Source organism: Camelus ferus, chromosome 17, assembly GCF_009834535.1.
Source record: "Camelus ferus isolate YT-003-E chromosome 17, BCGSAC_Cfer_1.0, whole genome shotgun sequence".
NCBI lineage: Eukaryota > Metazoa > Chordata > Mammalia > Artiodactyla > Camelidae > Camelus > Camelus ferus.
The window spans coordinates 31,652,170-31,759,229 of record NC_045712.1 but is presented as its reverse complement, the minus strand read 5'-3'; the positions used below and the strand labels follow the sequence as shown (position 1 = coordinate 31,759,229).

Sequence of the window (107,060 nt, the reverse complement as noted above, 5' to 3'; positions counted from 1 at the left end):
AACCCTAACCCTGAGTCTAACCCTAACCCTGAGTCTAACCCTAACCCTGAGTCTAACCCTGAGTCTAACCCTAACCCTGAGTCTAACCCTAACCCTGAGTCTAACCCTGAGTCTAACCCTGAGTCTAACCCTAACCCTAACCCTGAGTCTAACCCTGAGTCTAACCCTGAGTCTAACCCTAACCCTAGCCCTAGCCCTAACCCTGAGTCTAACCCTGAGTCTAACCCTAGCCCTAACCCTGAGTCTAACCCTGAGTCTAACCCTAACCCTGAGTCGAACCCTGAGTCTAACCCTAACCCTGAGTCGAACCCTGAGTCTAACCCTAACCCTGAGTCGAACCCTGAGTCTAACGCTGAGTCTAACCCTGAGTCTAACCCTGAGTCTAATCCTAACCCTGAGTCTAATCCTAACCCTGAGTCTAATCCTAACCCTGAGTCTAACCCTGAGTCTAAACCTAACCCTGAGTCTAACCCTAACCCTGTGTCTAACCCTGAGTCTAACCCTGAGTCTAACCCTTAAGCCTGATTCTAACCCTAAGTCTAACCCTGAATCTAACCCTGAGTCTATCCCTTAACCCTTAACCCTAACCCTAGCCCTTGCCCTAACTCTAACCCTGAGTCTAACCTTGAGTCTAACCCTAACCCTGTGTCTAACCCTGAGTCTAACCCTGAGTCTAACCCTAAGTCTAACCCTGAGTCTAACCCTGAGTCTTACTTTGAGTCTAACCCTAACCCTAACCCTGAGTCGAACCCTGAGTCTAACTCTGTGTCTAACACCTAACCCTGAGTTTAACTCTAACCCTCACCCTTACCCTAAATCCTGTGTCTAGCCCTGAGTTTAAACCCTAATCCCTAACCCTAAATCCTGTCTAACCCTGAGTCTAAACTCATTCCCCTAACCCTGAGTCTAACCCTGTCCTTTAGTCTAACCCTAACCCTCTAACACTTAACCTTGAGTCTAACCCTAATCCTTGCTCTGGTTCTAGCCCTAGCCCTAGCCCTATGCTGTTCCCTAATGCATAACCTAACTTGTACCCTTACCCATACCTTATGCATACCCTGAACTTAACCTGTTCCCTAACTCCTATCCTAACCTGTACTCTAGCCCTATTTCCTACCCTAATCCGCACGCTAACCCTTTCCCTAACTCTCACCGGTACCCTCACACTGACCCTATCCCTAACCCATTTCCATACCTTACCCCTAATTTTGACCCTGATCCTAATCCTTAATCCTATTTTCTTGTAACAACCTAGCACTCTCCTGATGGTCAAATCCCACGAAGACATAACAAAAACACATCAACTAGCCTATGAACTAGAATCCTCCACTTCCCTGTATATTACTACTTACCTGAAATTAACAGCACAATAGAAATGAGTATCCACCTCCTGCAAATGCCTCCAAAGCAGATAATCCAGTTTTAACATTGTAAACCAAGCAATGTCATAAATTATTACATAAAGCTAAGCAATCTGATAAACAACAATTGTACAATACAGAAAAATCACGTCATCCCATCCACTTGATTCACCACAAGCTTTAAACAAATTCCACTCCTACTTCATGGAATAAACACTCATGAAAATAGGACTAGGAACAAATTATTCAGTATGATACAAAGCAGTATAAAAAACACACGGTCAATGTCAATCATCTGGAACAAGGCCCAGAGAGTTCCTTTCACCTCTGTTACTCACTATTGTACAGGAAATTCCAGGCAAATCCAGGATGAAAGAGTATAAAGATAAAATCGTTATATATAAAAGGATGTCCATTCACAGACACAGTTGACATCAGTTTACATATACATCTTGAAAGCACACACAATTCATTGACTAGCTGAATTTTTAAACTGTGAGCAACTCAAATACTTCAGCAAGTAGACAATACAAAGTATCAATGAATCAAAACTTGTCTACATGGACACATTAACAATGAATAATCTCAAGAATTTAACAGACTTGTATTTCACATGATGTCAATATTACTAAAATAGTTAAGAGTCAATTTAATCAAGGTACAAGACTAGTAAATTAAAATGGAAATGACACCATTAAAAGAAGTGAAATAAACTCTTTAAAAAAAAAAAAAAAGAAGAAGACATCGCATGTTGGTAACAAAACTAAATATGGCGTGAGTGCCCAAAGCGATCTAGGGAGACAACGTAATTTCTATGACAATTTTGGAACAAACACAGAAGTTGATTTTAACATTCGTATATGATTTTACGAACCCCAAAAAGACGAAACAAACTTGAAAAGGGAAAACCAAAGATAGAGCTTCATATTTTCAAATTTCATGTCAATACAAAGCAATATAAAAAATATGATATTGCCATAAAAATATAAATATAGATAAATAGCAGTACATAAGAAGCCCGAACATAATCCCATTCACTTAGGATCAATACATTTTTTACAAGCGTGAATATTTAGGGTTTTTTTTTTTTACCACTCTTTCTCACAAATGGTGCTGGGTAACTGGCTATCCACATGCAGGGAAATACACCACATATACAATTAACTCAAACTACATACATTGGGATATGGCCAATGGTTTTATATTACTGATTGTACTTTAAAAAAATTTAAATCACCAAGAATGAAAGAGACACCTCCTAAATACATGGAGGACGTGGCTAGGTCGGCAGAGGCTCCTACGTGGCCAGATTGCCAGCTAGAGGTGGACGTACACATGGTTCAACAAGTGCTGGCACCCGCTTCTACTTTTTATGATATGAGTAGGAGTAAGAATGGCGGGAGAAATTGTGAGAAGCTGCTATCATTCAGTCAGAGCAATGTGTTGAATGACCCAATTATCAGTGGGACAAGTCAGTTTCTGGGTCCCCCAATTGTCCTTAGTATAACTAAAAAACACATGCACCGGATATGCATACTACACATGCATACGCTGTTATGACAACATCATAGATTTGGTCATCTCTGAGGAGCGCTCCAGGTCTCTCTGTCTCAGCGGGGATTAATGACTTTACAGCAGTGCCTACTATTCCAGTTCAAACAATAATATGGTGATATAAAATGCCAATCTTTGTGACTTGTTGAAAATTGTCAACAAGTTGGTTTGTGAACTTAGGTGGAAGTGGTTGGTTGAGCAAGCCTTAGACTGTAAATCTAGAGGTAGAGGTTTGGCCCCTTTTGGGTCAAGCTCTGTGGTGAATCAACATACTGAAATGCAAATTCTAAAAAAAAAAAAAAAAAAAAAAAAAAAAGCAGCTTCAATTTTGCTAGGGCTTCTCCTGCAAATGTTTTCCAGATGGCTGGAGAAATAACTAGAAGCCAATTTTACCAGAAGATTTCCTGTTAACTAAAAAGTGCTGTGGTGGAAGCCCACCAATCTACCAAGTCTTTACCTTAATTAACGTGTTTGATTTGCATTCAACTGATGTAGTACAGTACAATCTCTTGCAATCCATATTTTCAGAAGTTAAATTGTACCTCCTTGAACATTTGAAAGCCCTTGGTGTATATTAACCTAAATTCCTACTCCAGCACTGATAGAATGAGCATTAACGGCAGTAATAGTGTGACTATTAGGATTAGTAATCATCGGATGGTTGTTGTCTATGCTTAAAATCTCATTTTTTTAATTTATTCATAAAAGTAGAAGAAGTGATATGCAGAATTTTAGCCAGATGTACAAATATATGTTGAACAGTGCTGTGAGGACTGTTAGTGCTGGTAGGTTGCTGTTACTGGTTTCTGTTATATCTCAAATGATTACTCATTTGAGGAAAAACCCTGATCCTGGTGGGAGGCCTCCTAATAAAATATGATGCTGGGGATGAGGATCGTCACTGGAAGTGTTTTATTTCACTTGTGTGATAACGACAGAGTTGTGGTCCATGAGCAGAGCATGAATAGCAAGATGACAGTGTGGAATGATATAAGTTAGTACATTCAGGGTCGTCATGGTTGGATTACACACTATAATAGCTGTCATCCATCCTCTATGGACAACTGACAAGCAGGCTATAAATGTGGTAGTGGAGTTTTGTTAGTCTGCCTCGGCTGCTGACGATCATTCATAACACACCTGTGAATAACAGTATGCTTCGGGGGACGGGTGTCGAGATTTGCTGTAACACTTGGGGGTGCACATTCATCATGTTAATGGCATTGGCCCTGCTGTGTGGGGGATGCCCTGTGTAGCTTCAGTCACTCAGAAAAGAAACGTGAGAAGTCCAACTTTGTGACTAGGGCTGTTGTTTAAATGGTGGATCCTGTTGGATAAAAAAATTTTGTACTTGTCCATGGCTGGAGGATATTAGATTAAAAGTAAAATCCCACATAAATAGTATGGATGTGGTGGGTTGTGTTAGAGAACAGTTGTTGGGTGCTTCTATAACTTGTGCATTCAATTTTCTTATTAGAATGGAAATACTTGTACAATGTCAGCTTGCTAATAAAATCATGGAATGGTCAGAAGAATGATAGTAAAAATAGGGTTTCTTAGCATAGTAAGGATATCAAACAACACTGATAGCTCACTTGGGGGACCATCCATCACCAAAGAATGTGGTGTAACGTGGCAGCATGAATACTTTTAAGTTCTTGAGGGAACGATCAATTCCTGTGATTCTAGGAATAAGAGTTCTTAGACCTCTTTTATTTACTTTTCAGATAACTCTTTTGTCAAACATAATGTTTCGGTGGGATGCCCGATGCACTGATGGGTAGTGAAACATACACAGGGCTACTGTTAGTGTTAAATTTTTTTTTCATAGGAGATGTATAAGTTGATCATCTCAAGATTGTGGGTAGGATATTCAAAGTCCAAGGAAGGAGATTGTTAGGAGGAGTGTTTGAATGACAACATTGGCTGTGTGTAATTTGTCTGTATATAATTCTGTTATCTAGGGATTTGCAATGCTCCTAAAAATAGATTATGAAAATATTTATTATCATGATATGGACCTAACCTGCTATGAAGGCCAGAGAAAATAGACCTGCTACATACTCTACATTGAAGCTAGATACAACTTTTGAGTCTCCTTCTGTTAAGTCCAGTGGAGCTCTGTTGATTTCTGCTACAGTAGAGGTAAATAAAAATCTCACTAGGAGTTGGGAGGGGGAAATTAATCAGATATTCTTGTGTAATAACTGAGAGTATAAACGATCTATTTATCAGTAGGAATGATAAACCAATAACTGCTAGTTTACTTCACATGAGATTGTCTGTGCTGCTGCCCACAGAGCTCTGGTGAGTGTGTGTTTTTAACATGAAGGTAATGCAGATCAGGGGATGGAATACATGTCTAGGCTTCATACAGCCAGTATGAGAAGTATGCCTAGGTTCACATGAGCAGACAGTGGATAAGGAATGGGAAGAGGAGCTCCTAATGTGGATGTCATGGTTAAGGCCAGCATGGGTGCAACTATATGTATATAATGTACATTGATGTATTATATATAATTTAACACTATGTATATAATGTAATATATATAATATATATATATTATAAACCTATTCTTAGGAAGAGGACTTAGGCTTCAGGAAATAAAGGTTTTGGTTTGATGCAATTGCTGAGATCTGCTACCCTAACAAACCATGTTCTACTGTAGAGTATCTGAAAATTATTTAAATTGTATTGTATCACCAATTAATTTGAAGGTGCTTTTGTAAAGCGGCCCTTAACTCTCCTGTCCTCTCATACTGGGACAAATGTATAAAAGATAGAAACCAATCAAGATTACTCCAGTCTGAACTCACATCTCACAGAACTTTAATCATTGAATAAACCATTTACAGCTGTTGCAACATTGGGATATTCTGATCCAGTTCTGAGGCTATAAACCCTATTGTTGAAATGAACTCTAAATTTGGATTGAACAGTTATCCCTAGAGCACCGCGTTCTGTTAATCAATGTATTAGATCAATACATGCCACAGCATTTTGAATAGCTGGTCTAAATGTTAATCACTTGCAGTTTGGAGTTTGTTTTATTCACCGGGGCCACCACAACCAAATATTTTAAGCCATTAAAAGCTATGTTATCCTTTAATATTCACTTATTTACTTTATAGGTTAAATGCTTAAAGCACCATAGCATCTTCTCATTTTATATGGCTCCCATCTCTTATTGGGAAGGTCAATTTCACTGATGAAAAGAGATACTAAAACCTTGTGGGGCCATCCTCCCAACTCCTTATGTGCAAAACAAATGATCATGCTACTTTGGCAGGGTCTGGGAACCACGGCCATTAAACATGTCCATGATCAGGCAGTGCCTCTAAGGCCAGAAGTGCTAGAGGAAATCTTGTTGGTAAACAGGCAGGACTTGTGATCACCACGTTCCTTTTACTTTTTTTTTTTTTTAATCTTTCCTAGAAATTCATACCTGTGTTAGATTAAGAATTGTTTTTATAAATAATTAAATATTGATTAGGGTTTATTTTACAGTAAACTATCAGTAACTTATTCACTCTGATGTAAGTGTATGCAAGGAGAAGTATTTCCTGCTGCCTATATGAAGAGTATTGCTTCTACTAGTTAATAGATTAGTCCAGTATTAAATTATGAGGGGTTTTTTTTATATTGGAATTGTGATGAATGTGTTCTTGACCTTGAATACTTGCCATTTTTAGAGGGGAGTGGCAAATAGGTTCATTTGTTTCTTTAATGGAGGTCCTGGGGATTTAACCCAGGACCTTGTGCATGCCTTGCACACACTACCACTGAGCTATACCTTCCCCAACCTTGAATACTTTCTTAATGGGTGGCTGTTTTTAAGCCAACTGCAACATTGTTTATGTTGGTTCTCTAGAGTTTTTATCCTGTAACTAAAAACCTGTCCCTTTTTAAAAACACTAAAAATTATATTAGAAGTTATATTCTTAATTAATAATTAAAACTGAACTAAAAGTCTTTTCTGAACAACCTGCTGTCAGCAGCCTTGTTAGGTTTACTACCTCTACTCATAGATCTTCCATTTTACATATAGATGAGTCTGTCCCACTAAACTGTTCCTAAGTACCTCATCTGGGTTCAAGGTACTTAACTTATTTCGTCATTCCCTTATGGTACTTTATGCTACCAGATTTAAATGTCTATCTTCTATACTTTAGATGTTAAATGAATGTTTATTTCATTTATGACAGTTAGATTTGGTGGGAAGCCTCGGCTAGTTTTAGTTCAAATTTTTCATGAAGTATGGAATCGGCTGGGTGTAAATCAGGTGCTTTTCTTTAAACTACACTGTGATGTATCCAACCACACTCTCCAGTGTGCACACCTTGTAAGAACTCCTCTCCTTTTTAATGTCTATTACTTGTTAACGGGTTATGAAAATTTATCGCTATTTGAGGAGGGTGATGGGCTGAGTGTGACTGCTTCATGGCCTGATTATATTGGGCACTCTTAATTTATAACTAAGTTCTCCTTTGGTATTTCATAACAATTTTGTATATATCATTTTGTACTCAAGGTAGAAAATGAAACCCTTATCTTCTCACCCCATAGGTTACACTTAGAACTAACGTTTTATATCTGATCATTATGATCACTGTTGCTCCTTTTGGGGGGTTGCTGAAGATGCTGGTACACAGACATAATAGACTGTGTTCATGAGAGTGGTGAGGTTTATCATGTTTTATGGATTATAAACACCATAGGAAGCAGCATGAATCCTTTTAGTTTTTTGGATTATGCTAGTATTCATTTGGCCAATAACTTTGTTATAATCATTTTATTTTAATTTAAAGATAAGTATAGTTGGGTATCTACCCCCATACTAACACATGGACACTACTCTGAATCTTTACTGACCTGTAATAAGGAATGTTAAAGTCATTTTAGTAGCTCATTTTCACTTTAGCTATGGCTTTGCACACCGTAGCTAGGACTTAACTTTATTTTGTGATACTCTTTAGCACACATCACACTGACTTTCTATTATCTGAGGTTCACGTTATGACAGTGGTGCGTGGTGTGAAAACTTACCAACCCTAATTAGTCATGATAACCTAGTCAAAATTTCATTTATGGCTTAATTTTTATCACTGCCATTTCCCATAGGGGCACGGTTCAGCGAGGCATTGAAAGATACATCCAGGGTGCTTGATATCTGCTGATTTTACTCTTTTAAAATATGTAGAGGCCATTCTCACAGGAATGCAGAAACTTGCATGTGTAATTTTATTACAAGTTCTTCGAAAGGCTGGAATGAAATCTGTATGTTTATGGAGTTAGTAAACTGGTCCAGGCATTTTCACTGCCTTGCTTTAATTATTAAAGCTACATCGACACGCTGAGTAGGATTTTCGACATATGAGATTTATGTATTTAACTGATATCTTGGTATTTGTTCTACCACATTGTGTTAAAAATTAGTATTAAAATACATAATGTTTCTTTTGGAGACTGTTACCGTGTACTGTATTTTTAATTTTGTTCAAAGTAAGTAGCAGATACATGGGTATGCCTATCGATATAAGCCTTATATATCTAAGCAGCTGATGGATAGAGTTAAAAGGCCATTTTGTAGTTATAGTAACTCGGTGGGTGCAGTAAGGGCAGTATGTTTGTTAGATGAGTCAGTTAAATCTTACATAGTTACATCCTTTGCCTTGTTTGGTGGGGTTTGGCAAGGTGATAAGGACAAAGTATGAGATTAAGCAGAGGGTTGATAAAGCAAGCTATTTACTGATTTGCATGTGGACGTGGATGTATAATTTCTGAATGTCCTGTGACCACTGACCAAATAACACATTATGATGGTCGATGACGTTGGTAAATACTATTCAATTTAATCTGAGCTACAGGTTACTTGACTGTGTTAAGGTCTCTGATGACCATAACTGAGTCACAGCATTCTCCCAAAAACTATCACTTGGTTCAGCAACTTCCCTCATATATATGCATATACGGCCAAAAAAATCTAAAACAGGTGTCCAAACAAAAAATGCTACACTACACTAATAGTCATGGCAGCATGATTTGAAACAGCTCAAAGGTAGAAACTATTCAAATGTCCATCAGTGGATGAAAGGATATGCAAACTACAGTGCATCAATAAACTGTCATATAATTCTGCCATTGAAAGAAATACAGTAAAATGGTGCAGCCACTGTGGAAAACAGTATGGCAGTTCCTCAAAAACTTAAGCAGAGTTCATGAATCATCTATTGATTCAACTTCAGGGTATAAACCCAAAAGGTTTAAAAGCAGGGGCTGAAAAGCACATTTCTACAGCCATGTCCATACCAGCCCTATTCACACTGGCCAACAGACGTAAGCAGCCCAAGTGTCCACGGATGGATGATTCCATACACAAAATGTAGTATACACACATTGAAATAGGATTCAGCCTTTAAAACAAAGGTAATTCTGACACATGCTACAACGTGGATGAACCTTGCAGTCATTCAAGGGAAACAAACCAAATCAAGCCAAAAAAGGACAAACGTTCTATGATTCTAAGATGAGGTATCCGTAAAAGTCTAATTCAATAACAAAACATACAATGTACTTGCCAGGAGATTAGGAATTCATGTCTAATGGATACAGTTTCACTTGGGGAAACTGAAAAAGTAGTGGAGATGAGTGCTGAGAATATTTCTACAATGTAAACGTAGTTAATATCCAAAAACTATATGACGTAAATGTAATGAAACTGTATACTTACAGCAGTTTAAATGGCAAATGTCATATGGAATAGATTTAATCACAATGAAAAACATGAAGTGCTGATACTTGTTACAACAGGGAGGAACAACGAAAACATCCTAAGGAAAAGAAGCCACCCAGATCACACTCATCCTGTGCCCCTTAATTCAATCAAAGTTGGGGAAATAAGGGAAAGTCTCGAGAACAGTTCCAGGAAACAAAAAAACACTGGATCGGATTGGGAAAACCCATTGCCGTACAGCTGGAGCAGGTGCCAACAGTGGAACTGAGCCTGTGGACTGCGTTATGAAGTGAGAACCATAATGAATCCTCATTTGGGTGATATGTGGTGACACAGAGAGAGTGTCTCTACTCAAGGTTAGAACACACTAGAGATTGTCATGAGAAGTGGCATACGTGCTACATCAGTGATGAGGGAGAAACCTGAGCTTACAGATAAAGAGTACACTGTACTACTTCTGCACATTTTCTGTACATTTAACATTATCGGAAAGTAAATAATTTTCTAAATCAACCATGTCAAAATCAGTACAGGAAAGCAGAGAAAACATCAAACTTCACTGTAGAGCCCAAGCCTTCTCCAGTTCCAGTAGATCCAAAATGGTTAAGCTGATCACCCTTGCAGGAATCTACATATTATTGAGAGACACCATAAGATAATATCATAACCCACTGTGTCTTGGTTGTTGTGAACGACTTGGATGTGATTTTTTTAAAAAAAGCGGCAATTTTGAATTCTACTTTTCCACATCAAAATACCAAAAAAAAACTGTTAAAAAATAATAAATAACTTTAGTAAAGCTACATGATATAATATCTATACACAAAAATTAATTGACTTTCTATACACTAATACAGAAGTTTCAAAAAGAGAAATTAATATAGTAATCCCATTTAACAATTGCACCAAGAGAAGAAAAAAACCTAGGAATAAAATGAACCAAGGATGTGAAAGGCCTGCACGTGGAAAGTTAGAAAACACTGATAAAGAAATTGAAGAGGACACACACACAAAATAAAGCTGTGCTCGTGCACTATAAGAACATTACTGTAACACTCACGAAGCCTAAGCAGTGCACACATCAACTGCAAACTCTACCAAACTCAAGTGGCATTTTTTTCACAGAAACAGAAAACAAGAAATCCTACCATTTGTGTGGAACAAAAAAGAGCCTGGAATAGCCTGAGCAACCTTGAGAAGGGAGAACACAGTTGGAGGCGTCTCCCTCCCTGGCTTCACACGACATTAGGAAGCCACAGTCCCCAGCAGAGATACAGTAAGATATTGGCACAAAAACAGGCACATGGACCAGAGGAGCAGAACAGGGAGCACAGGAATAAACCCGTCTTTATGTTGTCAGTTGGTCCATGGCAAAAGAGCCCAGAACACAAAATGGGAAAAGGACAGTCCCCTCAATAAACAGTGCCAAGAACATGGGACACCATACCCCCCAAAATTACACTAGACACTGTCAACACTGAACACAAAATCAAGTAAATCTGAAAATTTTCCACATCAAGCCCCTGCTGGATCCTCTGACAATGGACCTCCTCAGTTGCAGTCACACACAGGAGGCCTCCCCCCACTTTTTCCTCACCTTTTACTCCCACAGTGACGCCTCCTGGTGATTCTTGAAGATGTCTGGCTCCTGTCTTGGTGGACTTGGTTGGTTGAGTGTTGTCCTTAAGCTGAAGCCACAGTGGGTCCTGAGGAGACCCAGCCTCCACCAGCCCCGCAAGGAGCCAAGTTCCCACAGGAGCCAAACCCCCCAGTGAGACACGTGCACCTTGAGGGTCAGAGAACAGTGCCACCCGCTCACCAGCTGGGAACTGCAGGCCACAACCACTCAGTTTTTACCACTTACACCAAAATGTACTCTAAATTGTCCACAGACAATTATATAATGCACATCTGGAATTATTCTAAAAGAAAACATGTAAGAAAATCTACATAACCTTGTCTAGGCGATGAACTTTTACAAAAATCCCCAAGTCTATCCACAGAAGTAAAATTTATATCATGGAATTTTTTTAAAATTTAAAACTTAAACTCTGTTAATGACCTTATTCAAAAAACCTAAAGACAAGACACATACTGAGAAGCATTAATTTACAAAACACATAACTGATTATGGATTTGGACTAAAATTACACCAAGAACTTTACAACAAACAACCCCAATAAAAATAGGTAAAGATTTTAACAAACACCTCTCCAAAGAAAACGCACAGATAGTAAATACGCATATTAAAATGTTCTCAAAAATCATACACCAGTAGGAAGTTGCAAATTAAAACAACGATGATATAACACTGCACACTCATTAGAACCACTAAACTCCAAAAAAATGACATTACTTGTGATTTATGGAAGATGAAAAAAGACAGGAACTCTCCCTCACTGCAGGTGGAATACATGTGTGGCTACTTTGAAAGACAGTTTGGCAGTTTTTTCCAAAGCTAGCCAAGGCTCATGTGAGAATACAACACTGCACCTCTAGTATTTAGACAATTGCTTTGAAAAACAATTTTTGTCCAAACAAAAACTAGCATGCAATTATGCACAGCAACCCTACTCATAATGGCTTAAAACTTTAAAATATGAGGATGTCCTTCCATGCATGAATACGTAAGCAAGTTGGGGTACACCCATGGAAAGAGGGCAAATGACACCCTAAAATATCTCTTTTTGGCATGAAGATTACAATGGGCAGATTTCTTAAAAAAAAAAAAAAGACACATGAGACTTTATGAAACCCAAGTCAAGGCTGCCTTTTGTGAGGCAAATTTACATTATAAGGGAAATCTCCATTTGAAAAGTAATCTCCCTTTCTGTACCAGGAATAAAAGAAAGACTAAATCTCAGAAAACTTATCAATAGAGAAGGCTAGGATTTAAATCTATATAATGAACATACCCTTCCGTTCTTTTGCTGTTAGAGGAAGATGGCATTTCGGGTGATGTCGTGGGCCGTCTCAGGGAACTACTCAACTTCCTGGGCACCTCCCAGGCTCAAAGCAGGCACCCAAGTCCTCGAACTTGTTTGTACAACTACGTGAAGGAAGCTCACACCACAGAAATGTGTGCTTGAAATGATTTCAGTTAAAAGTGTCGTATGCATTTTTAATCACAGTGAAAATCATGTAGGGATGTAGAACTGATACAACTTACACCATTAACAAACACTGAAAAGATCCCTAGTGAAAAGAGCCATAAAGAAAAGTTCTCATGATCACATGGTCATCGTGTGTGCTTCACATCCATCAAGGCTGTCACAGTAAGAGTCTCAGTAACAAACCCAGAAACAGAGAACCAGCAGCTGGACCAAGTGGTGACAGCTGAAGGGGCCGGCGGGTCACACAGTGATGCGGACGCCACACGGCTTCTTCACTGGTGGCTATGTGACGGCTCCTCAGGAGACCACCCCTGTTTGGGGTAAAACACCCTACGGTATTTTGTATAAAGTGGCAATTCTGAGTAGTGTTTACCATCATAGAAATTACTGGAAAGTCCATCACTTTTCAAAACAACCATATCAATACCACAGCAGAGAAGCTGATAAGACAGACTTCAAACCTTGCTATAGAAGCCAAGACTCACCCAGACCAAGGTCAGCCAGAGTTGTGATGCTCATCGCATTTGTAGGAGTCCACTTGTTATTAAGAGGCACTGTGGGAGGAGTACACCAGTAGCCAGCAAATCTTGGATCCTGTGCATGACCTGGGATGCAGGAGAAACAGTGAGATTTTAAAATTACAATTTTCCACAACACTTAACAAACAGTTGATAAAATAAATAAATTCAGTAAAGTTCAATATGAAACCAATGTACAAAAATCAGTTGCATTCCTATACAGTAATAATAACCTATCAGAAGGAAAATTCAAGGAAACAATCACATTTATGATTGTATCAAAAAGAACAAAATATCCAGGAACAAATTTAACCAAGGATGTGAAAGACCTGTACTCAAAAAAATTTATAGCATTGAAAAAGAAGTTAAAGAAGACACAAATAAACAGGAAAATATTCTGTACTCATGGATTGGAAGAATTACTGGTATTAAATTATTGCTTCTACCCAAAGCTATCAACAAATTCACTGCAACATCAATATAATGTTCAATGATATGCTTCATTGAAATAGAAAGAACAACCCTACTATTATTATAGAACAACTAAGGACCCTGAACAGCCAGAGAAGTTCTGAGAAAGGAGGACACAACCAGAGGCATCTCCCTCCCTAGCATCAAACTGTATCACGGAGCTGTACTAACCACAACAGTGAGGAGCTGGCACAAACACAGACACACGGACCAGAGTAACAGCATAAAGAGCCCAGAGATAAACCCGCATGGCTGTGGTCAGTTAATTCATGAAATTAGGACTAAGGAAATACAAAAGGGGAGGAGCACTCCCCACAATAAACATCGCCAGGAAAATGGGGCACCACGCACCAAAGAACGTCACTGATCTCCATCTCCAATGCACACAAAACTAACTAAAACCCCACAGTTTTCCACATCAACCTCTTTCTGAGGTTCGTCTGAAGACAGAACTCCCCTGAACAGTCAGCTGCACACAGGAAGCTTCTCCCTACTAAGTCTTTTTTTCCTCTTATGGCGCCTTTTCACAGCGATGCCCAAGAAAACTCAGCCCATGTCAGCATGGACACAGCCCCACTGTCTAGAGACAAAGCCCTGACAGTCCTGAAGAGACCAAGCCCCTGTCGGCTGTGCAAGGGGCCAAGTCCATGGGCAAAATGCACCTGTGCCCTGTGGGTCAGAGGTGGATCTGGCGCCCCCTGTGGACCATAAGAAAAGTTCCGGGGACGCTGAGTTCACAAAGCCCAGGGACCTCATCCTGAATGCAGTTCTGCTCTACGAAGTGCCTTTGGAAATCCAAAATGAAAAACAGCCAAATAGCTCACTATGCTGTCTCAAAAACTGGCTAAGGATCAATTAACTAAAAAACGTATAGAATGAAGAGAATATAGACACAAATTTGCAACTGATAGCCAAGTTCACTCAAGATTGCCCATAGACAAATTTAAATGACAAAACTATAAAAATCTTAAAAGGAAAAGGGAGAAAATCTGTAAGACCTTGGGTCTGGTGATGAGTTTTAACTCACAACAACAAATGCCTATCTACAGATCAACACAAAATTAATGACGTGGACTTTATAGAACTATAGAGTCTACTCTGTGAAAGGTCTTATTCATAAAAGCAAAAGAGAAATCACAAACTAGGAGAAAGTATTTGAAAAATGCGCATCTGATAAAGGATTTGTACTCAAGTTATACCAATAAAATCTAGAACAAACAACCCCATTAAAAGTGGGTAAAGATAGAAACAAACATCTGGCTAAAGAAGGTGTACAGATAGAAAATAACCATACAAAACTATATTCAAGATCCTAGGGGAAGACAGGTGCGGCCAACTTTGGAAGACAGTGTGGCAGTTTCTTCCAAAGCCAAACAGTCTCAACTTAGAATCCAAAACAAAATCATCTCTTGAATTTAGACAACCTCTTTGAAAAACTGTTCAAACAAAAACTAACATCAAGTAATGCACAGTAGGTCTATTCATAATGGCTTAGAAACTCAGGTGATCAGTATGTCCTGAATTATTTGAGGCCAAGAGTGCAATAAGTAGATAAGTTTCTGGCAGATAGACAAGTTTCTGGCAGATGTTCTGGGTGGCTTCATCAGGTCAAAACTCAGGATTTGATTCAGGCTGAGAAGTGATAAGGTAGGTCACAATTTCTGAATGGACTCCTGGCTCCATTGGACAGAGCTCTCTTCTCAATACCAACTCCACATTGATTTTCCTTTGACAAGTGAAAGAATCAGTCTGGAGAGGCTACATATGCACTATGTGACCCAATTTATATGAAATTCGGGGAAAGGGAAAACTAAGAGGTGGTAAACAGCTCATGGGGGGGTGAAATATTCCATACAATACTTAGTGATGGACATTTGCCATTATGCATTTGCCTAAACCCATAGGTTTTTATGACCCAACAAGTCAGTTAAGTGATCGAGTAAGCGGTAGTGTCACAGGATGGAATGCAGGATGTAACACAGGCTCTGTGTTAGAAATGTATGAAAACACTCACTGCTACTGCTGGACCTGAAGGGACCGGCCTCAGTAACTGCGGGAATGAACAGACTGTGTAGCCTAAAGGGGAAACATCCTGCACGTAAACAGTGGGATCTGTAAGATCCATCCCACAGGGGCAGGAGCTAAGAACGCTGAAACCACTCATCTGGAGCAGAATCAGAAATGAATTGAATGGGTGGAAGCTGGTGGGAACCAGGATTCTACTGTCTGACTAGGAGTTACAGATAAGTGGGGCGGGGGGTACACTGTCCATACAATAATGGATCAAGTTGGAGGCATCAGTATAAACCCGTCTTCTGGTTCATATGAATACAGACATTTCCACATAGAAATCCTTATAATTAGGAGTGTATACTATTGGGGAGGGGGAAATTTCACTCTCTCTCCCTCTTGACTTCTTGTGGCTGGACTAATAATAAAACTAACATAAGACAGCGCCACAGGAGGAAAAGAAATTTTAATCCCTACACAAAAAAGTCTCATAGAAATGGGAAGTAAGAGGTAGTGAAGACAGGCTGATTTTATACATCTAGAAAACTATAAATATGTTAGGAATTGACAGCCCAAGGAAATGTAGCTTCTGGGTACTCAATGAAGAATCTAAACAGAGTCTGGGCTTGGGGTGGTAAATTAAAGAAGCTACAACTTACATTTATATGTCCCTCTGAACCTTTCATGTGAGACATTTCCTGCTTTTAGGGCGATAGAGCGGGGGTCAGAGTGTCCCTCTTGCTTTGGCCATTTCTAAGTAACTTTAATTTAAAACACTATGTGGTTGTGGCAGATGGATGGGGGATGGTGGTCCCTGAGCAACAACAATACACTGAGGCGGGAACACATGCCCACATTTCCTTGCATTGTCAGCTGAGAACATTTTCCTTCCATATGTAAGTTTTTAATACCATTCTCTAATTAAAGGAATCAGGACTCTTTGAAGAAATGGCTTATACTAGGACTGAGACAGTCAATATATGAGCCAGGATCATCTTGAATCTTGTACCAGAAAGTATGGAAGTACCAGGGTGGAAAAAAACCCAAAATATGGAATGATCTCAAAGGAAACAGGAGCCAATGAGAGAGTTCTCAGTAGCCAAAGGAGGAATAAACTGAGCAACCAAACCTGTAGTGCTGGATTATAACCAAAAGATTAAAATAACTATCCAGATGTCCACAATGGTGAAGTTAAATGATGACTTTTTTTCAAATTTTAATAAATGGGATTGAATAGAAATCTATGCAGAAGAATTCCTAATAATCCATGACATCCATCAAGGAGGTGGAGCTAAAGCCCCCTCCCCTGAAGTGTAGGTTCCACATAGTGACCTCCTTCTGTTTAGGTCAGAAGTAAGAAAAGTCTGAGATCCCACTGCTGGGCATGTATCCAGAGCAACACTCTGATGTGAAAAGACACATGCACCAACTGATTTTTTTTTTTTTTTTTACCACAGTGGGCAACATTTAATTGGGGGGAAAAATTTGTTTTCAACAAGTGGTGCCAGGCAATTGTCTATCCAGTGAATTTTTTTCATTTCCAAGAGAAATGAAATTGGACCCTTCCTTCATACCACTTGCAAAATTAACTCAAGATACAGAAAGAGCTTAAATTTAAAGAGTGGTAAAGTGACAATCAGCCCTCATCTGCTGATTCCACATTTGCAGAATCAGTCACCTTCAGATTAAAAAAATAATAATAATTTGAGAAATTTCCATAAAGAAAAACTTGAATTTGTGGCATGCCAGAAACTATTTAAATAACATTACATTTTCTTCACAATTATTTACATATCATTTACATTGTATTATTTATTATAAGTGATCTAGAGATGATTTTAAGTATACAGGAAGCTGTGCTTAGATTATTTGCAAATACTACACCATGTTATATAATGGACTTGAGCACCGACAGATATTTAGTATCCATGGGGCATCCTGGAACCAATACCTCACAGACAGGGAGGGAAGCTGCATAAACTCTCAAAGAAATAATGGGGATAAGTCACCACGACCTTGGATTTAGCAATTTCTTTAGATCTGATAGCAAACACAAGCAAGGAAAGAAAAAAATAAATTGCCTTTCCTCAAAATTAAAGACTTTGTACATCAAAGATGCTATCCAGAAACTGAAACAACAGCACACAAAATCAAATAAAACATTTGCACATTATATACTTGAAAAAATTTATCAAGAATATATCAAGAACTTTCACAACTCATAAAAAGACAAAACAAATCCATTTTTTAACATGGTAAAGGGACTTAAATGGACCCTTCTCTATATGTAAACAAAAAAAAGTACAGTATATTGTATATATGTATTTACATGCAATATAATTTATATGTGCAGTCAAACAGTAATAATTCTACCTAATAAAATGAAAAAGAAAAACACCAATAAATTTAAAAATTAAATACATTTTTTAAATAGACCCTTCTCCAGACAAGACAAATAGTCGACAAGCACATGAAAAGATGTTAAAAATCAGTCGTGATGGAAATGTAAATGAATACCATAATGCTGTCCCTCCCAAGCACACTGGAAGCCCTACAGTCAGGAAAACTAAAACAACAAATATTGGCAAAAATGTAGAGAAATTGAAACTTTTAAGAATTACTTGAAAAATTGGAAAATGGTGCAGCCCATGTTTCCAGTTTGTCATTTCCTCAAAAAGATAAAAACATACAGTTACCTTATGATTCAACAACTCCACTCCTAGATATAGACCCCAAAACTTAAAAAACAGGTGTTCAAACAAAAAAAGGCACACAAATATTCACAGCAGCACTATGAGCAATGGCCCCAAAGGCAGAACAATTGAAATGTCCATCAAAGGCTAAACAGATAAACAAATACGGTGTATCCATAAACTGCCATGTTATTCTCCCATATAAAGGACTAAAATGGTGCAGCCATGGTGGAGAACCAGACAGGAGTTCCTCAAAACCTTACACATGGGGTTGACGTGTGATCCATCAATGCCACTTCAGGATATATGTTCAAAATTGTTGAAAGCAGGAACTGGAATAGAAATGGGTACACCCATATCCATGGCAGCACTAATCACAACAGCAAAAGGTGGAAACAACTCACCTGTCCATCAGCAGGTGAATGGATAAACTACATGTGGTGCACACACAGTGGGATACTGCACAGCCTTAAAAACTAAGGAAATTATGACACATGCTGCAACGTGAATAAATCTTGACATCACTATGCTAAGTGAAATAAGCCAGACACAGAAGGACAAACATTACAGGATTCCCCTTGTATAAGGCATCCAGAGAAGTCAAATGCGGAGATACAAAGAGTGTCACTGCCAGGGGCTGAGGGGAGTTCGTGTTTACTGGACACAGGGCTTCACTTGGGGAAAATGAGTAAGTTCTGGAGATGGACGGTGAGGCATCTGTACAACAATATGGATTTAGTTAATACATAGAACTGCATAGTTAAATGGTTTAAATGGTAAACGTTATCTTCTGTATTTTTAATGACAATGAAAAATGTGAATGAATCACGAATGATTCAACTTGGATAAAGATTGAAAACATTCGAAGTGAAAGGAGACACACAGAAGAGGCCGCTCGGATCGTACTCATCTTGTGCACTTTAAATCCATTAAGGGATGAAAAAGAGGGAAACTCTCAGTAATAGTTTCAGAAAAAGAAAACTGGCACAGAATGGAAAAAGGATTCCTATAAGTTGGGGCAAAGGGGAAGGCTGAAGTGGGTCTATGGCTGGGGTTACAAGGTGAACCATACAATCTCTTCACTTGGGGTTTATGTGCTGGTTCCCTGGGGGAGTATCCCAGAGTTAGGTAAAACCCACTGGAGTGTTCCATGTGAGGGGGCAAATGTGAGTACTGTGTAATGCTATTTAAAGTATTTTATATGCAACTTTATAACAAAACTTTATAAGAAACTTTGTTAGAAACTGTATTACTTTTGAAAACAACCATGTCAACACCACACCAAAAAAGCAGAGAAGACATCAGATTTCCCTATAGAGGCCCACCCTTAACGTGATCCAGTTCACCCAAAGTGCTGATGCTCGTCGCCCTTGCAGGAGTCCACACGTAACTTAGAGGCACTGTGGGAAGATTAGGAGCCGCTGTGTCTCAGGTGCTGTGGATGACCTGGATGGAGTACAAACAGGGTGACTTCTGATTTCTAGTTTTCCACATCAAACTATTAAAAAAAACTCTTAGAACTAATGAATCATTTCAGTAAAGCTACAAGGTACAAAATCAATACACAAAAATCAGTTGCCTTTCTATACATTAATAATGAAACATCAGAAAGAGACTTTTTTAAAATCCCATTTACAATTGCATCCCAAAAAATACCTAGCAATAAACTAAATCAAGGATGTGAAAGACCTGCACACTGAAAATTCTAAGACACTGAGGAAAGAAACTGAACAGACACAAATAAAGGGAAGGATACCCTCTGCTCATGGACAGAAAGAATTAATGTTGCTAAAATGTCCATTCTACCCACAGCAGTGCTCCAACTCAAAGCAAGCCTCGTCAAATCACTGTGCCCTCCACCAGAAAACAACAGAACGCTGTGAACTGACTACACTTCAATAAAATAAAATGAACTTCAGTGGCATTTTTTCACAGAAACAGAACAAACATTCCTAACCTTCACGTGGAAACACAAAGGACCCTGAACAGCCAAAGAGATTCTACAAAAGGGGAATAGGCTGGAGGCATCTCCCTCCCTGACTTCACAGTTACAAAATTACAAAAGCACAGTCACCAAAACTTTGTGGAATTGGCACAACAGGGACATGGACCAGAGAGAGTCTGCAAACAAACCTACGGGGATGTGGTCAGTCAATTCACAAGAAAGGAGCCAGGAACCTGCACCGGGGGAATGACAGTCCCCTCGATGAATGATGCTGGGAAAACTGGACACCACAAGGCAAAGGGCACAGCACATTGTCTGCACAACACACAGAATCTGTAAAACCCACAGCTTCCCACATCCAGCCATTCCTCCCCCGGGGCCTCTGAGGAGGGCTTCCCCTCAGCCGTCAGCCCCTCACGGGAAGCTTCTCCTCACTTTCCCTCACTTTTCCTTCCTCCTCACCTTCCCTCAGTGCAGCACCTCCTGGTGGGTCCTGAGGAGACTGGGCTCCTGTCAGCGGGGACCTAACCCCCTGTTGTCCCGAAGCCCTGGCAGGTCCAGAGGAGATGCAGCCCCAGGCAGCTGCGCAGGACGCCAGATCCTCGGGCAGAGCGCACGCCCGGTCCCGCCGCAGGTGGGGGAGGCGGGCTCCGGGCCCGGCCAGCCAATGGGGAAGCGCGGGCCCAGCCGCCCTCACTGCCAGTGGAGGCCCCGCCCTGACAGCGGCTCTGCTCAGTCCTTTAAACTGGAAATTCAAACTGAAATAGAGCCAAATATCCGTAAATTCCCCCAGATACTTAGAAACAATCAATTGGAAGCCATATGGAATGAAGTGAATGGGGACACAAACTTTAAACCTTACACTCTTGTTTACTGAGCTTTCATGGTAACCTGCCATAAATGACTTCCTCCCTCCCCGAGGACTCGCTTTTGTTTTTAGCTGAAGGTGTATTTAAGGTGATGCTTCTGGCCATTTCAGGGAGAGACTCAGTTTTCCTGGGTGTCTCCCCTGTATACAGGAGTATGCAAGTTATTAAACCTGTTTGTTCTTCTCCTGGTAATCTGTCTTATTAGGGGCTGGGAGGTTGCATCCCAGAACCTAGAAGGATAGAGGGAAAGCTGGTTTTCCTCCCATAGACACGCAATGGAATTCTTCTCAGCAATAGATATTACACCATCAGCCCAGGGAAAGACACGGGTAAGTCTTACTAGTGATGCAGGACAACAGGTGTGGGGCATGAGGAGGGCCGTGTCCCAGGTCTCACTTGAGCCCCTGGGACATCTCCTGCCAAGTGTGGGTCCTTGGCTTCGCGCAGGAAAGAGTTCAAGAGTGAGCCACAGTTGAGCGAAGGTACATTTATTCAGAGAGATACATTGAAAGGCAAGAGAAAGGCCATGAGGTGTGGGGCTTTGGTGCTCAGATTAAAATAGGTACACATTCCATAGACAGAATGAGGGCCCTCTCCGAAGAGAGAGAGGGGGGGGGTAGCCGCAAGGTGCCATGTTGCTGGTTTTTATGGGCTTGGTGGCTTCATATGCTAACCAGTGGAAGGACCAGTCTAAGGGGAAGGGGCTGGGATTCCCAGGAAGTTGGCCATTTCCCACCCTTTGACCTTTTGTGGCTAGCCTTGGGACGGCCATGGTGCCTGTGGGTGTGTTAATATATTACAATGGGCGTATCATGAAGCTCAGGATCTGTTGGAAGTTAAATCTCTCATCATCCTGAGCCTCAAGGCCTCCTGGGGGTTGAGTCTTCCACCGTGTTGACGTTAACTGCTGTGGCCTTCCTGGAGAGGCTGTGCCCGCCCCTCCCTGTCCCACTTGCATGTTACTAAGGGAAAGAATCCAGTCCGAGGAGGCTGCACACGGTAGGACCCTATTTACGACAATTATGGAAAAGGCAAAACTACGCACGTGAGCAGATCATGGGGTGGGGTCGGGGGGTGAAGTGTTCCATGTGAAACTTCAGCTGGTGTCACTATAAGTATGTCTAAGCCCACACCTTTGCACAGCCCAAAGGTCAATCGTAATCTATTCAAATTTAGCTGTTTAGGGTGTAGCAGCATCACAGGATGGAACATACAGGGTGACAGAATCTAACTGTATTAGAAATGGGTGTAAAAACTCAGTCGGTAGTGGGGCAAAGGGTGCTGACCTAAGTGAACTTTGGAAATGTACAGAATCATTCTGCAAAGGCAGAATGGACCAGTGTTAACCTGTGGGCTTTGTATCATAGAGTTCTTTCCGGGGTGTAGTGGCTAACGATTCTGAAACCACTATGAATGGAACCTGGAAAAGAGAAATGAGTTGATAAAGGGCAGGTGGTGGGAGCCAGGCTCCTCGCTGTGGGAATGGCAAGTCAGAGATGAGCAAGGGGAGGGCCTTGGCCCTCATACTCCTGGATCTGAGTTTCCTAGGTGGATGGCGTGGGGAGTGGACTGGCCAGGGGAAGGCACAGCTCTTTGCCCTGGGAAGGCCCTGCAGATGTAGGAACCTCACACCCCTTTCTTCCCCCCATACCTGCTGGAAACACCCAGACCTGTGAAATCAGCCAATGCAGCTTTTCAGACATCCTCACCCAGAGGCAGCTAAGGGGACATGAGGGTCTTGCATCACCGCCAAGCTGTCCCAGAATCCAGGCCCTGGAGGGTGGAGCCAGGACGGGGTACCTTGATCTGTGACCAGCAGGTCAGAGCAAGGAAGAAGACCAGTTCTGAGGGCAAGGGTCTCCTGAAGACTGTGAGCCCAGTGCCCTGATGGGTCCATTCCCTATGGGAACCTGGGCGGGGCCTACAGTGGTTCTGTTTTCCACCTGAGCCCCTTGGATGAAGCCAGGGCAGAACTGGACTCAGGGACTTCCTGGTGGTGTTTCAAACTCTGACAAAGTGGCTTTATAAAGGAATAGGAGATTGAAGCTGATCACCTGACAGCCAATCCTCTCTGGTCTGAGCTGCTTCCATCAGGACCACAGTCCCCTGCATGGAGTCTGCTGTAACCCACCAGCCCCCACCTGGGCTCTCCCCTTCCTCCCTGGACCCCTCTCCCAGCCCAGATGCACCTGTCTAGGCACTGCATCCCCCTCTCACCTTGGGGATAACATGTCTGCTGTAACCCACCAGCCCCAACCTGGCCTCTCCTCTTCTTCCCTGGACCCCTCTCCCAGCCCAGATACATCTGTCTAGCCACTTTATCCCCCTCTCACCTTGAGGCTGACAGGCCCCTCACAGGGCTGTGATCCTGCCACTCCCCACACCCCAGGAGGCAGCCCCGCCTTCCCTGGTTGCTGAGCTGAGACACCAGGGGCTTCCCAGTCCCCCACTTTCCTTGTGCCCTGGTGACTGTCAGCTTTTCCTCCCAAAATCCCAGGTGGTGTTTTGCAGAAATTGACAACCAATCTAAAATTCATGTGGAAAAGGCAAGGAGCTCAGAATAGACCAAGGAATCCTGAAAAAGAAGAACAAATTTGGAGGTATGGAAAACCAGGCAGAATCCCATAGTTGGCATAAAGCCACTTTAAGCTGAAGACACCTGAGATTTAATAGATGCAGAAGAAAGCCTTCTTGGCACTCCCCTTATCTGAATAAAAGCAGAAACTTCTGAGGAATGACTACAGCTATCAGTTACCTCATCAGAGCGGCTTCTGTTCCCAGGAGAGAGACCAAGAGCCAACCTACCATAAATGCCTTTGGTGGGATGTTCTAGGACCCGGAAGAAGAAGCATAGATCACTCATCCATGCACAGACACAGATTTTGTGTGCAGACATAATAACATGGGTACAGGTCCATGTAGACAACAGATTATGCTGCCATCAAGCCATCAGTCACTGCAGCAGGCCCCTCCCAAAGGTGCGCCCTGAGGGGATTTTAGGATAAAACAAACAAACAAACAAACAAAAACAAAACAGGATACTGACCCTAGACTGTTAAAGTGCATATCAAAGGAATAATTTCAGTGAGCCCAGATTCTTGAATCTTCCCATACACAGAAAAACACTAAAATTCTTAACCTGAGATGTATGTTTTTCATTATTAGCAATAGTGTTTTGATGTTTGAATACTTTTTTTTTTTTTCAGCGAATCTCTTACATCACCTGGCTCCTCCCTTACCTCTTTGGAACAGTTCCTCAGAGCTACACGAGGAGCTGTTTCCAGGCTATCGTCCTCAGCCATATCCCCAAATAAAACATAATTCCCAACTTCTAGGTTGTGCTTTCTTTCATTAGACACCTACAAACATGAGAATATCGAACGGGGCCTGGGGCTCCTTTCCAACACTTCCCAAACATGGTTCCACAGAGCACACAAGTGGAGAAGTATCGCCATCTGGACCATAATCAGCTTTCATTAACAATAAGAAGTGAGCCTCTCGCGCCTTTCCAGAGCTACGTCTTCCTCAGCCAGCATCCCGGCCCCTACCTTACTTCTGTATTGCCCTGTCCCTTGTGCTCACATTCCAGAGCTAGCACAAGACAGAAAAAGACAGCAGTACTGAGTCACTCACACTTTTCTTAAATTGAAATATAGTCCATCTACAATGTTTTGTCACTCTTGGGGCACAGCGTAATAGTTCAGTCATACATATACACACATATATTCCTTTTCATATTCTTTCCCATGATAGGTGACTGCAGGATATTGAATACAGCTCCCTGTGCTCTACAGTAGAACCTTGTTTTTTCATATATAATAGTTAGTATCTGCAAATCTCGAACTCCCAATTTATCCCTTTCCACCCCCTTTCCCCCACTTCATTTCTGTAAGTTTGTCTTCTATGTCTGTGTCTGTTTTTGTTTTGTAAGTAAGTTCATTTGTCTTTTTAAAAAATATTCCACATATAAGTGATATCATGTGGAATTTTTCTTTCTCTTTCTGACCCACTTCACTTACAATGATAATCTCCAGCTCCATCCCTGTTGCTGCAAATGGCATTATTGTATTTTGTTTGTGGCTGAGTAGTATCTCATTGTATAAATGTACCACAACTTCTTTAACAGCCGTCTGTTGATGGACATTTAGGTTGTTTCCATGTCTTGGCTATTGTAAATAGTGCTGTTAAGAACGCTGGTGTGCAGGTGTCTTTTCAAGTTAAAGTTGTCTCTGGATATGTGCCCAGGAGTCATTCACACTTATTGGTGCCTGTAATGCCTGGGCCTGTGTTAGGCAATGGGCAGCCAGAGTCAAATTTTAGATAATTTGTACAATAAAGGGGCAGGTAGTTTATATGATAAAGTAGACTATTGCTGCTACTTAACATTGTCTTCCCAAATCTAAGGTGACTCAAAGGTAAATAAGGAAACAAGTGGATGCTTTGGGAATGGAAGCAGAGAGCAAAGTGATATCTTTCTGTTGCTGTCTCTTCTTTCAAGTCAATAATTTCACTTTATAGGTGAGGAAATTGAAGCCAGAGAGAAGAAAATCTGCATGTAAGGTCCAAATCAGTGCGTTGAGATCTGATTTGGACCTGAGACTAGCCCATTGCCATCAGCAACTAGAAAGACGACCAAACATATGAAGCAAATGTTCTCAGAAACTGCACAGCAGGCAGAAAGGACTGTGACCCTTGAGGGGAGAGATATAAAATGGTCCTGCTGTGATGGTTTACATAGGCCCGCAAATTCCTTGATCATTTCTTCAAGAGGGAGAGCCTAATTCCTCTACCCTTGAGTGTGGGCTGCATTTGGAGTTTTGTATTTAGCAAACAAAAGCTCACATGACATAGCCAGAAATAGAAAGGAAAATGCTATATGATATCGCTTATATGTGGAATCTGGAAAAGGGGGGGGGGGAGGGACACAAATGAACTTAATGACAAAACAGAAACAGGCTCACAGACATACACACAGAACAAACTTATGGTTACCAGGGGGTAAACGGGGTGGGAAGGGATAAATCAGGAGTTCAAAATCTGCACTTCTTGGGGAGTGATGGAAATGTTAGCTATCTTGACTGTAGTGGTGGTTTCGTGGGTGTGCACATCTATCAAAATTCATCAGACTGTACATTTGAAATATGTGTAGTTTGCTGTACAGGAACCATAGCACAGTCAAGGTGTTAAAAACTAAAAATAAAATAAATATTAAAAAGCATGTGATGTTTGAACTTTGGAGAACAGGTCTAAGGCACAAGATATGCCTCCTTGCTGTCTCTCTCAGTTCACAGACTCTGGGGGATGCCTGGAGCCACACGCTGTGAGCACACTCAAGCAAACGCATGCAGGGAACCAGGAGGAACTGCCTTCCACCAGCAATAATGTACCAGGCAAAGGAGTAACACTCACCTTAGAGGCAGATCCTCCAGCACCAGATGATAATGATGACGATGACCTGGCTGCAACTTCATAAGAGGTCATGGGTCAGAATCACCCAGCTAACCCCCTCCTGGATACTGAACCCACAGAAACTGTGAGAGAACATAAGTGTTTGCTAAGTTGATAAACTGCATGGTAATTTGCTATGCAGCATTACATAATTCATACAAATTTTGGTACCCATAGCAGTGGGCTATTATAACTTAAAAACCTAAAATGTGAGAGTGGCTTTGATATCAGGCAGCGGGAGAAAGCGAAAAGGATTTCAGAAGCGTTAGTGAAAGCTTGACTTGGTGTGAACATACTATTAATAGAAGTCCATATTTTGAGGAGGCTGTTGTTGAGGACCTAAAGGAGAGTATCAAAAATTCTGACTACAAACTAGAGGAAAGAGGACCTTTGTTACGCAGTGTCAGAAAGTTTAGTAACACTGTTCCTACAGTAAGGTGGAAAGTTCAAAATGAGCCCAAGCATTGGGTGAACTAGCTAAGATTTCCAGAAAGTACTGAGTGTCTCCTAGTTGCTTCTTCCTTGCTGCTTAAACTAAATGGCAAAAAGGAGAGAGAGAGCTAAAAGAAGGACTATTGAACAAAGGGGGGGCCAGGGGATGTTTGGGGAATTCTCTGTCTCTCCAGATAACATAAAATGCTAAAAATTTAGAAATGGACTATAAGCACTTCTCTCCAAGAACCACCTTGTAGGGGAGCCCTCCTGGGAGCAAGATGAGTTCACAGGTTGACACCTCACTGCAGAGCTCGGGGTCAGCACTGGCTAAGCCCCGGGTGGTTGTGGCTCCTTACTCGTGTCGAAGCAATTTGTCCCTCTGATTATACGGAATCCTATGAGGGTGGTTGTGAGGATTGTCCCACTCTATATGAATATGCCCAGGAATTTTTGAATCATCTTACAAACCATTTCATAGATTTGGAAACTGAAACTGAATGGTTTGCACAGACAGTGAATGGCTGTGTTACAACAGATGATGCTTTGCAAGAACACGGGGAAGTCATGTATCAACAGGCCATGTCTGTCTCAAATCCTCTTACATGAGAGCTAGCAATTGGCAACATCCGGAGAGTGGCCGTTTCCACCAATTGCTACTTTAAAGATACCAGAATTAATATGAAGTTAAGGAACAAGCTGCAAAAAGAATGAGGTAACTCGACTGTACTCTTTTGTACTCTTCCTGGTAGAACTTTATCTTAACCTGGAGATCAAGGGAGCAAATGGACCAGGTTATGAGGCTGGTCTTCTTCAGGCTGCCTTCAGGGGTTGTTGGGTGTTCTTTTTTCTAACCCTCTGCACAACAACTTAAATTGTGCAGTGCTGTTACTGAAGTTGACAGGGTCAGTTTGGAAGATGCTGGAAGGAAAAAGGAAAGACTGGCATGCAAGAAACTGAAAATGCCATCCTAGATGCAAATGGCCAGAGAGAGAAATCAGACACTCATGAAGCTTGCAGAACGCTGGTCGGGTAACTGGGGTGGAGCCCATGCACCTCAGCAGAGAAGCGGCACCTGAAGGTGAGACTATGCTATGCGTGAAGCGATGTTCTGCACATCTGGTGGCTCTCCTTTCCCTGCAGTTCATCCAGCTTGTCGGGAGAAATACTGAGAATGACTTGAAAGAGAAGACTTTTTTCCAGATTATGAAGAAAATGGAACAGATTTATCAGGGGCTGGTGATCCACACTTGGGTGATACTGATGATGAGATGGACTCAGAGATCGAAGAAACTTATGAACAGCTTGGCTTGGCATCAGAGCACAAGCAAAAACAGTAAAGCTAAATTTCAGCATATCAGTTTCATAAAGCTATTTAGCTTGTGGTGACTTAACAGAACACAGGAAAGCAAGAACATGTGTTACTCTCATACCAAGTCAAGGATGTTGAGTTATGTTGCTAATGCACACAACTTTAATTTTGTTTAACAGTATCTCCCCAAATAACCTTTATTACCTCCCCCTGAAAAAAGAACTCTAAACAAAGATGAAATGCAGGGCATGGTCAGGAAAACGTTTGAGTGGAAAGTCCTTTGTTAAGACAGCATACATATCAGAGTGGTGCCTTACAAAACACAGTCAGACAGAAAGCTCCTTTCACATAAGGAGTCCTAAGTAGCTAGTGAATATTTGTAAAGACTGTAGACTGTCAAGTTGATTTTAAAAACACATGCAATTCTGATTTTTTTCACAGCTATATGACTTCAGGACTTTTCATACAACAGGAAAGGCACAGGGAACATCAAAATGTCAAAATACCAGACTCGGTTGCGCCACGTTCATACCCCTGCCCCTCCCTCGAGCGGAACCCAATTACTCTGATCTAAGTTTCAGGAGGAAGCTGCATTGAGAAAAACACAAAGACTGATTACAACCAACTAGGCCCAAGACTACAGAGGATCTGACTTCCAGGCGACCTTGAGCCTTATTACACGCTCACTGTGATATAATAGCATGCTAACTGACACACCCAGCAGCACCGGGACAGTTGACAATTGCCATGACAACAACCCAAAACCCACACAAGGAGTGAAAAGGAGTTGCATCAGTGTCGAGTCCAACCACATCCCTGTTAAGTTACAAATACTCCTCCCACTCTTTCCAATCTCCACCCACCCAACCCTGAACAGACCCCAAGCTGTGCCCCTTCGCTTCAACCCTCCTATATATATTTGGTGTCTGCAACCGAATTGGGCTGAGAAGCTGATCTGCGAGCTGGGTTACCACTTTGCCAGTCTCTGGCCACTGAGTAAAGCTTGTGCTGCTCCTGTCTCAGCACCTGTCTCATTATTGGCTGCATGAACCTGATCAGAGAAAGAACCTCCCCGGCTGAGGCAGGTCCTGGCCCCCACTAGGACCAAGGCACAGGTCCAGTCAACCAGTTCAGTAACAAACTGGAGGGAGAAGCAAGAGGGTGCCAGGCTGGAAAGGCCTTCCCACCCAGCAGAAGGGCTCTCAAGCCCTGGGGCTGGCAGGGAAGTCACAGAGGTTCAAAGATTAGGCTGGACAGAAACCTGGGGTTGAGACGCAAATGCCTCTGGCACCAGGTGGCCATCACTGACATGAGACCCCGGATGCCAGGGGAAAGGACTCAAGGCCCAACAGGAGCACACAGAGACAGTCTAGCCAGCAACTGGGGGAGTCCCCCAGCCTCAGTCTGCCCTGTGGAAACTGGGGACCGGCCCATGGCAAACGATTTGCCCAGACCACTGCAGGCCCGTGCTCCCACGTCCCGGTTTCCCACCTTCGAGGGAAAAAACGAGAGCAGGAAATGGTGGCGCCAGATTGGCCACCAACCAGGTAACAAACTACAGGCTCGGAAAAGACGCCTCCGCTACCAATGAACCAGGTTGGAATAGTGTGGTCCCTGGCTGCCTGGAAAACTCTGGGCATTGCAGTACAAGGCAGCGCTGAGGATTCTGGGTGCTATAGTCCAAGGATGGGGGCATGCCAAGGATTGTGGGTATGTAGCCCCCAGATGGGCGGGCACGCCGAGGATTCTGGGTACGTATTCCCTGGATGGGCGGGCATGCCAAGGATTCTGGATGCTGTAGTACCAGGAAAAGGGACGCTGAGGATTCTGGGTGCTGTAGTACCAGGAAAAGGGAGGCCGAGGATTCTGGGTGCTGTAGTTGAGGGGGGACACTGAGCATTCTGGGTGTGTAGTCCCTGGATGGGCGGGCACGCTGGGAATTCTGGGTCCTGTAGTCCCAGGAAGGGGGTGGGCGATACTGGGACTATACCAAGTGTCCTGCGTGCTGTAGTACCAGGATGGGCCACAGTGGGGAGCAGGTAACCTACCTAGACCTCTGGGTACTGCATCCCCAGGATGGGGCTGGGGCACCGAGGACTCTGGGTAGTGTAGTCCCAGGCCATGCATGGGATTCTGGGTGTTGCGCTCCCGGGCCCCTGGAAGCACTTTAGTCACCGGCCCTGTTTCCTGTCTGTTGCGCTGAGAAGCAGGACTCCTGACTCCTCTCTCCTGCGTGCTTTTCCTGCGGGGAAGGAGGGCTGTGCGAGGCTGACCCCGTGGCTGCGTGGGCGAGGCCTGGTGGGGTGGGAAGCGCTTGCAGGCCTCAGGCCCAGTATTTCTGCTGGGGCGGGGACAAGACGCCAAGAGCACACCAGGGAAAGGCGATGGGGTTGGCCACCACCGAGGGCCCCAGGTCAGAGGGCCACCCAGGCTCTATGTCCCCTGGCGGGGTGGAGGTGTGCAGCTGGGGAAGTCAGCGCTTGCGTTTTCTAGGACTGCTGAGGAACTGAGGCCCCTAGTGTGTTGCAGTAGCAGCTTCGCCTCAGGTGGGGGCGGAGGGTCCATTTGAAACCGGAAGTGGGCAGGGCACAGCCATTCAAGGAATGCCACAGCAATTAACATCAAAATGGCGCCTATCCCTCTTTGGAGACGGCCCACATTCTCTCTATGGAATGTGTACCTACTTTTAATCTGAGCACCCAACCCCCACACCTCATGGCCTTTCTCTTGCCTTTCAGTGTATCTCTCTGGATAAATCTACCTTCACTCAACTGTGGCTCGCTCTTGAATTCTTTCCTGCGTGAAGCCAAGGACCCACACTTGGCGGGGCACGTCCCAGGGGCTCAGCCGAAGCCTGGGACACAGCCCTTCTCATGCCCCACATCCCTTTTTCCTGCATCACATTGGCTACAGGTGGAGTGGACTAGGGCCAGAGCAATACCAGAGGGAGAGGGCGTTTACATCCCTGAGACCTGGGGACTGGATACGATTCAGCTTCCCTCTGGCTCTGAGGCTGCACATTTTGTTGTGGGACAAGGGGTTGTAACAGAGCAGGACACTACGGGGTGTTCTGGGGACAGATCCCCCCCCTCCCACACCCTCTGCTTTCCCTCCTCTCGGAAGTACCCAGATAATAGTGTCTGATGAACGTTCCTGAGTTATTTTAGAGATGCTGAAACCCCCAGGAAGTGGGAGAAGTAAACTACTTGATGACCATGAACATGTAGCCACCAGACCTACTGGCACCCAAAGAGTGATAATATTAACCCCTGTGACACAGCCCTGTTACCTGACCATCAACAAATCAGAATTGTGCACGAGCTGATCACAAACCCTGGGACTCCTCTCAAAAAAAAAAAAAAAGAGAGACAGCCCAATCAAAAAATGGGCAGAAGACCTAAATAGACATTTCTCTAAAGAAGACTTACAGATGGCCAACAGACACATGAAAAAATGCTCAATATCGCTAATACCAGAGAAACGCAAATCAAAACCACAATGAGGTATCACCTTACACCAGTCAGAATGGCCGTCATTCAAAAGTCCACAAACAATAATTGCTAGGGAGGATGTGCAGAAAAGGGAACTCTGCTACACTGCTGATGGGAAGGTAGTTTGGTGCAGCCACTGTGGAGGACTGTATGGAGGACCCTCAAAAAACTAAAAATAGATTTACCCTATGATCCAGCAATCCCACTCCTGGGCATATATCCAGAGGGAACTCTACTTAGAAAAGATACATGCACCCCAGTGTTCATAGCAGCACTATTTACAAGACATGGAAGCAACCTAAGTGTTCATTTACAGATGACTGGATAAAGAAGTTGTGGTATATTTATATAATGGAATACTACTCTGCCATAAATAAAAATGAAATAATGCCATTTGCTGCAACATGGATGGACCTAGAGATTATCATACTCAGTGAAGTCGGACAGAGAAAGACAAATATCATATGGTGTCACTTATATGTGGAACCAAAAAAAAAAATGATACAAACCAAAACCAAACTCATTTTCTTTACTGACATAGAAAACAAACTATGGTTACCAAAGGGGAAATGGCAGGGAGGGATAAATTAGGGGTTGGGGATTAACACACACACATTACTATATTTAAAATAGATAACAAGTTTCTACTGTACAGCACAGGGAACTATATTCAATTTCTTGCAATAGCACATAATGGAAAAGAATCTGAAAAGGAAATATATATATGTATGTATACAAAGAACTGAATCACTTTGCTGGACACCTGAAACTAACATTGTAAATCAACTACACATCAATGAAAGTTTTGATTTTTTTTTAATGTGACAATACTGTAGAATAAGAGAAACATACTGCATCAAACTGGAAACCCAGAGGAAATGGTGATTTCTCAGTAAGAGCACACATTAACACAATGGACCCTAAAATAACATTACGCAAGCAGGCCTATGTGCCACCCAGGGACCTCTCCCCTAAGGGTTCTCCTCTCAGAGTTCTGGGTGTCCCTTCCTGGGGGAAAGACACAGGGACAGGGCTGTTCCGCAGATCCCCTGAGGTCCAGCCCCACCTGGTGTCCTCCTGTTCCCCAGCCATTCTCGCCCAGTGAGGACGCCATGCCAGATGGAGTCTCGGACTCTGTGCACGCACTGTGGGTTCTTCAACAACCACTCTTCCCACCTCCACTCTGCCACCCAGCCTCCACACCCCACCACTCACTCAACACCGTTCAGCTGTGCCTCCTGTGTGCACGTGACCACCACTGTTGACAGACGATGTGTGCAAAGGACCAGCCTCTCATAGACACTCTTTCTGAACAATCCGACTCCCACGCTTCAGAAGCACGTTCTCTAACACGTTCACTCCGGCACACTCACGGTCTGCAATTAATACTCCGCAGACACGTGTTCTGCTCCATTCGACTTACAGTTCTCACTCACCGTCTCTGAGCTACTCAAACATCCTCCCAAGAAGATGGAACTGGGGCCTGGCTGGAAGTGGGGCAGATTCCGACCTCACCTGGGGTAGAGATGTGATCTGTGCCCAGCTGGCTTTCGTCTCAGCAGCTGTTTGCGGGAAGGCCCACGGTGGCCCACCCCTCGGCGTCTGCTGGGCTCGAATGACCCATGGAAGGCTGATACACGGAGACTGGGCTCCTCCTTAGACAGGCTTCATGGCAGCGGGGAGACAGGGAGTTTATTTCACGAGCGAAGGCACAAGCAGTACGATGGGTGGGGGCGAAGCGATGGCCCGACCGGGGCCTATCTCTGCATCCCCACGGTCTGCCCTTCCAGGCAGCTGGGCTGGCAGCTGCAGGCTAAGTGAAGAAATACAGCTGCTCCTCCTCCTCCTTGTCCATCAGCCCGTGCTCAGACTTCTCCGCACTTCTCAGGGCGGGTGGCCGGGAGCGGCTCACCAGTCTCCTGCCTCTCTGCCAAAGGCGAGCCCGGTGAGCCTGCGCTCTGCTCTGGACACCCTGCCCCGAGCGTGCTGGGAGGCCGGGACTGGTGCTGTGGGGCCCCGTGAACCATCCCAGCCTCTCTGGTCACTCCTGCTCAGGCCGGGGCTGGGGCCAGAGCTGCGGTGCAGTGCTGGGGCATGTGTCTGTCAGGCCCGTAGAGCCTGCTCCTGGGTGCTGGCCCTGCACGAGTGTGTGTGAGGCAGGGGTGGCGCCTGGGAACACAGAAGGGGAACGTCAGGGCCCATCTCTCACCGTGGGGGTTATGGGGAGGAACCTGCAGTGTCCTTATTTGTCCTCTGCGCCTGTGTTCAGGCTCAGGCCTGCCAGGGGCCAGCAGACAAGTTGTGGAGTGGAGGCTTCAGGACACAGCAGTCAGGGGTCCCCTAGTGAGGGCAGTGAGCTTGCCCTGGGGTCTGCCTGGAGTGTAGGTGGGACTCGGGGGGGTGGGCTGACCCGCTGGTGCCGGCTCTCTGAGCGGAGGGCTCACATCTTGGCAGGGCTGGGAGGGCCCCCGGAAGGAGTAGGTCCTCAGGAGCCAGTGGGGGTGGCAAGCCCAGGAATGGGAGACGCTGCCCTACCCTGGCCTTGCTCTGATGGCCCCACCGGTCCCCAGAACCTCAGTAGTAGCACCTGCAGAGGAGGTGAGCCAGGCTCGGCTGCAGGCTGCCAGCCCCTCCCATCCCCTGTGCCTCCTCAGGCCACCCTGCCCACCTTCTTCTTGACCTCGGCCTGGGCCCGGGCCTGTGCCCGCTGCAAACGCTCCTCCTGCAGCTGCTTCTGCAACTTGACCTTCTCTTCCCGGAGCCTGGGTGGCAGTGGTGACAAAAGACAGATTAAGGGCTGGAGGCCCAGCGAAGGCTACCAACTCCACGGCTCCTTCCCACACAGCCCTCAGGCCATGGCCCTCCCCGCTCCCCTGCCAGGTCAGGGCCTTGCTTCTGACCCTGTTCCTTGGGGGTCCTGGCTCTGGGCTCATACCCCCAGGAGGCCCAAGTTCCTAGACCCCCATCCCTGGTCACTTGCTCTGGCTCCCCCATCATCGCCCTTGAAGGCCCGGCCCCTCCAAGGTCAGTAGTCCTGTGTCCTTCCCGTCTGTACTTGCGGGGTCCGAGGACACAGAGGAAGAGCCCTTGTGCATGTGGGACAGACATGGCTGTTTGTAGATGACCATGTCTCGGGACTCCGCTCGGACTAATGAGCCAGGCGGCCAGGAACTCGCCTGGGCCGCACTGGGCCTGTGGGGCTCCCCAGGCCTCCCCTCAGAGCCAGACCCCCACTGCTGACCTCACCTCCCCTCAGCTGCTCCCTCCAGAGTGTGCACCTTCGCCCCCTCCCGGCCCTGGCAGTGCAGCCCCTCTCCCGCCCCACTCCAGCCGGGAGAGTGCCCGTTGCTGTCGCCTGTCCCAGGTGAGGCTGGCTCACTTTGGCTCCTGGGGTCCCTGGCACCACGTCAGGCCACACTCCAGAAGAGGGGCTTTCTCCACGGGGCTGAGTCTGGGCTCCCCAGTTGCCCCCAGACCCCTGGACTCTGCCTCTCATCATGGAGCACCAGGTTCCTGTCTCCAGTTGGGGAACTCTGAGGGCAGGACCACACTTGACCTCTGACCTCAGTGCCAGCCCAGAGCTGGGGCAGGGGTGTGGAGGGCACCTCACCCTCAGGGCCCTCCCACTGTGAGAAGCTGTGTGACCGGCAGGGCTGGCAGGGCCTCACCTCATACGCCGCTCCTTCTCCTTGGCCTTCTCTGCCTGCTCGATCCTGACCTGGGGCACTCGCTCCAGGCTCTCGAGCAGCTCATCCAGCTGGTGCTCAATGGTGGCCAGCATCTGCACGGTGCCCAGCCTGGACTCCTGCTGGCTGTCGACACAGTGCCGGTACACGTCCAGCACCTTGTGGTTCAGACTCTCCAGCAGCTTGTCCTGTGAGGCGGGCAGGCCTCCCTCCAGCAGGGCCGCGCAGGCCTGTGCCACCCCCACATCACAGCCTGCCGGAGCCCTCATGACAACTCGCCTGACCTCCCAGGGCCCTGCCCAGCACACAGTGGGCACTCGGAAAGTGTAGGGGAAATGACTCGGACACCTACACTCTTCTTGACCAGAGTGTCTGACCCCTGGCCCTCTCACAGCCAGCCAGATCCTGGGTTCCAGCAAACCCACCGAAGCCCAGTCCCCTATTCTTTGGAGCCTTCTTTGTCCTGCCCCTGCACTGACCTCAGCTCCCCACAGGACCACGTGCTGTGACTGCTTTCTGTGTGGCCCTGGGCCCTGGGAGCTCCCCTCCCTCAGCCTGCTGTGACATTCAGAAAATGCTTAACCCCACCTGTCCCACAGACTGGGCATGAGGATTACAAGACGAACGGCCGGCACAAAGGTTTGACAGGCACAGGGCACAGACAGTGCCCACTGACTTCTGCAGGAGGCAGGGGTGTGCTGGCCTGCTTTTAGGGCATCCCATGCACCTGGCCCTGTGCCCAGCACACAGCAGGTGCTCAGTAGGAATTTGAGTGAATTAGGAAGCTGGGTCCACCCCCTTGGCCCTCGGTGTGCTGCCCAGTCCTGGTCCTACTGCCCAGGACACATCCCCGGTCTCTGTGCCCTCAGAATTCTTTCACCTTCCAGCCTGGCTGAGGCTGTGCCTGCCTTCCTCCCGCCAGTCACTTCTGGACACACTGCGTGCGTTTAAGAAGCAGACGTGTTTGTTGAAGGGAGGGAGGAGGTGTGTCGGAGGGCTGCCTGTCCACAGAGCATGAATATATGGCTGGCTCTGTTTTGGGGCCAAGGGTCAGGCCCAGAGCCCGGACGGTGTTGAGGCACCATGTGCCTCGGGCCTCACTCTCCCACTGTCCGGGCTCTGTGCACTGGGGCTCCTCCTAGCAGGTGCCTGTGAGTGCCTCCCACCCTGCCCTGTGGCACCACATGCCCTCCACACCCACTGCCCACCAGCTACCATCCGCCTGTCTGTCTGGGGCCCTACCTCCTGATCGCCTTTGTACTCGCCAAAATGGAAGACACGGGCTTTGAGCTCCAGCTCGGCAGCTGTCTCCTCCTCCTTGGCGATGGCCGTCATCAGGGTGGTGATCCACTGCCTCAGCTGGTTGACCTCCCTGTCCCTGGATGGGGGACCAGCACTCTCTGAGCCTGCCGGCCCCAGCCGCATGCACGGGGGGGCAGAGGACTGGTGAGATGAGGCAGGACTGAAATGTAAGGTCTTTAACAATCCACACTAAAAAGAAAAACCCACTTTATCGAGGTGTATAATTCACCATAAAATTGTTTTAAAATGTACAATTCAGTCATTTTTAGTATATTCACCAGGTTGCACCATGATCTAACTACAGAACATTTTCATCACCTGGAGAGAAACTCAGACTGGTTACTGGTCGGTCCCACTCTTCCCTCTCTTGTGTGTCTCTTCTGGACACCCCATAAGCCCAGAGCTACATGACACTGGTCCTTTTGTGTCTGGCTCTTTCCTTCAGCATAATGTTTTCAGGTCTGTCCACGCTGAAGTATGTGTCAGAGCGTCCTTCCTTTCTACGACCACATGACAGTCCACTGTACGGAGAGACCCCCTCAGCTGATAGACTCAACCATCAATGGACATTTGGGTGGTTTCTACCTTTTGGCTCTTGGGAATAATGCGCTATGGACACTTAGAGGCCGGCTTTTGTGAGGACATTTTCAGTTCTCTTGGGTATATATTTAGGAATAGAATTGCAACAATCAATTTTTAAATGAAATAAAATATTAAAAGAATTTTTAAAAAATGTTTTCGCAATCATGGCAGACACTGACCATTGCATGTTGGGGCTTCCAGAGCAGGATTCCTGGCTCCTAGGGTTGGCATGGGTCCGTCCATGCGAGCAGCTGCATGCAAGCCCTGGCCAGAGTGAGCAGGGCATCGGCCACTCAGCTGGCAGTGCCTGGGAGGCCTCGAGGCGCCGGTCTCCCCAGCAGTGATTCTGGGGCTCTGCCCTTTGGCTGATGGAACCTACTGACATTTTCTCACTCTTAGGCATAGTGCCACAGGCTGCTGCTCCTTTGCCCACAGGGGCCCAGGGCCTGTCATATGCACTGCCACAGGGGTGCAGGCCTCAGCCCCACACCAGCTCCCCAGCGCAGGTCTCAGACTGTGGGGCCAAGGCTGGTCTGGCCAGCCCTCCTGAGCTCTCAGAGGTGGGTGGCCAGAGAGGCTACATGCTGCTCACAACCCCCTCACCCAGGCCTGGGCCTCTGGAGGGTGCATGCAGGTTGCCTGGACCAGTAACAGAGACCTGACCTCTCTCCAGCCCTGAGCACCCACCACAGGGGTGATGTGCTTGGGGTCAGCAGTGCATCTCCTAAGGGTAACAGGACTGAATTCAGCTCTCACTGAATTCCTCCATGACCAGTGCCTGGACTCGCCAGTGACCTTGTAGCTGACAGCTCGTTACCTGGACCAGGTTGGGGGGGGGGTTAGATCATTGTCCTATTTCTTCTTCAATAACTGCGATAAAAAGATCACTTTTTCCCCACTAGTTCTCTTTAAATGTCAAATTGTTGGGTCACAGACTTTTCTCCTCAACCAGATCTCACTGCCAACCTGCAGGGCATGAAGAACACACTGCCCAGCACTGGTGCTCAGACCAGGGTCCACACCACCTGCATGTTTGTCAGAAAGCAGAATTCAGGCCTCACCCAGGACCTGACCAGGTAGAGACTTCACTTAACAAAACCCCCGGGGGCCCAGTGCACAGCATCTGAGGGGCACCCTGCTGCCAGAAAAGTGACGACACAGGGAGAAAACCTACAGGTTGAACGGGATTTAAAGACACGACCGACTGCAGAGTGTGATCTTATTTCAATTCTAATTCAGACTAATGGTTTAAAAACTCTAACCATTTATGGAATATGGACATTCAACATTAAGAATTACTTTTTAATGTGATGATGGTATTATGGCTAAGTTAAAGAGCCCTATTCTTTTTAGAGACACCTATTGAAATAATTAAAGACTAAATGACACAGTGCCTGGACTTTGTTTCAGAATAATAGGAAGATGGGGGAGTGGGTGGGTCAAGGGGAAAGACTGGCCATGGGTTGGTCACTGGTGAAGCTGGTGACTTTACACCACCTTCTCTACTTTTGTTTATGTTTATGTGTTTGAAATTTTCTTAGAGTTACTAGGCTGAATTGGAGAAGTTATAAATAGTTTTTTAAAAGGTAACAAGAAAGAGGATCCCTTCCTAAATACCTGGAGACATATAATCAGAAAGTTTACTGGACTAGTATTAAAAAAAGAGAGAGAAAAGCAAGCACCACCAAATGTGAATAAATAAAGGTCATTCAAAGACCAAGCTAAAGAGAAAGAGTTACCATATTCCTGCAGAAATAGCAGCAAAAAGGACAAAAATAAAGTATTTTGAGATAGAGGAAAATGGTGTAGTAGGAAGCACCAGAAATCTGTCTCCACACCTAGAAAACAGTTGCACTGGCAGAATCTGTGACGGAACTATTCTGTAGCTCTGGAGTCTGCTAAGGTTGTTCACAACTTCTAGGGAAGGACCTGGACATCAAATTGTGTTCATTTCTTTCCACTCCAGCTCTGAGCACAGTAACAGCTACCCATCCCCCAACTCCATCCCCATGGCAGCACCTGTGCGTATGTTCCTGGAACACCTCGCACACAGCTCACAGGAACCAGGGTGGGCCAAAAGGACCCTGTTCTCCAAATACTGGGATCTACGCTCTGATGGTTGACTGCTGCTTCTGGTCACAGAGGTGCAAAGAGACAGAGGTCATTGCTTCACCTATCTCCTTTGCTATAAGCCCCGCCCATTCTGGTGGACTTCACTTCCAGCGTATTTAAAGGACCAGAGCTCTCCCACAACACTTAATTTTTAGTCTTTTCCCTTTTTGAGAGCTAGACATTAAAGACCATGGACTTTCAAAAACAACTGTGTATATGGGAAAAATTAGAAAGTGACCATACAAGCCAAAGAAAAGTCTCAGAAAAGACCTGAGAAGACCTTAATTTCACACCTCAGGTTGATTCTCAGCATAAAGACTGCCTACAACAATTAAAAATAAATAAATACATAAACAAAAGTAACAACAAACAGAAAACTGGGGAAGAGACAGAGTCTGATCTCCAAAGCTACCACATTATTAGCTTCAAATATTCCGTGTTCACCAAAAATGCACAAAGAACACACAGAAACAAGAAAGCATGGCCTATTTACAGGAAACACAAACTGTTCCTAAAAATTAATATGGCAAGTATAGCACAAAGATTTTTTTAAAAACTGTGTTTAAAGATGCTCAAAGGGTTAAAGGAAGATGTGGAGAAAGTCAAGAAAATACTGTGTGAACAAAATGGAGATATCCATAAAGAGACAGAAAACTTAAAAGGAAATCAAAAAAGAAAATCTGGAGCTAAAAAGCACAATAATTGAAATAAAAAATTCCCTGGAGGGATTCAAAGGCAAATTTGAGCAGGGAGGAAAAACAATCAGTGATCTTGAAGACAGGATGATGGAAACTATGGAGGCTGGGGAACAGAAAGAAAAAGACTGAAGAAAAGCAAACAAAGCCTAAAGAACTTGTGGGACAACAACCCAAAGGACCAACATACACATTGTGGGAGTCCCAGAAGAAGAGAAAGATGTAGAGAAGATATTCGAAGAAATAATGGCTGAAAACTTTGCAAACTGGATGAATATAAACATTCAAGAAGCTCAAGGTACTCCAAGTATGAGGAAATCAAAGAGAACTATACCAAGACATATTATAACAAACTACCACAGGATATTCAAAAGCCAAAGAATCTTGAAAGCAGCAAGAGGAAAGCAAATCACCACAAAAAAAGGATCTCCAATAAGATTTTCAGCAGATTTCCCAGAAATTTTGGAGGCCCGAAGACAGCAGGCCAATATATTCAAAGCGCTCAAAGGAAAAAAAAGAAAAAACTCAACCATGAATCCTACATCTGGCAAAAGTGTCCTTTAAAAGTGAGGGAGAAATCAAGACATTCCCAGATAAGCAAAAGCTGAGGGAGTTCATGACCACTAGACCTGTCTTGCAAGAAGGGCCCAGGGGAGACCTGCCAGGTGAAATGAAAGGACACTAGATAGTAACTTTAGCATATGGAGAAATAAAGATCTCAATAAAGGTAAATACATGGGCAAGAACAAAAGCCAGTATTATTGTTAACAGTGGCTTGTAGTTGTACTTTTTGTTATCTACATGATTTAACAGACTAATACACTTAAAGAAAAAAAAAATCATTAGCATAAAAGCTAGTATTACTGTAACTTTTGGTTTGTAACTCCAAATCTTGCTTTCTACATAATTTAAGAGATGAATGCATATAAAAGAATTATTAATTTATGTTTTGGGGCACACAATGCATGAAAACATCAGCGACCAGAAGGGGTAGGGATAGAGCTGGAAAGGAGCAGGTTTGTATGTTACCGAAGCTAGGCTGGTATAGATTCAAATTTGAGTGTTATACCTTTGGGATGTTAAATGTAATCCCCACGGTAACCACAAAAAATAGCTATAGAACATACACAAAATGAAATGAGAAAAATTTAAATATTTCACTACAAAAAAATCAACTAAACACAAAGAAGACAGCAATGCTGGAAATGAGACCCCAAAAAAGTGATAAGGCATACAGAACACAAATAGCATGATGACAGAAGTAAGCCTTTCCTTATCAGTCATTTCTTTAAATTTGAATGGATTAAACTCTCTAATCAGAAGACAGAGATTGGCAGAAGGGATAAAAACACATGACCCGCTTTTGCACAGCTAAGGATACCATCAACAAAAAGAAAAGACAACTTACAGAATGGGAGAAAGTATTTGCAAATGAGGTGACTGACAAGAGACTAATTTCCAAAATATACAAATAGCTCATACACCTTAATATCAAAGAAACAAGCAACCCAATCCAAAAATGGGCAGACGACCTAAACAAGCAATTCTCCAATGAAGACATACAAATGGCCAACAGGCACATGAAAAAATGCTCAGCACTGCTATTGTCAGAGAAATGCAGATCAAAACTACAATGAGGTATCACCTCACATCAGCCAGAATGGCCATCACTGAAAGTCTATAAATGATAGATGCTGGAGAGGGTGTGGAGAACAGGGAACCCTCCTACGCTGTTGGTGGGAATGTACATTGGTGCAGCCACTATGGAGGTTCCGCTAAAAAAGTGAAAATAGACTTACCGCACGATCCAGCAATCCCACTCCTGGGCATATATCCAGAGAAAAATAAAATTCAAAAAGACACGTGCTCCCCAACGTTCACAGCAGCACTATTTACGATAGCCAAGACATGGAAACAACCCAAATGTCCATCAACAGATGACTGGATAAAGAAAATGTGTTACATTTATGCAATGGAACACTACCCAGCCATAAAAAATAATAAAATAATGCCATTTGCAGCAATATGGATGGACCTGAAGACTGTCATTCAAAGTGAAGTGGGCCAGAAAGAGAAAGAAAAATGCCATCATTTATATGAAGAATCTAAAAAATGGTAACATTAATAATGACACAAATGAGCTAATTATTATTTTGATTTCTTGAATATGTGTAAGCACACTTGACTGTCCTTTATGATTGGATAACTGCATTCTGTTGATTATTTTGTAGTTGGCTTTATTCCTTTGATAACTATGCAAGTTTAAAAAGCCAAAGATCTAACCTGTTCTTAGAAACAATAATTAGTACATATATGAAAACTAAAAAAGTACAGTATACTGCTTATATGTATTTACATGCAATATAATGTGTATGTGCAGCTGAACTGTAATCATTCCACATAATAAAACTGGAAGAAAAAAAAAAAAAAACACGACCCAACCAGATGCTATCTACTAGAGACTCACTTGAGGTCCAAAGACACAAGCAGGTTGAAAGTGAAAGGATGAAAAAGATATTCCATGCAAATACAAACAAGAGAACAGGAGCAGCTATACTAATACCAGACAGACTTTAAATCAGAAATGGTTATGAGAGACAAAGAAGAACATTATATATTAATACAAGGTTCACTACAGCAAGGAGACATAACAATAATAAACACTTACTTCCCTAATGACAGTCAAAATATATGATGGAAAAAATGACGATACGGAAGGGAGAAACAGTTCTACAATAATCGTTGGAGACCTCAATACCTGCCTTGCAATAATTGCTGGAACAAGCAGACAGAAGATGAGTAAGGAAATAGAAGACTTAAGTAACACAAGAAACCAATAACACCTAACAGATATATACAGCAGAGGACACCTAATCAGAGTGGTGTGGGCAGGCCACACCGTGCATCCCCTCACCTGCTGCACAGGGTGTGTCCAGCCCTTGGCTGCTGTGCACAACTCTGCCGTGAATGCTCCTGAGTTCAGGGGCACTGTCTCTAATACAGCCCCTCTTGCTTCCAGTGTGGGAACAGACTGCTCATTTGCGATTGTATATATATATTTTAAATAGAGACTTCATATTTTAGAGAAGTTTTACGTTCACAGCAAAACTGAGTGGCAGGTACAGAGATTTCCCACACATCCTCTGCTCTCGGTCACCTCCCCCACTATGGACATTCTGTACCAGGGCGGTCCATTTGTCACAATGAACCTACACAGACACGTCATTGTCATCCAGAGTCCACAGTTTACACTGGGGTGCACTCTTGGTGCTGTACATCCTGAGGGTCTGGACAAGAGTATAATGACATGTATCCACCATCGGGGTATCAGAGAGAGTACTGTCACTGTCCCCAGATCATCTACTCCCCTAGTCCTCCCTCTCTCCTCCTAACTCCTGGCAACCACTCATCTTTTCACTGTCTCCATAGTTTTGCCTTTTCTAGAGTGTCATGTAACTAGAATCATATAGCCTTTTCAGACTGGCTTCTTTCACTCAACAACATGCATTTAAATTTCCTCCATGTCTTTTCCTGGCTCAATAGCTCATTTCTTTTTAGCACCAAATAATATTCCACTGTCTGGATGTATCTACTGAAGGTCATCTTGGTTGCCTTCAGGTTTTGAATACATTATGAATAAAGCTGCTATAAATATCCATATGCAGGCTTTTATGTAGACGTAAGGTTTTTACTCCTTTGGGTAAATACCAATGGGTGCAACTGCTGGTTCTGTGTTAAGCATATGATTAGTTTTGTGAGAAACTGCCCAGCTGTCTTCCAAAGTGGCTGCACCCTTCTGCGTTCCCACCAGTACTGATGAGAGTTCCTGTTGCGCCACATCCTCACCAGCACCAGGTGTTATCAGTGCTCTGGGTTTTGGCCATTATGACAGGTGTGCAGTGATATCTCTTTATTGTCTTAATTTGCATTTCCCTGAGGACGTATGAGGCTGAGCATCTTTCCATGTGCTTGTTTGTCTTCTGACTATTTTCTTTGAAGAAGTGTCTGTTTAGGTCGTTGGCCCATTTTTAAAATCAGGCTGTTCACTTCTTATTATTAAATTTTAAGAGTTCTTTATACATTCTGGATACCATCCTTTATCAGATATTTTGTAAATATCTTCTCCACTTCTGTGGCTTGTCATCTCATTCTCTTGACAGTGCCTTTCATAAAGCAGAATTTTAACATTTTTAAAAGTCCAGCTTATCAGCTCTTTCCTTCATGGATTGTTTCTTTGGTGTTGTGTCTAAAAAGTCATCACCATACCCAAAGTCTTGTAGGTTTCACCTATTTTTCTTCTACAAGTTTCATAGTTTTGTGTTTCAGATTTAGGTCTGTGATCCATTTTGAGTTAGTTTTTGTGAAGGGTTTAAAATCTACGTCTAAATTCTTTTTTTTCCTTTTTGCATCTGGATGTCCAGATGTTCCAGCACAATTTGTTGAAAAGACTGTCTCTGCTCCATCATATTCCCTTTGTCTCTTTGTTAATGGTCAGTTGTTCACATTTATGTGGGTTTGTTTCTGGGCTCTCTATTCTGTTCCATTGATCTATTTGTCGACTGTCTTGCCACTTGTCTTGAAGTCAGGCAGTGTCAGTCCTCCAACTTCGATCTTTTCCTTCAATAGTGAATCGGCTATTCCAGGGCTTTTGACTCCATATAAATTTTAGAATCAGTTTGCCAATATTCACAAAATAACTTGCTGGGGGCTTGATTGGGATTGCATTGAATCTCCAGATCAAGTTGGGAAGCACTGATATTTTGACAATATTGACTCTTCCTACCCATAAACATGGCATCTCTCTCTGTTTGGTTCTCTCATCTCTTTCATCAGAATTTTGAAGTTTTCCTGTCATGTAGATCTTGTACAGATTTTGTTTCGTTGTATTTTAACCTTCGTTGTATTTTAACCTTGTATTCTATAATCTTGATATAATGGTTTGCTAGTTCCAGGAGGTTTTGTTTGTTTGTTTGTTTTTAGGGGGCAGGTAATTAGGTTTACTTATTTAGTTTTAGAGGAGCTACTGGGGATTGAACCCAGGACCTTGTGTACACTAAGCATGTGCTCTACCACTTGAGCTACACCCTCCCACGTTCCAGGAGTTTTTTTGTTGATATTTTCTACATACGTGACCATCTGTTCTGCAACAAAGGTTTTTTCCTCCTTCCCAGCCTAACACCTTTTATTTCCTTCCCTTGTCGTACTGAATTAGCTAGGACTTCTAGTTTGATGTTGAAAAGAAGTGGTGACAGGAACTCCTTGCCCTGTTTCTGATCTTAGCAAGAAAGCTTTAAGTATGATGTTAGCCGTATGGTTTTGTTGGTGTCCTTTATCAAGTTCAAAAAGCTCCCCTCTATTCCTAGTTTGTTGGGAATTTTTATGAGTGGGTGTTAGATTTTATCAAATGATTTTTCTGCATCTGTTGATTTTTCTTCTTTAGCTTTGTTGATGTGACAGATTGCAGTAATTGATTCTCAAATGTTAAATGAGCCTTATATACCTGGGGAAAAACCCCGGTCATGGAATAACTGGTCGTGGTGTTTAATTCTTTTCATATATTGTTGAATTTAATTTGCTAATATTCTGTTGATGATTCTTACATCTATGGTCATGAGAGATACTGGTCTGCAGTTTTCATATAATGCCTTTGTCTGCTTTCGGTACTAGGCAGGTTAATGCTGGTCTTACAGAATGAGTTAGGAAGTGTTCCCTCTGTTTCTATCTGGAAGAGATTGTAGAGAATTTTATTTCTTCCTTATATGTTTGGTAGAATTCACCAGTGAACCCATCTGGGCCTGGTGTTTTCTGTTTGGAACATTAATAATAATATTCATTCAATCTCCTTAATAGATAGGCCTGTTCAAATTGTTTATCTGTTGTATTTTTTAAAGCCTTCCCCCGCCCCAAGAAAAAATGGTTGAGTTCATGGAACTTAAATGCACGTGGGCTGTGATTCCCCTGGAAATACACTGTTGGTGCTCTTGGGGGCGGCTCAGCTTCTGAAGTGGCTCAGCTGGCGAAAGACCAGCTTCCAGGCAGCACCCCAGGGTTCTGCTGTGAGGTGTGCAGGGGCGTGTGTACGTCCTCACCAGATTCTTGGAGTCTGGGAGGCTGCCTGCCTCTCCCCAGCTCCTCTCGCTTTGTGCCCACCACCTCCCAGGTTCCAGGAGACACCATCTTTCCTAAGAACTGATATTTTCATGTTATGCTGGAGACTCCCCGCAGGAAATTCTCCAAGGCAAGGCATAGGCCAACAGGACACGGGCACTCCAAGAACATGGGAACCAAGAACATGGTTCCGCTGGGACAGCAAAAGCAAAGCCTTGGGCTGGCTCCCACCTCAGGGCTTTTGCACTGCGTTCCCTCTGCCTGCAGCTCTCTTCCCCCAAATCTCCACGTGGCTACCCATTGCTCAGGAAGTACCTGGTTCAAAAGACACCTTGCGCTGGAAACCTCCCCTACCCGCTCCCATCAGCTGCCACCCTCCACTTCAGCCCCTTCTTGTATCACTCTTCATATTCCTCCGAGCATGTATTACTACCCACAAGTCAAACCTGTGGACCTCTAAGTCTGCCAGCTCACAAGGCAGGGCCTTGCTTTATCCCTGGAGGGCCTAGACCCTGGCCTGATCCAGAACAGCTGCTTGGTCAGTGTTTGGAAGCAAATGGAGGACTCTCTGCTCCTAACAGGCCTGACCTGTTGCCTCAGCCTGACTCTGCCCAGCCAAGCTCTGCAGGACCTGGTGTCAGCAAAAACCTCCTGGGCAGGAGGTCCTTGGAGATATCCCCCTCGGACTGCAGGCTGCTCCAGAGTGGGGAGGGGCCAGCCCCGCTTGAATCCACCCACCTGACCTACTCCCACCCCCAACCCCCTACCCAAGAGAACACACTCTCTCCCCAGAGCCAGGCCTTAAGTGTTCAAATGGAACTTTCCAGAAAACTGAAGCCAGGACAGGGGCAGGGTTATGATAAGGGGGGAGTGCACAGCCCATCTCCCAGTGACCGTGGAGGGTTCCAGCATGACCACCAGTGACAGAGCCCCTTCACCACCGAGGCACCTGTGCGAGACCTACATGCGAATCTGAGTGTTTTTCAGGGTGAAGTTCAGTTCCTCCAATGTCTCCTCCATCTCCTGGGTGTTCTGGACCAATGAGAGGTTCTGCTCCTCCAGCTTCATGAAGACATCCAGGAGTTGCTGGGGCTCTGTGAAGTACAGCTCCAGCTCCTGCAACCAGAGCCATGTGTGGGCACTGGGTAGTGAGGGCCTGGCTTCTGCAGCCCCTACCCAGAAGGGCACTGACCTCCCCATCACTGTCTGGGTCCTCCTGCACAGGGAGGGCAGAGCTGGACCTGCGGAGACAAGGGGTCAGGGCACACAGCTAACCTGGGGGCAGAGTCCTGAGGGCCATCTCACTCAGGCCAGTGCCTGGCGTGGCCAGGGCACCTCCCCATCCCCACTCGCACCCTTCAAAAGTTGCTGAGGTAGTGGTACCAGCCTCCTCTTGGCCCCCCAGCTGCCACACAGCAGGGGAGAGTTTCAAGATACAATTAGCTCATCTGACTCCAGTTAGAATAAAGCTTGGCCTCCTCCTGAGGGCCTGGGGTCCCACCACTGAAGGCTGCTCCTGCCCCACCAGCTCCTCCTGCTCTCCGGGTACCAATCTTACCTCAGCATCTTTGCACCTGCGGCTCCAGGTGCCAGGCTGCTCCTCCCCATTTACCATTCTTTTTCTAAGAGCCACTTCTGGGGCCTCTCCCACCCCACCTGTCAGATTCAGCCCTGGCACTTGTCCTTGATGGCCCCACTCACAACTTTTTGTGACACTCATGCTGCTTCCAACGGACCCTGACCCCCAACGGGGCAGGGACCACGCTGAGCTGTGAGGGCTGCAAGCACTGCATGGGGACTAGACTGACACCAAACCTGCCCCACTGACCTGCTCCAGCCTGGGCCCTGCCTGGATGAGCAGGTTCTGCTGGCCCAGGAGCCGTCAAGGCCAGCTTGCAGCTAGGGGAAGCTGAGCAGAGGCCCGAGAGACTCCAGGCCCTGATCTTCTTGAAGTGGAGACACGACAGCGCAGGGCCTGTGGGAGGACCCGTGCTGGCAGCTCACCCACTTGCCAAGCCTGTGCCCACCCTGTGTGCACACTGATGTCCACTCAGCAAGTGAGAAACATGCCGTTCAGAGAGCCAGTCACCTACCCAAGGTCACCTCCAGGGAACTGCTGGCCCAGAAGGTGCCTTTCTGAGAATCTGCCCTCCAGGTGGACATAGCAGGGGGGAGGGGCTGGACTTCACCCCTACCTGTCCTCTCCACTGAATGCCTTATGCAGCCCACAACCTGCCCAACTGTACTCAGCAGCCCTGGTCCCAAGGCTAGTAGACAGAGGACCTCTGTTCTCAGGGACTGTCCCCACATGAGCCTGATGGTAGGTGCTCCAGGGCTGAGCGAGGGCAAGCTAGGCAGAGGAAGCCTGCATACCTAACCTCCTGAACTGGAAATAACGGTGCCCCACCGGCAGGGGTTACAGGGACCAGAGTTAACCCCACTGCATGGACCTGGCATGTGCATTTTGAGGTATGTCAGTAACACTTCAATATCGGGGGAAGTAAAAGAAGACCGATGTCTGATCACTGGAACTTCCCAGCCTCTGCAGGCCCTGGACCTGAGGGTGGGTGCTGGGCCAAAGCCTGGGCTCCAGCTCCACCTGGCTGCTAGGTATCCCAGCTCCCTCCCCGACATGTGGGTGGCCCTCCAGGAGGGCTGGGGCTTGGGGTGCCTGAGCAAGAGCAGCAAGGGGGTGGGGAAGAGACAGTGGGGCAAGAGGTCTGTCCTGGGGTCACTTGTCACAGCTGGAGGACTGTGGGTATAGGCGGGTGTCAGGGCACTGTAGGAAGAGATCCAGGAGGTGTTTGAGAGGTGCTTGGTGGCCCTGGAGGTGGGTGTTAGAGGCGTACGGGGCAAGTCACTGGGGCTGGAACTTGTCCCCGGAAAGAGGCCTGGCCTTCAGCTGGAGCATAAGGGACTGATGGAGCTGTCAGACATTGAAACAGTTCTGCACGGCCTGCAGACCCACCCCTGAGCCCCCAGTGACAGTGGACTTTTTGTGTCACTTGGGGTAGGTCAAACATTATTCTAGATGTTTCTGGGCAGATGACCCCATGACCCTTCATTGGTGAGTGGGCCTCATCCAATCAGCCAAAGGCCTGGACAGAAGAGTGACCTCCCTGAAGAAGAGGGGACTGCCAGCTAAGCCTTGGACTCAAGCTGGAGTAGCAGCCCTTTCCTGGGCCTCCAGCCTGCTGTCCTGCCCTACACAGTGGCCTCCCTCCACTCGCAACAGCCAATCCATCGCCCTCACTTCTGCTGGGGCTCTTGCCCACCAGTCACCCGCCCTGCTCCCCCTACAGCTCTCCAGTTCCTTGTCCCTCTGGCCAAAGGGGTCCAGATGCCATATGACAGGACAGCACCTTGGCAGTGGCCCTGGTAGTGTGAAAGCAAACACCTGATGACCACCCAAGGCTGTGATCGGTGTCCCGCATGTCCACATACTGTGAATGTCACCCAGCCAGGTCAGTACCCTCGATAACCACATACTTTGAATGTCACCTGGCCAGCCCCAAGAGGTCACTGGACAGGCCACTGGGGGAAGCTGGAGCCCTGGCTGAGGACGCCACCTCTGGAAACACCCGACTGCAGTACTAACAGAGACAGAGAAGTGGGAAGGGTCGGCTCTCTACCGAGAAGGATACACAGAAGGAAACCACCCTTGCTTGTATTTACACTGAATCCTAAGGACATCCCAGGGCTCTCTGTATCCACAGAACAGCAACCTCAGGGATGGCTGGATGGAGGCTGTGCAGAGGGAGGCCAACAGCCAGGTGGGGAGGGGCTGGAAGGAGGTGAGCTCAGGGGAGCAGGGAATTCTCACACTTAGAGAGCTGTGGTTTCCTATCAAAGATTAAACATTTTTTTCAGTGAGAGGAGGAGTAACTAGGGGTGACCGGCAGCTCTGGTCTTGCAGATAGAGGCGTTTTTTAACAAAGTACGGGGACAGCTGTGCACTGACCCACGAATCTGTTTGTGGTTTCTGTCTGTCTCTTACTGTGTTTTTTAAAAGACTTGAAAATAACTGTCACACTTTAATTTGGGGAAATTTTATGTGAAAACCCACACTCCCAGCTTCTCTGAAAAGGCTCGAGGACTCTGTCCCTGCAGCCAGCACTCCTGCCACAGAGGGCATGAGCAGGTGTGTCCTGTCCCAAGTGCCCATATGGCTGCCTTATCCACGCACGTGTGACTGCTCCACCAGGGCCAAGTGGGCTACCACAGGCTCAAGTTCACCAAATCAAGACAGAAACAAACCTTTGCTAGGAAAACATCTTGATTTTCAGGCCTAAGTCCGACTCTAGAGCCTCCGGGCTGGGAACAGCCCCTCCTAATGCTCTCCCCTTGAGGGAGGCTGGGCCGGTCTGGGGGTCCCCTGGCCAGAGCCACTGGGGGCCACTCCCCAGCAGGCCGGCCACCTCTACAGCCCCTAAAGCCCACTCACCTTTTGGGGTCCAGGCTGCCAGACACGCTGGGCTGGTTGCCCTGCTGGAGGTTGACGGTATTGGACAGGACCTGCCTCAGCCGCACCACCTGCAGAAGCCTGGGGGGCTTCTTTGGGACTTGCCCCTCTGGAGGAAGCAGAGGAAGGGTGTCCTCCTGCCCAGCCAGGGACAGGGCCCCTCCAGCCGGGGGCAGCCACTTACCTCTGGAGTCCGTCTTGCCCTTAACCCCTAGTCCTACGGAAAGCAAGAGAGGGGTCCCAGATGGCTCAGGGGCACAGGGTTCCAAGACTCCCCACTGTCTCCCTTCAGCTGCAGGACGGTTTGCTTTGAGAGCCGACCCCCTCTCCTGGGAGTGAGTGTGGGGGCTGAGCCCGGGTGGCACAGGGTGGCCATGGCCAGGCTGGGACTCTGCAAGGAATGGAAGGGGCGGAGCCTGTGGCCCAGACGCCAGCTGGACGCAGGGCCTGGGGGGACCCGGGCATGCCCTCTTTCCTGCTACCTTTGTCCCTGAGCTTGGAGAATAGCAAGTTCTCCTTGAAGGCTGTGACCACCTCCTTGGCCTTTTTGAGAGCCGAGCGCTTCCTCTCCTGTTCTTCCAGCCACTCCTTGGGTGACAGCTTGTACAGGAAATCCTTGTAGACCTTGTAACGCTGCAGAGTGTCTTCAGATTTGGAGATTTCACTAAATCCGGGAGGGGTCAGTCAAGGTCAGGCTCTGCCCCTGGGGCCCCTCAGAAGGGAGGCCAGGCCCGGTGCTCCAGGTCCTCCTGGAGGACAGGCCCAGGTGCACTGGGTGCTAGAGAAGGAGGCCACCCTCCTGGGGACCAGTGTCTGAGACCCATAAAGCTGCAGCCACCCTCTCAGGGTGAGCTGGGGGCCTCAGAGCCACGCGAGCCCTGCCCCGGTGGTGTGGTTTCAAGAAGGTCACCTCATCTGAAAAATGGGCAGCAGCCCATGGGGCTTTGGATCCCTGAGACAGTCAGGACTCAGAGGTGTCTATGATCCAGAGCACCCTCCAGCTCTGGGAGACATGCCTGCAGGGGTGGCCCAGGTCCCAGTTTGCCCTCTGACCTCACCTTTTGATGTCCATAATCTGGGTGGTCAGGTCGCGGACCTGGACAATCTTCTCCATTTTTGCTTTGGACTCCTTCTCTGCCCTGGGGGTTGGGTGGGGAGGGAGCCAACGGCCAGGTAGTCAAGAGGGGCCTCCAGGCTGCCTGCAGTCGGGGCTGGAGGTGGGGGAGCTCCAGGGACAGGTCTGGTGGGGTTGGGGGTGGGTCCAGGGACGCCTATGGGTGGCTGGGCCTGGCGACTCACAGCCTCAGGGCCTGCACAGAGCCGTGGTCGTTCTCCCTGAGGAACTCGTCAAACAGAGCAGCGTCCTTCTCCAGGAGCCTCTCTGCCCGTTTCAGCTCGGCCTCCTCCCTGGTTGCCAGCCTCTCCAGCCGCTGGATCTCATTCCGCTTCACATCCAGGGCATACTGAGGGTGCGCGAGCGGGAGTCACGCACCTCACCGCACAAGGTGGCCCGGCCCGCGGGGCAGCCAGCCTACCTGGATGAGGAACATTTGCCGCTTCTGGTTTATGTAGCTGTTTATGTTTTCAGGCTCCGTCTTCCTTTCTGCAATGAGAGGCACAAAGCATGAGGGGGCGGGTGGGCAGTTGGAGAGAGATCCAAGTCTACTGCCCAGGATGGGCAAAGCCAGGCAGCATGGGGTCAGCTAACTGCTCTAGGAGCCACGCCCTGCTGTGAGGTCCAGATTACTACAGGGACTGCGGGAGATTGAGCTCTGTCTCCAGCAAAAGGAGAGCAGACTCTACCAATACAGTACTGTCTCCATGGGCAGGTGGGAAGTCCTTCAGTATGTCTGACTTGAGCCTCTCTTGCTGTAGGACCCCTCTCACCGGGAATGAGGCTCTGGACACCCCCGCACTGGAAGTTTGACCTGGCTGGACTTAACAATGAAAGGCCTATTGGCCAGGACCTGAAAAGGGGCGGTGAGAGAAAAATGGGGCAGCATGATGTCTACTTGGAGTACCCTAAGTCTCCAGGGCCTGATTTGGGCAGCAGCTAAGTCTACATCGGCCAACTGGGAGGAAATGAAGGTTGGGCATCAGGACCATCCTCCAGAATGCAGGCGGAGAGGCAGGGTAGCTGGGGCCAAGGCCCAGGGGGCTTCTTTCCATGCCCTTCTGGAGAGGAAGGCCTGAATGCTTCCCAGCTTTGGACAGACCCTGTGGCTCTCTGCCTTACCCTCAAATCCTTCCTTTCCAGAAGCACCTGGGGTGGTGCAGGAGTCCTGTTTTAAGTCTAGGTGCCTGGCAGAGAGCCTGGCTCAGCCTCAGCCTCTCTGAACTACTTCAGGGTAAGGCCTTGCCCTCAAGGAGACCCAGCTTCTCTCTGGAAGTCAAAGCTGGAGCCCCAATGAGTCTTGCGCCGAAACCTGCTGGGTCCAGCCCTCCCCATCCAGATGCCACCTGTTGCTCCCAGGTCTTAGAAATGGAGGGTGGAGGCAGAAACAACACACACAGTGCTGCTCCTCGGGTGCAGAGCTCCACACACAGAACGTCAACACAAGCTCAGGGCTTCCATCCAAGATAACAAGCCTCCAAGGTTCATTCTAGCGTCTCCAAGGGTGGAGACTTGGAGTCTGTTTACATTTTCATATTCAGGGTCCCTGCAGTCCCACTGGGTTCCAGGACTTTCTGCTCTCAACTGCTTCTAGTTTAGAGACTTATACTTCACTGGTAGAATATTGATGCATATTCAGTACTTCAGACTTCTACTAGGTCAAAAAAATAATAGCTCAGGTACACATAGCTCTTTCTCACTATGTGCAGTGTCTTAAGACGCTGAATCCCACGACGCACGAGGCTGGTACTGTCATCAGCTGGGAGAGGAAGTTGTGAGGCATAGCTGATTTGCCCAGGACCGACAAACTATTAAATGCTGAGCCTCAGTTCTGAACCCAGGAAATGGAGTTGCTCTTTACCAGAGACGCTGTTTACCAAGTTAAATGCCTGTATTTTACACATCGTAAAGCCTGCATTCACTGTGCACAGCCAGCATTTGGAATACATGCAGTATTGGAACTCAAAGGCTTTCAGATTAAAAGTCCATCTGGGAATGATTTTTGCGACGTGGGAGACAGAGGTCAGGCACAGAGAAGACCCCATCCCTCCCCAAGGCACCGCAGCACCGCATCTCCAAGCCCTTTTAAAGCACTGCTCATACAGTAAGGACAAAGACTTTACTTCGGGGACGGGGGCGGCACCTTGGGTCATGGAGAGCTTCCAGGCCGTGTGGTCGTGGAAGGTGCGCAGCTGCTCGGCACGCGCCTCCTGGTCCTCCGTCTCGTCCTCCAGCTGCAGCTGGCGCCACAAGCCGGTGTGCTTGGCCGACATTTTGGACGAGTAGGTCATTTTTTCGTGCACTCGCAGAGTCTTCTTCGGCTCCCGATCCTGCGGGGCGGGGTCAGGTGGGGTTGGGCGGGGCCAGCCCTCCCTCTGCCGGGGACGGGGTTGGGGGTGGGGGCTTCGCGGGGCCGCCCCCGCTCTCGGCCGCGGGCGAGGTGCACACGAGCGGCGCGGTGCGCAAAGACTGCGGGGCTGTGTGCCTGTGCGAAGCGCTCTGCGGTCCGGGGCACAACTGCCCAGGGGTTGTCAGCGAAGCTGGCAGGACGCGCCTCATGGGAACCGGGGCGCCAGATGCTGGTCAGATGTGCATTCCAGATCAACAGTGCAGGGTTCAGACTCAATAAAAGGTGACTCCTCATTTATCTGAAACTCAACCTTAAAGTGAGTGTCTTGTCATTTGCCACATCTGACAAACTAAAGTTCAGGGAAACTAGATCTTCGGGGTTTCCGAAAGAAACTGGAAATTCCGAGTTTGATCTGCAAGCTCCCTAGTCACTGTGGGCAGCCCCTCCCCACCTATTCTCCAGCCTCCCACCTGACGCCCCCTGGGCTGCATGCTGCCCCAGCCCTTCACTTTCCAGGACAGGGTGGGGATCCTCTTCCCTGAGGCCTATGCAGGAGTGCCCAGCCCCTTACTCGGTCCAGGCCCTGGGGGTTCTCCACATCCCTTGCAGACACGCCCTCACAGGGGCTCTTCACATGGCTCCTCCTGGTCAAAGTCTACTTCCTGCTGGCCCCATAGGGTGCAACACCACTTCCACCTCTAAAGAACCTGACATCTGTGCCAGGATCCAGCCTGAAGCCACTACTTTGCACACCCATGTATAACAAAGTCAGGAAAATGTCGCCTGCTAGAACCCCAGTGGCAGAAGGTCTGTGATTAGAAGACGCTGGGGTGACTGCTTGGGGTCAGCGTGAGGAGCCAGGAGCTCCGCTGCTGCGGGGAGGAGTGTGAGATCGGGGGTGAGGGCAGTCTGGAAGACAGGCAGAGGCTCCCGGAGCTGGGCCAGGCGGGGAGAGGAAAGCCCAGGCAGCTCCAGGGAAGGAAGGGGAAGCTGTGTGTGTGTTGCCGTGGGTGCTGCTCAGAGTGGCTGTGTCCCTCCTCCCACCGCCTAGAATCCTAGGCAGGTCTGGGGTGGAGCTGGAGGGCCTGCATGTCCCTGGGTGTCCTTGGCCCTGGGCAAGGTCACAGAAGGAGCCACTGCTCTAAGGACTCTCAGTTGCTGAGCCCTGAGTTGGGGTGACCAGAGTCATCCCAGGAGGGAGCCAGATTCTAGCCATGCCTGTGCCTCTGAGAGTGTCCCAGAAACAAGGCCCAGCTGGCCACTTCCTAGTGGAGATGCCCACTGGGCGAGTCCCCCAACCTGGCAGGGGTGCAGTCCAACCGTGCTGCAGGGGTAGTGGGTTATCTGGGCACAGGGGCTCTTGGGATGGTGATGCAAGAGAGACTACACAAGGGTACAGTCAGGGCTGACCCTGGGACTCCCAGGCGCTGCCGACGGGCATGCGTCTCTGTGCGTGTCTGGCCTCCAAGAATTCCAGTGAGAGGGGACTGTGCAAGGCTGGAGCAGGCAGGGGGGTTTCCTAGGGCCTTGAAGGAAGGGAGAGTCTCAGGAGCAGACAGCATCTCTGCAAAGGACAGCAGAAGCTAAGGCACATTAGCTGAGACCGTGGACCGTGGCCACAGCAGCTACAAAGAGCCCTCCCTGACAAAGGCCCAGGCACAGTGGAGATGAGCCTGGTAAGGCAGTGGGATAGGTCTCTGACCTGAGGGCCAGGCATTTTCAAGTTGATTTCATAGGAAATGGTGAGCCATCGACTATTCTAGAGTGAGTAACCTGAGGAAAGTGCAATCTGGCTGCTGCTGTGTGAGGGAGGGAAGAGCTGCAGGCAGCCTTCTCCTGGATACTCACTGAGAGAGACTTATTCCGCTCCTGATCTCTGAGCAAGAAGAAATCCACGTCCCCAGACATGTGGAAAGGGTTAGCCAAATGGTCAGGAACAATCACAGACACTGGGGAGGGAGACACCTTGTTGGAGAAAAGAGCCAGCTTTGCCAAAGCAGTGATCAGCACCTCTGGGGCTCCAATACCCTCCCAGCCCAGCAAGAGAGCTTCTGCAAAAGTATGAGTGAGTAGCAAATGTTCTTGGGGATCCAGCCATGCTTGAAGTCCACCCCTGGGCCTTCCAGCTCCATAAACTTAACTGTCTGGCTTAACCTACTTGACTTGGGCTTCTGTCCCTGGCATCTGAAAGAGACCTTATGAACATAGACCCTCCTGTATCTCAGACATCTGTTATGTCCCTGGCCTTCTGTCCTCTCTGATTTAAAGTCTCAGGAACCCCCACACTCCACAGAGGAGAGAAGCCCCGCCTGCCATTTCTAAGTGATGGAACTGGCTGACCCTGGAGCTGAGCACCTGTCTGCAGGGGACAGGAGGAATCCAGGTGAACATGCTTTGTCCTCAGGGGAAGGCTGGGTTTGGGAGCCGGTGATGGCAGAGTGCCTGAAGTCTGAGGAGGCAGGGCAGGGATTTGGGAGGCGGGGGCTGCCAAGGACCCGAATTCTGCTGCCCACCCCCCAGGAGTAAGGGAGAGGTTCCCACAGGGCAGCTCAGCAGATGTCAGAGAGGACAGAACCCAGAGGGCACCAAACTAAGGGCTTAAAAATATGTTTGCTTTCCCCTCTGCCCATGATTTAGAAGAAACAGAGTTCATTTTAAACAAACAAACAAACAAACAAAAACTTGAAAGTACAAGAGAATGTCGTATTTTAAAAGAGACCCCTGCATTTTAAACCAGTGCTGCTAACACATCTGGGGTTCTTCCCAGTACTTTTCAATAGACACTTTTAATAGTTCCGTATTTTCCTTGAAAAAACACTTTACCATCAGCAGTTCCCTGTAAAATTGCTGATTATTGAGAACCTCATAAGCAAATAATAAGGGCTGCGGCCACGTGCTGCTTCACCAGGCACACCCACCAAGGCGTCTGTGCGGTGTCCATGGCGCCACCTGGACACCCCGAGCCCATCACTGTGCTGGCACTGCCTGGCCCCTGGAAGTGATTTTCCCAAGGGAGACTAGAAGGCTGTGAGCAATTTCCAGGCTCTGGAGACTTATGCTGACCTGCCTTCCCAGGGGTCTGTCCAATTCTACACCCTCACCAGCAGAAAGAGGATGCCGTTAAAGGGATTTCAAGTTATGCTTTGATACTCTCAAAGTATCAAGGTGCACACAGGACACTTGTCAATTACCACGGGGAAAAGAGCTTACAACAGAGAAGCCTGCAGACTCCATGTTTGCATCCTTACCGCACGGTCCCCACACATCACCTTCCTGCCCCGATGCTTCATCTGCATCCCTCATGAGGAGGGCCAGAGAAGCCCAAGCATGGGCATGCTACAAAATCTTTTACTATTCCTTCAACTTTTCTGTATGGATTAGATCCTGTCAAAATAGATCTAAAAACTGAGTTGTGCTCAGAGCAAGCAAAATAGAAAAAATTGATCTGCTCCTTGCCCAGCCCATGGGAAGGACTCAGCAGGGGCTCTGTCAATTCCTAGCCTGGCTTCTGGTGGTGGGGGAGATGGCTCGCTACAGAGAGAGGGACATGGGCATGTGCCCCGAGGTCCAAGAGGGACCTGTGGACGTGAGGGAGCTGGGGGCAGGGGCTCAGGCAGGACCAGAGAGACAGGAGACTGTTACAGGGGCTCCTGCAGGTTTGGTTTGAAGGGTGGAGTCTTGCCTCACGCCTATTACGTGCTGACTCTGATTCTAACAGAGATTCCAGGAGAGATCGCCAGAGGACCTTCTGCCAGCCTCGGGGGACCAGGGAGAAGACGGAGAACTGGGCACGTGGCTACTCCCCCCCCAGGCCCATCCAACCCCCGGGAATGACATAACATAAATTTAGGAACCAGAAAAGCTGTGGAGGAGAAGGGCTGGCAGCTCTGGAAGGGAAGGAGCCAGGATGGGGTTTGGGGGGATCACAGCCCACACAGCTGCAGGAGGGCATGGCGGGAGCGGGGGGTGGACGCCTGGACAGGACTGCACAGCCAGTGCCCTCCCCACATCCACACCTCACTCTCTCGCTCCCTGCTCCTGGCCAGCCACCCAGGGCCACAGCATTACCCTAAATTCAGAAGAGCAAGGACAGAGCCTGGGCCAGGGAGGCGGGGGCAGTAAGAGTCTCTATGCTCCCAAACTGGCCCCCAGCGCCTGCAGGCGTCACATCCAGATTCCACGGCAAAGGCTAACTGTGGTAGCAGCAAGCACTGGGCACTGCTGGGGACTTCACTAGACTTAATGTGTAGAACAACCCTACGACGTGGGAACCACTGCAACGCCCAGTGAGGAGACAGAGGCACTGAGAGGGAAGGAGCCCCCAAGGCCACGCAGCTGTAGGTAACTATGCTGAGACCAGCTTCCAAAACAGAAATTGCATGTGCAGTCAGGTAAGAAGCAAATGCTCAGCATTAATGTGAGAGAGGAGAGAGGAGGGGAGAGAGAGGAGAGGAGAGAGAGCAGAGGTAATCAACATGCTAATGAGACAATGAGCCCACAACCCAGAATGGCAATCTTCTGAAGCAAAGTGTTCCAGAAACACAGTTGGTTTAACATTTATAAACCAAGCAATGTACTACACCCCGTTAACAGAAAGAAAGTTTTATGGTCATTTCAATAGATGCAGCCAAAGTATTTTATAAGATCCAAAACCTATTTTGAATAAAATTCTTAGCAACCTAGGAATAGAAGGGGACTTCCCAGATCTGATGAAAGGAAGTGTGAACTGAGTAACGGCTCCCAAAGACGTCTGCTCCCTAATCCCCCCACCTCAGTGACTGTGCTCCCTTATAGGAAAAGAGGATTGTCCTCGATTATCCAATATAATCACAAGAGTCCTGGTAAGAGGGAGGCTGGCAGGTCAGCAGCAGCAGGAGGAGGTGCTCAGGGCCACAGAGGTCGGAAGATGCCGGCCGCCCGTGGGGGAGGAGAGGGTGGCCGGGAGACCAGGCACCTCCAGAAGTTGGAAAAGGCAGGAAGCAAATTCTCCCCTGGAGCCCCCAGAAGGAACCAGGTCCAGGGGGCACCTTGATTCCAGTCCTGTGATACTCATTTCGGACTTCTAACCTCTAGAACGCCAATATATTTGTGTTGTCTTAGACCATGCAGTCTGTGGTCATTTGTTACAGCAGCAATGGGAAACAGGTATCCACGAGGAACCTCTAGGTGAAATATTTCCTTGGAAACAAGGCATGGATGCCTCTCTTAGCACTTCTATTCCATGTTGTGATGAGGGTCCTCACCATGTGGTAAGACAAGAAAAAGAAACAAAAGGAATAAGATAAGCGTTGAAAACAAAGGGAAAATAGTGTCATTCAAGGTGATGTTAGTGTAGAGCAGAAAATCCAAAAAGTCTGCAAACAAAATGGCTATAAGTAGGTCAATCAGAGAAGGTTTGTAGATCTTATTGTGAAATGAAAACAAAATGTGTAGAAGATCAATAAACCAGTATCTTCATGATCTTCGGGGTCAGCAAAGAGGTTTAAAACTGGGCACAAAAAGTACAAAAAGAAGTCTTTGGTGAATCAAACTACATTAAAAACAGGAACTTTTGTTGATTAAAAGGCACCACCAAGAGTGAGAAAGGGCAGTTCACAGAGTGAAGGAAGGTATTTGCAATGCTTAGAACTGGTGCATGATTTGCAAATAGAATATGTGAAGAGTTTCTAGGAATCATTAACATACAGAGATAGACAACCCAATAGAAAAGCAGGTGAAAGGCAGGAGCAGGAGCACCACAGGGAAAGGTAGTCACCCTCGCTGCTCACAGGGAACGTGAGATACTAACACACCCCCAAAGGACCAGGTAATATTAAAGGAATGGACGTGTGCCCAGTGCTGGAACGCTCACACCTGCTGGTGTGCTGTGAACTGCTACAGTTGCTCTGGAAGACAGTCCAGTGGCAGCTACTGAAGTTTAGTACATAGTCAGCAATTCCACTCCTTCTGATACACCCAGGGGAGATGTCCCCAGAATGGCACACACAAGAACGTTTGCAGCAGTATCATTAGCTAACAATTGGAAATGACACAAATGTTCAACTGCAGAAGAATGCACCCTGTTGGCGTAAGTACACAGCAGAACACACTCCACAGCAGCAGAGGACTCCCGCTACGTGCACCTCAGATGTGATGCTAGGAAAGAAGCTAGAAGTAAAGGAGCCAAGGGTGTGATTTCACGTGTTCAAGAGCAGACAAAAGGATGCCACGGTGACAGCAGAGACCTACTGTCCTTGGGGGAGAGGGAATTTCTGGGCAGAGGGAGATGTTCTAGATGGTGAATCAGGTGGAGATTATACACAAAGTGGGAGACATTTGTCAAAACTTATCAAACTATAACCTTGAGATTTGTGCATTTCATTGTATACGAATTATACCTCAGTGAAGAAACAAAGACAAACCACAGCTCGGACCCTTGCCCTTAATGTAATGCTCAGTTCAGTGCAAGCACCTGGGGTGAGAAGACAGTATTGGATGAACAGCTGGTGGGGTCTGCGAAGCAGGTCAGGGCATCACGCCTGAACCCGGCCAGTCTCAGTGTGACCCACGGGAAGGCTGCTGGAAGCACACAGCCCACCCAGGAAGGAGTCTGTGGCATCCTGGGTTAATGTCCAACCAAAGGAAATGTGGGTCACAGAGAACCAGCTTCAGTGACACCACCAGAAAGCAAACAGACCCATTCGTCAGGGGGACAGTCTACAGGATAATTAGCCCTGTTCCCCACCAGTCAAGCACAGAAAAGGGAAAGACATGGGGGTGGGCTCTGCTTGATTGAAAGAGCCTGAGGATGCGTAGATCTCATCTGAATCCCAGTTGGAATGAATCTTCTATGGGAAGACGTTGCTGAGGTAGCTGGGTAAATCTGAGAACGGTCTGGTTAACTGCATTGTGGACTTGTAAGAAAAGACCCCTATGTTTGGAAAATGTGCACTGTAGGGATGAAACAATGTGACTGGAATTCACTCTAAAACATTCTGGCAAAGACAAAAAAGAAAAGTAGAAAAAGGACAGATGAAGTAAACGGGCAAAATCCTGTCTGCTTCCAGCAGGTGATAAGCACATGAGCTCCCTGGTCTCCAGTCTCTACCTCTGATTTTGATAATTACAAGAAAGAGGCAGTGGGGCGGGGCGGGGTAGGCTGAGGGTGGGGGGCTCGGCCTGCTGGGGAGGACGGGCTCAAGGACGTGCTTGCACATGCACATCTCTGCAGGAGGGTCAGGGGACCTATAAGCCCGGGTTGGGGTGGGGACAGCGAAGGAGCCAGGAAGGAGTCCAGACAGCCAAGACTGGAGAACAGAGCAGGGGCTCAGAGGGCAAGGCACATGCAGCCGGCTGACTCCCCTTCCTTCCCCTGACAGGTGGCAACCATGTGCCTAGTTGAAAAGCTACACCTGTAGATACAGATGGCCTCAGGACAAATGGAGTGTAGGCAGAAATTGTTGGGTGGGGCTTCTGGGAAGAGATTTTCCCAGTAAGGCTGAGTTGGCAGGTGGGCATTTTGCCTCTCCTTTTGCTCCTTCTCCCTGTCTGGAATCAGATGTGATGGCCGGAACTGCAGCAGCCATTTTGTGACCGTGTGACAACTTTGTGGTTGAGAGCCCTGAGGATAAAGATGGTGGAGCAGAAAGACTTGGTGCCTGGTCACCTGGAAGATTTTGTAGAACTACCATTGGTGGAGCTCCACGGAGCCCTGGTCTGCCTCGCACTATTTCTCATTACTGGAGGAAAAATAAATCCTACTTTATGTTCCTGTTATTTCAAGTCTCAGTAACCCAATTCTTAATGGACAGAGAAGCATTTCCCTCTGTCCTTCAAACCAGAAACTAGGTCTGAAGGCATCTGCGGTCTAAGTTTGCCTCCCACCAACCGGGACTTCAGCTCCCAGTTCCAAATTTACCTTTGTCTTTTCTCACATGTTTCTTTTTCTCTTCAATAATTGAAGAAGAACTATTGTCCATGGACTCTGGGCTGTTCTCTGGGGAGACACAAAAGTGAGGGCCATAGCAAGAGACTCCTCAGCTTGTGAGGCCAGCAAGGCTCCAGACACACTAGGGCTCAGCCCCAGCATCTCACCTGCTGGCGCACCCTCAGTTTGCACATCTGAGAGAGATGATCATGCTGACTCTGCCAGGAAGTTGTGACAATTGTGCAAGAAATGACCACAAAAGTCCCCAGCATGCTGCCTGGTGCACAGGAGGCATTTTGTGCCCTCTCTGGCCTTTCTCCATTGCTCTTAAGGTAGAGCAGGACCACTTTCCAGGGACTCCATGGCCCCAAGCCTTTGAGGTCTGCCCAGCCAGCCCTTTTGCTGCGAGCTTCTGAGGTGGCGGTGGAGGACGCTGAGAATCCCTTTCTTGGCTGTGCTCTTGTCAGCTGACACCATAGCACCAGAGGCAGGCAGGCAGTGAAGGCACAGGCTGGGTCAAGGGGATGAGTACGTGGGGTGCCATGGTGCCACCTGCTTGTCATTTTGGTCTGCTGAGGACCCCCACATCAGCACTGAATTCTCCCAAAGCTCCACGGCTCACCAGGCACCCCCAGGAGGTACCACAGGCACCCGCAGCTCAGCACAAACGATGCCACGAGCTTCCCCCAGACCTGCCCTCGGGGGCCCCTGCCACTCCATTCCCCTCCTGTCCCTCACCCAGCCTCCTCTACACCCCATGCCCCACCTGACCCTCAGGGCCCAGCCTGGTACCGGGGGCCTCTGGGTGTGGCTTCTCTCCCTCTCTCGCTAACATGGCCCACACTACCCCCTCCCCACTTATGCCTTCCTCAGGATTCTTCCCAGTGTCTCCCCCTCTGCCTGCCGAGTCCAGCCGCCCTCCCTTCTGCAGGAGCCTACGCTGCCCTGTGCCTCCTTGGGCTCAGCTCCCGACTGGTCGCCACCCCAAGTCCCCACAAAACACAGGAGATCCACGCTGCTGTCAGAACAGAGGAAACCGAGACACGTAAAGGTTCAGTGAAACCCATCGCCCAACACCTGACTGCCCTGAACCGCTGGGCACTGCTGCCCTCTGGAGACTCCTGGGGCCCAGGTACCACAGGAGAGAGGTTTGGATCTGTGCTCCCCAATGGGGCTGTGAACTGGGTCAGGCTCAGTTCCTCCCTGTCCTCGGGCTGGGACTCCAGAGGGAGCAGGGACCAGGGCAAGGCCCTAGAGGTGGGCAGGCGCTGCTGTTGGCACCCAGCTCCACTCTCTCTCCCAGCAAAACAAGAGATGAGGACTGCACTCCTGGTCCTCCCACTACCCCAGTGCCACCCTGAGCCCTGCTTTCCAGGTGCTGTTTCAAGCAGCCAGCCTGGGTCCTGAGCATGGTCTCCCCAGACAGTCGCTGAGCCTGGTTTCTGTCCCAGAGACACGTGGAAAACGCATGTGCAGGAGCCCCAGAGATGGAGGGGCCAGGTTCATGCCGCGTCTCCTGGAGCAGCCCTGACCGGGGACCCCGGGGTCCCCTCTGGCTCTGCCGGCTCCTCTTCCTGGCCAAGGTCTCCATCAGGTGTCCTCTACACCAGGGGTCTTACTGGACTCTCTGCCTGAGGGGAAGGGAATGGCGCCTCCGTTGCAAAGTCATAAAAACCAAACGCTGAGCTGTCCCCTGCTAAAACCCTTCCCACCGTCCCAACAGCGCCAAACGGTCCTCCCCAGGCCCACAAGGTCCCACACGCTGGTCCACGCTGGTCTTCTGTCTCTCCCTTCAACACCTCAAGCTTGTTCCCACCTCAAGGCCTTTGCTGGGTCTTCTGCACTTTCCCCTCATTCATCCTTCACTAGATATTGGATGTCACTTCGCTCCGAGAGTCCTCCCCTGCCCACCCCCCTGACTGTCGCAGATACAGTCTGGTTGTCTTCCTTCCAACATCTGCCTCCCTCGCCACAGCCTGAGTCTCACAGGGGTGATTCCATCAGTTTTTCTGACCCCAAATCCCCAGTGCCTAGGATGCGTGCCCGCATACAGCTGGCGCTTAATGAGCATTTGAATGAAGAACACACCAAGAACCCGTTCCTCTGATGTCCAGTCCTAGCTATGTCTTTGCCTGGCCCTGCCCACCTCATCCTGCAGTGCTCGGGCTCCAAGCACTCTGCACTCTGAGGGCAGCCTCGGCCCTGGAGGTGGGGTGGGAGGTGCAGACACCAGTACTAGCGACAGTGACGAGCCTGCAGTCCACAACACCAAGTGTGCCGGCAACACGCCAAGCCTCCACCTGTGTCTCCTCTCCCCTCCACCTCACAGCAACCCTAGGGAAAAGGGGCTGCTCCCATTCCACGGGTGGGGTAGCTGAGGCTCTCAGAGGTGAAACATGCAACCAGGTGTGTCCAACTCTAGTGCCCCTGCCCTCGGACTCTGGCTGGGGCTGGAGTCCAGATGCCCCACCTGCACCTGGCCCAGGCTCAGAGTTCTCCTGGCCCCCACTGTAGTCCCCAGCTCCTGTGGCTGAACCCAGGAGGTCGGGCTCGGCAATCTTCCTGGGTTGAGGTCAACTTCCCTCATCTGCCTGCTCTACACCCTGGCCCAGCCTGGCCAGCTGATGCCCTGGGTCTGTTTGTTAGCTTGGCCATGACAGCCTGGCCTGGTTTCCTCCCAAATGCATGGACCTCAACCCAAACCAGGCCACTCAGCTCACGGAGGCCTCCTGGTTGCTTGTCACTTCCAGGATAGGTGATACGCAACCCAATCTCAGGATCACAGGGTACCTACCCATCTAGCCAGTCCCTGGTACCATAGGATCAATCAGCATAGTTTATAAAGCTTTCAATTGTCTTGTGATAGCACAATTACGTTGCATTGTTTTGGGAGTATACATTTAGAGTTTAGTTGTTATCTATAAACATTTCAAACCGCTCTTTTTTTGGTAATCCCATTTCAGCCTTTCTTCATTTTTCAATTTACTGTGGAGCAGAGCAAGTGAAAGAAACCTAAAGCACACAGTGTAACAGTGGGGCAGCAGCTGTTGACAGCAGCCCACATTTTGAAACAAGCTAAACACCCACTAACAGAGGACTGGTTAAAGCACATTGCTACATTCATTCCACTGGAAACAGCAAAGGTACAAGGAAACTCAATGTGTTGACAAGGAAGTCTCCACGACATCTGGGTCAATGGGAAATTAAGGCCTAGGGAGTGTTTTTATTGTGTGGCCGTTTGTGTGAGAAAAGGGCAGGCTGTCTCTGCGTGCATTTGCTTGTACCTGCACAAAGTGTGAGCATGGCATGTGTCTCACTTGGAAGGAGAGAGGGACTCACCAGCCACCTTGAGCAGGGACCTGGGTGTTGGGGGACGGGTGGGGCTTTCCACAAGGGAGGCTCTGAACACATTTTTGAATTTTGAAATTTTCACCTATTCAAAAACAAATTGGGGGAAAGGGTACAGCTCAAGTGGTAGAGATCACGCTTAGCATGCATGAGGTTCTGGGCTAAATCCTCAGTACCTCCTCTAGAAATAGAGAAAGAAATAAACCTAATTACCTCCCCCAACCCCACCAAAAAACAAACAAAAAAACCCAAACAATAAAATCATTGGGTTGAAAATTTAAACAACAGCAACGAAAATTAGATTAAAAGCTGAAGGCCTGGAGAGTACGCAGACAACAGTGGACGGTGCTGCTCGCCCTGACCCCTCAGCCCAAGCAGCTTCACACGTGCCACCCAGTGGGAGCCCTGGCAGCGAGCCTGCGACTCCGGAGGGGTGCAGTGTTTCACATGAGGGCGTGGCCGGCCGGCACCTCCTCTGCACTCAGCCCAGTAGCCAGGGCTACAGGAGAGCTGGGAGAAGCACACGTCCACTGTGCACCTTCCTCAAGGCCTGTTGTGGGGTGAATTGTGTTTCCCCAAATGAATGCTTTTGAAGATCTGAAATCCTAGCTCCCAGCACCTCAAAATGTAGCCCTGTTGGAAATAGGGTGGCTGCAGGCGTGAGGTCATGTTGGGTAGTGTGCATAGCTAATCTCATATGACTCCCGTCCTTAACAAAAAGGGGGAAATCTGGAACAGACACACATACACAGGTCGAACACCAAGTGAAGATGAAGGTAGAGACTGAGGTGGTGCTTCCACAAGCCACGGACACCAAAGATGCCAGCAAACCCCCAGCAGCTGGGAGAGGGCCTGGGACAGAGTCCCCATCTTGGCCTCAGAGAGGAACCAGCCCTGCCCATGACACCTTGACTGTGGACTTTCAGCCCCCAGAACTGTGAAACCTTAAACCTGTTACTGAAGCCCCCAGCCTGGAGTGGGAGTTTGCTAGAGCAGCCTTAGGAAATAAAACAGAGTTTCTAGGGAGTCCGGTAGACCTGTGACTCCTGCCTCCCGGCCTGATTCGGAGTCATCACGCCCTGAGTTCCACGTAGACCTCACTGCGCCAGCTCCCAGGGTGGCCTCCGAGGCAGAGAGCGCCCACCCCACACGGTACTCACTACTGTAAGTCACGCCCTTGGAGACCTTAGTAGGCAAGATCTTGGACATCAGGGTAGAGGAGGAAGTGCTCACTGCAAACCTTGACATTGGCTAGAGAATTCTGACCTGTGGAGCAACGACACACTGCCTGAGTCAGGCGGTCCCCTGCTCCCTGCTCCCTGCCCCCTGCCCCCAGGGCGGCTGAAAGCAGCTGCTGTTTACTGAGGGCTCAGCTAGTGGGCAACATCTGCAGCTCCTTGCCTCCATCCTCTCTCACGTCCTTGACTGTTTCCACCCGCCCTGCCTAGTCTTTCTGCTCCCAGAGCTCCCACACCCAGATCAGAGCTGAAGTGTCACCCCTTCAGAGAAACATTTTCTCGAGCCCCAGCCGCTCCCATGTGACCTCACTTTGTTTTCTTCTCTGCAATTACTAATATTTGATTTATCACTTAAAAAAATCAGTTTATTGCCTGTCTCCGCCTAGAACGTAAGCTCCGTGAGAATGGGGGCGGGGGGAGTGGGAAGGACGGTGCGTGATGCACTGATTAGCAGCCACGCGCTTATCAAGCGCCCATCGCCACCTTGGCACTTAACTATTTACTTAGAACAGGCGCTTTCACTTTACATAGGAAGAAGCAAAGCAGAGATTCAGCGAGCTGCGCAAAGACACACAGCCAGAAAGGGCCGAGGTTGAGACTCCAGCCCAAGATTCCTTGACTCTAAAGTTTGCACCCTTCCAGCCGCATTCCTTCTGCAGCCTCCACGGAGAGGAATCGGGTACCGGGAGGCACGGGCTAGCAGGGCGGGGGCCTCCTAACACCCCCAGCTGCATGGACCTGGAGGGCTGGGGGGAATGGCTAGATGGATGGGTAAGTGACACAGCCCGTACAGTGCGAGTAAGGAAGGGGGGAGCCTTGCAAAGGGGGCTTGGAGGGGCGCCTTAGGGGTCCCCCCTCGACCCCGCGCGCCACACACAACCCCAGGCCGACCCCGCGCGCACCCACCGGCCCCGCGCTCCTGCGCTTCGCTCGAAGCCTCCGCGCCGGGCCTTCGGTTTACGTCGCCGTGGCAACCGTTCTCCGCCGGGGCTGCGACGTCACAACGGCTGTCAGAGCTCCGGAACGAAGTGCTGGGCCGGGCTCTGTTAACCAGTGGCTGAGGCAGGAGAGCGCACGGTTTTGAGAGGGTTTTCCTCGGACACCACGAGTTCTAACGCGGCTTGGGGAATCCGGAAAATAGGCGAGAAAAGCCAGTACCTTGTTATCAGCAGGTGAGCTTATGAACCGTCGGGAGATTTCCGTGAAGCCTCTCAGAGCAGAGCGTTTCTGTGCTTTGCACAAATGCGCCCACCTCCTGCGGCCGCCGGGCTTCACACGGAGTCACGGCAGAGCCGGGGGCAGAGCTGACAGGCAGGGACGCTGTCTTCGCTTGACTAGCACACACTGCCTCTCACTGGGAATTGTCTTATAATTTTGTGCAATTATCCAAAACAATGATGCATACTCTGAAAAAAGGCCCAGGAATGACAGAGGCTGACCTCTGCGTGTGTTCTGGTCTCTGCTTCCGCTGCGAAAGAAGGAAAACCCTCCTGAAAGCCTGGCCTGCTTTGGAACGCTCAGTCTCAGCCTAACCCATCTAACCGGATGAAAAGTGTGGATGAAAAACATCTCCTGCCATTAAGCAAAGGATGTTTTGGCCATAGAGCCATCAGCCACTGCAGCCCCCTGAAGGGTCTCAGGATGGGAAGGAAAACCAGGACACTGGCCCTAGACAGCCGAGGTGCACATCAAAGGAATGATTTTAATGAGCCCAGACTCTTGCATCTTCCCATACATAGAATAGCGCTAAATTCAGTAACTTGAGATGTCTGGTTTTCTTGAGTTAACAGTAATCTTTGGATGTTCCGTTGTGCTGCTCTGTGTGGTCACAGTCTGCATCCTCTGGGTCCATCTGCCAACACTTCCTAGCCCTGCGCCCCTGGATCCTGGGTAGGTCCAGTGGGTGAGAGAGTGGAGGGCGGGAGACATGGGGGAGCCGGGGCATCTATCCCCTTCCTCTGCTTCCGATGGCTCCTCGCCATGGCTGCCTCAGTGGGCCTGCCATGGTTCCAGCCTGGCCGGGAGCCCTGGCTCCTGGGCCAGAAACATCACCTCCTCCCTGGGCCTGCTGCCTGCTCTTGCTAATTTCTGATGGCTTCACCGTTCAGTCCAATTTTGGCAACTAGTTACTCCCACCATGTGTGTAGCCAGTGCCCTGTATTAAATCCCCAAGGATTTCTGTTTTCCAGATTGAAGCCTGACTGACACCCATGGGACAGAGGCAGGAGACCTTGGTGGCCCAGGGCATAGGGTGGGACATCAGTCCAAGCTGCCTCCAAATCCTAGCTCTGTCCCTCACTGGCTGTGTGACCTTGGGCAGTTTCCTTTAGTGCTCTGAGCCTCTGTTTCTCCATCTAAAAAGTGGGAACAATAATAATGACCTGGGAGGAATGTTGTACAGTTAGTGCAGAACCCAGCACCTAGTTGGGCCTCATAAATGCTGATCTGCCTGTGTCACAGTATGGTCTGAGGCGTGTGTGACTGGGGAGGTCTACAGGCATCCCAGCAGGGTGGCCGTGGTCTCTGTGAGGAAGCTGGGGGTCAGAGACATGAAGCTGTTTGCCCACAACTACAACCCATAGGAGGCAGACCGGGATTCAAACCTAGGCAGTCTGACTCCACAGCCCAGCCTGTTAACTACCATGCGTGCCTCTTCCCACCTGCCTGGGGAGAGACAGTGCTCAGGTGGCTAGGGAGGGCCAGATCATGGGGCCTCGCTGGAGAGGGACTCTGTCGGTTGCTCAGCCAGGCAGCGTCCCTCCCCAGCCCTCCCTGTGTTTGTTGGCCTCTGGTGGCCTGACATCTGGGCCCACATAACTCAAGCTGACTTTAGAACCCTCTCCCAGGTGTGTGCAGCTCACGGAAGCAGATGTGGATGGCCCTGGACACATCCACTGATACCCCTTGGATGTCCAGGGGCTTACAGTGGAAGCAAGAAGGAACAGCCTGCAGCCAGCGGACATGCGGGAGAGTTCTCAGGGACTCCCACTCAGGGCTGGACAGGCACTGAGGTGGTCAGACGCCTCGCTCACCCAGGCCTCTTGCGTCCAGTTCTCCTTTTTCTCCTCCCTCAGCTCCAAGGTTGCAGGACATAAGGAAAGTCTACCCCATGGTGTGCTGTGCTTTTCGTGGGCCACACGGACCACGCATGCCGCTTCTGAGTCACCTACTACGCGTGGCCGTTGGCCACCATTCCAGCTGTGGTCTCCCTGTCTCCGACTGCTGGTGCCGGGGAAGTGGTCAAGTCCTGGAAGGGAGTCTGAAACACCATCCTACCTCCCTCTCAGGGCCCCTCCCCCTCCCACCCCAGTGCCCTCATGGGCCCTTGCAGGGCTCTGGCCTGGCATGATTTTTATGTCACCATTATCAGACTGCTTTCCTGACAGCTCAGGTGGACAGCTCATTTGATTGGCCTCTGGGGAGAGCGCAGGGTGAATAGCGTTAAGGTCTTGGGGCCCAGAGTCAATTCAGTTGCATCACAGAGCATCACGAAGGGTGCACAGGTCTGAACAGGGCCGCAGGGGAGTCGGAGGAGCAGGAAACTGTGAGCCTGAGTACCATCTGTGGCTGGGTGCGGAGTGTGTGGTGGCGAAGGCGCTGGCTTGTGGAGGAGGACCCAGGTGGCCCCAGGAAGAGGCAGGCAGGTGGAGGCCAGGTCACAGAGGGCTGGTCAACCGTCATGGGGGCCTTTCATCACTCGCAGGGATCACAAAGAAGGTAAAACCCGATCAGATCTGCTGGTACGAGGGGATGGCTGGTGCACAGACCGGGTAGGTGTTAGGTGTGGGCGGAGTACAAGTGGGCAAAGCAGCGGGTGCGCGCTGCCTAAGCCACCACTAGGTGTCGTCCTGCACCAGTTTGAGTACCAGTCCTTGGTGAATGCCCTTTCAGCCCAAGAAGACTCACAGGAGGGAACCTTTTGTCCCAGGCAGCGGCGAAATGTTCCGGGTGACGCAGGCTGGTAAACAAGTTCAAGAGAAGCTGCGCCCAGAGCGCACGTCAAGGTGGGAGCGCGCAAACGCGACCTTGGCACGGGGCGAGCCAGGTCCCCGCGGTTCTCCACTCTTGGCCCCGGGGGTGGGAGCGCAGCGCAGGGGTCCCGCTCGCCTACTGCGCCCCGCGGATGAGGACGCGGCCACCATGGGCTCTGTGTCCAGCGGGGGACCCCAGGGCGCCCCTCCGGACTGCTGCGGACTGCTGCAGACTGCTGGGGGGAGAACGTCGGCGTCTGTGCGGCCCCTTCACGCAGATGCGAACGCCCTCACTCTCCTGCCGCCTAGCTAGCCTGTTGGGAAATCAGAAGCTAGTCTCCAACTCCAGCCCCAGCCCAGCGTCCCAGCCTTGGCTCCTCCAATCACTTTTATTCCCAGTCCTGTGTCAGGCTCACATTTTAACTCCATCCTCCCCACACGCTAACCGGAGGCATTTTTACCCCAACTCTGCTGAGCCTTTTAGTGATAACCTCATTTCTAATGCCAAATCCTCATCTTCTGACTCTAGTCAGAGCACCTCTTAAACCAACAGCAATAAAACCTAACCCAACCCCAATCTGAACCAACTCCAAACCCAGCCCTGGACTCGTAGACACTTAAAACACAGAAGAAAAAAAAAAAAACAGACAAAAAATTCACAAGTACGTTGTGAGTGTAGAAAGCCCAGTGACACCAGTGAAGGAGGTCAAAGTGGAGGCTGTGGTGTCCGCCCCATCCTGCATCCCTCAGGGACCCTCAGCTCTGCAGCAGGCAGGCATCCTTTGGGAGATGGGATCATCACACCCACACTTGGATGGGACTTGCTGTTCCAGCAGCCTGTGGAGAGACTGCTTGCTCCTCTCCCAGCCTGGCCATGCCCAGCGGAGCTAGGAGACTTTCCCTCGCAGGCTGAGGAAGCAGTGGCCACGCGTGTCTGTGTGGAAGAGCAGGTCCACTGGAGACTCTGCCCCGCTGCTCCCGGTTTCCCTCTGCCCTTCTGCACACACCTGTACGGAGTGGTCATCTCTATTCAAATCCAGATCGGTGCTGCTGAGTTGCCCTCTGGTTGTGTTTTTTGTTTGTTTGTTTCGGTTTTGTTTGCTGTGCCAATCTCACCTCCACCGATGGTGTAGGAAAATGTTAACTTCTTCCACATTTACCGGCACTGAGTATTATCAGTCTTTCTCATTTTTGCCCATTTGATGGGGAAAAAAATCCCAAGTATCATTTTAATACACATTTCTCAAGGACCTATCTGCATCCTCCCCAACAACTATTAAGTGTTTATTCACCAACTGTTTATTTACACCATATAATAAAAAATCAGCACTTCCCTGCCCCCTTCCCAAATTCTTCTGGGTGCTTCTTCCAGTATCTTTCTTCATATTTCTAAACAATATGTTTAAACTTTGAGTTCTCGATGTATCGGTTTTAGATACACATCAGTCCACTCCCTACTATGGGGGAGATCTCATTTCCAGGCACAACCCGGGAGGTTCTATTCATCAGCCTCCCACTATCATTGATTCAGGGTTTGGGGTCAGTCTTTACTTCACCTTGTTCTGACTACATCAGTATGGGTCCCTTCTGAGACGTCCTTGTACTTTTTCTGTTTTTCCTGAAATTAAACACACCATTTTCCACCTTCATCTTTCCTTTTTTTTGAATTATGAAATATGGAAATTACACAGAAGGCTGTATAAATATTATGTACAATTCAAAGAATAACAATTTTAAAAAGAACAAATATCCAGGTTACAAACCAGACTGCTGCCAGTTCCTCAGAAATCCCCTGGTGTCCCCGTTCTGACCTTTGAGACGTGTGTCCCCTGGCTTTCAGTGTTGTCATCCATGTGTGTATTCTGAGAGAATGTGTAGTCTTGCCTGGCACCTGGCAGGTGCACGTTGTGGGAACCAAGCGTTTGCCCTTATTCTGGGGACCAGCCCTGCCGCTCAGCACTGGGAGGTTTGCCTCCACGGACGCTTGTGCCTGTGGCTCACCCACTTCCATCCCCTCGTGGTAGCATTTCATCCTACGGATACAGCACAGTTTATTGATCTGCTTCATCTGGATTTCGTTCGTTACAAACAACACTCCTAAAACCAACTTTGCTGTGTCTCCTGAGGCACAGATAAGAGAGTTTGTCTTGACTGAGTGAAGCTGCGTGGTCAGAAGACACGTGTCTGTTCTGCTTTCCTGGCTGGTCCTAGACTGTTTCCACGGTGGTTGTGCCAGTGTGTACTTCACCAACACGGATTTTAAGTTCTGTGGGGTCGACGGCCTTGCCAGCGCTCCGGGTTGTCTTGCTGTAATTTCTGCAGGTCTGATGGGACCCCCATCTCACTGTGGGTTTAGTTTGCATGAACCCTTTCCATATGCTTCTTGGTGCTCAGCCTCCCTGTTCCATGAGGTGTCTCTGGAAGTCCTGACTCTTCTTACGGAGCCGCTGTCTTCTCCCTGTCGACTTACAGGAGTTCTCTGTACTGTGGACACTCATCCCTTGTCATATTTGTGTGTGACCAACATCTTCGTTCTCTAAAGATGTTGCAGAGTTGCCTTCACCACATTTTTTGTCTCTAATCCACCTGGAAATTACTCGTGTGCACAGTGTGAGCTGGAGGCTTGATTTCGCTTCCCCCCCACTGGCTAGTGGATTACTGCGGGACCATGTTATTAAAGTCTGTCCTTCCCCCATCTGCACTGTGATCGCAGCCGTGTATGAAGTGTCTATCTATACATACGCCTCCGTCCAGGCCCTGTTCTATTCCGTTGGTCTCATTGCATCCGTTTCATTGAAATGTCATGATCATTCGTTGTTACAGCTGCTCTAAATATCGTTTCCTCGGGGCACAAGATACTCCAGCAGTGCCTTAGGTGTGGGTGTTTCCCTGCGTCGATCCCTCCGGGAACTGCCCGCTCTCCCGCTCTTATCCTGATCTCTCGGCCTCCTGGGTAGTTCTCACGTTAGGACTGCCTTTCCTTCTTCCAGGCAAGAAAATGTCTTCTGCTTCCCTGATCTTTCTGGTTTTGGTGGAAGATTCTTCTAGTGGATTTCTGAGAGAAAGTTGCAGGAGGTAAACTTTAGAGAACTTGCATTTCCAGTCACCTGATTGACAGCTTAGCTGAGTGCAGAATTCCTGAGAGAAGTAACTTTTCTCCTTGGATGTTGAAGGCCTTTTGCAGCCCCCCATGACACATAATATGTCCCACCCCTGATGCTCTTCCAGAGCCTTCCTGCTCTCTGTCAGGACAACCGACCCCTGAACCTCGGCGGGCCTTGGGGACTGCCTTGACGGACAGAAGGTGGCAGAAGTCAGGTTGTAGGACCTCCCAGGGTAGGTCAAGAGCCATGGTAGGGTTTCCTCCTGGCTCTCAGCCCTGGGAACCAGGCTCTGTGCTGCGAGGAAGCCCCGGCCACGTGGAGAGGCTGTGAGTGGGTGTCCAGCTGGTCACCCCAGCTGAGACCTCAGCCAAGACTCAGCATCAGCCCCAGGTGTGAGTGACCAATCTTTCAGGTAATTTCAGCTCCCAGACTTCAAATCATCCAGCTGAGCAGAAGTGTACCGTCCCCGCTGAGCCTACTCAATTGAAGATTTGTGGGCAAAATAAATGTTGTCACTGTTATGAGTCACTAAGGTGTGGGTATTTGTTTCATAGCCTGTGCGACTGCCCCCCACTCCCAGTGCTTCATGCCAGCGACTTGCTAAGCAGCCTTGAGGCTGTGCCGAGGAGTCTGCGTTCCCTGCCCCTGAGGAGATCATGATCTAGTCGGTCAGTTTAAATGAACTTTAAGCTGATGTGAAAGAGAGTGAGTATCCCACACGTTCCCGGCGCCCTGACATCTGTTTGTTTCCAGCAGCACACTTGGATTCGGAGCTCTCCCGAAGGATGGAGGACCAGTGGTGAGTCTGCTTCTCTAGGCAAGTTTGGTCGGATTTGGCTAGTGACCTGGAGGTGACTGGGGGTGGAGGGCAAAGCCCTGGGAGGCCTGTGCTGGCCCCGAGATGTGCTGCAGCCTCCCATGCCCGCCTCACCTCTGCCTACTCGCGCCTGGCACTGGGCGCCCCAAGGAATGCAACCTCTTTCTTCCTCAGCTCGGGCTGGGGCTGTAACTTAGGGAACATTTGTTGAGCTGAGCTGAAGAGCCAGCTCCTGAGACTTCAGGAGACAAGGTCCAGACATAGGGGCCTGGCAGAGCCGTTGGGCTCTGGAACCTTCACAGCTTGGTGACAACCAGAAGTGCAGCTGTAGCTGTGTGGTCAACATGGACCCAGATGAAGCAGGAAGAGGAGGTCACCCAGGGAGGAGCGGGTACTGTGCAGAAGCCCTAGGGAACCCAGAACCGGGCCCAGCCGGGTCCCTGTCTGCCCTGGCGTGAGTCTGAGCCGGTGCTGCTGTTGGTGCCGAGGAGGTGAAGCTTCAGAATGCCTCCTGAGGTTGGGCCCCTGCCCGAGTAGGGTGGGATTACTCCCTGGCCTTCAAGAAAGAATCCTTGAGCACTCGCCAGCAGCTGGGCATGCCTAGAATGCAGCCAATAACAAAAGAGGCAGAAACCCCTCCCCTCAAAGAGCTAACCTTCACTTGGAGAGAGATGGTGGGCAGCCGTCAGGAGAAGAGGTGGCGGGGAAGCCAGGCCTGACAAGCGCTGGGAGGGTGGGTGGGTGTGGATTAGTTCTGGAGGGGAAGGTGCCTTTGGGACAGAGACCATGGGGGTGAGAGCGTGAGCCCACCTCCTCCAGGAGAAGAGGACCAGGCAGAGGGCGCCTCCTGAGGGGAGCCGGATGGGAATCAAGGGAGGGCACTGGGTGTGGCTGGTGAGAGGGAGCTAGAAGGAGGGAGCCAGCATGGATGGACAGCGCCTCCAACGTGCCAGTTTAAATGAATATAAAAACTTCATATATTTCAAAATAAAACACCCAAACCCTAAAAGCTTCCTGGGAATGAGAAAGACTTTTAAAGATTGCAAGCTTCAAATTTACCCTCAAAGACAGCCTCAGAGTGACAGAAACCTTCTGGGAAAGAAGACAAAAGGGTTTCACAACCACTGCATGGGTTCTTCTGCCAGAGGCAGGGGCTGCTGCAGATTCCCAGCCCCATGGCCAAGAGGTTCCTCGAAGAGCAGGCATTTTCTTCTCCATTTCACAGAGGAGGAAAACTGAGGCCCAGAGGGGTCAAAGCCTATGAGGCCACACGGCCAGCGAGGCTCTGAGCCAGGCCCAGCTGCCTGGACACTGCTCTGCCTTCCAGGGGGTCAGCAGCCCCCAGAGACCCTACTGCAGGCCCACCTCCGTCATCAGGCATCCCTCTGGGCAGTGCTCGCCTCCCCCAGGCCACTGGCTCCTTACCGCTCCTGCTGGCCCACCCCTCTCATGAGGGCCCAGTGCTCTGTTTTCTTGACAAAGTCTTCCTTCAGGGCGGGTTTGTGACTTTCCTGCCTGAAAGGTGTGGCTTGTCAAGAGCTGGGGCCCCAGTTCGAGCTGTGTGGCGTGGCCTGGGGGGATTCAACGCACTTCTCTGTGCCTCTGTCTCCCCCTGCACACAAGGACCGTGAGGGGACTGGCTGGAAGAGGCTGTGCAAGAGTTAGGTGAGTCAAAAGGAGCCCAGGGGTCTGTTCCAGATTCACAGGTGGTGCTGCTTTGCCTCAGACCTCAAGAATCTGGACTTGGTCTGGTTCCTCCCTCACGTATCCCATCCCTCCCGTGACGCCCCCACTGCTGTGGCGACACTGAAGCCCCCATTTTGCAGCTGCTCCAGGCTGCCTGCCTCCTCCTCCCTCAAGGCTGCTGCCAGCTTCTCAGCAGGGCCTCTCCCACTGCCCATTCCAAACTGCAGCCCATGCCTCCTGCTGGCCCGTGGGATGGCCTCGCCTCTCTACCTCTCTTTTCTCCAAAGCCTGCCTCCCTTCTGACCTGTCCTGTGGCTTACTGCCTGGGTCTTTGCACTGTTTCATCTCCCCCCGCAGAAGGCAAGCTCCAGAGGGCAGAAGTCTTTGCCTGTGTGTTTGCTGCTGTGGCCCCAAAGCCCAGGCGGCACCTAGCCCCTGGCGATGACTCTGGGTAGTACTGGCTGAACTGTGGATTTCAGAATCAGGTGAGTGTCTCCTGAAATGCAGATCCTCAGGTCCCAGATCAGCTCTTCTGGGGTTGAGGCTTGAGACCGTTTGCCGACCTCCTGCTCTCCAGCTGGGACAGATGCCGGCACATGTTGGAGAGTCATTGCACTCCAGATCCCCAGCGCCCCGTCCACAGACCACATCTGACCTCTGGGGCCCTAGCTGTCTAAGCCCCTGGCTTTCCCTGGCCTTCCCACCGTGGCAACATGCCCAGGGCTGTAGGAGAAACATTTGCTTTTGCAAGAAGTGGCCACAGGCGTGGAAGAAAGTTCTGGCCAGGACCCGGACCAGATAAAGGCCCATGTCCAGGTGGTTGAAGAAGTTTTGATCTTGAGGAAGAAGGGTGGCCTGAGGCTGGAGAAGATGCAGGAACGTCAGCAGAGCAGTCACCCTAAGGGGGTGGCCCTGCAGGGGAGGCAGTGGTGTCTCACCTCGCCCTGCTGTGCCCCTGCAGGAGGAGCAGGAGCTGGGGCAGGGCTGCGGGTGTGCCTGGCACTTCCAGGGTGAGGGGTTTGGAGTCTGTTCACCAGTTCTGCCCAGCTCCTGCACAGGGGAGTGCCAGAGGGGTTGGGGAGTCCCCACCTGCCCAAGCGGAACAACCTTGGAGAGGCTGTTAAGACAGTGAGTGTACACTGGAGTCCATTTTGCTTCTCCGCTCAGCACATCCACGGGACTGGCTGCAGCGGTGGTCTCTGGGAAGGGGAGCAGGGGCAAGTGGCCGGTGGGGACACTGGCTCTTCACTGAGCACCTTTCCTGCTCTTCGGCTCACTTGCTGTGCACAGATTTCACAGAAGACATTGCCTCACTGAAAACAGACGTGTGCAGCCGCTGGGCGCAGACCAACTGCAGTTGTCTCATCTCCTTGCTTATCCTTCAGGAATGAAAGCTCCCAGGAGGGAGACCCTCGCCTCTACCGTTAACCGCTTTCCCCCAGACACTTCCCAGCACACAGTGAGTGAGCAGGTGGACCGTGCATGCAGCCTGGACAGGGCGGTTTTGTAGAGGTGGATTCCCAGGGTGCCCAGCAGGCTTGGTGACCCAGGATGGGGGTGGGACCCAGAGGAGTGGGCAGGGTGCCAGTGAAACAGTCGAACATGCAGGGACTGCTGAGGGCCTTGGGGGTCAGATCTGCAACCCCTTACCTTCCCTGGGCCCTCCCTGCCCTCCCAGCCACCAGCATTGATGGCCTGTGGGGCTGATACCACCTGATGGGAGCCCCGGGCAGAAAGCTCTCCGAAATGCACTGGGAGACCCTGGTCCTGCCTCTAACTGCTGTGGGCTGTGTTCTGGGCACGCCCCTCTTGCAACCGAGGAGTCCAGATAGCAGTACCTGATGTGAGGACTGAGAGGGCAGTGCACACCGCCTTGGACCTGCTGACAGACCAACGGGCAGCTTGCCACTGATAAAAAAAATCATCCCAGACTGTGGGCAGTGCTGCTGGTGTGCCTGTGGACAAGCAGCTGCTCATTCCACGGTGGCTCGTGGTCTGTTACTTGGGACGGTGGCAATGCCTAAAAAGCCACCATCTGCCCCCTCACGTGGGAGCCTCTCCTGAGAACCATTGCTGGTGGGAGAGGCTGTGCACCTGTCTCAGGGTCAGAGAAGGAGAGTCTCCTCTTGCAGGTGGATCATGTGCTGGCCCAGCGCTGCAGGCAGGTGCTGACGAGGAAGGAAGGGCCGGCACCCAGGCCCGACCTCACACACCACCAGAAACACTGAACCAGGATGGTGTGCATGGGTGGGGTGTGACATCTGTGCGCATCCCCACAAGATGTGCTGACACAGGTAGAATCCACGACTGCATCTGGCTGCATAGATAAAGGACTCCTGCAGCTCCAGGAATGTGGGAGTCACATACGTGACCACGGAGTCCATATGCCTGCCAGGAAGAGAAAGATCTAGATGGCTGCAGAGGGTAGAGGGCTGGAAGAGGCCCCGCGCAGAAGAGACACAGCCACCGGTGAAATAAGCAAACACATTCAATCTCTCCGAACATCGAGGGGATGCAATCTAAAACAAAACTGTCACACTGGCAAAAACTGACCGAAAAATTGTCAGTTTTTATGAATTGATATATCCAGCGCTGATGAAGTGCAGGAGATGGGGGCTGGGACTCACTGGCAGCGGGGTTAGACCATCACGGTTTCTGGAGGATGAGCTGGTCACAGACAAGTCAAATCTAACATACCCCTTGGCTCAGAAGTCTCACTTTTCAAGTTTTTCTCTAAGAAACAGGACAAGGAGACGCGGGTACACTGGGGAGATTCATTGCAGTTTTGTTTAGAAGAGTGAAAACCTGGAAGCCACGTAAAAGTCCCTCAAGAATGGATTTGCTAAACAGTGACACAGCCAGCTCTACAGAACTCCAGGCACCTCTTCTAAATTCCTGCTATTAACCTATCATCACTGGCATAGAAAGAAGTGCACACATATTCTCTTTAAAAAGACCCCAGAAGCACCCCAAGTGTCCACTGGTGGATGAGTAGGAAAAACATGTGGTCCATACATACAATGCAATATTATTCAGCCTCGACAGGGAAGGAAATTCTGACCCGCTGCAACGTGCATGAAACTTGAGGACAAGATGCGCAGTGAGGTGAGCCGTCACAGGAGGACGGACGCTGTATGACCCCACTCGTACGGGGGCCCTAGAGGAGTCAGACTTGCAGAGGGGTGGGCGCCAGGGGCCGGCCTGGGGTGGGGGAGTGTGTGGAGTTAGTGTTTAATGGGGACAGAGCTTCAGTTTGGGAAGATGAAAAATTTTAGGACTAGATGATGCTGGTGGTTGCACAACAATGTGAGTGTAATTAACCCCACTGCACTGTACACGTAAGTGGCTGAGAGGGTAACTTCATGTTTTAGCCACAATTTTTTTGAAAAAGCTCTAAAACAGTTTATTTCCATATTTGTAATATAGCAAGAAATGTTAACCGTGATGTGATTATGAATGTTCTTTTTTCTTTTTTGTACCTGTCTATATTTTCTGACATTTTGGGAAGTAAGAACATTAACTTTTATACTAATTTAAAACTATTTTTAAAATAGCGTGCTAAGTTGCACAATCAGACATACAACATAGCCATTTTTTTTCTGGTAATAAAAGTAATATGTGTATTCATTGTAGAAAATCTGGAAAAGTGAAAAACATAATATTAAAGATAATTTGTAATCCCATTACTCTAATGCAAATATTTTGAAAAATCATCCCTGTAAATACTTTTATGTTTATTTCTAGTTTTTTCTATAAATCTATTTTTTCTTCACATAATCATATATAAAGTAATTCCTTTATAGAGTTTTGCGTTCTGCTTTTTTCACTTTAACTTTCATCAAATAGTCTTTTTAAAACCTGATTTAAATAAATAAATGATATTCCACTGCACCAGTGGGGCATAGTTCATTATCACTTTTTCTTTTGTTGGACGTTAGCTGGTTTCCAGTTTTTCTCAATTGTGAGTAATGTTGGGAAGAATAGTACACAAATCTAACTGGGAATCTGATCATTTCCTTGTGATCAGGCTGTAAGAGGAGACTTTGCAACTCCTGAGTGATGCACGTAATACAAGTCTGCATTCTAGGAATGTACCAGCTTAACCTCTTTCCAACAGTGTTGTAACTGTAAATGACCCTCGTCAACTGCATGGAAGGCTACCTTGTTTTCATTTGCGTTTCTTTGATCAGTGGTGAGGTTGGAAATTTGCCGTGGCATGGACTGGCCATTTCCACATTCTGTGAGCGTCTTACTTCACTTGGGCCAGTGTGTCCCTCACTGTTGTGAAGTGAAGAGGAATTCCTCCTGACTCGGGCCAGTGGCGAGTGTCAGGCAGAGTGGCGGATCCCGCTCGATGTCTTCACCTGAGCCCAGCCTCCTGCGAGGACTCCACCTCCATGCGAAGCCAGCCTGCGCGTGCCCATCAGTGGTCCAGTCCCCTCCCCAGCGTTGGATACTTGTGGTTTGACCCTGGGCTCACAGGACAGGGGCCCTGGGGAATGCGGAGGGGCGGGCAGGCTCCGGTTGGCCTGAAGGACCCTTGCTGACCTTGGAGGACTTTAACCGAGCGGGAGTGACTGATTAACCCTGTCACTCGTCCAGGTCCGCGAACTCAGAGGATCGGGCCTGGCTGGGGAGGTGCTTTCCACCTGCTGTTTCTGACGTGAACCCGATTCCTTCCCAGCGGACACTGAGCCCGGCTGTGTATGTTCACAGTCTCCATCTGTCCTTCGATGTGGGTCTCGCACGTGTCCATGCAGCTGGTCAGCCTTGGTTACCTTTTCCATGTCCAGGGGCTCTCTGGCTCTCTGAGTGCTCCTTCCCGTGGTGGCTGGTCTTGTGTCACGGATTCGCTCCCCTCACAGCACAACAGAGGTGCCCGCATCACTGGGAAGCAGCATGGTTTAAGTGAGAGGAGGCTGTCTGGCACGGGGAACCCTGCCTGGCATACGGCAAACCTCCGCAGGGTTGGCTTCTAGCTCCGTGCCTGGTATACAGTAAGCATTTAATGAAGTTACCTATTGTATTAGCCAGAGGATCACAGGCGCTGCTCCAGGAAGGCCAGGAAGGTGAGGAAGTCCTGGGGCCATGTCAGTGGCCTGGGGCGTGCCACCTGCCCCTGGCCTCATACCACAGGTCAGGGAGCAGCTGATTTCACCTGCCTCCCAGAGTCTGTGCCTCAGAAGACCTGTGGGTTCAGACTTCTCCCCGCCCCCCCCCCCAACCCCAGGACACCTCAGAGGCTGTTTTGGCCAAACTCTTGGTGCTGAGGAGAAAACAGAGACCCACAAAGAGTGGTGACTGACTCGGGTCTCTGGGTTCCAGCCCCATGGGCAGAGACACGAACCCTCCCCTCCCACTTCCCCTTCCCAGTGCTGGAGACTGCATATATGGTTGTGAGTCACTGTGGAAGAGGGCAGTGCCCAGCGGAGGGGAGCCTGGGCCCTGACCCAGGCACTGACAGTCAGTGGCTTGGCTTGGTGGAGGCCAGACAGACCCCTCTTGCTCACGAACCTGCTGCTTCAAGTCTCCAAGCTACGCCTCCATCCTGACCCCTCAGTGCCCTGGCACGCCTGGCTTGGCCCGAGGTCTGTGGTCACTGCTTTGACCCGCAGAGCCATGCCTTCTGTCCCTCACACCCCTAACCAGGGTGTCGCAGGCTCTCCCAGAGGTGAGAGGCAAGGACTGTAAGGACCCAGTGACAGAAGTCAGGGGATGAGTGATGGCCAGGTGTCCCTGCCCGAGCTGTGCTTCAGCCCTCTCCTGCTCCGGAGATTTGCCACCCCACTCTTCCCCTGTTCCCACCTTGTCCGGGGGCCCTCTCAAGATCCTTCTGCTGACCGCCCCTTCCCGGGGTCTCAAGCCTTCTCCAGGAAGCAGCAGACTTCCCACTACCTCGTTATTTTGGGGGGTGGAACCTGGGCACCACCTCCTGCTGGCTGTGGGATCCTGAGTAGTGACCTCCCCATGCCTCTGTTTTCCCATCTGTAAAATGGGCTTAGTAGGAGAAGAATGATGAGGATTAAATAAAATCATGTGTCTGAAGAGTGCAGCACAGCTCTGGACTTGCTTCCTGACCCCCTTTACCAGGGGTTCCTGCTCTGTTCAGCAGTGGTCCGTTAAGTTGTTCCTATGCCAAGTTGCAGAGCATTCCCAAGGAATCCTTCCTCCTCTGGCAACTTGCTGGGGCGGCAGCCAGCTTCGATGAGAACCCCTTTCTGTTACATAGAGGTTGTGTAAACCCTGCACCGACCACTTTGGGGTCAGGTTGGAAGGACTGCTCCAGGTGGACTGCAGGGTGGTGTGATGCCTGCAGTCCACTTTGCTGCGTCCAGCTATTCTGGCTCCATCCTGTTCCTTAGGGGAGTTCACCTGTTGGTGGGAGGGGTACAGCTTGACTGGGACGAGCAGTGGGGTGGAGCAGGGATGCACGGTGTCCAGGAGCCAATCTTGGCAGCCTGGCAACAAGGAAAGGAAGCAGGGTCTGGAATGAGGTAGGTGTGAGTTCCAGTTCTGCCTTTGCACTGCATTTGATGTGTGACTTTGGGTGAGATGCTCCACCTCTCTGGCCTCAGATTTCTCTTCTGTAAAACAGGGGAGGGTCGACAAGGGCATGGCTATGCATGTGTCACAGCACTGGGCCCAGCGCACAGTGGGCCCTGACTCAGAGCATATGGCTGTGAAGTGCCCAGCACAGGCCTGGCCTATGGCAGGTCTAACCGGGAACTAGCTAGGCTGCTTGAGAGCTCTTGCTGTGAGGCACAGAAAGTTCCTTCCTCCCCTGTGGTGGGTGTCGGCAGGAATCAGACGACTAGGAAGGTCTGAACACTGTGATTGGCGCTGCTGCCACTGTGATATGATTCCTCAAATGAACTGGAGGGACGAGGAGCAGAGCCTCAAGCCCCGTCTGCCTGGTTGCCTGGCTCTGGTGTCAGGGATGAGCCGATGTCCACCCGACTTCGGGGGGCTGCACTGCACTGCAGCCTCCCTACCCCTCCTTCCAGCTCTGCTGGGCACTGCCCAACATGGCAGCACCAGCCACACAGGGAGCCTTACTGACAACAGGGACATAGGGAAGGCCCGCCCAGACACCCTTCCCTCCACCAGCTGGCTGTGCAGGGCTAACAGGTTGACTGAGACATGACCCAGCCCTCAAGAGCTCAGCTGTCCGTTTGTCACATGTTAATCAAGGCCCTTCAGGTGCAGGAGGGTGTTGTGAAACCAAGACACACGTGTCCCCTGCCTTCACAGGGACTCAAAGTAATACGGGCTTAAACAGCAAGACTTTTTCTGTCCTTGAAAGCCCACGCTGGAGGGGCAGCTCTGCTCTGTGAGGCTGTCTGGGTCTGGGTTCCTTCTACTGTCACTGCCCATCCTGGAGGCGCTGCCCTTGTCTGCCTCCTGCGCTGTAGCCAGCATGGAGGAGGGACCAGGAAGGAGGCCGCCCTCCTCTTTGTGGGGACTTGGAGCCGCAGCCCTCATTTCAGCACACAGCCACTGCAGGGGAGGCTGAAACTGCAAGTCTGGGCTCTGCTGGACACAGGGATTTCTGGGACAGGGAGAACAAGCCTGTGAGGACTTTGTAAGCGAGCACACACTCAGTGGATCAGTCCCGAAAGAGGCTCTGAAAAAGCAGCATGTGGTTTTGGGAGAGCAGAGACCAGAGGTGAGAAAGGTTTCCCTGAGGACGCAGCATGCGAGACGTGATATGGAGAATACAGGAGCTCATGGGGAAGGAGATCAGGGTGTCCACACAAAGGCAGCAGTGGGTGCAAAGGCCCTGCGGTCAGAGGAAGCACAGTGCACTCAGGACACCTAAGAAGCCCTGGTCAACAGAGGACACAAGCATCTTCTATGGCGGGGATAAAGTTCCTGAGGATGGCCCACAGGAAGGAGCTACATGGGGCTGGATTTCTACTCTGAGTCAGAGATTTCTACTCTGTTCCAGGCACTTTCCTAAGTTCTATGTGAATTAATTCACTCAATCCTAGCGGGCCCAGACTGCCCGTCAGGAAGCCCTGGGTTGGGCAGGAGCTGGAGGCTGTCAGTGGCCCGTCCTCCCCGGGGGGGCCCCTCTGGAGGAACTGAGCAGGAAGGACACCCGTGCGGCTGAGGCAGTGGGGCTCTTGTCCCCATTTTATAGGCAGAGAACGGTCCAGAGCCCTTGCTCCAACAGAGGCGGGGCTGTCCAAGAGAAAATGCTCCCTCCCCCCAGGTTGGGGCTTATGGAAGCAAGTGGACACTGGGCAGGGCCATGGTGCCCAGAGCCTCAAACTCCAGGGCAGGTCAAGACGTGTCTTCTACCGTGGTGCTGGGAGACATGGTGGAGCCTCGGCCAGGAGCCCTCTCCAGCCGGCCACTTGCATCTCACTGTGGGAGACAGTGGGGATGGCGGCAACGGGACAGCCACCAGTGGACAATCCCACAGAAAATGGGGCGGGGCTTGCTGGACACGGCTCTGGATGAGGCAGGTGTGGGGGTGCTGTTGACCGAGTTGGAATACCCCAGGGGGTCGTGGTGTTGCTGTGCTCCTCCAAATTCCTACGTTGAAGTCCTAACCCCAGGACCTCAGAATAAGATTGTATTTAGAGAAGGGGTCTTTACAAAGCTGATCAAGTTAAAGTAAGGTCATCAGGGTGGTCTGAAGCACTGCAGCTGGCATCCTTACAAAAGGAGATTAGGACACAGACTAGCACAGGGATTGCCTGTGTGAGGACATGGGGAGACGGACGCTGTCCTCAGAAAGAATCAGCCCTGCTGATACCGTGTCTCAGACGTTGGCCTCCAGGGCTGCAAGGAATGACATCTGCTATTGAAGCCGCCTGGTCTGGGTGTTTGTCACGGAGGCCCAGGCTGACTAATATGCTGGGGCAGGCTTGATGGGTTTAATTTGTGGTGCCTGGGGGCGCTCAAGGGGAGTTTTCTAGGGGAGACCCGGAGGTGGGGCAGACACTTGGCTCACGGACGGGATCTCTGCGGCCCCGAACAGGCCCCACCGTGGAGCACAGCAGAGCCGATGAGGCGCTCCTGATGGGCCAGCCGGGCTGTGGCATCCTTGGGCCCCGCGAGGGCTCGGCATGTGCTCTAGGCCTCCCACGCAGGCCTCGGGTGCCTCCAGGACAGTGTGTGGGTCTGAGGCCCCACAACCGCATCACCAGACCTGCACCGGGCCCTGGGGCGGCACCCTCTCCCACAGAAATCTCCTCACCTGTGACGCTGGAGGTAAAAGTGGGCGTCTGTGAGGGCAACACAGGTGTTGCTGGCCTGAGAGCTGGAGGCTTCAGCAAGGGCTGACCCACCCGTCCTGGGCAAGAGGCATCAGGGCAAAGACCAGGAGAGGGGCAGCTTCAGAAGCTCTGCTGGGTGCCTGATTGGCAGAGGGACACAGCCACTCCCGGCGACCTCCTCACACCCTCCTCTCTGCCCGTGCCTCTCCTGGGAGACAAGAGGGCTGCCGTGATCTGTGCAGACAAGCCCGTGGGGCAGAGACCCGGAGCGGTGGGCAGGGATCACACCTCCCCTTGTAGACACGAAAGAGACACACACACCACTTAGAATTTGGTAAAATGAAAAACAAGACAGAAATGTGGAGTGAGACCAGGCAGAATTTTATCTTTCATCTCATGCCTCTCTGCAGGGCTTGAACTTTAAATTATGCACAGGGGTTACTTCTACAAGAATTACTCAAATGAATGGCCCAGATGTCAGCCCCAGAGGCTGGGGCTTGAACCAGGGAGACAGAGAATCCCACGCCCTTGGTCCCCTCGACGATGTGGCCTCTGTTTCACAGGCTTCTTGCATTTCCCAGCCTCCGCATGCCCTTCCCCAAGGGGGTTAAGGTGTGCTGCTCTGTAAAGTATCTCCCCAATCTCCAGGTGGAGACCCTTGCTGCGTCATTCGAGCTCTTACTCACCCCCTCACTGCCATCACCCTACTGTCCCGGGCGGAGTGCAGGGTCTGGTTCTGCAGTGTTGCTCAGCTCCGGGCCAGGGCAGGGTGGGCACCGAGGAGCACCCAGTTGTAGCGGAAGGAGTGATGACAGCCTCGGTCAGTCTCTGTCCTCCCAGTAACTTTCCCACCCATGACTTCACCTGATCTTCAAACAACCCTGTGAGACAAGCATGATGGGATCTTGAGAAAACTGAGGTCTGCCTGGCCTGCTGACTTGCCCGCAGCCACTCGGCTGACTAGAGGGACTCGACATGGACTAGAGTCCAGGCTGGAACTCTGGCAGGTGCCAGAGACCACCATTCATGGCAGAGGTAGGGAAGAGGAGAGCCCAGGGGCACCCAGTCCCCCAGAGCTGCACTGACGTGCCCAGCCACGAAACAGAGGAAGCTGGAGCCCTCGCCCCAGAGTTAAGCCCCACTTCTGTCCCTGGGGCCTTTGCCACTAGTCTGCCTGGGGGGACAGGCTCCTGAGACTCAGGCTCCATTCTGGTTTCTTCCTGATGGTCGTGCCCCCCAGGGCCCTGGGCTGTTGTCCCTCAGGGCTGTACATGCCCATGGCTGAGGGTCTGGGGCCCAGGGCTTAGCTGCTTTCCCTGGAGCAGGGACAAACTGGCCTCTTGCCTGCACGTAAACTCCAGGGGCCTGCTTGATGGGGAAGGATCCAGGCTCCCACCTGCAGAACCCTCTGCCTGTATTTTTGCCCAGCCCCTGGCCAACTCCATGGCCATCCCCTTATGCCTGCCCACTCCCGGCCATGAGCCCAGAACAGAGGGGTCTCCTCTGCATCCCAGCACGTCGTCAATCAGAAGAGAGGGACACTGGCTAGCTAAGGGGGGGGGGCGGTTGTTGCCTCCCACCTGGGAAGAGAGGACTGCTGGGGCCCCATGGCTTGATGGCATCGCCTCAGATGGTCCCTTTATGCCCTGACCACTGGATGGGGCCCTTTAAATGCCCCCAGGGCAGGCTGGAGGCCTTGGGGAGGCATGGGAAGGCTGCGGGCATGTGTGTGGGACACGGATGAGGACAGGACCACTGACCATAGTGCTAGGGACAGTGCCAGCTCTCCAGGAACTCTTCAAATACTATCAATCTGTTAAGTTTTGGAAGGAGAGAAAAGAAACAATCTCTCAGTTCACGATAGATATTTCTGAAGTGTCCTAGGTTCTGGGGATACAGCACTGAAGGAAAAAATCCAAGTATGCATTCTTAGGGAGCTTGTCAGATAGTGGGGAAAAGACAGGCAATAAACAAATGACGTAAATGTTTCTTTTTCTTTGCCATCTCTTTTGAAGAGCATCATCTGGCCTGTTTCTCTTCTGGGCAAGGAATTCCCAGCAGCATTTTTCCAGTACATTGCGGGGGTTCTCCTCCCCTAAAATGGCCTGCGGTAAACCCTATAGGCACCTGCACAGGTGGACCTTCAGGTACTTAGGCTGCCGATACCCCCATTCACTCACTTATTCACTCATTTATTCAGTCAGCACAAATCTACTGACCCCTCCTCTGTACAGGCCCTGTGCCATGAGGGACAGCATGTGAGCCTCAATCCAGCCTGCAGGTGGCAGGGAAAGTAGGTGTGGGGCCAAGTCCTCAAGAAAGCTAAGTGTGAGCTGATATCTGAATGATGAGTGGGCTTACAGGCCAAGGTGGGTGCCAGAGGGAGGGGAGAATGAGCCAGTAGGAGTCGCCTGTACAAAGCAGCTCCCTGGAAGCTAGCCAGGGGTGTTCTGGATCTCTTTGGGGAAAAGTGGTCTCCTAATTTCTCCAATGACTGACTCCTTTACCTGTCTGGTGTAGTAGATTCCTCAGCCCTATTTAATTTAATGTCAAGGTTAAGGCAGGGCTCCCTGAGAAGGTAACATCTGACCAAAACCCTGGAAAGGGTGGTGGAACCATGGGGCAAGCACTTATGCAGGCAACAGGAACAGCAAGTGCAAAAGCCCTGAGGTAGGATCTTGCCTGGTATGTTTGAGGAAGCACAGGGGCCAGTGTGGCTAGAATGATGTGAGCAAGGGGGAGAGAGGGACAGGGAAGGTCGAGGTCAGTATGGGGCACCTCTGTAGGGCACTGCAGGTGGTGGTGAGGCGGGAGCCAGGGAACATTCTGAGTCCAGGAGGGACTTGATCTGACTCAGGTTGTAACACAAGCATCTTGGCTGTTCTTCAGTTTCTTTCTTCTCTAGTTTTATTGAGATACAACTAACACACAGTGCTGTGCAAGTGTACAGTGTACAACAGGGTTTGACTCACAGGTTTGGTGAAATGATGACTGCAGTAAGTTCAGCTAGCACCCACCATCTCCTTGAATACAATAAAAAAGCAAAAAGAGAAAAAAAGATATTTCCTTGTGATGAGAACTCAAGACCTACTCCCTTAATGACTTTCACATGTGACACACAGTGTGTTAATTATACTTATCACATTGTACATGACATCCCTAGTACTTCTTTATCTTATACGTGGAAGCTTGTACCTTTTCACCACCTTCCACCCATTCCACCTCCTCACCCTCCTCTGGTAAATCTGATCGCTTTTTCTGTAAGTTTGTCTTTGTTTTTAGTTTAGATTCCACATATAAGTGAGATCATACAGCACTTGTCTTCCTCTGTTCTTCAGCTTCTGACCAGCATGTGCCGAGGTTTTCTCGTGGGCTGAAGCTATGGGTGTGTCTTTGTTTTCAAGCTTCTTCTGACCTTTTGGTGTGGTTTTCCACGAGGTGATGAGGGGCACTGGGCTGGAAGTGTATGAGGAGTGAAGGTCCAGTGGTGGGCAGGGATATAACTGGCTCCCACCTGCACAGAGAGTTATGGAACCGTCCATACCTCTGTCTCTTCTATAAAAACAGGGGATTCTGTCTGTTCTGCTGATGCTGCCATAAAGGTTCAGGCAGTTCAGACAGCGTCATCACCATCCTCATCCTCCAAATACTCCCCAAGCTTCCGTCTGGCTCATGGTCGCAAGAGCTCCAACCCTGACACTCCTGGGTACACAAGGAGGGCCCCCGGATGCAGAGTCGAGCGCCGACACGGACGTAGGAGCCCAGACCCACGCATTCCCGAGAGCCTGGAGGTCCTTCCTGGCTATGAGTTCTCGCTCTAGCAGTGTCCGGAGAGGAGCAGAAACGCTCTCCACCTCCCAGGCCAGGAAGGTAAAGGATGCAAGCTCCGTAGAAGGAGCTCCCTGAACACCCCACCCCGCCCCCGCCAGACCGTCTGGGCAGACAAACCGGCCTGCTCACCCCTCCTCACCAGCTGTGCGTCCGGAGGATCGCGGCCTCAGAGTTCGTCTCTTCTGTAAGGTATTGGCGAGGATCCCACGGGCGTGGGTAAAGGGCGCGCAGCACCCTCAGCTCGCGCGTCTCCTGGGCGGGTCACGCTGCGCCTCGCGCTTCCCGCCCCCAAGGGCTGCTGCGGACTCCAGCTAGTGCGCTTTCCGACGGGGCGGGCGGCTCACCGGACGCCTGCCCGCATCTCTCCAGCAACGTCCCAGACAAGTCCCCGCGTTACCTGTTGGTCCGCCCGCCGTCGCAGATGGGAGCCAGGGAGGGCGGGTCGGGCGGGGGCTGCCCCGCGGCGCCCAGCCCGCGTGGCCTTTCTCGGGGCCCCAGGCCCAGCCCTCGTTCTCACCCGGGCCGGGCCGGGATTCAGGAGCAGACTCTGCGGCGGTGACGAGCCCACCGCGAGGGGAGGGGGCCGGGCGCTGGCGGGCGGTGGGCGGGTCGCCGCTCGGAGTCCCGGCAGCCGCGGGCAGGGGGCGGGGCCGGGACGGGCGCGGCGCGTGACGCGAGGCGCGGGCCAATGGGGCGCGCGCCCGGGGCCGAGCCTCCTGCGAGCCTTCGCGGCGCCCGCCGCGTCACGTGAGCCCGGGGAGTGAGCGCCGAGCGAGCGGCGGCGGCGGGGGCTCCGCCGCAGCGACGCGGGCCGGGGCGAGCGCGAACGAGTGCTGGACGCGCGGCCCCTGCCCCCAGCGCAGCCCGCGGGGGCCCGGGACCCCTGGGCCTGGCCGCCGGCCGGCCGTGCGCCGAGTTCAGGTGGGAGCGGCGCGGCGAGGCCGGGCGCGCGTGGACTGGGCCTCGCGCGCAGGGGTTGGCGGGGGCGCGGGGGGCGCGGGGGGCGCGGGCCGGCCTCTGGGCTCGAGGCCTGGCGCCCGCACCGCAGTCCCAGGCTCCGCGCGAGCGTCTGAGGAAATGTCGGAGGAGCCGGGGTGCCCCGCGCGGGGCCGAGGGCGGACAAGCTGGTGGCAGAGTGACCCCACGTGCCCACTGGCGCTTTCCCGGCGCGGGCCGGCCCCCTGCCTCGGCTCCTGGCCCCGCGTGTCCGTGCGCGCCTCGTGGGCCGGCCTCCCATATGTCGGGGCCTGCGGGCGGGCGAGCGCGCGGCGGGGAGGGGCGAGGGGTTACTGTCGGTCACCGCGGCCGGCCTGGGGGAGGGGGCGTGGACCGAGGGCTGGGTGCCCCGCGGGCAGCGCTCCAGGCTCACCATGCTTCCCTTTCCCACGCATGTTCCTACACACGCTGGGGCACCACACGGCTCCACGCGCGAGTGCGTCGCAGATGCCCCCCCAGTCCCAGCTCTCACCACGCCCCGCACAGGCGGTCACACGGCACGAACTCGCACCCCCTGCGTGGTCAACCGCGCGGGATCCCACCCCGCCTGCCCGGGCGGTCCGCTCCCTCTCCCTCCCCTCTGTCTCCCGTGGAACCTCCCCCACCCCCGCCACGGAAGGGCTGTTTTCTCGCCCAGTCCCCAGAGGTTGACAAAAATCCTCAAATGCCTGAAACCCTCAAGTCACTTCCCCCCAAGGGCCGGGTGGCTCTTCGAGAGCCCTGTCGCCCCACAGGTGCGAGGACTGCGGGCTCACGACTTTGGGGCCTGCGAGCGGCGCAGGAGCCGGGACTCTTATTTTGAAGGGCGGCCCCCGCCCGCCGCCCCCGTGATTTGCACGCTGACCCAATGGAAGGCCCTTGGCCGGCGCTCGGCTTGTTATCAATTACATGTTGTTCCTGCAGCCGCTGTGTCCCCGGGAGGATAAACAGCAGGCCTGGCCGGGCCGGGGAGGGGCGGAGTCCGGCCGCTGCCGGGGACTGTGCCCGGAACAGGGTGTCCCTCCCCCTGCACGCAGCTTGCGTCTCCGGCCGGGCCACGTGCTGCTGTGCTTCAGGGCCGGCGCCCAGCGCCCCACAGCCCCTGTGGACTCTCGTAGCCCTGCCTCCATCCAGGCGGCTGAGCCCTGCTGTAGGACCCGGCTGCCCAGCCCAGGCGCTCTGCTGCTGGTCCCATGCCTGATCCCTTCCCCTTCACTCAGCAAGTTCTGCCAGGTCCCGTTACAGACTCTGGGATAACACTCAGGACAGCTTATATTCTGGTGGGGAGGCAGACAGAAAATGAAGTACACAAACACATAACCAAGGTAGTGTCCAGCAGTACAACTGTTAGGAAGACTGCACTGTTGGGTCTGTAACACAGGGTGGTCAGGGGAGGCCCCACAGGGGACGACCTCTGAGCTGAGATCTAAATAAGGCACTCCCTCCAAGAGTGCTAGGGAAGAGGGGTCCACGGAGAGGATAGTGGCAGTGGCTTGCAGCCATGAAGCCGGTGAGCTTGGTTCACAGCCAGTGCGAATGGAGCAGGTAGAGCTGAGGTCTGGGACAGATGGACAGGGCCCAGGTGCTGGGCTATGGGAAGAGATTGGGTCTCATTTCCTTTGGAATCTATTAGAGGTTTCTATTGTACTTACTTATTTCTGCTTCTGTTTCTTTTATATTGTTTAATCTGTGAGTTTCTCAGTTTGTTTCTCTAAAAGGTAAGGCCTTCTTAGAATGTACTAACTGCAATACATCATCACGTTTTAAAAAATTATAATTCCTTAATATTATGGAATATTCAGTTGGTGATCACATTTCAGTGCAGGAACATGGCCCAGTCTGCCCCTCACCAGTCATGGCCTGTTCCCGGTTCCAGGAAGGCTGGAGTCCCCACATTCCTAAGCATCACAGCAGAGGGGCAGTACTTGCCCACTGAGGCTAACCCAGAGGCTGTAGCTGACCGGCACCTGCATGCGCACGGCTCCTATAGTGAGTGCTTGGTGTGTGTTAGCTCATTCCCTGAAATGTGATCTTACAACACCCTGGGAACTAGGCACAGTTGGCAGCATCCCCACCCAACACACCAAGACATGGCACAGAGGGGTTGTGCCACCTGCGCAAGGTCACACAGCTGATAAGTTGAAAAGGCAGGAACTCAGAGAGTGGACGACGGGGGGGGGGGGGGGAGGTCTCAGGCCAAGAGTGGGCTCTTCACACGAGCTGGCATTTTCATTCCTTTTTAGCATCCAGTTTGGTGAATAATGTGTATTTCAGAACTCTCAGTTTTAAGTCCTTAGCTGAGTATTTAAAACCAAAAAGCCAAACGTTCTCCTGCAAAACTGCCCTGGGTACAGACTTGCCAAGGGCGTCCACCTTGCCCTAGTTTCCTGGGGCTCTGTGCAGCTTCCCACTGGGGTCATTGAAGCATGGAGCAGATGGGGAAACTGAGGTTTGGGAGCAAGGACTCGCCCAAGGTCCCAGCTGATGATGGCCTGGCTCTGGGCATTGCTGGGTGCCAGGATTAGTGCTCTAGAGAGAGCAAGGGGCTGGGTGCAGAGGTGATGCCATGCGGCAGAGAATCTCTGGCTTTAGGTGCAGAACGTTCCCCTTCCTCAACCTCAGTAAACACCGCTGTAGTCACTGGGTGGGGACAAAGGTCCACAGAGGTGGCCATGTCACAGCTGGACACTGTTGACTCTCCCTGGACACGGGACCTAGCATGGCCTTCAGAGGACACAGCTTTCCCTCTCATGTCTGCTGGCGGTCTCTGATCCCCTCCTGGGCACCAGCGGCCTCACCGGGAGCGGGGGACACAGCCAAGACCTGACAGCCCAGCGTGCCCCCAAGGAGCCCCTGGTCCAGTGGGGAGACAGGAGTTAGCTGGCCTTCCTGAGGTGGTGCGCGCTCCTCGGGTGCGGCCACGGCATTGATCCCTGTCCGTCCCACCAGGCAGTTGTGAAGTCAAGGAGGTAATAGCTGTGCTCTGGGACCTGGGTCCCTCTGCTCCCGCAAGTTAATCGCTGGCAAAGCCTCGGTAAGAGGCCTGGCGCAGTTGAGAGCATTTTGTGACAACACCTCTCTGTCTCCCCCATTTCACAGAGGAGGTGGCCAAGACTGGAGGGGTCCGAGAACTGGAGGGTGGGCAGGCTGCCCCCTTTCAGATGGGGAAACAGCCCGTGAAGGCAGGCACATATGGGTCTTTAATTTTGCCACAAACTAGGATGTGCACTGCCCAGTTAAATTTGAATCTCAGATAAAATTTTTTTTAATATAAGCGTGCCCCATCCAATGCTTGGGATATACTTATATTAAAAGTTGTTCAATTTTTAAAAATCTGAATTTCAAACTTAACTGGGTGGCTTTTATTTTTATTTGGTCAATCTGGCAACCCTACCCAGGCTGCAGCAACATGGGGTCAGAGGGCAAATGGCCATTCTCCTACCCGCTCCAGTAATCCTGCAGGAATGAGGCTGCGGTTAGTCGTCCGCAGAAGGGCAGCAACTCTGCTGAGGTGGACGGGATTCCCGCCCTGGCTGTTTGGGGTGCAGGGAGCCTCCTCACACTCACACTCTTCCTCACTCACTCCCCGGGGTTCATAGACACATGCGTGTTCCTTCCTAGAATTGTACTGGAAGATCTGTGAAACCACATGGGCCGGGTTGTGCAATGGGCCTGGAGAGCACTTTTGCAAACAGGTGGTGCAATTTCGGAAAACACTCTTGCAGACAGAGCCCTCCCATGGGACAGGATGGAGGCAGGACCCAGGCGTCTGGCAGTGGGAGGCTGTGGCAGGCAGCAGAGGGGGGCCACGGGCCCATGAGGTGGCAGGTGAGTGTGCCGCCTTCCTGACCGGGCTTCCTTGTTCCTCTCCGCAGCTGCCACCGGCACGGCCAGGCCAGCATGGTGGACCACTTGCTTCCAGTGGACGAGACCTTCCCGTCACCGAAATGCCCGGTTGGTTATCTGGGTGACGGGCTGGCTAGCGGGCGGGCGTACCACATGTTGCCCTCGCCCCTCTCAGAGGATGACAGTGACGCCTCCAGCCTCTGCTCCTGCGCCAGCCCCGACTCGCAAGCCCTCTGCTCCTGCTACAGCGGTGGCCCAGGTGCCGAGGGCCAGGAAAGCATCTTGGACTTTCTGCTGTCCCAGGCCACGCTGGGGGGAAGCAGTGGCTGTAGTGGCATTGGGGCTAGCAGTGGCCCTGTGTCCTGGGGGACCTGGCGGAAGGCATCAGCATCTGTGAAGGGGGAACATTTCTGCTTCCCCGAGTTTCCTGTGGGCGAACCCAATGACATCCCGAGGCCCTTCCAGCCCACCCTGGAGGAGATCGAAGAGTTTCTGGAGGAGAACATGGAGCTCGGGGTGAAGGAGGCCCCAGAGGGCAACAGCAAGGACTTGGAGGCCTGTGGCCAGCTCTCTGCTGGGCTACACAGGAGCCACCTCCATCCCGGCTCCGGCGGGAGAGAGCCAGGTGCTGGTGCCGGCAGCAGCCAGGGCCCAGGAGGGGGGCCGGCTCCCGAGGGCCCCATCCCCGTCCTGCTGCAGATCCAGCCTGTGCAGGTGAAACAGGAGTCTGGTGCGGAGCCCGCCTCCCCGGCGCAGGCCCCAGAGGGTGTCAAGGTGGCCCAGCTCCTGGTCAACATCCAGGGGCAGACCTTCACGCTTGTGCCCCAGGTGGTGCCCTCCTCCAGCTTGAACCTGCCTTCCAAGTTCGTGCGCATTGCCCCCGTGCCCATCGCTGCCAAGCCCATTGGGTCAGGACCCTTGGGGCCTGGCTCCACCAGCCTCCTCATGGGCCAGAAGTTCCCCAAGAACCAAGCGGCAGAACTCATCAAAATGCACAAGTGCACTTTCCCTGGCTGCAGCAAGATGTACACCAAAAGCAGCCACCTCAAGGCCCACCTGCGCCGGCACACAGGCGAGAAGCCCTTCGCCTGCACCTGGCCGGGCTGCGGCTGGAGGTCAGTATGGTGGCAACAGCCCAGGCTGTGAGCGCGGTCTGCTGGCCTCTGCTCCCCAGCTGTGCGGCCAAGGCCACGCTCTCCAGTGTTAGATTGTGCTGGTTAGGGAGAGAAGCAGGTGGGCCAAGGGCAGGGCTGGAGCTGGCACTCTGCCCTGGGTTTCCTCCTCCCTCGGGCTCACTGGTCTCCAGTGTCACTGTGACCAGGTAAGGTTTGCTGCAGCTGTGCTGCAGGAGGGGCTGGGCCACAAGGCAGGTGGGCTCTTCTGGGAGACAAGGACAGCTCAGCATAGCAGAGGGTCTGCGGCCCTGCACACGTAGCTTCTCAGTGCCTCGTGGTACCCGCAGGGTAAGTACACCCTTACTCCCTTCACAGCTGTGCAGACTGAGGCTCAGATAAGCCAAGTAACTTGCCCTGGGGCATACCACTTTGTAGCTAGGATTTAAACCCAGGGTTCAGGTTAGACAAGTCGCATCCTGAAAAGGCTGCTTCCCCAACCAGAGGGACCAGCTGCTTTTACAGACGTCCTTGGGCACGTGGGCTGGGCTCCTCATGGGGACCTGGTGGCATGTTTGGGAAGCCGCAGAAGCCAACCAAGAGGGAGGACCAGGCTCGGGGTGCCAAACCAAAGACAGGCTGGTCCTCCAGGCTCTCTGCTCACAGGGGGGGAATCCAGCTTTCAAAAGCAGCGGTCTTGCCCAGGGTTACCCAGAGCTGGATGGTACCCCATGGGCCACCCCCAGGCCCCCAGGGGCAGCTTGCCGTCTTTGAAGCGCATGTCCATCTTTTCCTGAAATTCAGGCAGCAGGCCAGCAGCTGGCATGCTCAGGGGTGCCCCCGCTGGCTCTCCCTATTTAGGACGCCCACCCTGCGGGAACCTGGTTCACCTGGGAGGGGTGTGCTGCTGGCCCAGTCTCGGTCTTGGCTGGTGCAGCGGCCACACGTGTGCGGGAGTGACACAGGTGCTTGTGCGTGTGCAGAACCGGACCTCATGAAGGTCGTGTGGCTGTGTGTGTGCACAAGTGTCTGCATCTTGCTTTCTTCACGTGTGTCTCTGTGCACTGGGTGGCCATACGTGATTGCACACGTACATGTTGTGTGTTTGTGCCCTGTGCATGTGTGTGCGTGAGTGCACGTGTGAAGCAAGCAGGGAACAATTTGCAGCTTTTGTTTTCTTGACTGGATCTCATCTGAGGGCACATGAGGGTTGGCCCTGGGGCAGAGGCACTGGCCACACAGTCCTGGCCAGCCAAGGCTGTGGCGTGGATGGGAGCCTTGACCAGAGTGTTTGATGTGATGCTGGCAGCCCCATTGCAGGGAGTACTGAGCTGGCCAGAGAAGGGGCTTTTCTGAAGATGCCCCCGGACCCAAGGGCTTCTTTGAGAGCTCCAGCCCTAGGTGCTGAGTCTCAGTGATGGTGCCGCCTGCAACCTGGAGCCTCATCCATTCAGCCAAGCAGGTCCCGGGTCAGGTGTGCTTGTAGGGCAGCTCGTGAGGCCTGAGGGATGGCAGGGACGCAGCATTCACCATCACGTGCAGGACATTTGGGGCTCAACTGCAGGAGGGGCAGCTGGCGCCATGGTTGGAGCCCCAGCCCTGGTTTCCTCATCTGTAAAGCGGAGGACTTGCTCCCCGCCCCTGCCTAGCAGGGCTGTGGGTGCAGGGGGGTCACAGCTGCACCCCTCCCATAGGTTGTGTGGCCACTCATACGAGATCAGAGTGTGAGAAGGGCCCGGCTTCCACGTGGGCAGTCCCCATCCTTGAGGCATCCCAGACTCGCAGGTCTCGGCCTGTGTCCTCCTTGTGGTGGGGGTGGGGCTGTGGAGGAGTTGGGCAGCCTTGCTTTCCCAGGCTCCTTCCCCGGGCCACTGCTGAATTGGGGGGGAATAGCCCCTCCAGCTGGGGTGAGGCTTGGTCTTGGTCAAGGTGGCCCACCTGGCCCGTTCCCCCAGGAGGAGAGGACCTGCATTCTTCTGGACTGTCCCCAAGAGGAGACGGGACCCTCAGCTCAGGGTTCTTTGTAGGGAAGCAGATCTCAGCCCAGAGCATGGTGGCTTCAGAAAGTGAGTTCCCCATGGGAGGAGGTATGTAACAAGAGTGGGACTTGTGGGGATTCAGCTCTGCCAGTCTGAGCCCTGGCACTGATCTTGCTTGGGATCCCGGATCCCCCTCACAGGGGAAGGCAAGGTGGGTGCCTGGCACATTGAGGTCTCCATGGAGCCCCCTGGGAGCCATCCATGCCGTCAGCCACTCCCAGGGCTTCTCCCACATCCTCCGGAGCCAGGTCTGGCCTAAGAGGGGTCACACGTGGCAGAGGCAAGGGTTGGCTGGGAGCTGAGGGCTGTTTCTGTGAGGATGTGGGAGTCCTGGCTGGTCTTCAGGGTTCCTGAACCCCTGGGGATGTGCACGTGATGTGAATGGCCCTTAAATTTGGTCATTGCCTCCAGTTGAGTGACAGGGTGGAGAGTCCTGGTAGCAGTTGAGTGGGAGGATGGCCTGCCTTTGGGGCGGCTCCATCTGGACAGGACAGGGGAGGTGGTGATGACAAGGACGTGATATTCATCAATTCAACAGGCACTTACCGAGTGTTCAGCACTGTTCTCAGCGCTGGAATCCCCAACACAAATTCCCACACTGCTTGTATACTGCCTGCCTTGGGGAGCTCATTACCTGTTGTAGCCTTAGGCATGCTTGGTACATGTAAATTCCTATCCAGACACTTTCTGGCCCACAAGCCACGTGGTCTGCTTGCCAGCCTCCTCCCTCAGCGCAGGCCCCCCCCCCGGCCCTCTCTGTGTCCCTAGGCTCCAGCCCTTTCCTCCATTGGCTGCTGGTCTTGCAATGGTTCTGGCTTGTTCTTCCCATGTCACACGCTTGGTGAGGCCTCCCAACAGCCCCAAGACATGTCAGCACCACTGCATTTCACAGAGGGGCACCGAGGTCCAGAAAGATAGTCATGTGCCCACAGGGACAGAGCAGGAGCCCCGGTGTGGCTGGCACCCTTCCCCCACCCGTAGCCCCGGGCTGGCCTTTCCTCACTCTCTCCCTGTGCATCTGCTGCCTCAGTGGCTGGTCTCCTGTCTCTTCCCCAAGGCTGTCGGCTCTGCCAGGCATCACACTTGCGGGCCAGGAGGAACAACACTGAGACAGTAGCTCCTGCTGCCTCTGTGGAGGCTCCACCCCTGGTAGAAGGTCCAGGAGGTGGGCATCAGCGTGTTGTTCCTCTTTACAGAAGGGAGATCACAGTCAGAGCAGTTAAGTAAGTTCTCTACTGTCACACAGCTGGTGAGTGGCAGAGCCGGGATCTCAAGCCGGACTGCCTGCCCTCCCCGCCCCCACCACTTCCCCCTAGGCTCAGGACCTCTCTGCAACCCCCTCCACCGCTCCAGTGGGGTTGACCTCCATCTCCGCCTGGGCCAGGTTGACCTCCACCTCCGCCTGGGCCTGCCCTTTGGGGCAGAGTCCCTGCCTGCTCCCGCCTCCCAGTGTGCAGAGCTCACCGCTCCCAGCCCATACTTCTCGGTGGCCCTGGTGAATGGTTTGCTCTGTCCCTCTGGGGCTGGTTTGGCCTGGTGCTCTGTCCTCTGCCCTGCCCTGCACCCCTTTGTGCCATGAGCAGTGTCCTCCCCCAAGGCTGTCACTGGCCCAGGTAGCCAACCGCCCCTCCCTTCTGCGTCTGGTCCTAAACCCAGCATTCCCTGTTCTTCCTCCATGGTGATGTGGTTCCGGCACCCTGGACGGGGCCAGGACCAGGCTGTCCCTGTTTGGATCTAACTGTCTGGGAAGAGCTGTCTGCCACCTTCCTAGAAGTTTCTTTGCTTCACTGTCAGACGCCAGCCTCCTTTGTTCCCTGCAGCAGAACGTCCTGTTCTGTGCAGAAAGAATGCCCTCCTGCCGTGGCTCATAGGCGTACTGACCACTCGCCACAGCCCCACATGGCAGGTGCCGTGTCATCCACAGAGGAGACTTGCAGGCCCGAGGCTAGAGCCAGGAGGAGGCAGGGACAGACCCAGTGGCCCCACGGCCAGCCTGCTGTGTCACTGCTACCCCTGTTCTATGAGGCCCCCTCTGACCTCCCTGCAGTCAGCAGAGCTCTGAGTGGTGTTGGGCAGGTTGCGCACTGCACAACCCTGGGGTCCCTGTTCCCGTCACAGCCCTTAGACCCGACTGTTCACCGTGATGGCTTTCTGGCTGATGGAAGGAGTGCCTTCACATGAGGCAGCTGTATGTGCCTGGGTGGTGCTGACATCACAGGCTGCTCTGGAGGGTCCCTGTGCCTGGTGCCTGGCGGAGCTCAGGACCTGCTGGTGGCGTTGTAGCGGTCTGCTTGCCCCTGCCCTGGGTGGGCCCAACCCCCGCTGGGGCTCTGATTGCTGGGTGTCTTGATGCCATGTCCTCACACACAGGGCTCTAGTGCCCACATCACACACCAGGCCAGGCCCTCTGGTCTCCAGGGTGGGCAGGGTGCAGCAGGGAGCTGTGTGGGACCTTTGCTGTGGCCTCAGCTGTTCTGTTGTTGGTGACCCTGTATCAGGGCCTCTGAGCCTCAGTGTCCTATCTGACAGATGGGTCGGTTCCTTATTTCCAAAGGCAGTGAGAGCACTGCTCTGTGCCAGCCCCAGTTGGCACCCTGGAACATGAAGCCTGACCACTCTCTGGGGCAGGGCCCTGGGCCACCCGCTTGTCCTCCCTGCCTCCAGGCCAGGCTCCCATCTGGTGCTTCAGCCCTCCTGCTGCCCACCTGAGCTTTCCCAGGGCTTGTTCTGCTGGCTGTGGGACCAAGGCGTCTACCTAAGGGGTCTGGCCAGGGGTGGGGCCCCAGCCCTGCTTCTTGACTGGGCTAGGGACGGCTGCTCTGGGTATCACCTAACTATGTCTAGGGTGGCCCCAGGTCCAGGAGTGGGGCTGTTGGGCCTGGTACACCTGTGTGTGCACGTGTTCATGTGCACATCTGTGTGTGTGAGTGCATGCCCCCGTGTTCGTGACGTGCCCACGTGGCATGTGTGTGTGCGCACTGGGACTTGCGAGGACCTTCTTTCTGACAGCTCTGCATCCTCCTGTGGGTGCAGCTGTGTTCCCTCTTCTGCATAACTGCACTTCCTGGGCACCTGCCATGCACCAGGCACTGGACTGGCTGTGGGAGGTGTCTTCCAACATGGAGCTGATTAGTGGCACAGACTGACGTTGGTCAGAAAGTTGAAAACGAATTTAAAATGGCAGCAATAGCAACAGAGCCTAGGAGGGAGACGTGCCTAGTGCTGTGGGAGCGTGGGATGGGGGAATGTGGGGTGGGACACGGTCCTGGAGGGCTTGCCTGAGAGTGACATTTGAGCTGAGCTCTAAGGGGTGGGGGGGGGACAGGAGCATTCCAGGCAGAGGAAACAGTGCCTTCACATGTCCTGTGACAAGCAGGACCAAGGACAGGCCAATGCAGGCAAAGCACAGAAGAAAGTGGGGGTCTCACTGCCAGGACCAGGCTCAGGGGTCGGGGAACCCTGTGTCAGCTCGGGTACCCTTAGCAGCTGCTCCATTCCAGTGGCCTCTGGGCAGCCAGCCCGGCTGAGGCCAGGGGAGGAGGTGGTAGGAGAACCATTTAAACTCTTGGGAGCACCCCGCCAGGGTGCAGTTATATTTGGGGATATGGTAGGGGGCCTAGCTTTCAGGAAAGCAGGGTGCAGGAGTTGTGGTAGGGGCTGGAGTCTGATGGAGGCCGTTGGGGAGCAGTAAGTGCTGGAAAGGAGCCTCCTCCGAGGCCTGTTTCTCCTCTGGGGTGTCCTCCCGTGCAGACCCCCAGGTTCAGTTCTGAGGGAGCCTGAGGTGCAGCTGCTGTTGGCCGAGTCACCACCCTGTGCGTGGGAGCTGCAGGGTGTGAATCTCCGGCCTGGGAGCCTGGAGAGCCCGTGGGGTCACCCACTCGCTGCCCGGCCTTCTGTTGGCTGCTCTTGGGGGTGGCAGGGGCATGGTACAGCAACTTGCCCAGTGGATTCGGAGGTGCTCGGCCCCCTGACCACCCATGTCCTGCAGGTTCTCACGCTCGGATGAGCTGTCCCGGCACCGGCGCTCACACTCAGGCGTGAAGCCCTACCAGTGCCCCGTGTGCGAGAAGAAGTTTGCACGCAGCGACCACCTCTCCAAGCACGTCAAGGTGCACCGCTTCCCCCGCAGCAGCCGTTCAGCCCGGCCCTGAACTGCGCGCCCACCCTGCCTACCCTGCCTGCCCTGCCCGGTACTTCGTAGCAATAATTTATTGGCCTCCTTCAGAGGGACGTGATAGTGCTGCCAAGTCACCTTCTGGAGCCCGGGGGGTGTGAACCCAGAGCCTCCACCTGCTGCCTCCTTGGGGAGACTGCGGGCCACCTGCTCCGGGCTGGAGGCAGCCTTCCTGCCTTTGTGCCTTCCCGCCGCCCAGCCTCGCTGGAGCAGCGCTGGGGCCTGGCCCATCTCCCACTGGGCTCCCTGCCGGGGCCGAAGCTGGCACTTTATTGCTGGGGAAGAAGAAATGTGAAGTTTTGAAATGCCAGTTCCCAGAGGGAGCCATGCTGGGAAGAAGGAAGTAGGCCAAAAGTCCAGGCTGTACTGTGGTGTGAACGTGGCTTTGTCCAAGATGCCTTGCTCAGCCTGACCAGCAGAGGGTACAGGCAGGGCGGTCAGGGGTGCGGGACCGGGCCTCCAAGTGGAGGTGGGATTGGGGTAAAGCCTTCTCTTTGGGGGGTGGCAGTGCATGTGCTTGAGTTAGATGTGCAGGGCAGACAGGAGGGTGCAGGTCAGCCCCAGAGCGCCTGTACCAGGCATGGCTCAGCCCCTCATCCTGTGTCCAGACAAGTCAGGACAGCAGTCTCCAGGGCCACCTTCAGGAGGAGAGGGGAGCAGCTGCACTGCGTGTAGAAGAGCTGGGGGGCCTCCCAGCTCTGACTTAGACATGCATTCCTTATTTTGTCTAGAAATTAATGTCAAATGAACTAGCTTGTTTTGAGGGGTTTATTTCACATCCTATGAATGTATGTAAATAAAATGTACATAGGTACATCTACATAAAATCTTTTAATAACATATCAACCTTGTGTAAATTTGAAATTAAAAAATCTATAAAGCTGGTGTACATATGTTACAATTATGTATATTTTCTTTGGTCCTTCATAAAAATATATTTACTTTGCCAATAAAAAGAGAAAAGAACTCAGTAACTTTGTTTGCTGTTTTCCTCTGATCTGCCTGGACATGGGGGTGATTCTGGGGGCTGTCTCCATGTCTGCATTTGCAGCATTCAGGGGAACTTCTTTTGTACCCGGAGGGATACAGGAGGCCCTGGGGGTCCGGCCCTGGGGGTCCAGCCCTGGGCCAGTGGCACAGGATCCCCATAGCCCCAACTCCTCACCAGCCCCTGGGTTTCTGCTCATCCTAGTTTCCTGGAGGACTGCCTCTCCTCCACAGACCCACAGCCACCCAACCCCAGTGACACTTGTGGAAAGAGACCACAGGGCCACCACTCCTCTGGGTTCCTGTCTGAGGCCCTCGCTCAGCACTTCCTATCCTGTGTGCAGTCCACTGTGCATCTATTGTGCACCTACTGTATGCACTGTATGCCATGGAAGTGGCATGTTATCCCCATTTGCCCGGGTGACTCAGAACTGCTTGGAGTCTTGACTGGGTAGAGGCAGACATGGAGCTCTGGGGAGACAAGGCCTCCCAAACCCCCAGGAGGCTTGTGCAGCTGAGGCCTGGACCCGTCTGTGTGTCCTGGTGGGCTGGCAGTGGGGTGGGGACTAAACAGCAAGGAAAGGCAGTGAGCTGGCGAGGCTGGGCAGGGCAGCTGCAATGGGCAGCTACAGTGAGAGGACTGCCAGGTCCTGCCCACCTGACGTAGGAGGTTGTTCACTCCCCATCTCAGGGACCCTGAGCTCTGGAGCAGGTGGTGAGGCTCCTGTGGGATTGCAGCAGAGATGTGGAGCAAGGCCTGTGCACTGTGTGCGTGTGCGCCGTGTGTACATGTGTACCTCTGCCTGTGCATGTGTGCACTGTGTGTACGTGTGCACCTCTGTGCATGTGTGCATGCCATGTGTATGTGTGCACCTCTGCCTGTGTGTATGTCGTGTGTATCGTGAACCTCTGTGCCTGTGCATATGCATGTGTGCACACCATGTGTCCTCGGAGGTGGAGGCCATGGTTCCCACTGACTTGGGAACCTCCCACTACAGCTGTCTGTCCTGTCCAGTGGGAGCTGGCATGTGTGCCCAGCACAGCACAAGTGATCAGAGAATGGACACCCTGTACTGAACCCTGGTCCTGGGGAAAGGACTCAGCCTGTGACCTCTGTCCCGACCAGACATACTCTCTCTGGCCAGACGTGCTCTGAGGAAGTGAGGCACTAATTTCCAGGTGCGTTAACACAGCTTTCTTCATCTGTAAGTAAGTGCTGCAGCCCAGATGAGAGGGACCCCGTAGGGCCGGACAGTCACACTGGGGGAGCCTGTGAGCACATGAATGTGTGGTGCTGGGCACTGACCCAGGACACTGCTCACCTCCTCGCAGTGTGTGTCCCCAGCACCATCTACCCAGCACAGTACCAGGCCGACTGTGGGTTAGGCTGCTGTAGCAAGATGCCCTCAGTAATAAGTGTAATATGCTAATATGTAACGTGTATAATATACTAACACATACATGTGATACACTAGCACACATTGTGATACAGGCATGCATGCTATGTATATTACACTGACACAACATACAGTATATAACGTGTGTGGCACACTAGTGCAGAACACGCTACTGCATGTGTAGTATACTAACGTGTAACACATATACTAATATGCTCACAACACACTGATACACAACTAAACAACATAACAGTTATATACACATAAGGTAAGCAGAGGGCTGGGGAAATAGCCCGCCAGTGGGCAGCAGGAGGGCCTGCTGGGGGGGTCTCAGAGAGGACAATGGAGACCCGCCTGTTTCCAGCGTCCAATCTGTGCGTGAGGCCTCTCCCCTGAGCCGAGCTACCCCTGCAGAGCCCGAGGGCAGTCTCGGAACCGGCGGCTCTGGGACCAGGTCGTGGCCTCGCCGGGAGACGCCCAACTGCAGACTGAAAAGGCCGAGCCGGAATCGAAGGCGGGGGTTTTAGCTCCACCTCTAGCTGCCAGACGCCGTGACAGAAAGAGGGCGGCGGGCGAGCCACGGAGCCCTTCCCAGCCACCTGCGCCAGTGGCCCGCCGAGAACCCACGCGGAGAGGCCACCCGTGCGGGGCAGCGGCCAGACCTCCTGGCGTGGTGAACGCGCCCAGCCTCGTCCCGCCGTCCGTCCCGCGCGGCCCCACGGCCCGAGCGCCCGCCCCACCCGCGCCATGGTCTGCGGGCCGGCCTGACGTTTCTGCAGAAATGTCGGAAATGTCGCTGTGCACGGAGCTCTCCTGTGAGAGTGCCCTTTGTCATATAATTAGAGCATATATGAACGTCTAACATACACTCATATGACTGTGATACAATAATACGTAACATTTCGCTGCATAACGTGTAATTATAGCCACGCGTGCACTTACGGAGTTTAAGTCACAGCTGCACGGTGTCCAGCTACAGTTTAAACAATAAAACGCTATCATCTCGGCGCGCACGCGCGCGGCGCCTTCTCGCGAGGCACGCGCGCCTTCTCGCGAGGCATGCCTTGTGCGATACCTTTCTCGCAAGACACACCTTCTCGCGAGGCACGCCTTCTCGCGAGACACCCCCTTTCGCAAGAAACTGGCACCAGTTCTTGGCGTCCGTCCGCCGTTCCGCAGGCTTCCCGCTTCTTTGAGCGCGCGGACTCCGAGGTTGCCTCGTCCGCGCGGGAGGATAACCCTACCTGCCTCCTAGGTGTGCGGACGCAGTGAGCTGAGGGGCGACGCGCTCTCGGGACAGCGTCAGGCAGGGAGCAAACGCTGTTTCTGGTGGTGGTGCTTTTCCGGCTGCTGTGACTGTAGTGTCCCGCCCGCGGCCAGGCGCGTGCCCCGGGTGCGCACGGGCCCTTCCGCAGACCCTTCCTCAGAGCAGGCTTACCCGGCGTCGGCACGGGACACCGTGCTTGCGGGTGGGTCTGCGCGGGGCAGGTGGTGCCAGGTGAGAAACCAGATAAACCTGACTGCAGGTGGCAGCGGCCTTGAAAGGCCAGGCCACTGAATACGTGCTTAGCATTATTATGGTTATGAAATTTATCGTGTAGCGTAATTAGAACAGATAATGCCTCACGGGGTTTATTTGCATTTTCTGGATGGGAAGCCAGTCAGTCTCTGCGCCTCCTGTTCCCTGTGGGACAGCGGGGAGCCCCCGGGCGGAATCTCTGCGCCTTCACTTTTTCCACCCCACAGGGGCGGGCCCCTCATCCCAAACGGAAGACCCCAATATATGCCCCGGTCTTGAGGTGCCTGAGGGCAGGGCCCTGTTTCTCGGGCAGGGGGTGGGGGGTCGTGCCTCGGACACCTGTAGGCTGAGCCTACCCCAGAAGGGCCAGATGGGCAGTCCAGGCGCGATGGCGGCTGGTGACCGCGAGCTTGGGCCCAGTGGCTGAGGGTCTCTCGTTCCCCGCTGCCCCGCTGCGGTGTCCCGGACCCTGGTGGGCGGGGCTCGCCGGCTGCTCCTCTCCACTCCTGTGGGCTCACGTCTGACCTCTGTGCCGAGTGCGCCCTGTTGCCACCAGCCCCACCCTCCCAACCCTGCAGAGGGATTCTGGCGGGTTTTTCCCTAAGGCCGTCCTCAGGCTGCTGGACACTCCCAGCCGCCTGGTATTGCTTGCCAGGCCTTGGTGACTGTAACGCAGCAAGAAAGAGTGAGGGGCAACAGTAGGAAAGGAAGGGTTGGGGACGACACTGCATGTGGCATTTTAGCCCAGAAAATCGGAAAACAGTCAGCTGATGGTCTAGCAGAATTCATGACTGTCACTTGGTGGTCAGATGCCAGATAAACACGTGAAAGTAGGTTATTTATAATCAGGTTATTTGATATCACTGTACCAGCTCGCAACTGCTGCATAACAACCCCCTCCAAACTGGGCCCTAAAACAGCTGTGCCTCTGTGGCGGGGTCTGCTGGCCTGATCTGGCCACGCTCACATGTCTGTGGTCAGGGAGGGGGTGGGTTCTACTGCACACATCAGTCATTCTCCTCCTGGGCCCAGTGGGCCAGTAGGGGCATGTCCTCCCAGTGAAGGCAGAGCTGGGTCCCACCAGGTGACTCCTGACCATGGTGAGGGCAAGGGGGCAAGAAACCAGGCCCATGTCTTGATCTTTGTTCACATCCGTGTACTGCAGCCCATTGGCCGAAGCAAGGGACATGGCCACGCCCAGCATCAGAGGCAGTGGGGATTGGTCAGCCCATCCAGGAGAGAGCACCATTAAGTCATACAGCAAGGGGCGCAGATAGTGGAACGAGCATCCCTGGGACCAGCGGTGTCATCAGAAACCAACTTACAGCTGTAACAGTAAACAGCTGTTTATTTATGACTTTTCATGGCAGCAAGAATCATCACAGACAACATGACAATAAACTGGCTAAAAGCATGCGCGAAGGTGATGAAAGTTTAATAGAAAACACAAGGAGACTGGGTAACTGGACCCAGTGGAGTTGCCCACTGGCTCCCCACAGGGGAGACAGCGTTGCAAAGAGC

General features: G+C 51.0%; 2 protein-coding genes, 2 long non-coding RNA genes and 1 pseudogene across 9 annotated transcripts; 3 read left to right on the top strand and 2 right to left on the bottom strand.

Moving 5' to 3' along the window:
- Positions 1 to 27,429: 27,429 nt before the first annotated feature.
- On the top strand, positions 27,430 to 28,546 carry LOC116657320 (annotated as a pseudogene).
- A 4,141-nt stretch (positions 28,547 to 32,687) lies between these two features.
- Positions 32,688 to 69,817, bottom strand: CFAP100 (cilia and flagella associated protein 100). The gene is made up of 16 exons (XM_032459442.1): positions 69,779 to 69,817; positions 67,761 to 67,965; positions 56,211 to 56,311; positions 54,156 to 54,342; positions 52,434 to 52,501; positions 52,198 to 52,361; positions 51,957 to 52,037; positions 51,381 to 51,562; positions 51,083 to 51,115; positions 50,881 to 51,007; positions 47,629 to 47,677; positions 47,401 to 47,552; positions 36,880 to 37,015; positions 35,620 to 35,825; positions 34,620 to 34,713; positions 32,688 to 33,878 (listed from the first exon to the last, which is right to left on the bottom strand). Exons 1-16 carry the CDS (start codon positions 69,815 to 69,817, stop codon positions 33,765 to 33,767), a joined length of 1,938 nt encoding a protein of 645 aa, XP_032315333.1. The 3' UTR covers positions 32,688 to 33,764.
- Positions 69,818 to 70,509: 692 nt separating this feature from the next.
- On the top strand, positions 70,510 to 80,642 carry LOC116657211. Of its 6 annotated transcripts, none has more exons than XR_004312240.1 (6): positions 70,510 to 70,858; positions 74,484 to 74,597; positions 74,686 to 74,728; positions 76,370 to 76,411; positions 76,790 to 76,917; positions 77,723 to 80,642. It is a non-coding gene; the product is annotated as an uncharacterized LOC116657211 (long non-coding RNA). The 6 variants fall into 6 exon arrangements; XR_004312238.1 differs by lacking the exon at positions 76,370 to 76,411 and having other exon boundaries at positions 74,683 to 74,728; positions 77,723 to 77,891; positions 78,111 to 80,642; XR_004312239.1 differs by having other exon boundaries at positions 74,683 to 74,728.
- Positions 80,643 to 88,543: 7,901 nt separating this feature from the next.
- LOC116657210 lies at positions 88,544 to 90,267 on the bottom strand. The gene is made up of 2 exons (XR_004312235.1): positions 89,630 to 90,267; positions 88,544 to 89,173 (listed from the first exon to the last, which is right to left on the bottom strand). It is a non-coding gene; the product is annotated as an uncharacterized LOC116657210 (long non-coding RNA).
- KLF15 (Kruppel like factor 15) lies at positions 90,253 to 102,610 on the top strand. Its single transcript, XM_032458834.1, has 3 exons — positions 90,253 to 90,411; positions 94,341 to 95,426; positions 101,451 to 102,610. The coding sequence occupies exons 2-3, from the start codon at positions 94,366 to 94,368 to the stop codon at positions 101,611 to 101,613; spliced, it is 1,224 nt and encodes a 407-aa protein (XP_032314725.1). The 5' UTR covers positions 90,253 to 90,411; positions 94,341 to 94,365; the 3' UTR covers positions 101,614 to 102,610.
- Positions 102,611 to 107,060: the final 4,450 nt, after the last annotated feature.

What these genes read in the sequence shown, in the direction of transcription:
- CFAP100 (XM_032459442.1), bottom strand. Translation starts at nt 69,817, where the DNA reads ATGTCCGCTGGCTGCAGGCTGTTCCTTCTTGCTTCCACT. An exon ending in AGCGGAATAAGTCTCTCTCA is followed by an intron (nt 54,343 to 56,210) that starts GTGAGTATCCAG and finishes CCCGCCCCGCAG; the next exon opens with GATCGGGAGCCGAAGAAGAC. An exon ending in ACCCAGACAGTGATGGGGAG is followed by an intron (nt 47,553 to 47,628) that starts GTCAGTGCCCTT and finishes CTCTGGTTGCAG; the next exon opens with GAGCTGGAGCTGTACTTCAC.
- KLF15 (XM_032458834.1), top strand. Translation starts at nt 94,366, where the DNA reads ATGGTGGACCACTTGCTTCCAGTGGACGAGACCTTCCCGTCACCGAAA. An exon ending in TGGCCGGGCTGCGGCTGGAG is followed by an intron (nt 95,427 to 101,450) that starts GTCAGTATGGTG and finishes CATGTCCTGCAG; the next exon opens with GTTCTCACGCTCGGATGAGC.